Source organism: Podarcis gaigeae (genome assembly GCF_964106915.1).
Source record: "Podarcis gaigeae genome assembly, chromosome: 12".
NCBI lineage: Eukaryota > Metazoa > Chordata > Lepidosauria > Squamata > Lacertidae > Podarcis > Podarcis gaigeae.
The window spans coordinates 12,969,529-13,087,217 of record NC_139688.1 but is presented as its reverse complement, the minus strand read 5'-3'; the positions used below and the strand labels follow the sequence as shown (position 1 = coordinate 13,087,217).

The 117,689-nt window shown below is 42.1% G+C and overlaps 1 protein-coding gene and 2 long non-coding RNA genes across 5 annotated transcripts; 2 read left to right on the top strand and 1 right to left on the bottom strand.

Annotated features, from left to right (window-relative positions):
* Positions 1-16,079: 16,079 nt before the first annotated feature.
* On the top strand, positions 16,080-24,626 carry LOC310828102. Its single transcript, XR_014556668.1, has 2 exons — positions 16,080-16,937; positions 17,694-24,626. It is a non-coding gene; the product is annotated as an uncharacterized lncRNA (long non-coding RNA).
* Positions 22,476-109,930, bottom strand: RBM33 (RNA binding motif protein 33). 3 transcript variants are annotated; one of them, XM_083704644.1, is made up of 19 exons: positions 109,647-109,925; positions 104,016-104,094; positions 101,083-101,131; positions 97,330-97,406; positions 95,212-95,524; positions 93,637-93,756; positions 90,660-90,831; positions 81,335-81,555; positions 80,354-80,630; positions 79,038-79,096; positions 68,306-68,456; positions 66,459-66,790; positions 64,860-65,198; positions 63,005-63,292; positions 59,641-60,270; positions 39,529-39,729; positions 38,524-38,712; positions 25,943-26,031; positions 22,476-25,354 (listed from the first exon to the last, which is right to left on the bottom strand). In XM_083704644.1, the coding sequence occupies exons 1-19, from the start codon at positions 109,684-109,686 to the stop codon at positions 25,306-25,308; spliced, it is 3,675 nt and encodes a 1,224-aa protein (XP_083560770.1). In that variant the 5' UTR covers positions 109,687-109,925; the 3' UTR covers positions 22,476-25,305. The 3 variants fall into 3 exon arrangements, with proteins under 3 accessions (XP_083560770.1, XP_083560771.1, XP_083560772.1); XM_083704645.1 differs by lacking the exons at positions 22,476-25,354; positions 25,943-26,031 and adding exons at positions 27,904-30,537; positions 31,634-31,671 and having other exon boundaries at positions 109,647-109,930; XM_083704646.1 differs by lacking the exons at positions 22,476-25,354; positions 25,943-26,031; positions 38,524-38,712; positions 39,529-39,729 and adding an exon at positions 50,208-50,631 and having other exon boundaries at positions 109,647-109,918.
* LOC310828077 lies at positions 50,630-54,403 on the top strand. Its single transcript, XR_014556616.1, has 2 exons — positions 50,630-52,874; positions 53,248-54,403. It is a non-coding gene; the product is annotated as an uncharacterized lncRNA (long non-coding RNA).
* Positions 109,931-117,689: the final 7,759 nt, after the last annotated feature.

Here is a 117,689-nt window from a genome sequence, read left to right as displayed (position 1 = left end):
AATAATAATAATAATAATAATAATAAACGTCCTCATGAAGATTCATGAGTATTTTAGCGCAAATTTATTCCAATGTACACATTTGTATATGCGATTTTGACTAATATACACATCTCTGCAAGCTGTTTCCTCTAGCACAATGCTCTTTTTCTATATTATGCTCACTAATGTATTCCTTTGCACACACACTTTTTATCCAAATATACGCATTTTTGCACACATTGATTGGCTGGAGAGCTGATTGGGAGATGTGTGAGTTTCAAATAATTGTGTTTTGGTTACTATCAAGATGCAGATATTGCCCTAGACTAGGGGTCTTCCATATTCTGCTGGACTCCAACTTCCATCATCCTTGGTCATTGGCTATGCTGGCTGGGGCTGATGGAAGTTGGAATCCAGCAGCAACATCTGTAATAGTATTATTATTATTATTATTATTATTATTATTATTATTATTATTATTATTATTATTATCTCTCTCTCTGTATTTATACCCCACCCATCTGGCTGGGTTTCCCCAGCCACTCTGGGCAGCTTCCAACAAAATATTAAAATACAGTAGTCCATCAAACATTAGAAGCTTCCCTAAACAGGGCTGCCTTCCGATGAAGAAGAAGAAGAGAAGAGTTTGGACTTGATATCCCGCCTTTCACTCCCCTTCAGGAGTCTCAAAGCGGCTAACATTCTCCTTTCCCTTCCTCCCCCACAACAAACACTCTGTGAGGTGAGTGGGGCTGAGAGACTTCAGAGAAGTGTGACTGGCCCAAGGTCACCCAGCAGCTGCAGGTGGAGGAGCGGAGATGCGAACCTGGTTCCCCAGATTACGTGACTACCGCTCTTAACCACTACACCACACTGGCCAATGATTCCCCTAAGGTCCCTAAATCTTATGGGCACCAGGAAGGAATTTGCCATATTGTTTGGCAGAAGCCACATGCTTAACATACTGTGCTGTTTGAACCCGAGTTCATGTTATGGAGGAGGGTTTTTAGATTATCCTCAGTTCACACTGAAGAGGACCTTTGGACCTCAGTTCAATAACAGGCCATAGCAAGACTGTTATCTCTCCTTTCCTCTCTAAGACTGTGTGTGCTATTACACACATGGCTTTTGAGTCTGCCAGTAATTTCAGGGTTGTAAACCTACCTTCAAGTGGGGAACTGAAAACTCTCTCCAAACTAAGTGATGGCCTTTAGGCCTGTTAAAATCATTCTCCGTTCACCTGGTGATGTGTCAATATCATCAAGGTTGTAAAGTCTTTGTTGATGGAATGTTAATACACCTGAGGTTATAAACTTAGTTTAGATTATGTACATTTTGGGGTGTGCGCTCTCTCTCTCTCTCTCCCTCTCCCTCTCCCTCTCTCTCTCTCTGTAAGTGATTGATAATTCCCTCCCTAATGTCTTTGCAAATAGGCACCTTAGAGGTTTTTCGTTATCAGCTATACTGGTGGTATAATCTTCCTGAATCCACTTTCCAAACTTTGAAGCATTAAGCGATTTCAAGAAGCACCATATTGACCATAATAGATTGACTTGCAGACCATACTATGGACAAGCAAGAGACATAAATTTAACCTTGAAGATCACATTTCCTCCTGGGCTAGAGACAACCACTTCTAGATGTTGTTCCCACTAGCTTCAGCCAGCCAGCATGACCAATAGTCAGGGATGATGGAGTTGGAGTCCAGCCACATCTGGAGAGCTGGAGTTTCTCCAACCTTGATTTAGAAGCCGTGTATATACTTTCCACTAATGGAAATCATCCATACTCCTACGAAATCTACTGTATGAGTAAGTAGGTCACTGATCCTTTGTGATCTTCACTCTTCATTTCATATATGATTTGCATCCCGCCTGAAATATACCCGGAGTCGAGTGTGAATTTCATGCTCTTTATTCAGCTCATAGTGGCAATGAATGAAACTTTCCCCAAAATGTCTAGCTATATATACATTATTTACACAATGGCCCCCGTGTGATTGACTAATTCTGGACTGCTCCTGTAGGCCAATCAGGTTGCTGAGTCACTTCATCCAGAAGCCTGATTGACTACTCCTGCAGGCCAATCAGGTTGCTGATTTACTTCATCCAGGAGCCTAATTGGCTGCTCCTGCAGGCCAATCAGGTCACTGATTCACTTCCACATGGAGCTGGATTGGGTGGCTCCTGTGGACAAATCCGACTGCTGCAGTCTGGATCCTATTGTTCTAGGATTCAGCTCAGTACATAACACCACCCCTCTTCCAAGACATTTCAAGGGTGCGCCAACCATGGCTACAAATCCTGGAATCCATGAGCGAGAAAAACCTACATGAATACTCATGCATTTATGCACCATAACTATTCCAAACTACAAAGCACAGGCAGGAGCACTAAACGTGCACTTTGCACACTACAAGTGTGGAAATAAAAACAACACCCCCCCCCAATATCTAGCACCCATCGTAGCAAAGTGACATTTGTGGGATACTTTCTAGATACCTTCACAACAACTCTAGGATGTCAGTTAGTAATTACAAGCAGTGAGGAGAGGTTTGGACTAAGGAAAGCGCTCATGCCAGCACACACAGGGCTTATCCCATTGTTATCCTCCCAGCAACCTTGTGCGGCAGGCAGGGCCAAAAAGAAGCAAGACATCAGAGGTCACAGTGTGTTGGGAATTTAAACCAGGCCCCCTTGGTTTTAGGCCGCCATTTTAACCACAGCACTGCACTGGCACTCAGACAAAGTGTACAGAAAGAGTACACCAAGAACAGGCTCCCAAAACAACTAGGCTACAAAAACATCTCTCCTTCCGCTACCTCCAACTGCCGAGCCGCTTTTACAAGATTGCCTGTAAATGTGCATGGAAAGCTTCCCCCTTTTATCAGATAACAATACTCACAATCTATAAAGCATGTTAATGGTCAAATCTTAATCTGAGTCCCTCTTCTGCATAACTGCCCAGTAAGCAAGCGACGCTCGCTAGTGGCAGTAGTGGTGTGTGTTACTGCACGAGGAGACGTGGTTTGCCTAAGTCTTAAGACACCCTAGTGAAGGAGTGGGGGGATCTTTTGAAGCACAAAGGCCAACTTCTCTTCTGGGCAACTTTCCAGGTGTTAAAAGTAAAGGTAAAGAGGTCCAGTCTTGGCCGACTCGGGGGTTGCAGCGCTCATCTCGCTTTATTGGCCGAGGGAGCCGGCGTACAGCTTCCGGGTTATGTGGCCAGCATGACTAAGCCGCTTCTGGCGAACCAGAGCAGCGCACGGAAACGCCGTTTACCTTCCCGCTGGACAAGTACCTATTTATCTACTTGCACTTTTGTCGTGCTTTCGAACTGCTAGGTTGGCAGGAGCAGGGACCGAGCAACGGGAGCTCACCCTGTTGCGGGGATTCGAACCGCTGACCTTCTGATCGGCAAGTCCTAGGCTCTGTGGTTTAACCCACAGCGCCACCCATGTGTTGGAGGGGGCCAAATGCAAAAGTGGGCAGAACAACAAATGTACATCTTACCTTTGAACAGTGCACCCTCCTCTCTTAACAGGAGTGAATCATAGAATTGTAAAGCTGGAAAGGACCACGAGGGTCATCTAGTCCAACCCCTTGCAATACAGGGATCTTTCCTCCAACGTGGGGCTCAAACCCACAATCCTGAGATCAAGAGTCTCATGCTCTACCAACTGAGATATCTTGAGGTTAGCTACACACACTCCTCTGTGACTACAATCTGGGCATGCCTAATATTATTAGAGTTCAATGGGACATTCCAACCAGGCAGTCATAAGAGCCTAGCAAGAGCCTGCTGGAAGAAGTCAATGGCCCATCTGGCCCAGCATCCTGTTCACACTGTGGCCAACCAGATTCCTGTGGGAAACCCGCAAACATGACCCGAACGCGAGAGCACTCTGTGGTTTCCAGCAACTGGTCTTCAGAAGCTTTACTGCCTCCAGCTGAGGAGGCAGAGCATAGCCATCATGCCTTTGTAGCCATTGATAGCTCCCTCCTCTGTGATCTTGTCCAACCCTCTTTGAAAGCCATCTAGCTTGGTGGCTGGGGCACGAGTGGAACTGTGGGTTAAACCACAGAGCCTAGGACTTGCCGATCAGAAGGTCGGCAGTTCAAATCCCCGCAACAGGGTGAGCTTCCGTTGCTCAGTCCCTGCTCCTGCCATCCTAGCAGTTCGAAAGCACAAAGTGCAAGTAGATAAATAGGTACCGCTCCGGCGGGAAGGTAAACGGCATTTCCATGCGCTGCTCTGGTTCACCAGAAGCGGCTTAGTCATGCTGGCCACATGACCCAGAAGCTGTCTGCGGATAATAATAATAATAATAATAATAATAATAATAATTTATTATTTATACCCCGCCCATCTGGCTGGGCCTCCCCAGCCACTCTGCGCGGCTTCCATAGAAACCAAAAATACAGTAAAATATCACACTGTCAGGGGCTCAGGAGCAGAGGCACAGGGAAGAGAGGGAATGGAGAGCGAAGGGGAAGAATCCGAGGGGAGCGTAGGAGAAGAGGACAGTGGGCCGAGGGATTCCATGAGCCCCTCCAGCAAACCGGAAGATTCACAGAAGGGGGCGCCAGTGGCCAGAGGTAGGGGGTTCCCAAGGGGAACGCCCCAGGAGCAAGGGGGCAGCAGGGACTCCCAGAGCAGTAGTTGGAAATCAGGACCAGCCTCCCCACCAGAGCAGAGTGGGGGGGAAGGGTCCCAAGTATCGGGGCCAGTGCACTCCCCACCAGGGAGAGAAGACGAGGCAGGGCTGACCACGCCTCCATCGGAGAGTCGGACAACGGAGGGAAGGTCAGATCCGGCCAGCATCCCGGAAGAGGGAAGCAGTGACAGAAGTAGTGTAACGGTTAGGAGAAAGGTCACTGGGTTGGCGCGAGAGGCAAGTTCAAATGTAAAGGAGCACGGGACAGCAGAGAATGAGGATTGGGAACCGGGTCCTAAAGCCCGCCGGAGGCAGGGGGAGGAGCTAAGCGACTCAGCGTCGGAAGAGTCCAGAAAGGGCAATGCCCCAGCGGGCAGGAGGACCCAGAGGAGGAGAGAGCAGCAGAAAAGGTGGAGCAGGGCTAGGATCTTAAACTGGTGTCAGAGGGGAGGAGACTCAGACGGGACTTCGCCGATCTAGGGTTTAAGACGTAGGGCTGCACGCTGCGGCTTTGAAATGGAAATTGAACTTCAATAAAGACTTTTGTACATTACGACAGCCTAGCGTTGGTCCTCTGTGAGCTGGGACCTAGAGGCAGCTCTGACACACACGTTAAAAACTTCCCTGAACAGGGCTGCCTTAAGATGTCTTCTGAATGTCATGGCCTATAGAGCGAGATAAACGCCTCAACCCCAGAGTCGGCCACGGCCACGACTGGACCTAATGGTCAGGGGTCCCTTTACCTTTACCTTTAGCTTGGTGGCCATCACTGTCTCCTGTGTGAGAGAGTTCCATAGATTAACTATGCGTTGCGTGAAGAAGTACGTTCTTGTGCCTGTCACTCATCGTTCAATATTCAGCTTCATTCGATAGCCACGATTGGTGGCGTTATTGAGAGGGAGAATTCCTTTTCTCTATCCCCTTTTCTCTATCCCCGTTCTCCATGCCACTTCCGGGTTTTGCCACTCGCGCATGCGCAGAAGTGCTAAATCGTGCTTCACGCATGCGCCAAATTGCACCGTGCACCTGCGCAGATACGGCACTCCAGGTTGTGCTCTTTTCATGTTGCGAACAGGCCTCCGGAATGGATCCCGTTCGCAACTAGAGGTAGCAGTTTATAGAAGACTGGGGCAAGGGGTGTTTGGACCTTGGGCTCAATTTTTCCACCTCTGCCCTAATGAGTTGACTATAGAGGGAAGATTTTTTTTTTAAAAAAAAATATTTTTTATTAGTTTTATAAAATACAGAAAGAAGAATAAAGAACGTATTATAAAAGCAAAAAAGAAAAGTTACAAATTTTTCTTACCCTTCTTTCCAAATCTGTTGGACTTCCCCACATCCTCCCAACCCTGCATTCTCTGTAATACATAACGTCTGCAATTTGTTAACTTATTTCAATACTTATTGTATCTTCCTTTTTATCATGTTGCCCAATTTCAAATATATTATAACCCAAATCATGTACATTTTCATTTTAACACAATAAAGTTGTTTCATTATTCTATCTCTGACTCCTTGTACCTTAATTTGCATTTCTTTAATTTAACATTACTGAAGCTAGGATTTCCTAAAAGGTGCATTTTTTAACATTCATACAACTTATAATGTTTTTCCAAATAGTCTTTAAATTTTCTCCAATCTTCCTCGAATGTTTCTTCTCCCAAGTCTCGGATTCTGCCAGTCATTTCGGCCAGTTCCATATAGTCCATCAACTGCGTGTGCCATTCCTCCAGTGTGGGTAAATCTTGTGTCTTCCAGTATTTTGCAATCAGAATCCTTGCTGCTGTAGTGGCATACATAAAAAAGGTTCTGTCCTTCTTTAACACTCTCCGGTCCACCATGCCCAGAAGGAAGGCCTCTGGTTTCTTAGGTAAGGTAAATCTCAGTACCTTTTTTAGTTCATTATGAATCATTTCCCAAAAGGCCTTCACTTTCGGGCAGGTCCACCAGAGGTGAAAGAATGTCCCTTCCGCCTCTTTACATTTCCAGCATTTATTATCAGACAGGTGATATATCTTAGCAAGCTTGACTGGGGTCATGTACCACCGGTATATCATTTTCATAATGTTTTCCTTCAAGGCACTACATGCCGTAAATTTCATTCCGGTGTTCCATAACCTTTCCCAGTCTTCAAACATAATGTTATGCCCCAAATCCTGCGCCCACTTTATCATGGCGGATTTGACTGTCTCATCCTGAGTATTCCATTTAAGCAGCAGGTTATACATTCTCGAAAGTAGTTTACTTTTTGGTTCTAACAATTCTGTCTCTAGTTTTGATTTTTCCACCTGGAATCCAACCTTCTTATCTACTTTAAAGACCTCTTGAATTTGTGCATAATGCAACCAATCTCGCACCTTGTTTTTTAATTTTTCCAAGCTCTGCAACCTCCAATTGTCTCCAATCTTTTCAATAATTTCCCCATATTTAGGCCAATTGGCTTCCATATTAGATCTCTTACGTGCCTTGGCCTCCACCGGTGAGAGCCACCTCGGAGTCTTACTCTCCAATAAGTCTTTATATTTTGTCCAGACCATTAAAATTGCTCTCCTGACAATGTGGTTTTTAAACAATTTGTGCACTTTAACCTTGTCATACCACAAATATGCATGCCACCCAAAAGCATTATCAAACCCTTCCAGATCTAGGACATCAGTGTTTTCCAGTAAAATCCAATCTTTCAACCAGCAGAAGGCTGCAGCTTCGTAATATAACCTCAAGTCTGGCAGGGCAAATCCCCCTCTTTCTTTCGCATCAGTTAGTATCTTAAACTTTATTCGGGGCTTTTTGCCCTGCCAAACAAACTTAGAAATATCCCTCTGCCACTTTCCAAAGCATTCCACCTTGTCCACGACCTGTAGGGTCTGAAACAAAAATAGCATTTTTGGCAATACATTCATCTTTATAGCTGCTATTCGGCCCAACAAGGAAAGTTTCAATCTTGACCATGTTTCCAAATCTCTTTTGATTTCTAACCAACATTTCTCGTAGTTGTCCTTGAACAAATTCAAATTTTTGGAGGTCAGATACACCCCTAGGTATTTTACTTTTTTAACCACATTTAATTCTGTTTCTTTCACAAACTCATCTGTTTCTGTACTTGTCAAATTTTTTGCTATAACCTTAGTTTTTTGCTTGTTCAACTTAAATCCCGCCACCCGACCAAAGTCCGAAATTAATTCTAACACTCTTTTAGTACTAGAGACAGGCTCCTGCAATGTTAATACCAGATCATCTGCAAATGCTTTCAATTTATATTGTTTCACTCCGACCTCAATTCCCTGTACCAACATAGAGGGAAGATTTAAACCAGTGGTTGCAGCCCGGTCTCTTAGCTGAAGGCACCAGCTCTCAGTCACAAAACTCAAATGAACACCAGTATGTTCAACTTCTGCTTGTAATTAGGGTGAACGTAAAAAGTTTGAAAGCTATCATCTTCACCCAGTTGTGTTGGAATAATCCAAAGACTTGTTGCATTCTTAAGCACGACATGTTGTTTGGGTGGCACGAGCAAGGCCTCCCTCTTCCAATTCTCTTTGAGACCTTTTAGGAGCAAAGGCTCAAAGCATCCATTTGTGGCTCAGGTGATGTGTACAGATGATATGAAGTAGCCTGGAAGTGCAAAGAGCCTCCTGATCTTGCTTGAAATATGCAAGGAATGTGAGGTGTGTCTGTAGCGACTTTCTCCCCACACCCAGATTAAACCTTGGGTGGACTGCATGGCATCTACATGCGAAATACTCCTTCGACAGCACAGGGGGAACCAAGTTGTCAACACGCATTGGCAACAGCAGGAGGCAAGTGTGTTAGTCCTGTAGTCTATTCCTCCACACTGAGGGGCACTAATGGTGGAAAGTGTGGGCTCACTTTACCTTGACAGAGCATCTTTGTGTGCAGATGACATCATGGGGGGGGGGATGACTGATGGCTAAGGATGGATGAATCTGTCTGTCAGGGGTTCAGAAGGAGAGACACAGGAGGGGGAGCAAATGGAGAGTGAGGAGGAGGAGTACGAGGGGGGCGCAGGCAGTGACAGTGGCCAGAGTTATTCCACAAGCCTCTCTAGCGAATCGGAGGACTCACAGAAGGGAGCGCCGGTGGCCAGAGCGAGGGGGGTTCCAGGGGGGAAGCCCCAGGAGGAAGGGGCCAGCGGGGAGTCCCTGAGCAGCAGTTGGAAATCAGGACCAGCTTCTCCACCAGAGCGCAGTGGGGAGGGGGAGTCCCAGGAGTCGGGACCAGTGTCCTCACCACCAGAGGGAGGAGAGGAGTCAGGTTTGGCAACGCCCACATCAGGAAGCGGGGAAACGGTCAGAAGGAAAGTCACCGGCTGGGCGCGCGCGCCAAGTTCAAATTTCAGTTTCTTGGTTTTTCAATATTAAATCCAGGTTCCCACATTTCTGCATTGCCTCTTTTTCACAAGACTCCAACAGTGGTTTTTTTTTAAATTTTTTATAAATAATTTTTATTAGCGAACCCATCAGTATTTTTCATGCACAGTTTTCTCTGTCAGGATGCCTTTTGTATGTTATCTTCACTAATTCCACCTTGTGACTGGGAGCACAGGTGTAGACACCATGACTTCACCCACAGTAGGCTTGCTTGCTTGTTTGCTTATATTATTATTATTATTATTATTATTATTATTATTATTATTATTAATACCCCACCCATCTGGCTGGGTTTCCTCAGCCACTCTGGGTGGCTTCCAACAGAATATTATTATTAATAATAATAATAAAGCGATAAAACATCAAACATTAACAACTTCCCTAAACAGGGCTGCCTTCAGATGCCTTCTAAAAGTCAGATAGTTGTTTATTTCCTTGACATCTGATGGGAGGGCATTCCACATATGATAGCGGTTTTTTTGGAATTGTGCATCGCCCATCATATTTTTGGAAAGGCATTTGATAAAGCGCAAGAAGTGGAGTCAGAATGGGGTTATTGAGAAACAAACTTGAGAAATATCTGAAATTTGCAGAACTACATTAACAACAACAACCCACAACACTCAGGAGGCCCCTGCGCCCTCTCTCTCACACAAGCAGGCCAGTGAAGAGTCAGCAAGCTCAGTAGCCACGGAATATTGAGAGTCATTTGGGGGCCAGGGAGGAAATCTGGCTGTGGGGGAGTATGAATGGAGTGGAGTCTGATGGGCTGGCTAGGATCCCAGTGCCTGGGAAAACTCTATTGCTCTGTCCCACTTGCTTGATTTAGTATTTCAAATTTACATGCCAGTGTGTGTGCCTTGACAGAAAGGCAGCACATGAATACACGGAATAAAGGAATATTAGGAGGCGAAGGTACACCGCAACATTTTGTTGCAAAGAATAAAAAATGCTGTAATAATTTGTGGAGAGGAGAGCGGCAGCAGCTGAATCAAATGATCAGAGAAATAATCTGAAGTGATTCACAAGTGCAGTCCTGGGTGCAGGCAATGTTCCTAAGTTCAGTCAGTTCCTAAGTTTTACTAAAACAAAACAAAATTCATTATTAAAGACAGCAAACTAGTGAGGGAGCTTTCAAGTTTCAACTTTTCAGCAGGATGGATAGAGAGAAGGACCTCTGTTGATGCTGCAGCCACAAAGTGTGCATGTTTTATGAAAACTCACTTTGGGAGTCCATTTTTTAAGTGGAATAGATGTGCCCTCTAGTGGCAGATTGGTGTCTCTACAGGAACTCCACTGAACAGCACAATTCATCCATGCAGCATTAGTGAAAGCAGATATTTAAAAAGTCAGTCCCTGATGGGACCTCCATTAGAGCTACAGTAATTGCTTGTACTGATTTTAAATGCAAGAGGAGAGCATACCTGCATATCACAGGCTTGTATTTGAGGAACGGGAATGTGTCTTGTGTGGGGACAGTCCTCCTCCTTCTTCTTCTTTGGCGATCATTCGTAGCCGAGTAAGATTGTCTTCCATAAACACGGTTTTAACAATGAGTCCATAAGTGACTGTGGAGGCCTATTCTGGACCCACATGTCCTTCCACAGTGGGGACATTGGTTCCCAGGCGGGAGTTGATCACGGTGTGGATTTGCCAAGCATTCCTTCCTCTTAGCATGTTTCTCCCTTGCGTCCTGAGTTTGAGCGTCTTCAAAGTCCATGACACCTTTGGTAAAGGCTGTTCTCCCACTGGAGCGCTCGCAGGCCAGTGTTTCCCAGTTGTTGGTGTTTATACTACATTTAAAAATACTTTTTCATATGTCCTGGTAATAGCCGACAGATAATAGTTTGTGATAGAGAGGACAGAGGCACTGTTTCCCACAATGATGTCCTGTTTCTTGCTGTCTTCTCGGAAGGATGGTTTGTGTGGGGTTTCGAAACACTTCCAAACCTGGCAAAATCTGAACACAGAGCAGTGACAGTATGCAGAAAATCCAAAGCAAAACCACCTCTGCCATTTCTCTAAAACCACCTTCCCCCAACCTGTGACCTTATAAATGTTGTTGGATTTAAACTCTCATGTGCCTTATTAGTGAAATCACCCAACAGGTTCCAAAATGGCAGCCAAAATAGGTTCCAACAATGGTCAGTGGGGGCCTGGAAGACTTGTGTCTTTGTTCCTGTCAGAGGATCCTGAAGCCAAGAGGCTGTCAGCATCCAGGGCTCGAAAGGCCAGCTGGCTAGCCCCCGGCTGGATCGTCTCCTTCTCAACCGTGCCGCTGCGAAGATCCATCGACGTCTGGCTCTGACATAAATCAGTGACTCAGGCCTCTCAGACTTGAGCACACTATACACAGCAATGTGAACTGCACAACAGAAGAGGCTGAGGCTTGTGGATACATACTAAGAACTACAGAATTATTAATCATAAATCAAGACAAAGAAACATGTCGTCTCTCCTTGCCGTCTTCTCGGAGAGTCAAAACAAAAGCAATACAGCGGAAGTTCCGCTTACGCCAGCAAACTGTGCTGGAATATAAACACACATGTGACACGCAACAATCCCATGTCTGCAACAAAAGGTGGAATGGAATCTTCCAACAAAGGCCTCACAAACCATACTGGGTTTCATTTGCATGACAGGGATTGGTACTGGGAGTTGGACTCTCTAAGCCAAGTTTCCTCAAACTCGGCCCTCCAGATGTTTCTGGCCTACAACTCCCATGATCCCTAGCTAGCAGGGCCAGTGGTCAGGGATGATGGGAACTGTAGTCTCAAAACATCTGGAGGGCCGAGTCTGAGGAAGCCTGCTCTAAGCCATGGGTGGGGAACCTGTGGCCCCTCCAAGTGTTGTTGGAGTCCACCATCACTGACCATTGGATTCTGATTGGTTGTGTGTGTTAGAATTCCTGCTCTGTGATTGCAGTCATGGGATTGTTGTCTTTCACATGACGGTGTATGTTTTGACTCCACAGAGTGGGAAGTGATGTGACAGGATGTTTGTGTTACTGTGTTCCGTGAAGTGGGACTATTGTCCTTTGTTCTTTTTTTCTTTTTGCTGTCCGTTGCTAGAGAGAGAGGGAGCCATGTTGCAGTGCTCCGTGTGTTTATATGTAAATAAAATAGATTAGCCAAAATGCTGAGTTCCTGAGGTCTGTCACACAAACTGCGCAGACTCTGCAGATCCCTAAGGGTGGCAGTGTCTGTTGACATTAGTTGCTGTGATGTTTGGGCTGAAGAAGCCTTTGAAGCTCCCAAATGATTGACCAGGAGGGAGAGAACATGTCAGTCGGGCATGTGTCTCTGCCAGGATCCTACTCGAGTGTAGGACAAGCTCCTAACAGTGGGGGGTCCAACAATTTGGGGAGAACCACAGGTCTCCCAGTTCTGTAAAGTTTAGATCAGTCAGAGTGCTTTTACATGAGTAGAATATGTCCATTTATTTAAAATGCATCTCTGGGTTATTTGTGGGGCCTGCCTGGTGTTTTTACATGAGTCTGTGGGCCGGATTGAGAAGGCAATTGGGCTGGATCCGGCTCCCGGGCCTTAGTTTGCCTACCCATGCCCTAATGCATCAATGACATGTTGCAGAATACACCTATACAACAAAACAAAGCAGAACCCAAGTCTGGAAGGGTGCTGGGAAGCTGCCATGGCGTGGTTGCTTGCAAATGTCACCTCCCCTTTGTCTGTCCTTTGCATGTGTCCCTTGAACCCCCTTACAGCAGCTGGGGCAAAGGGGGGCCTTTTGCTGATTAAAGCCATGGCTGCTCGAGAGCATGAAATATTTCCTGCTGCAAATTATGCAAATCCACCCTCCCTGAGATAAAAAAAGACCCATCTAAGAGATCTCACCCCATTTCTAATCAGGAAGAAGGGGTGGATTTTGGCATCATTCCAGGCACCAACTGGAGAATCACGGGAGGGCTGCGGGGGGAATGTTTAACTAATTGGATATCCCAGGGTGACTTGGCTTAGCAGCATGACACCCAGCTCCTCATGTGCCAGGGAGCTCATAGGTGCCAGCTTAAGTCATAGGAGAGAAGCTAGCATTATATAGACACCCCAAACTGGTCTGAGTGTCCTCTCCAGGCCTCCATCCCTTTCTGAAGCCCTTTCATCAGTTGCATTCAGCATGAGAGCCCATTTTGCCTTTTAAAAAAATAATATATTTTTTTTTCAAGAGGAGGTAATTATTTCTCGACAATTAGGTCCAATCAGTTCACCTTAAGCAGCTGGCAAGTATATAATCATTCAGCCTCATTTGCAACCATAACGGCCTTTTAGCTGCTGTAATTTTCAGGTGCTTGGGACCACTTTAGTCACAAACTCGAAGAAATAAAAATCGTAGAAACGCAGGCAAAAGTGGGGAGGAGAGGCCGGGGCCCCATGTGTGCAGGGTTGGGGGGTGGGGGAAGGAGAGGGAGGGAGGGAGCTAGCAGCAGAAAAATGATGGACACTCTAAAAACGGATCTTAAATGAAAACGAGGGTCCCCGACCACCCGCTGACCCAAACAGAGTGATTGAGGGTTTGGCTGATGAGACATGATGCAGCCCCAGCCCCAGAGAGGAACTGATTTCTCGTCCAAGATGTCGTTGATTAAATGGGACACATGGGCAAGGCCCAGGAGAATGGGGGGGGGGGTGTGTGCAAACAGGAAAGAGAAAGGAAATAATATTTCACAGTTTACTAGGTGTCTGTTTCTCTAACGTAAAAGGTGGCTACTTTAGGAAAGGGCTTATGAAGGACTGTGAGAACAATTAAGGAGAGCTATAGCTACAAAGAACTGGCTGGAGTGTGGGTTTTCTCTCACTAACACAGAAAGGTTGGCCCTGTGTCCAGCTCCGAGGGCCTTCTGGTGGTTCCCTTGCTGCGAGAAGTAAGGCTACAGGGAACCAGGCAGAGGGTCTTCTCGATAGTGGCACCTGCCCTGTGGAACACCCTCCCAGCAGATGTCAAGGCAATAAACAACTACAGTCATACCTCGGGTTGAATAAGCTTCAGGTTAAGCAGACGTGCAGACAGAGGTTGCGTTCGCTTCAGGATGCGAATGGAGCTCTGGAACGGATCCCGTTCATATTCAGAGGTACCACTGTATTTTACTTTTAAAAGACAACTGAAGGCGGCCCTGTTTATGGAAGTTTTTAATGTCTGATTCTGTATTGTTTTTAATATTTGGTGGAAGCCACCCAGTTATTATTAATAAATAATAATAATAATAATAATAATAATAATAATAATAATAATAATAATAATAATGATGATGATGATGATGTAGCGGCAGGAGAAACCTGAGTACTCCATCCCTAGCAAAACTACCCATCATTTGCTGCGTGTAGGTAGGGATTTTTTATCATGAGATAAGCACTGCACTCACCTGTGGGGTTCTCGGGGGTGATCCAACATCGGGGCGGACGGCACTTTGCTTCCTCTGAAGGTCATCCGCACAATGGAGAAACAAGTCTGTTTCTAACTGCATAGCACTGGTTCTGCTTTCTGCACAGGTACAACATGGCCTCTCTTGAGCTCACAGTAGATTCAGGCCTAGCCACTGTCTTGTTGGGTACCAACTCACACCTGTAGTTTGTTCAGGGTGCTGAGAGCTGCCAGATCCCCATTCCCTTCAATGATGTACGTTTCCCAGAGCAGTATAACGGTTTCCAGAGCTCTGTAGCTTTGTGAGGGGAATGAGGATCACTCCACAGGTCTCAGCACCCTTAAACTACAACTCACAAGGTTCTTTGGGGGAAGCTATGCCTAGTGAAAGTGGTATCGTAGTGCTTTAAATGCCTGGTGGGGGTGTGGTTGTGGTAAACGTGGAGAGAGAAGTATCTTACTTTGGCTCATCAATTAGCTAGTAGGGGGAAATGAACAATTTAAGGTGTTCATGTCACCATCATCATCACCATTAAATTCATATCCTCACAAAGGAGCCCAGGGTAGCAAACCCAAAGGGGATCAAACAAACAAAGGCATCTCAAAAACAAGTGCAGCAAAAAAAGCAGACTGGGAGACATATCTACTTCAGATATGGCTCACACATATTGTAGGAGTGAGTTGCTTTGAAGTGTATGAGCCAGCCACAAGCGAAAAGGTTTAGGGACCTGTGAAATCTTGCAAACTTTCTTCTTACAATGGCCAAGTTCTGCTGCCACCTAGCGGAGACACACTGGTAAAACAACCAAGAATATTGCCAAACCAATTGCAGAGGTGGGCAAAAGGTAGATCGGGATCTACTGTGGGGGGTTGCAGCAGATCTGCAGGAGTTTCTGACTCCCAGTTGTCTAACGATATCTACCACCGAAAGCCACCATATCCTAAATTAGGCTTCGGAGACAAGGAACGCTGGGGGGGAGGGGGGCGGGATCAGGAGTGGAGCATATGCTCAGAGACACCCTGTCCTTAATTCTTAGTATGATGTCCTCTCTTCAAAGCCACTTGTGATAGGGAAGAAGTAGGCGGACTTGCAACAGGGAGTAGGCGGGGTCAGTTAAAGGGCTGTTTATTGGAGGCAACCAGGGAATAAAAAATATATTCACTTGGTGGCAGAGGTGAAGCTAAAATGATGGAGAGGTTGATTTGGCTGAATGTCCATTTTGCCTCATTTCTCTCTCACAACAGCAAAGTCATATTCACCTCATTTAGTCAAGGGTTTTCCTACCTCACAGGGTTATTGTGGGAAAATGTCAGTATAGGATAGGCTGCCCTAAGCCCTTGAACTATGGCAAGCAGAGCTTCTGAAATACAGTGGTACCTCGGCTTACAGATGCTTCAGGTTACAGACCCCACTAACCCAGAAATAGTACCTCGGGTTAAGAACTTTGCTTCAGGATGAGAACAGAAATCGCGCGGTGGTGGCGCGGCAGCAGCAGCGGGAGGCCCCATTAGCTAAAGTGGTATCTCAGGTTAAGAACATTTTCAGGTTAAGAACAGACCTCCAGAACAAATTAAGTTCTTAACCCGAGGTACTACTGTACTGTGAAAAACTGCATTCATATTAGAAAATAAGTTTTACTGCGTGTCAAATAAACCACAGTGCACAAAAACAAGGTACAATGAAAGGACTTTTATTTGCACATTTCAATTACATTTGGATGCGTTTTAACTGCAGGACAGCTGAAATCTGGAATCCAATCTTTTCTCTCTCTTTTTACACTGACCATTTCTGAGAAGTCATGCATTTTTACATTCTTATCACATTTACAACCTCCAGAGAAATCTTCCAAGGCAAGAAGAAGGAATTTTGAAGCAAAAATGCACACAAGATTACATGTAACAAAATGAGCTGCAAAATAACTTGGGTTGTTGATTCTGTAGAGAACATGAGGAGGCGAGAAGCAGACCCCACCCCACCCATTGAAGTCACTATCATGTCAGAGCTGTCTCTTGCATTTATCCTAATAAACACAGTCCATATCAGAGAAATACAAGTCTGAACGGCATTGCTTCTTGTGCTCAAGCTGTATACAGTATTTCACGAAGTTACAGGATAGGATCACACCACAGCAATCATAATAAATGGCTCAAAAGGTTAACACTATTGCTACGTGAGAAAGGTTATAGAGCTACTCCTACCACTGAATTCAGAGAGAATTAGGAGAGCCTGCAAAAAGGAAGAAGGGGAGGAAAAGGTTAATAACACTTCGTTCTCCCAGGCCTGCCAATGGTACCACTCTCCTGTATGAGTAAGGAATGCATATAAGTGGAATGGTTAAATGATACATCCCCCCTCCCATTTTCTGCAAAGCACATTGTTCCTAAAAAGAAGCAAACCTGTAAAGAAAAAGATTAGTTGCACCTTGGAAGCAGCTAAAGCACCTGCAAACATTAAAATGATATTTTAATATCGGTAGTGGCGCCCGCCCTGTGGAACGCCCTCCCATCAGATGTCAAGGAAATAGACAACTACCGTAAATTTCGCTCTATAACACGCAGATTTTTTCTCCTAAAAAGGAAGGGGAAATGTTTGTGCGTGTTATAGAGCGAATGTGTGGTCCCTGGAGCCGAAAAATCAAGCAAAAATCAAATTGCGGGGCTGCACGCTGCACAGAGAAGCGAAACTTGAAAAGAGAAAGCGGCTGCTTTCCTGCATTCTGCCTCAGGGTCTTACTGCCCACCCTTCTCTGTTTCCTTGCTGTGTTTGCTGAAACGGAACAAAGAGCAGGGAAAGCCCCTCCCCTCCAGGCAAGCTCCGGTGCTGCTGGGGGAGAGGGAGAGAGAGGGGGGAAGGGAGAGAGGGAGGGAGGGAGGGAGGGAGAGAGAGAGAGAGAGAGAGAGAGAGAGAGAGAGAGAGAGAGAGAGAGAGATGGCTGGCTGGCTTGGGTGGGGGAAAACTTTTGCCTTCCTTTCCTCCCTACCCCTCTCCTGCATTCTTAGCCAGCTGCTTCTCTGCACACCCCTCTCCTGCTCCTTGTCCCTTCTGTGTTTTTCCTTCCCTCCCCACTTAAAATGTGGTTACAAAGCATAGATCCTCAGGATCTTTGCATTGGGTCATCCCAAATTCACCATCAGATCACATGTCTGTGGCCACAGCATGAAGCCCAAAAATGATACATCCACTGTTTCATTCAGAATGTTTTTTCCCTTGTTTTCCTCCTCTAAAAACAATGTGCGTGTTATGGTCAGGTGCGTGTTATAGAGCGAAAAATACGGTATTTGAATTTTAGAAGACATTTGAAGGCAGCCCTGTTTAGGGAAGTTTTTAATGTTTGATGTTTTATGTGTTTTTAATATTCTATTGGGAGCCGCCCAGAGTGGCTGGGGAAACCCAGCCAAATGGGTGGGGTATAAATATATTATTATTATTATTATTATTATTATTATTATTATTATTATTATTATTATTAAAAGGGATGTGGAAACACCTCTGTTCCATCTAAAATATTGAGACAAAGTGCCTTGTTAGTGAAATGGCCAAATGGATTCCAAAATAGTGGCTCAGCAATGGCTGGAGGAGCTTTAGAGTCTTGCTCTTGGGGTTCCTGAAGCCAAGTGGACTCTTGGGGTTCAAGGAGGTTCCCTTCCATGACAGGGGAAGGTCCAGAGATTGGGATCCCCCAGAGTGGAGAACCTGTGGGCCCTGCAGATGTTGCTGCACTACAGCTCCCATCAACCCTGACCAGTGTCCATGTTTGCTGGGGCTGATGGGAGCTGGAGTCCAAGAACTGGGGCCAACGGTTCCCCAGCGGTGCCCTAAGCGGAGAGCAAACACCGCTGGCACTTCTCCAATTTGGTGAAAGACTCAGGGGTGGAGTTCTATTTGTTCCGTATGTTGCAAGCTGGGTGTGGAATGCCTCCCCTGTTTTCCTTGCAAGGCAATGGGCAAGGCTACCATGTTGCCTTAGCCATTGCATTTGCTTCCATGCAAGATCCTTCCAAGCCTCACAGTGAAGGAGTCGGAAGCAGCAATACCATTTGGGAGAGGAGAGCAACCAACAGGCACCACAAGACTTCAGCATGAGGCGTAGGAGATCCTTTGTCTTGAGCTGAATGATCTGGCTATATGATGGTCATAGCAACTGGCAGGGGTCTTTGTGTGTGTCAGCAGAGTTACACTGACATCTTCCTGAATCACTCCGCACCCTGCTCTCTCACAGGTGTTCCAAGAACTTAAATAGGTTTCTTAGATCTGCAATGGTCCAGGAGGAGGAAAACTAATGTGTTCAACTTATTGGGTTGTACGGGTCTCCTAAATAGGAAGAAGAGCCGTGGAATTAGATGACAGCAAAGAGGAATGCAGTTCTCTTCTTAAATAGCTATATGGGAATGTAGTAAATCTGTGTTGGACAGTGGAAAGTCATGGCCCAAAAGGATGATACCTCCCTTTTTTATTTTTCTGTAGTTTAACATATTTTAATTAAAGATTTATTGGTTTACAGAGGTATGTGCAATGTCTCTTTTTTCAAGTTACATTTTCTACAGATCAGTTTCATTTGAGATGACACCCCCTTTATGAGGTTAGCTAACTGGATGGCCTTGGGCACATGTCTAATATTTCCAAACGTTGTATTTAAGGTGCTACAAGCCTCTTTGTTATTTTCTAGAGCAGATTAACACTACTACCTCTGTGGAAATAGCCTCACAAAGGCCGCTTTATCGGTCGGGGTATTATTATTGAGGGTCAATGAGTTAAGAACTATAAAGCATTTTGTGAATTGGAGTTGAAAAGTGCTACAGTATAAAAAGTAAACCTAGGCATGGACCAAAATCTAAACTATTATAGTGTTTTTTAAAAAAGCTTAGACAGCATAAGATGCATTAGTCCAAAGGTTTGCTGTGAATGAAAAGTGTTTAATGCATCAGTTGTATCTGTAAAAAGAAATATATTTATTTCCAGGTCAAAGCTTGGGGGGCAGGCAGGAATCAACTCCCCAGTGTCCTATACCTGTAAAGAAAGTAATCCAGTTATTGAAAATAAAAGTTGTATTTAATTGTAGTTACGCAGAAATCAGAGAAAGAAAAAATGCTACACCAGAGTTAAGATGCACAAATAATCAGATAAATCTGATACAATTTTAGAGTTAACAGATAAATATGATACAGTTTGAGAGTTAACAGTGATCCTCACCGAATGAACGGATAACATTCCTACTTTAACTCATTAAAAAAAAAAAATACCCTACTAGATGCTCCATTTAATTGGGTTTTATGGATTTAGCTTCCCAGTTTGTCAGCATGTGCTAATAACCTCTAACAATGACCTTCTGAAAAATCAGCAAGTGTTCACAGGTTGCTTTCTTTTTATCGGATCTACATCCAACCCAATGAGGAATAGAGGCAATTCATTATTATTGTTATTTCTTTAGAAAGTTGACCTTCTACACAAAACTTTCATGTCATGTGAAAAGTGACACTTCTCCCAAAGGTGAGCATGGAATAAACCCACTGAATATCCCCCACCCCAAGAGAAATTCTCCCGACAGAAGTATAAATACCAGAAGCTGGTATACATGAGATTCAATGTGAATCAGTGGTATGTAAATAAGCCTTCCAGGCTTATATAGGTAGCTAAACGAGCTTGTTTTTTAAAAAAAGATTAAATAGGTTATCAAAAAAACCTTACGTAAAATCCTTAGGATTTAATACTACTGCAATAATCCTCTTATAGTTATTGGGATTATAAATTCATCCTGATATATAAAGAGCGATGCTAACGCAACATCCCACAGGTAAGCCCTCAACAAGTCAGGAGTCTAGAGGTACCCTATGGCTTAAAACCTAATTGTAACCCTTGGTTGTCTCTTAAGGAAATCTTCATTTTGTCCCAAATTGCTGCTGCAAAATAAAGCTAAGAAGACAGTAAGACAGGTTATATAAGCAAGTGATCAAAGAAAGACCCAAAAAAGGGTTGTTCATCAGTGAGGTATGAGAGGCCAGTAACTTTTAAAGGCTTTGCGTAAGCGCTCGTGTAATGGAAGGCCAATGGAACAGCGCAATACGGGCGTCTCCCCACTTATGCACGTCGGACTCATGCGCGACTGGGTATATGCACAACACTGGGAAATAATAAACTAAACTGATTAAAACTGAAGAAGGCACAAAAGTGGCCCCAAAAGATTGGGAAAACTGCCAAAAATGGCGCACAAAGAGTGGAGAAAACAGCTAGCTAGCTATTCCAGGAGCCTTTACACTGATCTTTGAGGCCTATGGGGAGTTGGAATTTGAGAAAGGAGGGAGCGACTGTGGTAGAGTTTGACGGATCTTTGGCAGAGTTTTCGTTATGTGCTGCTGGTTTTCTAAAGGGTTTTTTTCCCAACGGTCTCCAGAGGTTTAGAGGATGTTTACAGGCTTCATAGGTGATGTCCCCCCCCAAAAAACCATATACACAATTTCACATATACACGCAGTACCTGGGGACGTAACCCCTGCATTAAGTGGGGAGACGCCTGTATAACATCCATGGGACTATGAGCCTATCCAGGAAAGACGAGGGTTAAGGAAGCACATCTCATTCCCTTTCCACATGCTAGCGAAAAGATTCTTGGGCAAGTTACAAGGTTCTCCAGATGAAGAATATAATGGTGGAATTTGGAAAGGAAGCGTAGCAAAAAAGAATTAAGCTAAAATATTTAGTACTGAGCTAGTATCTAAAGTGTACCCCATGGGTCTAAGTCAATCTGACGGCCATCTGATGCCAGCTAAAAATGTTAGGCTATATCTTTGGGAAACTGGCTGTCAAGGCTGAGATAAGATAAGTTGCAGATAAAATGTGGTGAAACTAGAAAGAGCATGTTTTCAGTATCAATTCTTACCGGGAAAAGTATCACCACAAGGTGACATTAGCTCTTCATTTCTTTAGCATTGGCCACTTTGGGTACATGTTCCCATGGTAATAACACATGGTACCATGAAGATCAGCTTCAAACAATGTGCTCCCTCCTGATTTCCCCATGTGGGGCTCATGATAGGAACAAACAACCAATAAAAAATGAAGGGGAAATGTCATCTCATGCCAATATTTCTCCATATAGATGATCATATAGACTCACCCTAATTCTATTCATTAGTGATTGAGACTTGCCGTATATTTTGCGGTATTATATCACCAACAGGCAAGGACTGGGACCCTGGGGCCTGCCAGATGTTGTGTGACTCCAACTCCCATTGGCCTCAGCCAGCATGGCTAATGGTGAGGGATGATGGGAGTTGTAGTCCAGCAACTTATGGAGAAACAAAGATTCCTCATCCCTGACCAAGGGAATGGAAGTCAGAGGCCAGTTATTCCTCCTCCTTCTTTTTGGTCCGTGGGACATTAGAACTATTCAAAAAATCTACTGTGATGTGGGTTGTAGATTGCAGCAACATGTATTTTATATATTGTTCCCTAGCTAATTAAACTTTATGTTTAGCCTCTATAGTTCAAGGTCCAAGCATTAGGGGGGGGGACCGCTATTTATAAACTCACTTAAGTTGAGTATCTCTCCTTTATGCTCAACATTATAACAAAAACTCTTTTGATAGTTTGAAGGAGTGTTAAAACACAATACGGATACAGGGAGGATTGGTGCGATTTCCCCTGACTTGTCTGCATCATGAGAATGAAGTAAACAACCTCCATTTCACAGTCTTAATAGAAACACTGTTATCCAGCAGGTAAATATATTTCATAAATTAAGGTTACCAAAACCTAAAAAGCTCCCTTGCCCAAATTAAAAACACACAAACCCCTGTAAAAACGACAGGTACTGTATTTCCCATTTAGCTTATTTAACGTATTGTTCATTGCTATAAAACCATAATTTCTATTCCAGTATCACATGTAAGCTGGCTGCACCTTTTTGTTAGCAAGGACATGAACTGAGGTATACTAGGAAATGTCGCAAATTTAAGTGAAAAGAAAAAAAAAACGAGGGGGGGGAAAAAATATTCCACTGATAGTATTCACTGGCTAAATATCCATTCCAGGTTTCTGAAAGTTTATGGACAAATAATACACAGGTCAGGATATATGTATTGACTTACTAGCATCTTTATAAAAAAAAAAGTTGAAGAGTTACACCAAAAAAAGAACATTTATGGAACTTCTTCCGCTCAACTTCGATAAGACAACAACACCCCCTTCCCCACCAAATAAGCTTTGATGTGGCTGAATTTGCAAGTGCATGAAGAGCTTCATTTACATTTTGTTTAAAAGTCCCTTATTTATATAATACATTAAATGCAATTCTTGCATTTCACATCTTATTTCAAATGCATGATACAGAAAGAACAAGATAATGGTTGCAACAGATCTTCTACAAAAATTAAACTGGGGAAACATTGTACAAAGGACAGGGCCTCCTGTTCTTAGCTGTGATTTTGCTTTTGTGGACAGCACGTCAAAAAATGGAAAAGGAAAGGGAAAAAAGAAATAAAAGCCACACTGTGATCCTGCCAACATATCCGGTTCCAAGTGAGTATTAATCAGTCAAGATATATTACTACACTCAACCCAGAGGCTGGGTGCCTGCCACCCAGATCACAGGGTTTTGCGCTGATAGAGGAAAGAATTGTACGCTTCTCCCTCTTTCTATAACCAAACAGGAATGTTCCTGTGTTGAAATACTGCATACACTATAGCCTGTAACAGATGAGGTCAGACAAACGTGTCTACACTTTACTCAGACAAAAGCACAAACCGCATTAAATGCCATACCACAGCCTATGGACAAAGAGGTTTGAAACCTGTAAACAGTTGAACAACAAAACCTCACCATTTCCTTAAGCACAAGTCCCGTTGACACCAGCAGATCTGAACTGTAAGCTTAGGCACCATGAAATCCGCACATTTACAAAGCCAAACCAACGAAGTCTTGCTCACTACGGAGCTCAGCTCATTAAAGTTGCCCACATCCCAGGCAGTTCAACCACCACCTGGACCAATCTGGGTTTTATTTGTTTTCTGCCAAGTCTATTATTTGTTACTGAGAAGCTGTAGCTGCACAGTGGGATGAAGATCCAAGCTTTGTGAATAATTTTTATATCGTCCCTAAAAGGCAGGCTTAGCATCTGCACAAGGACCAGGGCTGACTTGGGAGGTAAGTACAGTCCGTTCAGTTATTATGAACAATGCTCGATGCCTGTAAACCTTTGAAGCACTCTTGAGCAGAGGGAAACTAAGCCATCCATCATGAACTAAGACTAAGAAGCAAAAATGAAAGGCCTAAGACAGCAAAGGAAAACAAAACTCACCCCCACAGCATGGCTCTGTGGAGCACTTCAGAAGGAGCAGGAGGGTGCTTACTAGCTAGTCATTAAAAACACAATTAAAATGATCAAACTTTTACTACTACAGCACCCTAATAAAGCTACTCCTGCAATATTTCCAGAAGGGAAAGAAAGCAATTTTGCCATTAAACGACATGACAATATTTATAGCTTAACGGCTTCATCTTAATTCAGAATTCAGTTTTTAAAATCCTACCTGTATATAGAGTTTGGCTTTTTAAAAAAACAAACCAGTTCATAATTTCACATAAAATGCAAGCCTTAAATAGTATTTTTAAATGGTAATTCTTTCTCCTGCTCTAACATTTTTATTCTAGCCAACACGCACGCACGCACGCACGCACGCACGCACGCACACATACATAAAAAATGCTTGTAGTTGCTTTCTAATTACAGATTATTATCTGTAATTTTGCCATTCTGGCAGTTGCCTAATATATTAGCACTGAAATATATTTCTAGAGGAAGCTCTCTCCCCAAAAGACATCGGGGTACAAAGGAGCTTTTGGTAACAAAAGGATCCCTTCCTTTGGAAGAAACAAGCAGGAGACAATGAAAAAAGCTTTACTTCTTACATAAAACACAGTTTCCTTGAAGTCTGCACATAATTTTTAGACCATCCTGGCATCCCATGGATAAAAAGTCTTTTTAAGTTCAACTTGTTCAATTCAACAGCCTCTGCCATTATGCAGTGTTTGCTGAAAATTATTATACTAAGAAAATCTGAAGGAAAGATTCTAATCAAAATAATGGTACCATTCATAACAACCTGCCAGGAATGAATCTTGTTTCCTTGAATACTACTACTAGTGTTATATTGAATGTAAACATGTACAGGTTCCCACCCCCACCCTGACATCCTGCAATCGCCTTTGAAGGCAATCTAAGATATATAATGAAAGAATGCTAATAGTCCTGCCTTTCAGATACTCTGGGAAGGAGAGACTTGTTAAGCCAGGAGAAGAAAAGGGGAAGGTTATTCTTACAAGGTGATGTTGGAAAGGGGAAAAGGTTGAGAGCATGCACAGTACTCCATATTGTTGGCTTCACCTCACTGGGATTAAGAGCTTTCAAGAATGAACTCTTGGAAAAATACCAACAAATTACACAGCCCATGTTTTATTCTATCTACTTAGCTAAAAAATATATCCAGATAGGTATGGACACCATCTCATTCCAACACCCCACATGGAAGATAAGAGCAACCATTATCAAATATTCTTTGCTATGAAGAAGCATAAAAAAATTCAAAGTTAGTGTTCTTTCAATCTGAGTCACTGTGATCATATAGTACATTTCTCAAAAAAACACCTGTGTACGCACATTTGTGCACAAGGACACAAGACCTATAGCTCCATGTGTCAACACGGTAAAAGAAAGCCAATACAAAACTCTCCGTTTCTGGATCCTTCCACGGCAACAAAGCTGTTGCTGTCTGTAGTGTCACAGAGTAGTCTGAAGTTTCAGCGGGGCACTGCAAAGCTGGCATTGGAGATCGCGAGGAGAACCTGTCTAGCAACTTCCTTCAAAGGAAGCTACATGTAGAAGAACAGACCAGTTGCGTTCAGCAGGTCACTCCACTATCAGTGCCACGTTGATGTGGGACAAATCTATCATATGCCTAAGAAGAAGGTCAACAGACAATGGTCAAGGAACACGTTTTCTACAAAGAGCACAATAGCTTATACCATTAAGCGAAAACTAAGGAGCCTTGCTTTCTGCACATTTCTAGCACAAATCCAAGACGTGTTTCAGACATCACCATGTCAGTCTAATAATCCATGGTTTACTGAATGACATGCAAGCCAGGTCCTCCCTCCTTGCCCCCCACTTAGGCACCTGACTTCAGGGCTTGTTAATCAAGTTTCCTGTGACATCCAAACAGGGAAACTGTGGTTTAAGTGCTGCTTGCACTATAGGTTTCCAGGCCAGACATCATGGGAAACTGGTTTAGCTGTGTGGAAGGCCCACAAAGAGGAGAAGAAACAGGAGATTAAATCTTTGTTTATGATCATAAATGTAACATTAGAGCAGCCCTACTGGATCAGACTAAAGGCCTACCTAATTCAGTATCCCGCATCTCACAACAGCCTATTGGAAGTTCCCAATGGCTTAAGTGAAACAATCCTCATCTCTTTAAGAAGACAAAAGGCTCTTGTATAGTGGTTTGAGTAGGATATTTTAGATATAGCAAAATTAGAATATTTACCTGTGAAACTTCTGTTGAAATTTCAACGCATCAGAGGGCTCTTTAAATTTTGCTATGGCCTTCCGCTGTTGAGGAAGCATCTGTAAACTCTATGGAAGACAAGAAGAAAAGCACCTTATATTGCTTGCCTTTTCAAAGAACATCAGAGCTTTGAGTTATTTCCCTTCTCTACAAGGTAGAATCAGGCTGCTGCAGAGAATCAGAACATCATGGCTGGAATCTCACCACTTGCTGGTTGATTGAGAAATCCCATCCCTTATTCCTCTGGCCTGCCTCTGGCAGTCCTAACATGCAGTAAAAATTGATTGAGGCCTTTGGCAGGAATGATCATATAAAGCAGGGGTAGATATGTCAAAGGCACTGGTAGTCTCTAAAAATCTGATGCTGGAACTGAAGACCAGAGTCCCAAAAAAAGCATGTTTACACATACCCAGGTTTCTTGCACATACACACTCAACAGCTTCTTATGCTAAGTTTAAAGGGTGTTCCTGAAGTTGTGCTGAATTTTGGTGACCTGTTGTGTTGCCCGGGGTATTTGCAAAGAGCAACTTTGGAAGCCTTTAGATGCAGGTCTAAGGAATTGTACATTTTATGAGCTTTGCCCAGACTTGGATTCTAATCATTTGAAATACTTATGTAGTCTCTCTATAAAGCCACCCTCAATCAAGCTTCTGGGATGGGGAGGGGACAGCTGTTTCAGAGAGAATCAGGGTAGATTCACATTATTCCACCCCCAACTTGCAGAGGCTGTTTAAATATATTATATAAAAAACAGTAAAATTAATGAATATAAAACAAACAAGGCCCAAAGGTATCATTTTATCTGCTGTTCTTGAAATGAATAAACATACAGTTCTCCCCAAAGATGGACACTGGTGGCTTCTTTCAATGTACCTGAACTCAGTGTGTTTATTTAGGTGTTATGAGAATAGTCCTGATTCTGTGGTACCAAATCAAAAAGTGGCTGGCAATTTTTGTGGTGGAACAGATAATCCAAGTGCATCCCAATCTGTTAATGGCTGTATTTAGAGTAGGCTGGATCTAAATACTAACCCCTCTTCTTTACAATAGAGTAAACAGGCTTAAGAAACCTCACATTTCCCCAGACTGGAGAAACAGAGATACACCACAGTGTAGGTTCAATTTTGGTAGAACCCCTACACCAGAGCTTTCCAAATTGTGTGTCGCAGAAACACTCCCCGTGCTCCTCCTGGGGCTGGTTTAACCTCTGGTTTGCTAGTAAAACTGAATTACCATGTGGCGAAATGATGCTGGTCTAAAAATGTGTTACCAACAGGAAAAGTTTGGAAAGCTCTGCCCTATACTACAGAATAATTAGCTGTATAATTAATCCTCCACCACTCAAACCATTCTAGACACCAGTTCTCCATCTTTCTGTGGAATACTTGAAAGACAGCTACTGCAGAATTCTGCTAGTTTTGAAATCTGAGCTATCCATCTTGTAAGAATAGTCCTCTTTTCAGAAAGCTACTTACAGGTTCTCCTGATTCTTACTATGCAGCGGCACCTCGTGTTACAGATGGGATCCGTTCCGGAGGCCCATCCGTAATGTGAAAAGCCCGCAACTCGCAGTGCGATTTGGCGCTTCTACGCATGTGGCAAAACCCAGAAGTAACCCATTCCGGTACTTCCAGGTTGCCACGGGACGATAACACACAACCTGAAGCAGATGCGGCATGAGGTATGACTGTATTGTAAGTAGCAGACACAATATTGCTTGCATTAGCAGCAAGTCCTATGTCTCTGAGGATGCATAATGCTACTGTTTCAACCTTTTCCTTTGCTAATTTCAAGTTGTCAGAGGATACTGATCAAAGTCAGGTAACCGTTTCTTTACTATGGACATAAAACAGAGAAGGTACACCCAGGCTTTAATACACAATGGCCAATGGCTGGATTACAAACAAAAAAAGGCAGAAATCTTTAACACCCATCTTGAATACCAGTCTGAAAGCAACTATTTAGTAACAGGACTACTAGCCATCAGTTGATTACAAGTTTATTACAAGACGCAAACTATGACTCATAAAGTAACAGAAAAAAACTTAGATAAATATTTGCATTTAAAAATAACTACCCAATTTTTTTAAAAAAATCAGGGCTTGCAGAACTTGAAAAATATTCTGTACAGAAACACATTTGTTCCTTCAAATGGTGTGATTAATCACTGAGCATAATTTCTCTTTGCTACTCAGAAATAATGAGGAATACTGGGCTAACAAAATTCCATTTTCAATTAACTTTCTTTGAAGTGGGCTTACACCCATCAAAATTAAGTAAGCAATTATTTGTTAGGCCCCAAGCCTAGTTGCAAACGTTCTACTCATACATGTAAAGGTAGATTTACAGAATTACTTTATGAAATAGCACACTGCAACTTGGTGTTTGAATGATCAAATGGCCACTTGAATATTTGAAAACCACCACCACATTTCTAATATAATGCGAAATAATCTTGCATGTCCATTTATTGATAAATAATGATAGACAAACAGGGATGAAAATAATGGGTTTAGACATTCTAGTATTCAAACAACAATTCAGGAAAACAGTGCAGCATACAACCAGTTACACATATTAAGCGAAATAAAAACAATTGAATTTGCTTGCATTCTTTTGCACAGTGTCAAGAAAACTAGCTGAAGGCAATTGTTTTGGTAATGTGTGGATTCTGCACTGCTATCTTTAATCAAGTTCTAGACAATGACTGTGTTCAGGTGTAACAATAAACCATAATATAACATGACATGCATTAACTGCTTCCCTTACCCCTCTTTCATTTGCAACTAACCAAGGTTTGTGCTTGTTTCGTAAAACCATGGTTAAACAAACCACAGTTCTGTTCTGAACATAACAATAAACTGCAGGTACTGGAAAATGGAAGGCAATGGTTCCAATCTCCTCACAGCCGCCTTGCAGAAGGAGAAGGGATGGCATGAGAACCGTTCATGTGGCAACAAACCATAGTTTAGTGTTATGTCAAAACACAACCATTCTCTCTAAATATGCATTTCTGCTGAGTTCAGAGAGCAAGTGACAGGGTTATGGAGCAAAAAGAAACCAGTCAATTAGTTGTTCATTTTGCAACACCATTATCTGAAATGTCTGCTCCCAATGGGCAAAATTCCTACAAGATGAACCGATGTTCCAGAAGGTGAATGACATGTAAAGATATTTCAGTTCACACTGCAATTATATCAACTTCTAAAGCTCCTCCCAAGTGGTTCTAACAACTCTTCCTGATGCTGGCTACGGAGTGCTTGTTTTAACTCTTAACACAATACAGAAATGTTTATTTTCCCCAATGCATGTAAATTGGTCCTGAGAGACAAGGTGGTTTTTTGCTTTTTACATAACCAACACTCATTTCTACCTGAACACTTCTGGAATGAATACAAGTTTCTTTATGAACCCATCCATAAACAAATGATCACACATTTTCATGGGAATCAAAAACATGGAAATCAGTATCAAGAATGAGTGTGTGAAAAGAACATGTAATCTGTGACCTAAATACATATAATAAGAAAAATTTAAAAATTAAACACAAATACCAGCAGTATCCATTGGTCTTCATAGAAAAAAGAAAAATGCCTTTCATCTTATTAGGATTTTTTTAAAGCTCTTAAGTAATAAATTTAACAAAGGCCAACTTTATATCTGAATAAGGCTTCTGAAGCTTGCCATGAAACCTCACAGGAAGTTTAATGAACACAAAACAAACCGAAAACCTACTTTAAAAAAAAACTCTTAGACATACACTTTAGCTTAGCAACTCTGGTAGAGGGGTTCTCTTAACATCCTTATAAAATGTATTGATGGTCCTTGTGTTCTTCTATGTAACAAAAAATAGTCTGCAGCTTGAACACTGCAACAAAGCTTCTTCTTATTCTTATTTAAATGAACACCTCCCAATCATGGCACTTTTATAGCAAACACTGTTTAATCTTAAATTTTTACAAGTAAACAAAGTTGTGGCATTCGGCATCATGACTTAAGCTGGGCAGGAAATCTCAGCAATAACTTGTGGAAAACAGAACGTGGGGGGCAAAAGATGTTTCCTCAAGTCTGCACTCTTTCATCCCCCCCTTCCCTTTTTTTCCAGGTATGTGCCCCATTTTTAACAGCAGGAATGCTATTCAGTCTGCTAGGTCATTTCCCCACTGCCAACATATAACTAGGTGAATGAAATTCTTTGTAAAGTCAATGCTCGCCACTGTACACAGAGTTAAAGAACATGCTTACAAAAACAGAAGCCATTTGCATTTAGTCAAAGTATCTAGGTTGGGATTTTGTCTCCCACAGAACAGTCACTTATGGTGGAGAATTCCTTCTTCTCCCTGAAGGGAATGGCATGCTTAAAGGTCCACATAAGTCAACAGGAGGGACAAGTAACCATAGGAGGTCATTTCCCCGTCAGCGACATGCAGCAATTCCTCCTGTGTCAACTGGTGCTCTCCCCTCTCCTGAAACTTCTTCGGCCCTGCTGCTAATAACTGATTCTCACAACCAAGTTAGGTGTCTCTCTCTCAACTACTGCAGGACATCCTCCCAGTGCTTTAGCCTCCAGCCTCCTGTGACAGCCAATTGAGGGAGAAAAGAAGAAGCTGTATTTAGCTGTTGCGCCATTTTTCAAGTCAACATTCTATATAAAACTCTCTGTGCAGACAGAGCTAGTGATATGGATTAAACCAGGGGTGAAGAACCTCCGATTGGGGCAGGCCAAATGCAGTGGTCAAACCTATCTGGCCATTGGGGCTCTCCTCAAATGCACTGCATTAATTCATAGTCAACCCAGGGCCACTTTGCGCAAAACCGCTTTGCACAAAACCACCCCAAAATCAGAGAGCCAAGCTGAGCGTACAGTGGCACATACTTCCATGTTTTCAGTGCCTGGGATCTCAGGAGAGGGAAAGATAAGTCCTAGCCTTGGAGCTGCTGGAGGGCATGGGGAGCCAAGTATGTAAGGTGGCCATCCCACTCAACTCTGGATCTGTTTTGTTCAACGATGGCATCCAAACACTTTAAGGGGAGCTGCCAGTAAATTTCCACTTTGGGCTCCCTGCCTGTTCCAACTCATGATCCTTGCACCATACTGCCCATTGTGTTAATTATTTGGCGTTTTTAATTAGCTTTGCCAAGCTTCTCAATGACATTAGCTAACAAGACTTAGAATGGTTTCCAAGTCACAGGCAGAAGTGTTTAGTGCTAAGCACTTCTGATAGGAAATATATTATTCTTTCAGGTTTTTTTTTTTAAAAGCTCATTCATTGTTAAGTGAACATTTGATTCCTTGCACAGATTCTCTCTCATTTACCTTTTGCTGCCTGAAGGAACATTTTCTTTCCTAAAGGACTGTGTTCTCTTTATCGTTTTGAGCTTTGTTTTAAACAGTACAACTTGCACAAACAATGTTTATTTTCTTTATTGTAACTCAAGTCTCCTTATGATTTAAAGGAAGAGTATACCAGATCAATTTCTTTTTAACAATCATTTATTACTTTCTTTTCCAGGAGACTCTGCTGTGAGTTCCTGTGGTCATAAGCCTGGCAAATTCAAACAGGAAAATTATTAATGTTTTGAGTAAAATGCTTCGTTTTGCATGATAAAGAAATTAAGATAAAGTTCTTATACTAAGTAACTTGATCCAACTATTAGCTAGTAACTTACTGGACCAGCGTCTGCTTTGGGGCTTCCAAATACAGGTGCTAGGAAAACACATAAAATGGAGTTAAGTCTGCATAGCTTGGTTACATCATTATAGACTGCTCAAATTCCACTTGTGGAATACTGTAATAGAAGCATCATTTTAACCTTCAAGCACTAACCAAAATAGTTGTTCTTCTAACATTCCATAGAATACAGAGATGTATTTTGTATATATAGCACTGTGTTTCAAAATGACTCCACAAGAGTCACTGGAGCAGGTTCCAACTACCCATGAATTGCACACTTCCCTTCAAAGTGTTCTCTCCTAAAGTTTCTTTTCAGCTTTAAGTATCTGTGTACATCTTTTTAGCAGAAACCTCCATCTATAAAGCCAGTTTCAAACATTCATTCACACAATAGCAAGGCCAACAAACTTTGGGTTTTAGCTGCTTGGGGTCATCATGGGCAGGGAGCTGGTCAGCCCTATTCTGTTGGCAACCGTCTGCCTCAGGAGACTTTAGGCATAAAGTCAAATAGCTGGAGAGTTACAGCGCCTGCTGTGGCTGTAGAGACCAATAACAGGAGATGCATGTTTTATCGCAGGTGGCACAAATGAAGGCGTCTGGTTTTGCTGGTACGGGTGAATTGTGGAGTTTCACTGGTCAGCCTTAAGACCAATGGTATTCACCTCTTCGCTCTCCCTGTTTGTTGAACTTGCAACCTTTTCATGGAAAGCATGTGTTCTGCCACTGAGCTATAACCCCTCCTGATACAGGATTGCCTGACCCTGACTGAGAAGGATCCTGCAACAGGCCTGTGCACAGACCCAGAAATTTCTGCATTGTAAAGTCTTCCCTCCTCATGTCCACAGAATAATGAAGAATATCCTACTGTGGTGTGACAGAATGGAAGGGCAGAGCAATGCAGATAGGAACTGGCTTGAGTCTCAAGGCAGGCAACACCCATGGTTTCTATGGTTTCCCCTGCACCAGCCACACTGGAAGAAGGTTGGTTGTTGGCAGCATGTGTAGTGGGGGGCTGCACTCCAGCAACTATACTAGGCATCCAGAAAAGGCTGGGATGGATATCTGAGGAAAGAGACGCCCCCTGTTAAGCCAAGAAAATTGGTGGCCATATTCTCTCCTCTGCCTGTTAGTCCTGCCCATCTCTGCTGTCGCTTTCCACCTTGGTAGATCTACCATTCTTCCAAAGCCCCACTCTGTCCTTTTTTAAAAAAAATAACTATTTATTAATTTTCAAAAAGCAAAATTTTAAAAAACCACAACAATATAAAAAAGTATAAAACAAAACAAATCAAATCAATCATAGCAATTCAGATTACAAATCTTAACTCGATTGACTTCCCTCCACTCCTCCTCTTGGTTCCACTGTATTAGCTTATTCATGCACGTTCCTAGTGCCTTATATTCTTAATAATCCAATCTTAAAACCTTAAAAGCCCCACTCTGTCCTGGTCTTCTGTTCAAGGCCAAGAACAAACAATCGCTCCCCCCCCCCCCAGCTTCCGTCGAAGAATACAAAAGTTCCACACACCAAATTACCCCCAGTCATTCTTTCTATCATATTCAGGAGCTGATTTCAAAGAAAGGCAGAGGGAGAGTTCTTGAAGGACTGAAATGGACGTCTGTGGAAGGTTGGGTTTTGCTTACTGTGTCAGGAGTGCGTGCAGGAGCCAGGCCCTGTGACCAGTAGGCCTTTGCAGGACTGGGGCCTTCCTAAGTTTGTTCTGGAGAGGCAAGGCGCGGCCGCACAGGTGAGGCCGATTGGTAACTCACAGCACCTGGTGGCAAAAGCCAGGAAGGGATCTAAGGTCAGCATTTCCCTTCGGCTCTTTGCCTCAGCAACACGTTTCCTGCCTTGTTGCGTTTGGCTCCTTGCTTCTTGATCCTTGGACCCTTGACTTCGTGACTCCTTGCTTCCTGACCCTCGGACCCTTAGCTTCTTGACTCCTGGCTCTCTGACCCTCAAGCTCTTGGCTTCTGGACTCTCCTTCCTGCTCCCACCCCGCCATCTTGTCCTCAGCCCGGGACTTCTACCGCCTGTGAACCAGACCGTGGCATACTGGTCTTTTGTTCAGGTACTGAATATTCCTGCTGGACTGAGCACAAACCTTGTGTGGGAGTGGGGCAAAAACAGAGTCCATCAACACATGGGAATTGTGTTTTTATCTTGTAATTTTATACCGTGAACCACCCAGAGATCTGCAGATGAAGGGTGGTATACAAATTTATTTAATTAACTAACAAACAAACAATGCTGGGGGGGGGGGAGATGAGGCAATCTGTGTTTTAAGTTGGTTCCAGTCAGCCTGCAAGGGAGCTAGGAACAGTTTTTCCTTTTCTAAAAAGTAAAGTGTAAAGACTCAGGTTTGTAGGGTTGCCAGTCCACTTGTTGTGTAGCCCCTTTTTCACTTGGGTAGGAGGTGTCGGGCTACACTCTGCGTGTAGTCAGAAGCACTTTTTGTATATTCCAGTTGGACAGGACCAGCTGGGTTATTTGTGGATTGCACTCTCAACTGCAACCAGTTTACTCCTAGCTCAATGCATTCTGGAAACCAAAGGATAAAATGCAGGAGATGACAAGGCACTCAGCATTGCCAGAATTCACCACCCCAAACTTCTGGCCCATCTTAATTCCCGCAATAGACTTATTTATCTGAAGCATTTTTACTAAGCACTTGCACAAAGAAAAGGCTTTCAGGGCGGATATGATACTCCCCACCGTCGGGTTTAGAATCTATAAGCCACTATACAAAAGGAAAAAGGATTTGGAGGAGTAGGGTAAAAAGAAAAGTCAAGTACTAGTTTTTAGTTACAAAGTTCTTTAACAACCAACTGGAATGGGAATACAGTGGTACCTCGGGTTACATAAGCTTCGGGTTACAGACTCTGCTAACCCAGAAATACTACCTCGGGTTAAGAACTTTGCTTCAGAATGAGAACAGAAATTCTGCTCCAGCGGCGCGGTGGTGCTTCAGGTTAAAGTGGTGCTTCAGGTTAAGAACAGTTTCAGGTTAAGAACGGACCTCCAGAACGAATTAAGTACTTAACCCGAGGTACCACTGCAGTTAGGAACAGAGGTTGAGAGACTAGCCTACAGCTGATGTGGAAAGCAGGTATTAAAAACATGGCAACACCAACTCAGGATGAAAATCTGTTTCTTTGGCAAAACAGGAAAGGCAGAAACACAGAAGAATTTTGTGCGTGTGTGTAAGTAAAACTTACAAAGGGACTCTTTGCTGTTGCACAGAATACAACGAAATGCAGACGTCTCCAAAGTAAGGTTGTTTATCACAGTTCATATGCAATCTTATTCTCGTGCCAACCTAAAGTTCCCTACAACATGTCAGGATGCATCAATTTTGATTCAAACCCATTGTTAATTTACAAGCTGTGCGCTTTAAAACAAACAAACCTTACATTACCCCATGTGAGCACTAGGTTGTGCCATCACTCTAAGAATGTCAAGTGGGACACACTGAAAAAGGCACAGTCACTTCTTCTCCCCTTACTCAAGCCACAAGGAGTCGCCTTTAATTACATTCTTAAAGGACACCTGCCATGTCAAAAACATCTTTCTCTTTAAACACACTTCAACACAAAGTTTGCAAAAATAAGCCACTTACAAAGAATCAATGATGAATGCATCAATCTATGATGGTGTCGTGTATTCTTTGCTCTAGCATGTCATATTAAGCAATATATTATTATTATTTTAGGCAGTGAAAAGGTGGAATATTTAACATGAAACAAAGCTAGTTTTATAACTGTATTGGGGGGGGGGGGAGAGAGATACTGTTTCCAAAGAATGGAGGAGTGGTTTTCACTGTGATGATAACCTGATGATAATATTCCCTGGCAGTGCTGCTGCAAAGAACTATCAGCCTTGAATTCCAGAGATTGATTTGAACATATAAATGGCCAACAGGTAACTAACATTTCAGAGCAGAGGACCCTTCCCCAACCTGGTCACTTCCAGGTATTTGGGACTCAGCTGATGCTAGTTGGGCTGATGGGAGGGAGTTGCAGTTCAAAAGGCTTGAAAGTATCCAGTTGGGGAAGGCTGGGGTGGAGTCAGCACAACACTGCAGCAACAGGCTGCTATGCCAGTACTCATCTTTTGGATTAAGGTGGAGAGGCTCAAGAAATCTTTAAATGAATGGTCCATGAGAACCTACCAATTCACACTAGTAGAAGGGGAACAATCATATTACCTCAACCTTATAAGGAGTTTAGTACACAGCAGAGGATTCTGAGAGTAGTAGCAGATTATTTCCCTAGGGCAAAACCATGTGATTTGAAAAAAAAATCTGTCCAGACACTTTGTATTATAAACTGCACTGCACTGATAGTGTTAAACGAGCAGACACTATGAACTGGCGAACTCGTTCATTGGTGTGGGGAACATGTGGCCCCATAGGTGTTGCTGGACTAAAATTTCCATCATTACTGACTACTGGGGTATGGGAAATCCAACCAGAAGACAAAATGTATATTGAGGAGTTAGTGATTCTAAGATGGTTACCCTTCCTGCCTCTGTTCCTTCCCCCTCCCTTGCAGCTGTTACGTTTTTGAAGGTGTGAGAACCTTCTCTGATGTCCTAATAAGTTGGGAGGAGGTGAAGACCCACACACAGCTGCCTTAATCAGTCTGGGAGGAAATTGTTATTGGAAAGTGAGGCGTGGTTTGGGCAGTTTTTTGGGGGGAAGTTCATGCCGCAGGGCCGTGCAAACTGAGGCTACCTGGGGGAGTCACTTCGCCACTTTTTGAGGACTTCCAAGTGGCAGATAGAAGTGCATGCCTGGTATGTATATATTGCTTGCTGTTTAGGAAGGAAATCATCTTCTCACCCGCTTGTGTTTTGCATTGCTTCTGAATCTCTTCTAAAACAACCACCTTGCATTTGGCAAGACGGCTGGTCATGTTTGCTGTGCCTGATGGGAATGGAGTCCAAACAATACTTGGAGGGTCAGAGGTTCCCCATTCTGGTTTTTTGCCCGTACTTTCCTCCATCACAATGCAAACTTGATATTTTGCCTTAAGTCGACTCTCCTAAATACACTTACCTGGGAATAGTCCCTTTTAATTCACTGGAAAATGTTTCCGAGTAGACATGCAGTGGATCACACTGTAAATTGTGCAAAGTTGTGCAAAAGGCCATAGCAAAGCTTACCACAAAAAGAAATAGCTGTATGGATTGATCATGTTCCCAATGGGTTTCAAAAATATTTTTTAAAGGGGAAGCTGTTTGTTTTTCGAAATGCATTGCTGGAATCTGTAACTGTGCTGGAGTACAAGTTATTTTATTATCCCTCCACCAACAGCCTTTGGGGTTTGGGATAATTTTTCATGTGGCAGCAAAGGAATCTCTATAGGGTTGAGGCAGAAGGTACAAACCATGGCAACTATTCAGGGTGTGAATCAGCCCTATGTACTTCCTGAGGTGTGTACAAGGTGAGCGAAGATTATTTGGGTGATGCTTTCACAATCCTGAGGCAGAATGCCATGAACAAGGTATCAGGAGTGGGTGATCACAACTGCAAATTGAAGCATTTTCCATTGCAACAAAATGTGAAGTGCAATGCCTCAGAATTACAGAGCTGGTCCTTTCTATACAACTATCTTCTGTAAGGAACACTCCTAATCTCTGGAAGATGAAGAAAATTTCTCCCCACCCCTCCTGATTTTGGGGGTGGGGGGTGGGAGAAAAAGAAGAAAAAAGGCTGTGCTGTTTTTCTTCCCTCCCAAAAAATCTGATGAAATATTGCAACAAAGCAATTCCTTCTTAATTCCCTCACTTCCTTGGACGGCCAAGTGGGTAGCTAGCTAGCACATCTTGCTCAGTCCACAGACAAGGAAGGGGAGAATAAGAAGTTGCTGCTCTCTTACACTACACCATAAGGTTGGAAAAATCCTCCTCCTCTATGAAACAACCTGAACATACCCTACCCCCCCAAAAAAATACTGGCCAAATGCTCTGCTCCCAATTCCACTTGCAATTGTGGAAGGCACAACCAAATTCTTCATTCCCCAATCTGACTTTGGGAAGAATTCCTTTCCAGGGAGACAATGTGACTACCAGAGAGATGCAGAGTGGGAATAAAATGGAGGGGGTGGAGGGACATTTTCTTCAGTAAAGGGAATTCTGACTTTACTGAAAGCAGGACCCAGCCTTGTGCTCTTCTTTCCTGCTCCCCTCATGGCATGTAGATGAACATCTGATCTTGAAGATCCCTTGCAGGATCATCTTCAGCCCTGCCTGATCAAACTACTTTCTTTAGCAACTTCACTGTCCATGCTTAGAGCATATGCTGCAAATCAAACAACAGGACTCGCCTGGTTTTGGTGTCTAATTTGAGTGGTGGGGAAGTGGTAAAACCCAAGTACCACTTATGATCTAGCCACATGTGGGTGTGAGGGAAGAAGTCCTATCCAAAAAGTTTCTCGTTAATGCTCAATCTTGTTCATGATAAATACTGGAGTTAGTAAAGCAGCAGAGCCCACCACCAGCCAAAAGATGTGTTATCTAACTGAACACCCTCTTTTTTCTCTTGAAAGACTATTTTCTCTGTACTTTTTGAGAGCACAGCATTTTCCTGCGAGTACGCTGAACCCTTGGCAAGAGCAGCTCTGGAACAACCATGAAAGGCATTTGTGTGACACTGCATTGAGATGAACGACACTCTGGGCTTGCTGCATCACAGTTGAGATCATTCTTTTATCTAGAAGCCTTTTCCTTTCAGACACACTGGGTTTTTGGGGGGGGGGGCATTTTAAATATATGTAATTAACTGCTAAAAGCCTTCTCCTCCTCGTCCTCCCATCAAAGACATTGAGCTTTGTAAGATGAAAGATTTCTGGCACAAGTAACACAAGCCCAGGGTGATTTACCTGAATAGGTCCTACCGACATCAGCAGGTTTTTCAGTTGGACATCCGTGGTTGATGAAGAAAGCCCTTCAACTGACACAATGCAGGGCTGTGGTTTGCACTCTACCACTCGCAGATTCTGTTTATTTGGCATCAAGCGTCCTCGGCCCATCTGGCCCGCAATGCCTCTGCCTCTCCCGTGCGTAATGACCTGCCAAGAACAAAAGTAAGCTGCATTTTTTTATTTACTTGCTTTCGCCTAACTGAATCTGACAGGTAACGCGCAAGTTAGTAATTCACTTAGAAGGAGATGATGAAAGCGGAGACCGATTAAAAGGTGTCATGTTGCTGTTGGCAAATTTTACACACACAAGCTTGTTCATTGGACTGACAGCCAAACGGTTCAGACTCCCTGTGTGCTATAAATGTGCAAATATGGAGACATGTCAATGTAACAAGGATTTCCTCTCGGGGGGGAAGCAACAGCACCAGAAAGGTTATGCCACTGTTTCCCTTAAGAGCTTTCATAACTGCCCAACCGTCTTGGAAACTGGGGTTTGCCGTAGGAGTTTTCATTCACCTCCCTGGCCTTCTGATTTCCAGGGGTGTCATCAGCTCTCCAAATTCAGAGCTTGAAAAGCTTAGCTAGTCTGCAAGACAAGTCCAATGCTAAGAGGGCAACACCCTGATGCACAAAATGGCAACAAAGTTCTATAGGTCTGCATAGCAGAGGAACTGAGCTCTCTATTAACATGATGGATGTTCATTGTGGCGAAGATCATGTTAAGTTCTCCTTAGAAACACCAGGCAGATTAAGACAGTTTCAGGTGATAAAAGTCTACTTTAACACTAAAATGACAATACAAAAGGTCGCAAATACTTGACACGCCAACTCTCTCTTCACTCCTCCTCTAGCAGCAGGGATGTTTTAACTGGTTCAGCATCTGAATAACCGTGGGAATTCATTCCTGGCTATTCTTTCAAACCAATTGCAAAGGTGATTTTAATACAAATTGTGAACCCGTACCTTCTTTGCCTGATGTATCCCCGGGATGTTTTTCAGCCCCTGGGGAAGTGAGTGGATCTGTGCCAGCTGGTGCTGATGTGGTTGCTGTATGGTTCCTTTTGTCAGCGTGACCTTCCGCACAGGCTGATGTCTTTGGTCCAGGGGCTGCTGTAGCCGGTGGTGTGGCAGGTCGGAGTGAGAAAAGCCAACGTTCTCACCACCCTGTGGGAAAACAACACCACACCGGTTCAGGATCCACAAAATGCAGCACACCTTTTCTGCAAAGCTACTACAGCGCTGAGTGTGATTAGTCTGCACAGGTACCATATTCTGCTAAAAACAGAAACTGGCTTGAAATTTTGGGTCTATTTCCGAGTGGAAATAGAATGATGAAATGGGGAGTTGGTAAAAAGCCACCACCGTGCCCCCCCACCCCCCAACATGATGACAGGTTACTAGCTACAATGGAGAGAGTCTATGCAAATGTTCTTCTACATGTATAAATGAATCAAAGCCTAATATATGAGAACATCTAAGCCAGGGATGTCCAACAGGTCGATCACAATCTACTGGTAGATCCCCGGGAGGTTTTGGTAGGTTGTGGTTGATCACTGGTTCCCTTTCCTCAGTTAAAAATATAATTGTGCCCCACCCCCTCGCCCCGCCCTCCATTGTTGCCTGATCTCCAGAACGGAAGACTGAGCTTTTGCAGTGAGGCTGATTGTTTCCTTAGTGATTTTTTGGGGAGCGACTTTCCCCCTTTCCCCCTAAAAATAGCTCAGCAACTTTGACCTGAACACCCCCCCCCCAAAGGGTAGATCACTGCCAGTTTTTTATTCTGTGAGTAGATCGCAGTCTCTTAGGAGTTGGCCGTCCCTGATCTAAGCTGTGACTTGCATGGTAAAACAGAATCACATCCACATGCCAGATTAGTTTGATGACAGTGGGGGCTGCCTACTGCATGCTCCTTGGGCTATATTCCTCTATCTAGGCTTATAGTTAGTTGCTTTCTCTGGGTAACACTCACCAATTTTAGGTTCCCAAATGCAGAAAGGGACATTTAAAATTTAAAAGGTAGTTATGATTAAAGGTACAATGTTGAGAAAAGAAATCATGTCGGCATGTATTTATGGTTCACATAATTCACTTGAGAAATTTAGTAAAAATTTTGCTGCTCAGTTAGGTGAATTCTGTAAAGGAGAAATTATCATTATATTATATTATATTATATTATATTATATTATATTATATTATATTATATTATATTATATTATATTATATTATATTATATTATATTATATTATATTATATTATATTATATTATTATTTTTATAATGAAATGTTTTTAGAATGTTGGATTATTTTGATTGTTGTTAGCCGCCCTGAGCCCAGCTTCGGCTGGGGAGGGCGGGATATAAATAAAAATAATAATAATAATAATAATAATAATTATTATTATTATTATTATTATTATTATTATTATTATTGCAGAAAATTATATTTACCAAAAAATATCAAATGAGTATTAGAAAGAAAACCTAGAAGCCCCATTTACAATACCAGAAGGCTGAAAATTAATTAATTAAAAATGGCAAATTTCCTTGCCCAGATGGTTTATCTACTGAGTATTATAATGCCACCATTCTGATATATATAAATATTGATCAGACTGGGGTTTTTTGAGAAACAATAAATTATCTACCATCATACAAAGGTCAATCAGTATGAGAGAGCTCCAGATAAGAACCTAAAGTCTATATTGTTATTTCTAAGTGCCAAAAAGGGATTTGATAGACTAGAGTGGTGATATCTGTTAAGAGGGTTTGAATTGTTTTAATCTGGGTAGAAATTTCAGATCCTGATTCAATTTCTCTATCAAAAACTGACAGCACAAGGACAGCTTATCTCTTGGGTCAATTTTTGTTGTCAACAGCAGGAATGGGGGCCATTTTTTTGCTCCACAGGCCAGATCCTTATCAGAACTAGACTTGCAGGCCAAATCTGCATTGTTATAGGATGGTGTTGGTTATGCTATGTATTTTATATTACAAAATGTAAATTTCTTTGTGTTATATATTTATAAGTTAAGATAAATATATGTAATAATAAAAGTTCCACCCCCACCAAAAAGAAAAAAAATGCTTTAAAAAAGAAAGAAAGCAATTTAAGATTAAGTGGGCTGTAGTGTTTTTCATATAAGGAAAGGCTAAAAGCTTTTGCGACTTTTTAGTTTACAAAAGGTGAGACATGATGGTAGCTTATAAAGCTGCAAATTATGGAGAAAAATATGGCTAGAGAATTCCACTCCATTCAAAACAGAAGAATTCAGATATCCAATAAAACCGACTGGCTGTTGATTCAGGTCAGGCAAAATAAAGTCAAACAATACCTAACAGAATTCACTCCTATAGGATTAGTGATAACCGCTAGCTTTGCTGGCTTTAAAAGGAGTTTAGGCAAGTTTAAGGGAAATCAATGACTACTAGCCAGGTTCAGGGGCATATTGAGCACCAAATATTGCAGGACACACAGCTGGGGGGTGTGTTGTGCTCTGCTTTTGAGATGTCCAGGGGCATCTGAATTGCCACTGGTGGAAGCGGGATGTTGGACTATCCAAACATCTATTATTTTCTAATCATGGTGTGTGCAAATCTTTTTTGCCATGGCACTAGATGCTTCACAGAAATCCATCTGTCATCAAGTCCAAGCTAGGTGAATTCACCAAAAGAACTACTTGAGAAGGGTGTCATTCTGTTGCATGTAGATTAAAATATCATTCCAAATTTTGGGAATCAATTAAAACCAGAGTTGTCCTAGAGGGGATGCAAACCTTTCTAATGATGATTGTGATGATGATTTATTGAGTTTATATACCGCCCTATACCCGGAGATCTCAGGGCAGTTCTAAGAGTTATGTTTATGTACATTTAACTCTGCCAAGTAGACTTGAAACTTCTACTTAGCCTTTCACTTACTTGAGCCTTTACTATTATATTAACATGTTTTGTGTAGCCTCTGGCAACGGCAGTGCCAGGGCTGCATTTGCACAGAACCAGATAGTTCCCATCCTCAACAATTATCTGCCCACAGAGCAAGCCTTAGAACTGAGCCAATAACCAAGCAATACATTAGCACTATTTTGGTAGATTTGCTGAAAGCCAACTTTCATTTTGAATCAAGACCAGTATTTTCAGATGACCTTTAATATATTCTTGTTCTTCATATGCAAAGTGATAAACGAAGAACAGGATTAGGTGTGAGACAATACAGTTAAAAGGGCAAGCACTCTAGTCACAGTCAATTCTTAAACTGTTGATCAGCAAAATACCAGATCCTACAGATTTAAAATGCAAACAAAGAGAAGTCAAGAAATATGCTTTCATCTGATTATTATATAAAACAGTATTGTATCACAAGTAATTTGTGACAAAAAAAACCAAACAAACCACAATCCTTGCCAATTTTCAGTGATGGGTATAAGACATTCCTAAACTAAAGGTATTATACACTGACATATAGCTTAATATTGCACTTATGTGGTACAGTGGTACCTTGGTTTACAACCATAATCCGTTTCGGAGGTTTGTTTGTAAACCAAAACAGGTTGTAACCCAAGGCGCACTTTTGGGGCCTCCCAAAAAATTTGTTCGTAAAAAAAAGGGTTGTAATCCAAAAAAAGGTTGCAAACTGGGACAAGCACTTCTGGATTTGACGTGTTTGTAATCCAAAACGTATGCAAACCAAGACATATGCAAACCAAGGTACCACTGTATTAACTTTCCATTGTCATTTGCAACTTGGAAGCTACCTTGAAAGTCCAGCTGGATTGTACAAGAAAGAACCTAAAAGAATGAGGTCCAACCATCTCTAGATCAATGGTTTATTTGCAGAAATCTAAACTAATTACCTCCGGAAACTTAAGAGACCACGCATTATTGTAAAGAACATGCATTCTTTAATAAATAAGACCTTTGAAGGAGTGCCAGAATTTTGTATGCTGTGCACTCTATCACGGATACCCTGACAGTTTCACAATGAAGATGAAGTTTGTTTGCCACCAATATTAGCCAGACAAATTTATTTATAACAAATGCTTTGAGGATGTCCTGATAAAAAACTGCCCCATTGATACTGTCAGAGCTTCTTGCAATTTGACAGATCAAATCTTATTTTAATTCTTAAAACCCCGCGAATGAGCGATATCACCAGCAAGCATTCTGTAGTGAGCAAATTGATTAATCCCCTTCTATAGAAATCTCAACTCTTGATTACACCTATCAGGCGTTAAGCAGCATTATTCCAGAGTGACAACACTTGACAAATTCCCCAACCATCTCTCTCAGCCTTTGTGGCCCTTCTAGCTTGTATTAACCCTGATGAAAAATTAATTTTCCTTATCTTTGACTAAAACCCAAAATCCAAATCCGCCAAACTGGCAACTCTTTCTGTAAAGGTATTATGAAAACCTCCAAAAGATTAATTGCATGTCTTCAGGTGACATTAAATTAATTTCTATACTCATGACAGACATTTGATACTCCGTACTGAGAGGACAGATAACATTGTAAGGATACACAGAAGGACAGTAGTGGAGTGTCCCAGGGCAGCCTCTTATGAATTCTCCTTTCGATAAGGCCATACTTCACTGTCATTGGCACTGTTACCGATCTTACAGCCCATAGACCTCACTGCACAGGTTTCTATTAACGACGACAATGCTGTGTTTATCCATGTAATCTTTTCTAAAGCTAATTCAAAAATCACCCAACAGTGAGGGGGATGTGTTTGCCGGATAAAGCATTTAAAGGAAATAAACTTGGGTCGATTTGTGAAGTGTCACATTGTAGGGACACAGGCAGCAAAAAACTGCTCTGCAGACGTATTTTGTGAAGATGAGCGGACAGGAAACCTTGCAGCCCAGGACCCTCAAATGCCCGTGTTGAGAGAAAATGTCCTTTTTCAACAAGAGCCTGTTTATAAACATTTAAAAACGTCCATTTTTCAGCCTTTGTGCTCTATCTCTCTCTTACCGAGGGGTAAAATACTTTAAAATCAACTTGTTGAGCGAGTTCATTAGCAACTATATTTACCAATTGGCAGCTCTATAATGGCAACACTGGCATGAGATGGGGCAGTATGCTCAAGTGGACTTGTATTTAGACATTCAGTTAAATGGGGTACGGAAGATGGAATTAAAAACCGAATGGAAGTTCTGGGTAGAAGTGAAGTTGTACGTCCGCCCTCAATAACTTTGCATGTAGCACTGAATCTTGGTCTCCTGTTTGACTGCTTAATTTGCAAAAGGAACTACAGTGGACGCTCAGGTTGCGAATGTGATCTGTGCGGGAGGCACGTTCGCAACCCGCAGTGCTGCATCTGCACACGTGCTGGTTGCGATTCGGTGCTTCTGCACATACGCGAAGCATGATTTAGCGCTTCTGTGCATGTGCTAGTACCTAAACCTGGAAGTAACCCGTTCCGGTACTTCCGGGTTCGGCGCAGTGCACAACCCGAAAACGCACGACCTGAAGTGTCTGTAATCTGAGGTATGACTGTAATCATACAGTGAATCAAACTGTGTCCAATTGTGTCCTTCCACTAACTTTTGTCCAGTGAAGGTTTCCATCAGAAGAACAGAGAGGTAAACCATTTCCTTTGATTCCCACCCTCCCATGCCACTGTCCATGCTGTTTCAAAGCTCTCGCATTCCCCACAAAAGCCTCTGGATTAGATTTTTTTGGTGGGGGGCATCAGCAAGTATAATCTTCCTTCCCATTCTGTTGACAGAAGCCTCCACTGTACCATTGTCTCTTCAATCAGCGGAGGGACACCGCCGCAAAGAACTCTAAAAATTAGAAACGGACAACACATACTTATTTTTACTGCCAGGGCCAGGGGAGGGATTGCAATCTTTATGTAAACCACTTTGACGGGGGGCAGGGAGGTTGCAATCAGCATATGAATTTTATAAAATAATTAATAAACCAAGTTTATATGGGGACATGGTCATGATATCCAATTCCTAAGAGGAGACAGGAGCTGTTGCTCCATTCCAGCGTTATCTTCTGCCTGCAGCTCTCTGTGTCTCTCTCCTCTCTCCTGCAGCTTTCTTCTTCTGTCTGCTTGCCTATGTTGCTTCCCTGTTTTGGAGCCATCTCCTCTGCTGCAACCATCGCTGGAAAGGCCACCACCACCAGAGCCAAGCACATATGACTGAACTCACACATGTAAAATGCATGTGTGCTGTGGTCGTACTGTATACATATGGTGGGTAATAACATTCCATTGTTTGAATTATATTGACTTTCTGGTTTATTTCTCATGGCAATGCCCCTAGAACACCTATGGAGAATGCGCTAGCAAGACTCGTGTATTCCATACATTACCTGGGCTCACATACACTCACAATTCTTATTTTCTACAGGATGGCAGAAGCAGGAGAAGATAGAAGCAGGAAAAGATAGAGTGAGTTCTTTTTCTTTTCTATTTTCTGGTAATGTTCACAATAGCATTCAATTTAAGCACACTACTGGAAATTAATGTTTTGTTGTTGATGTGCTGTGAGCAACACCATGCACACAAAGCCCAGTACTGCTCAGGGCACTTACATGAATGCACAAAGGTGCTATAGAACAAAGACTGTTCTACACATGTTACTGGTATTTCCAGCACAATCCTCCATATTTTTCCTTTCTGAAGAGAATTCATGTTATTTGAAAAACATGCCCTTCAGAGGTTACAGATATACACTGATGAGCTGTGAAAACCACAAAGATGGTCCTTGCTACAGTATGTTATCTTGCCTTAGGAGGACTTTAAATGTTTAGCAACACAAAACACAGTACAGTGGACGCTTGGGTTGTGAACGTAATCCGTGCGGGAGGCACGTTCACAACCTGCAGCATCACATCTGCACATGCGCGGGTTGCGATTCGGTGCTTCTGTGCATGTGCAAAGTGCGATGTAGTGCTTCTGCACATGTGCGACTGCCAAAACCCAGAAGTAACCCCTTCTGCTACTTCTGGGTTTCAGCGCATCCGTAACCCAAAAAAAACACAACCTGAAGCATCTGTAACCCAAGGTATGACTGTAATTTATAAAACACAAACATGCATGTGTTAGTGACAAGTGAAATGTTAAGTTAAAATTGACCAAATTCACTAGTTTCTATCTAGCAACATAATGGGCAGAATAATGATGACCCAAACCCCTGCAATACCTTGATTGCACAAACAATGGGTGATAAGGTTTGCCTCGTATTTTGCTTGCAATATATGTCATGCACCCCAAGAATCTGTATATAAAGGAATGGGGAGAGCTAATGAAGTGATGATTTCTTAATACATAACTCGGCATCTTATTTTTATAACTGAAACAATGAACTCATAATTCGATGAACACTGAGAACTATCACTGAGAAATATTCATACCTTCAGAGTCTCAACAACAGTTTACATTTGCCTTGGGAAACGGATTATGTATGGTTGTATGGTAAAAAATAATAAAACTCCAACTGGAACGGTGGTGGTGTTGGGGATATGCACACTACTGACTTCTGTGAGGGCAAAATGAAATGGCTAAGCGCCTGTAGTTCAGAAGTTATGATGACAGACACTTCCTCTTAACTAAAAAAGTTAGCAAATTATACTATGCAGGAAGCAAAAAAAGTACAATTCTAGAATCTGTTTCTAACCAACTTTGCTGAGATGTAAATGTTTAGCAAAGGCTAGGAAGTCAGCAGTTATATTTGAACACATAATTTAAAGCTGAGGTTGGGTACGGGGTACGGGGTTGGTTTCCTCCCCCAAAAACATGACAAATCAGTTGTGACTTAAATGCTTGGCATGCAATCACAAATGCATTTCTAAAAAGGATAGCCAGCCTTTCCCATCCCTGCTCTGCCATCTTTCCCAACCTCTTCTGGTATCCTCTGTGATAGAACGGTTTCTTGTATCTTCATACCAGGCAAGTCTCCTACGTATTCTGAGGTGTTTTCCAGCTGGGACCAGGATTGACTCTGCTTCCCTTTCCTGTGATGATGGAAGAGCTGCTATGCCTTGGAGTTGCATGAGCTCTCCTCACCTGGCTACTGAGGTAACTACTCGTAGCAAGAAAGACAATTGGACAGAGACCCTACTGTAGGCTATGCAGCATGAAGGTTAATCCAGCCCAGACCAAAGATGCCAGTACAGTGGTACCTCGGGTTAAGTACTTAATTCGTTCTGGAGGTCCGTTCTTAGCCTGAAACTGTTCTTAACCTGAAGCACCACTTTAGCTAATGGGGCATCTCGCTGCCACCGGAGCACAATTTCTGTTGTCATCCTGAAGGGAAGTTCTTAACCCAAGGTACAATTTCTGGCTTAGCAGAGTCTGTAACCTGAAGCGTCTGTAACCCGAGGTACCACTGTAATCTATAGCTCTCTAGCCCACAATGCATTTCCCAACACTGAAGTGCCCACCCACTTGATATTTTATTTTATACCAATACACACACTCTCAAGTTGTAATTACAGTTTATGGAGATGAAAATACCTAGGGAGGTGGGGGGGGGGGGAATTGAGATGATGCATGGTTTCAGTACAGTGGTACCTCGGGTTAAGTACTTAATTCGTTCCGGAGGTCCGTTCTTAACCTGAAACTGTTCTTAACCTGAAGCACCACTTTAGCTAATGGGGCCTCCTGCTGCCGCTGCGCCGCCAGAGCACAATTTCTTTTCTCATCCTGAAGCAAAGTTCTTAACCCGAAGTACAGTGGTGCCCCGCAAAACGAACGCCTCGCAAGACAAAAAACCCGCAAGACGAAAGGGTTTTCCGTTTTGGAGGCACTTCGCAAAACGAATTTCCCTATGGGCTTGCTTTGCAAGAAGAAAGCCCATAGGGAAATCTCCCGGGACCTCTTTTAAATGCTAGCAGTGGAGAGCAAAGCCTTCCCCCCCCCTCCGGCCTTCAGAAGAGGTCCAGGAAGGCCGGCGGGGGCCGAAAAGGCTTTGCTCCCCACCGCCATCATTTTAAAAGCAGTCCAGGATAGCAGGGAAGTGCTTCCCGCTATCCCGGATGGCTTTGGAAGGCAGGCGGGGGGGAGCAAAGACTTTTGCCCCCCGCCCGCCTTCAGAAGAGGTCCTGGACCTCTTCTGCAGGCGGGCGGGGGGCAAAAGTCTTTGCTCCCCCCCGCCTGCCTTCCCGGGAGAGCGGAGAAACGCAGCGTGTTTCTCCGCTGTCCCGGAGGGCTTTTGAAGGCAGGCGGGGGGAGCAAAGACTTTTGCCCCCCGCCCGCCTTCTGAAGGTGGGCGGGGGGCAAAAGTCTTTGCTCCCCCCCCGCCTGCCTTCCGGGAGAGCGGAGAAATGCAGCGCTGCGTTTCTTCGCTCTCCCGGGAAGGCAGGCAGGGGGAAGCAAAGACTTTCGCCCCCCGCCGGCCTTCAGAAGAGGTCGGGGGACAGACTGTCCCCGGACCTGGTCTGAAGGCGGTTTCCATAGGAATGCATTAATTGATTTTTAATGCATTCCTATGGGAAACCGTGCTTCGCAAGACGAAAAACTCGCAAGACGAAAAGACTTGCGGAACGAATTAATTTCGTCTTGCGAGGCACCACTGTACTATTTCTGGGTTAGCAGAGTCTGTAACCTGAAGCGTATGTAACCCGAGGTACCACTGTATTACCCTTTTCAATGGCCTATCCTAATAATGGGCCACTGTACTTTAAAGAAGCCCTCTCTCTACTTATTTCAAGTGTAGCATTACTACAGTGGTACCTAGGTTTGCATACATCTTGGTTTGCATACGTTTTGCATTACAAACACGTCAAACCCAGAGGTGTGCAATCTTTTTTTGGATTACGGAATTTTTTGGGGGGGGGGGCATTGGCGAAAGCGCGCCTTGGGTTACAACTTGTTTTGGTTTACAAACTGGCCTCCGGAAAATATTATGGTTGTAAACCAAGGTACCACTGTACTGTCTCCGAGACGTTGGTCCATTTTATGGAACAAAATTTGTTCTCCTTGCAATTGCTATTGATTGATCTATACAGTAGTACTACCAGTGTGCCATAATGCTTTACAGACTGCAAAAGGTCAGTTCCCTGCCCTGAGGAGGATACCTTTTAAAATTTGACTCAGGAAACAGAGTGGGGGCAAGGAGGGGAGGAAGGGTAATTAGGGAAGCAATGAGCACTTTTAGCTACAGGCGGAGTTACAGCAAAGCATGGGAATCAAGGGGCTGTGTCAAATGATTCACAGGGCAGGTGGATTTTGAAGAAGGGTTTGGGCACAGGAAACTGCAGGTGTTCTGGAAGGTAATACCAAGCATGCAGGGGACAGCAAGGGACAAAAAGAAAGTCTTTTGAGGGAGCAGACCTTTGGATGGCACAGCTGGAGGACCAAAGTTCTGGCAGGAATGTATGAGTGGGCAAGAGCATGGAAGCCCTCTGAAGTAAACAGCACGGGGCTTGGGTAGGATTGTGCCATCTATACTTACAGTAGCAGGAGCTGAAGCTCTTAAGTAGCACAGTTTCAATTATTGGAAGCAAGGTAGGTCCTGAGTACAATTGCAAAATACAGAGTCTGAAATGAAACCACACCTAAGCTGTAGTCCTGCCCTCATTAACAGAAATGTGAGTTGTCTCCAGTATTGTTGTGGATTTCCATATAGTAGAACCGATGTTATGATCTATGAGATCACAATAAAAGGGCTATAAAAGTACACATTATTTAAACATTTTTATTGCATGAGATGAGCAATACAGATGCAAAAAACCAAAAGTATACAATAATCAAACTTTTTTGAACAGTTCTCATTTTTAGAGAGGAATGCTTGCTTCCCAACTGAAGCAAATTTTTCTCTCCCTCCCCCCCCCCCCCATTCCCCCACCTCTTCCACTCCTGGTATAAATGCCATAGCTCATGTAGAGTGGAATGAAGAGTTCTGCTGTTTCAGCCTTTGGAGACACTATGACTACCAACAGTTGCAACAATTACATAAAACAAAGCAGAGTTTCCATATACGAAAGACCCACTAGTGCAGTTCTCCACAGAGATTAAGGTGTGTTTCTTGGTCCAGTATAAGACTCAGCATTTTCAGACGACAGAGGACTAGACATATCACTCTGAGCAAGGGAGGTCAGTCTTTGGCTAAGGAGAAATCACCCAACAACAACATAAGATGGTTGAACAGCAGTTAATGTTAAGCATTCTGTAATTCCACAGTAGTCAATGGGTATCATCCAACATGTACACATCAAATTCCATCACCAAAAAGGAATATAGGGACAATAACCACAAACCTGCTTCATAAGACCGTCATCACTACTCCGCCATACTAGTTTATACTGTCACAATTAGTACTATAACCTCAAATCTTAGTGCTTGCTATTCCACAGGCTAATGGATTTATTTATAGAGAAGGAAATACTAGAAGAATCCCCCATAAGTCAACCATCAGTAGCCTATGGTGCATTTTTATTTGATCTCAGGAAAAAATACTAGTGTTAACATTTAATATATTTTTATGTTTCTATGTGTTACAATTGTACTGGGGAGATCAATGTAAAAATATGCCCTTCAAACCCCTTAACGTCTAGGCACGTCTAGGCACTGTGATGATAGAAGCTTCCTCTTCCATACATGATCATTTAAGTTTAAGAAGCAGAGGAAGAAATAATAATTAATAGCGTCAGTCCACCTAATTCAAGGAATGGACAAGTAACTTCATAATGGCTGGAGTAATTCCCTGGGATCAGCTCTCACCCCCAAACGTCAAAGCTTCTGCCAGTTAGATCACTGCAGGAGAGAAAGACACTATTTCTACAAGATCCCCCATTTGCCCATGTGGGGTTCAATTCTGTAGCACAAGCTTGTCACAAGTGCTTCCTTTTGCATGTGTTGTGCTTTAGTATCGCTGGAAAAAAAAATGTTACGCGGCACTAGATTTACTATTTTCATGATTTATGAGGATGCATTTATGGGGATTCAGGGGCGAAGCCAGACAGAGAATAAAGGTCATCTGCATGTACAAAAGGGATTTCCATGACAAGGTGATCAAAGAGTGTGATGTAGAGGTTGGAGTGTTGGACTAGGACCAGAGACATGCATGTTCAAATCCCTACTAAGTCATGAAGCTCACCTAAGGCCAGTCACTTTCTCTCTCCCCAGGGATGCTGCAAGGATAAAATTGGGGACTGCGGGAAAAAGAAAGACCAGGCACCCAGAGTCCCTTGGAAGAAAGGTATAATAAAAATTGCTAATATATAATTGTGTTGTGCTGTCACTTGTGTGCAAATCGTGTGAACCCCTTTCCTGTTAAGTGCTGCTCCAAAGGAAGATGCCAGTAGTACACATTACAACTACTCTAAGTTTAAAGGAAAGGCCAGTATGGCTGAAAGGGAAAAATAGTCTAAGGACAGAATAACAGCACAATGAAAGCAGAAGGAAGGGGGCAAGCGGATACTGAGCCTAAGGGTGTTTAGTCAAAGAGGGTTTGGGAAGTAGGGGGCTGAGAGACAGAGGCAAAGGTTTGACAAGACTAGGCTCCGTTAAATACTATTCATTTGAGCCCCATTGCATTTAACTACTTTCATGGGTTTCAGTGGAACTTGGGCCCAATCCAGAAAGACAGTAGAATGAGATAGAAAAGGTGTCTGACAAGAATTCAGACTGCAGGTGGGGGATATCTATTGTTGAATGTTCCCTCCTATTGAAACCCAAATATAAATAATATAAATATATAAATATAAATAATATAAATAATATATAAATGCATATCAGGGAGAAAGTTTCTAGCACAGCCCACATGTTAGTTTTTTACTTGCATAGTGATTTATGTATGAGTGCATTCATGTCTGGGAGCATTGTCTATTTCACCTATTTTAATACCCACATAAACATTCAGCTCAAAAATCATTTAGTACAATGGTGGTGGTAGTGGGGGAATCCAACAGCACAACCCAGCTCTGAAAAAATATCCACTGCAGACCAGGTACAGAATGCAATTAAAGCTATGATGCAGACAAAGCACTGGTAACTCCCGAGTGATGAGGCTGGGCATTTACCCTAGCCCTGAATACTTGCAAAGGGCTCACCAGTCCAAAAATACTGCCACTCTCACTTTGCACCCAAGAAGTTCGGAGGTCATGAGAGAATTCCTGGGTTGCATACTCTACAACTGCTAGATTAAAGGGGGGGGTCCCTACTGAGAAGACCTTACCAAAGAGGCCCCAAAATAATACAGCTAGCACTGAAGACCAAAAACAGTCCTTAGCAGACAATGCAACAAGCTTGAAAAGGAAGCAGAAAAGCAGTGAGTCATAGCAGCCATTCAGCCAAATAGTAGCCCAATTCTGAATGGCCATTATATAAAATCTTCCTCCTTGGCCAAGGTAAAGGTAAAGGTACCCCTGCCCGTACGGGCCAGTCTTGACAGACTCTGGGGTTGTGCGCCCATCTCACTCAAGAGGCCAGGGGCCAGCGTTGTCCAGAGACACTTCCGGGTCACGTGGCCAGCGTGACATCGCTGCTCTGGCGAGCCAGAGCCGCACACGGAAACGCCGTTTACCTTCCCGCTGGTAAGCGGTCCCTATTTATCTACTTGCACCCGGAGGTGCTTTCGAACTGCTAGGTTGGCAGGCGCTGGGATCGAGCAGCGGGAGCGCACCCCGCCGCAGGGATTCGAACCGCCGACCTTTCGATCGGCAAGTCCTAGGCGCTGAGGCTTTAACCCTCAGCGCCACCTGCGTCCCTTCCTTGGCCAAGACTTCCTACTAAAAACCTGTTGCCAGCCCAAAAGGCAAATGACATGATATGAACACTCCTCTGAAGAATGAGTCACAGCAACTGAAGAACATAGTTTCTTATTTATCACATCAACAAGTAGTAGTATGAATGCAAATTTAACACCACAATTTCTAAAATTCTCTTAATTTATGGTTACTCTGGAAACTTCAATGTAAGCCAGACAAAGAGGATGAGACACACAAAGATATTTCTGAGAAAGCTTTTACTACAATATTGATATATGCACCCAAGAAGCAGAGGCAAAGCAGAAGCATTGTTCTGAGCAAACAGCAGTGAGTTAGGAGGTTGACTTCCTAGCGTAAACTTGACTCAGTGTTATCCTACCATATTCTTAGCAAGTGTTGGCAAACCTTGTGTGTCAAAAGTCAATCTGAAAGTGCCCATGTTGTGTCACTGATGTCACGATGTATTAAAAAAAATTCCACTGTGAATGACAGCATGAGTTTGCTAAGATTAATTATGCTTTTAAATTTATTTGTGCTCTGCTAAGTCAATATATTATGTATGGTTTATGTATACTGACAGCTATGTCCAACCCTATACAAAAAAAAAACCCTACTCAAGGTGGCTTACAACAATTTAGAATTCTTATTATTTTATATGGTAGCTTATATGAGTATTCATTACCTAGACAAAACAAAGTAGTTCGTTAATGATCATACAAGTTTTCATCAAGTTTGTATAAATCTGAAAATGCACAGAACCAACAATTCTGAGGGAGAGAACATGATGTTGTCTGAAGCAACCTATCCAGAAGTAAGGTTTACTGATTTCAGTGGAGCTCACTCCACAGCAAATCTGCCGAACTGGAGCAGATGTGCCCAGTGTCTTGGTGGTGGGGTAGAATAATCTTTTTTCCTTGCCACACCAACGCCCTCCAGAGACAAAGGTGCTGGCACCCCAAGGATCTGCAAGTCTCCATCAACATCTCTCCATCTTATGTCCACAAGGGCAGAGAATAGAGAAGAGGGGAGCAAAATGGCAGGCACCAGTTTGGGGGAGAGGGGGGGCTCTCTCTTCTAAAATGGCACCTAATTAATCAGGGGTACTTTTTTAACGGTCTGGAAGGTTAATAGATGAACCTATTTGATCAAACACTGCAGCCCTCTCTGTTTTTTTAAAAAAAACTTCTAATACACAGTGTAAAAATGTAAATAAGTATATATTTTGTGCTCAACTTCCATGGTACAGTCTCCTTTGGGCCAAAAATGCAGTAAGGAAAGAGGTTCTCCATTTCAATATTTCTGTTTGAAATGTTCAAAGCATCCTGAAGATCAATGACTAAGTGATCAGGATTCCTGCCATGTGTGCTATTTGCATAATAGTTCTTTTCTCAAGGCAGAAAACTGACTTTTGACTTGCAGGGAACAAGTATCCCTAACCACAGCATAAAGGCAGCTTGAAATAAGAAAAATCCTACATAGAGAATATGGTTACAGAGAACAGCAAGCACAGGTGGGATTACGTACACTTGTGTTTTGCCTCATTCTCATTTGCTACAACAGGGGTAAGGAACTGGAATTACGTAGCAGGCCAGATCCTTATCTCCCCTACCCTGCACAGGCCAAATTTGACAGGTGAGTGGGAACACCACCTGTTAATCACCTAATGTCACAATGGTGATGGAGTGCTTTGTACCACTGATCAGCTGATCATTGGCAATTCAGAGTGCTGAGCAGGACTCTTTGCAAGCCCATTCAAGGATTGGCTAGCTAGTTACCCAGTGGGAACTCAGTAGTGCAGCCAACCCCAACTGGCTTGCTCTAACTGCCAATCAGTAGCATCTTCACCCGTCCTTCACCCCATATCACATATGATGTCAAGTGTGCGACTGGGGCAAGTGGTTTGGAGAAAACAGCCTTATGGGCCAAACTGGGATCTGTTCCCAGCTTAATTGAACCCATAACTTGGGGATCCCCACTCCTGTGCTACATAATAGGAAGCTTTGGTGAGCTGAATGGTCATTTCCCATGAATATCTGTACACCCCAACTGTACCACCTGACAGTTTATATGTTGCATGCCAATCTACCACCTTATACATAGGTTTTCTGATATAAATGATATGTTTCATGCACAAATGTGAGAAGGGTAGTACTTTCATAATACACTTCTAAAGGAGAAGATAGCTGAAGAATTATGACTTTTCTTCAAACTTCTGAAAACAATGGATTAAAGATCACAATGTCCAGCAAATGCTGCAGTTGGCTTTGCAATAACATGCAATGGCACAGCTGTGCTGAAAGCACCAACATCAATATTCTTGTCAATGAGTCTGAACAAAAGCAAAAAATGGAAACACATCTTCAACAGGCTGGTAGTTCTCAACACTTTCAGAAAGAGCTGCAATACCAGAAGATCAATATACTGTTCAGCCAGAACATGATATAGCTGACCTAGATGAGTTCAGATTTTGATGGAACACTTACATTCAAAACCTTGACCCAAAGGAAGAATACATAGATGCCTCAAAGGAGAATTACCAAAACATGCTCTAGGCAGGACTCAGAACTAGACATTCAGCAGGATTTGGGATGTCTACCTTACAGAGGGCTCTGACAGACTTAATCTTTGTGTAAGCTTAGACTAGCAAAATTGTCCAGACTGTCTCCCTTGCTGCCAATAACTCCCCTTTTCTCTGTGCAGCATGTGGAACAAAGTAACATGGTTGTAACTTTCTGACAAACTATTGAAAATTTAATCAAGCATCTTGATCTGAGTTTTCATGCTTAGTAGCAATTTTCTGTACAAAGGAATGTGGCTATACACCTGCCTGCACTGGAAAATTGGCTCACCCCTATTTAGAAGTTTAGAGGAAGATACACCAAGTCCCTTAGGAACTCTGCAGCGTGAAATATGTCTGTGTATTGCAAAAAGAGGAAATATATCACCCAAATATCTGTGTAGCTAGATACCTAGCCTGATAAATTAGTCCTGGCAATATCCTACACTCACCTGCTTTTTACTCACAAGAGTAGCTAGTGGAGAATAAGCAAAGCACTCCATTCTTCCTTTCCCAGCCTCTCTTGTGACTAAAAAACAGACTAGCAAAACACTGTACTAACTAGAAATGAGCACTCTCTTCCCACTCCATCAACTCACTTGTTTCTATGCTGAGTGCTCCGTGAAGCCATGGGAAATGGTCAGATCACTCTGCCCCTTTTCCAATAGTCTATGGTGTTTCTGTGCTAGTTATGCAGGAAGCAAAGTCTGTCCTGCATGTCAAGGCTCCACCATCAACCTGCTGTGTTTCTATGCTGGACGACTAAGTGGTGATACTCCTTTCTGTGGATCCAATAGGTTGTCAGCAGAGGCATCAATCGTTCTAGATCTACCCCCAGCTTCCCGTGTGCCCATGCAAGAAATGTAGGAGTTTGGCCTGCTGAGTAACTAAGCACAGCAGTTGGAAACCTCCAGCCCATGAGCCTAATTAGGCCCACCTCTGAATTTGGCCCAGGAAGCCATTTTGGGCAAACCATGCCCACCTGGGCTTTCCCAATCTCTTATTTCTGATCTCAGTGTTATAGTTCCACTGTATTTAAGATCAGAGATAAGTGTGGCACTGTGGTACTTAACATTAAGATTGAAGATAAGCATCTGCTTCTAACTTCTACCCCCAAAGGACATGCAGAGGCCTATCTCCAATCTTAGAACTGCGGGGCAACGCTAAGATAAGAGATATGTCTGTGCTGATCCATTGACATTAAATTTGCCATCCTATGAGCTTGGGTGATTGGTGGCCCTGACCACCCTTCAAAACTGCCTGCAGGTGGTGGGCTTTGCCATCGCTGGTCTACCATAAAAATCCAGAAGGCAGAGAGAAGGAGCACTCTACTCTGCCGCCAGCTCTCTCAGTTGCAATGATGGATGAATAAGAGGGAGCTTTACTTCCTGTGCACCCAGTACAGAAACCCAGCAGGCTGCTGGAGAAGGAATGAAGCACTCCATGCCTCTGCCAGCAGCCTGCTTGCTTTCTCTGTCAAGCGGGGAACGGAGGGCTTCCTACCCTACAACCCTATAATGGGTTGTCAGCAGAAGGGCCAAACCCTGGGTTGTTACCCACTCTGGAAGGAGAGAAGGTGAATAACCCCCTGCTGACCAGCAAATAAATGCAGAATGTTGCTAAAGGAGGGGCTGAACATTCCATTTCCTTTCTGCAGCCTCATGCACCTATGTCAAATTTCTAGTTGCCTATGGCCACCAGGCAAGTGGTTGAAAAAAGATTGCATATATCTGCTACACTGAATAACTGCAACAATTCGTTGTGGAGACTTCCTGCACTGGTATATATGATTTCAACAATCCTTTAGTTTTTACCAGTTGGAATTAAGATTGCCTAGCTATTACTAAAGAATATACGCCTGTCAAAATCTTGTAAACGAAAGTGATTCCTCAAAGGATCACTATAATCTGAGCTGGAAGAGATTCCCATCTGATACTTTAAGGCAGGATGCATTGGCCTCAATCCAAAGCGGCTCTATGCACGTGAAGGCTAGGACCATGCAAACTCAGCTGGAGCTCTCTTTGAAGCTCTTGCCACAGCATCTCACACTGCCAAGGAGGCATGCCAATCTGCAATTTAAAAAGCAACTTGCCTCTTTAGCAGTGGGAGATGTTGCGGCAAAACATTTCGAAGAAAGCACTGCTTTCAGGCAGATGCCTCTCCTGTGCACAAAGCTTCTTTGTATTTCAACCTCCATACATAAACCGTCCCTCAAATGCCTGTCCAGCCTTTACAGAACAATCTCCAAGGAAATTCTACAGCCTCTCTGGGCTTCTTACTCCCCTGCTGAACTGATCTTACAACTAAGCTGTACTTAATAAGGAACATCTTAAAACAACTTCTCTGCACTCCGAACTATTTCAGTCTGAATCCTAACAATTTAACCATAGTGGTTAAAATGGGTGGGAAAATAGAGCTAATTATTTTTCTGGGAGAAAAACACCACCACTGCATGAAACAAACTAAAATAATTTCAGCTCACTCCTTAAGTTATTTCCAATGCTGTCCAACTCCACGAAACTGGATGAACCTTTACTAAAGGCTCAGCACTAAATAATGCCTCAAATATACAGTATCCCAAAGAATATTTCTGCAATAGGAGCAGATAACTTGTTTTGGCCAGTAGGCTGTTTGGCATATCTTGCCTGCGAGTGGATGAGAAGTCATGTTTGCTATGAAAAGGACTGAACTACAGAGTCTCATTTTTTCTGTTCAGCCTGTGATACACACATAAACAAAATACACCCTTAGCTCAGTTCTACTTAGTCTTTATCAAGTAGTTTCTGCCCACTTCTCTCGAGTACCATTTATATGCACCCTGTGGTGAGGCTGTTTGCTGACGCACAAAACAGGGCAGTACAACCTACATGGGGAGGGTGGAGAACTCCAAAGTGAAAGCTTTCCTGGCTACTATCCTGTGTATTGCAGTACCAACAAAATCTGAGTCAGGGCAGAAGCCTGAATGTAATTTTATTGTGAACTAGTTCTCTGCTACTTGAAAAACAAGGCACACAAATTTGCTATTCTTGTCCTTAGGAGACAGGGAGGAAGGGTGAGGGGAGAGAATATGGTTAAACATACACATAATTTCCCTTCAACTTAAATCCATTTCCTCATTTCTCACATTTCAAAGTCCTTCAACAAAGTTTCTTATTTTCTTTCTAGAAGAGATATACACAGCTCTTATGCTTTATTCCTGAAAAATGCTGCATAAACTGCATTTATAACTCTCTATTTCCTGGCCTAAAGGGGGACTCGAAATTATTCCTCAATTTATTGTCACTTTTCCTAAAGTCTGGCATCCTGTTACCTAGTAATCAGGTAGTGACCTAAGCACAATTAAGTAGAGAGCAACATCTCATACAAAGGCTTCTGTTAAAGGAAAAAAGGAGGGAAGATCTTTTGGCCATAACCACAAATTGTTGGTGTTCGGTTCAGCATTCACTGCCCTTTTTTGGCTGTGGTTAGTTACCAAACGTTTTTGATTTGGATCAAAATCAAATGAGAACATTCTATTAAGTCACCAGCATGTGGTCTGCCTCCTTTATGCTACTTGTGCTTACCCTGATCACTTGATCCATTTGGCGATCAGTTCAGCAAGACCATTCAAGATTACAATATGGGGAAACGTACATGTATGATATTGGGGAAAATGATTTAAAATAGCTATACACAGCTGTGACAGTTCAAAATTAACAGGAAGATTTGAAATGTGGGTCGTCGTCCCCCCAAGCCTGTGCTCATCAATCTCCATTTTCTTTGGGCCTTTGCAAATAACAACACCAACAGGACAGACAGGGACCACAAAAAACACAAGAAAACAAAAGACAGACAAGCCTGGTAACTTACCCCTCCTGACAATTTAATCACCCTGACTTTGGTGCCGACATGGGGCCCATCTCCACTACCACTGTTTGCCCGCTGCATGACAGTTCTTTTCACCCCAGGCTTCAGTTCCTGAGGCTGGCCTTGTACTGATGCCACACGAGCAATCTGGGACGGGTTCATGTGGGCTGCAGGAGGCTTTGTTTGCAACCCTTTGTATGGCAGCTGGAGCTCGTTTTCGGGCACTGTCCTAGTCTGTCTTAGCTGCTTCACTGTTTTTATTTGCTGTCCTTGAAATTGTGCATTATCTCCAGCCTGCGGAATATTGGGGGGCTTAGGCTGAAAAGCAGGGGGGTTTGGAGCTACTGGGTCTTGCTTTTTAACCATCAGCCTGCACTTCACATTTTGGCGAGGCTGTGCACCGGGAAGGGGAAGCAAGGGATTGCCATTGGTGGGCAACTGTGAAGTTTCTTCCTCCTGTTGTTGGGTTGAAGACTGCTGCTGCTGTGCAAGCCTTTCAAGCAACTCTCTTTTTCTAGCTCCAGCCTGAAGTTGCCGCCTGAGCTCCTTTTGTTTCAAGATCTCTTCTCTTAGGCGCTTCTGTTCTTCTATCTTTAAACGGTAGAGTCTGGTTTCTTCATCTTCATCAGGAAACTGCAGAACATCAAAGGAAACAAGTTATAGGGATAGTAACTCCTATCCAGCTTGGTCAAATTTGGTTTTGCTTTTAAAAAAGAGAGTGCATTGATGGCATCCATTCAACATGAGCATCTTAAATCAACTGAAATATGGTGCTAATGCTTTTAAATGACATAGCTACCAATGCAAGTTTATTACTAGGCAACCTATGAAGAGTCAAAAAATACATGACTCCAGTTTGGACTTTACTTAATGGGGGGGGGGGGGAATCAGAATGCTGAAACTGAAGCCTTCTAAATCGGAACTCATTTAGAAGTTGCTGAAACCAATTAAACTATTAATATAATTCAAGATCTCAAAATATTGTTTCAAATGGAAGCTGTAACAATGCAGAGGCAGCCCACTGTCACATGGGTTTTATCTTGCTCTTTTCTGACAAACTAACAAAAGGTAGGGTGGTAAATGACCTGAAAGGCCCTGATTAGAACTATTGATTTTTCTTACAGAATTTTCAGCCTGATCTGAAACTCATTTGTCACACAATAATTGGTTATAATGAACAGCACAAGTCAATCTCTCTGACCTTGAACTCATGCACTCTCTTCAGAATTAAAATGTTGCCAAATGCAGTGTTGGAATATTAATGGTATATCAGGAATGCCTTTAATATTCCAGCCTTAAGCTTTTCTGAAAGTATTATACCCTTTGTGCATCAAATAACCTTTCCAAGGGGCCTAAAATTGTGGCAGAAAACACATTCTTACAGGAAGCTACAGGGAAATCAAGAACATCAAAAGAAAGGCTGCTGCCAAGTGTTGCTCCTGAGTTTGCAAGTTTCAACAGGACAAACGTTAAAGGATAATATAATAGGCTAAGAACTCTTCCTTATTAAACACTACAATAGTTTAACCCCCTAAAGCACCAACCGGATATGCTTTATTTAGTATACATCTTGAAGAAACCTCATTCGGCATGCAGCAGCTTAGATCACCAGCACTTGGAAGCAGTGAAAAAGTGGAAGATCCTGCACCATGGAATCAATGTAACATTGCTTGAACTAGTTTCACTCGCATATTGCTTTCACAAAGATTCTCTTACGCAATGTTCATGTTTAATTGGCAGGTAAGGTGTTTAAAAAGTCATCAGCTGAAAGTGTATGCAGGAGAAACTGGAACCTATCATTTACAATTGCATACTATTTTGAATTTGCTAGGCTCGTCTTAATATCTGAGTTCCCCTAACAATGTGAGTAAATAGGTCCCCATTCCCATTTACCATATTTCTAACTCAGATTAAGATGCTACATGACTCCATGGCAGAGTTGGCACTGAACCCAAGGGTACCACATCTAACTCTCTGCCCACGGGACCACACTGACTTTGACCATCTGAAACAAAAAACTGAGAACACTGAAAATAGCCATCCATCCAAAGTGCAATTAGCAAGCTTTCCATCTCGCGGGGTAAAGTACTTTAGTCTAAGTTTTACGGGCCAATTCAACCTAAAGTGATCTATTTCACTGAGTACAGTTGCTCTATATTCTGTAACAACCGATCAGAAAAAACATCAGCATTCAGTAGTTAGCATTTACAGTGACAAACCATTGATATTCATCATTCAAGCCTATCTGTAAGGGATAACAACAGAAATTAGCAGCTATATAGTTCTTTAGAATATTCAAAGCATTGTCTCAGTAATTTTTACAACAATCCCGCAAGGTAGGCTCAGTATTATGCCTATACTACAGGAGAGTGACTGAGGATAAGACACTGTGTCTCATTTAAAGCCATAAAAGCTCAGTTTGCGCATTATGCTAAGTAAAACCATGGCTTAGCATGAACAGTTCAATGTGCAGGCTCTCAGAGATTGTGGTCCCTCTGGTCCTCTTACTGTTACTGCATTGAGCTCAGCATGTCTAATGAACTCAGGTTCATGGTTTAGCTCTCTCCACACAGACTATGAATTGTAACCAAGATTTGTCCTGTGGGTTACAGCCAGTGCTTGGTTTGGGACAGCTAAACCATGAGCCTAGGTTCATATAACCTGCTAAGCCAAAGCATGACTTAGCCTGGTCCAGCACAGCAGAACCAGCAGATGAGCAAAGCAGTCACAATCTCCTCTCAGGGAGCCTGCACAATTGCGCTGTGCTGAGATATGATTTGGCTTAGAGTTACATGCAACTGAGTTTCTAGCAAGTTCATCGTGGATTCCACCTAGGGACTTTTAATAGTACTTTCACAGTAACTTGGTTCTCCAAAATCACTCAATGGTATTCAAGCGATATAGGCAATTCTTGTTTCCACAAAAACAGAATTTCATTATTTAATATTATCACTGCATCTTGCCAACAGACAGGATAACATCAGGGAAGGTTGACCCATGACCTGTGGACCACATCTGGTGGCTGGCTGAGGGGAAGAGCTTCCCATATACCCCATTCCGAATGGACTTCTCCTTTAGGCTCCATCTTCTCATTCCAGTAAAGTGCACACTTGACTCTCAAGACTGGTGACAGTGAGCTCCAATTCCTGATCACGGCTTACAATAAGAAACTTTTGCTGTAACAAAAGTGTAAGTAACAGGTGTGCCTTATGTTTTTCAGCAGATGAGGGAATCACCAACATATAAGTTGGATTGTGTGCGCTGGTAAAGGTGTTTCTTCTATCTCTCCAGTTTACTCATCTGTGCTTGCCTGGAAACTAGGATAGATGCAGAAAACTATGTAACATAGACAGAGGAGAGGCCTTACCTCTGGCTCAGATTTGATCTCCACTTTAGGTTGTGCCACTGGAATAACTGCTCTAGGCTTTGTCTCAGTCCTTCCCTGTTGGTTTTTCACACTAGCAATAGGTCTTGCAGTAGGCATGGTACTGGTAATGGGTTTTACTTGAGCAGCAGGTGCTGAGGTTCTTCGGTTGTTAGCAGCCTCGATTGCATGCAAAGGTGCTATCGGCAATTCCCGCAAGTTACTGTTCCTTGGAGCAGGTGACTGGAGTTGCTGATTTGGACGCTTCACCATGTTTTGTGTTGGTGTGTTCTGGGAAAAAAAATCAACATTAAAAACCCCCTGATAACATTGAGTTTTTAAGCATGCAGATTTTGCTGTACCTTAACTGATAACATATGGAGATTCTGAATCACCTTTCTTTGTGCAGTCATTTCTATAGCAAATGCAGGTCTATAGTCCCCTTTGCCATGCTAATGGTACTAACAGCCTTGGATAAGCTTTGAGGAATGGAATCTTCCAAAGGAAGAGCAGACGAAGCAACAGAACTAACAGCTAGTCAGGTGTCCAGTGAAATTATCTTTTTCCCCAGCACAGAATTTTCTGTGGCAGAGAAGGTGTCAACCCTGCAGAGGGCCTCAAGAAACACAGGTGAACACAAACAGAAGGACAAAGCAGTGCTAAGCAGTTTGAAAATTCTTTAGCACAGCAACCATGGATTGACAAAACTGCAGGATTTGTGACTAGAAGTGAACAAATGTGGCCAACTTCACCTCCAGACACAGCCTTCCTTAAATAATGTTTCTAAGCGCGCGCGCGCACGCACACACACACAGCCAGTCCTACACATCCTTGCCTTCTTTTCTTTCAAAACCTTGCAGGCAAACCACATGGCAAAGCCTCTCCTGAACTGTCATCACCTCTTTGCTGCACTCTCTACTGCCAGTTAACCTGCTCAACATCATCACTGCAGTTGGGAAGCCAATCCTTGTCCCTTTCCTTTCTCACTTTGCCCCCATGTGCCTTAACTTCATTGAAGCATTGGCAGTAGGGCTATTTCTGCTTTCTAGCTATCACTGCTAGTACTAAAGAAGTATCACTCAGTAACACAGGTAGGGCTGCAATGAATCATTTGCCTGCTCACTACTGGAATGTTCAAATTGCGCTCCCTTGGAAGGGGAGAAAGAAAGAACCCTTAACATGGCATTGAGAAAGCTGCCCATGGAAATCTCTTTTCCTCTGTGCTGCTTTGCACAGCTCAATAGTAGTAAGATTACTTGGCCTCTCAAGCTCAAGATAACAAACTCAAGACACTATCCAAATAAGAGTGTTCTTTTTTTGATCGTAATAATGAACAAGGGGTAGGGTGGGGTTAATGGGTTGTTTTTATTTTGATTATATATTTTGTGGTTTTATATTCTGATTTTGTTCTGTGAACCGCCCTGAGACCTCCGGATATAGGGCGGTATATAAACTGAATAATAATAATATTGCCAAGGCAGCTGAATTTAGCATGGAAGGAGCGTCATAGAGGCTGTGCAAGAGATAAGCCATAACACTAATAGTGCCACACCATACAACAGGGGTATCAAATCCACAGGCCAGCAAGTGGCTCTTCAAGAGGTTTGCATTTGCCCTCAAAACACACACACACCCCAAGCCTTCTCATTTTTGAAGAAAACTACTAGGGTTTTTGTTATTTTTTATTTCAGGCAACAACTGGGGTTTGCATTCCAGGTTATCACACACATCAGTGGAGTGCACATAAGCCCGCCCCACCCCCTTCTGGGTCTGAACACAGCCTGCACATACACAGTCGTGTGTTCTTTGAACATGCACAAAACGGGAGTTGTCTGTACTGTATTTAAATGTCACTTACATGCCTGGCCTTTACCAGACCTTGTCGTTGCTGACACTGCATCCGATTGCTGCTTGAGTGCTGCTGCTGTGCCTGCATGTGAGGTCTAAACTGGGATGGGGCAACAGAAATCAGAGGCTGGGGGGGCACTGCAAGGAGATGGTGCTGCTGCTGGTGTGGCTGGTGCTGCTGGTGTGGTTGATGCTGCTGCTGCTGGTGGTGCTGCTGGGCTGTTTGTGGATGCTGCTGATGTGACTGCGGATGCTGCTGATGCGGCTGTTGATGCGGCTGTGGATGGTGCTGTTGCGGCGGCTGTGGATGCTGCTGATGCTGTGGCTGCAAAGGAGGGTGCAAGGGACCCTGCACATTTTAAAGGAAAGCATACATGAGCTGCAAACTCAAAAAAGGCCTGCTCCTAAACATTCAAGCTGTATGTAGCTAATAGGATTTAAGCAGCACTCTGTATTTCACAATTACTATAACCAGCAAAGAATACACCTTTATTAATAAGCATACCACCACCCAATTCGAGTTTAAAGTTAAGTTAGGCTAAATTAAAGTGCTGGACTGCACATAAGCATTATGTTTTGGCTGTTCCTTTAAAAAATAATAATAATGAAGAAGTCTAACTGGAGTCTGAACATTTCCTACAATTACTAAAGCACAATAGTTAAACTTTAAAGGAAGCTTAATAAGTGAAAGGAATGCACGATACCAGCCATTGTGTATTTATTAGTATCCTCAAATGAAAAACAATAGTACCAGCAGAGGGTGCTCTAACCTTTATGGTGAGCTAATATGGCTGTTTTCTAGATGCATGCTTAATCTATTCACTGTACAGGAACTTGTTTTTAAACAATAGATTATTTTCATATTTCTTCTGGAATAAATCAATTTAGGAAACCATAGACTATTGAACAAAATGTTGCATTACAAACTTTTCTAATCTCATTAGCTGTGAACAGCCTTGCAAAAATCAAAGCAGTTTAATATCTTCACTTTGAAGCACTATGCCAATACAAAGTTGCCACGAAACCTTGTAATTCAATTAGCACTGGGCACAGGGGGATAAATATGTTTTCATGCTTGGCACAGCAATAAAAAGGCACATTTAAATTTCATCTATATTTTGTACCATCAATTCAAACATTAAACATTCAACTCTGTGCACAGGAGAACTTCTCAAAGATTTCCACACTTCCCTGCATAAGCAACAAACGGTTTGAGGCTCTTAAGGAATAGCTAAGATGAAAAAAGTAAGCACCTGCACAAACTCACTTTATTCTTAGGCCCACAGCTAAAAAGATCAAGAGAGAGGAGGGGGTCAACTAAATGTGTTTGTTACATGCTTTAAAAGTCTCTAAAAGAGGGCAAAAGGATACTGGGGGAAAACTGGACATTAATTTCCAAGCACTCATCAATACAGTTACCATACTTTTTGCAGCAATTAGGGGATGGCAGGTCTAGGTTCTGCCCTGCTGATCAAAGTGGCGTGAAAAGGGTGCTAGAGTAACAACTTTTGGGCAGCTTTGGAGGCATTGCACTTTTGGGAACTTAGGTAAAAGCTGTCGCAATATTTCTAAATGCAGATTCGTAGGAACTCTTGCTTTCGTTTCATACCTGCATGTTGGGCTGTGTGAGAGTTGTCAAAAACGGCTGGCCTGGCACCTGCATGAACGACTGCCTGGGAGGGAGGAAAGGTCGTGCATTTGCTGCTCCAGGCTGGTTGAAGTGAAGGACTCCCACAGGGCCCTGCGGCTGAATGTTTGGCCTCACCATCCTCTCTCTGGGGAACATGTGCTGCTGCCCCTGCTGGTTAAAACCTGGTCCAGGCTGGCTGAAAGGGTGCGGGTTTTGGTTGGGAATGGGGTGGGCGCTGTTGAGGAGTGGGGGCGGTAGAGGAGGAGGAGGGCTCCGCTGCTCAAACAAGTGGTGGCTGGGAAATCTTGGCTCTGTCAGAAACAAAACGCAGTCATAAAACCAATCTATCCATGGAGCAAACTGAACAGCCTTCCTAGTCCTCACACCCCTGCTTCAGATAACGCTCACATAGGAAGCTGCAATATTAGTTTAAACCAGTGTTCCCCAACCTAGCACCCTCCAGATGTTTTACAGTGAAACTCCTATCAGCCCCAGCCAGCACAGCATACAGCAGAATGGCAGGAACTTGAACCCAAAACATATGGAAGGCAGCCGGGTTGGGGAAAGCCAGGTTAGATTATTGGGTCCATCTAACCCAATATTGTCTACACGGACTGGCAATGGCTTCTCAGGATTACATGAAGAGGTTCCTTTAGCATTATCTGCTCCTTTTTGTTGGATCTGTGCCACTTTCTGCATTCAAAGCATGTGATTTGCCACTAAACAAAGATCCTTTCCTCACAAAACATTCTAGACTGCACAGATGTTACAAAAGGGGCAGGGAGAGATACATACTTTTGCTTCTTTTATCACTCTCTAAGAGCCTTAGATATCTGGAGTAGATACCTGGGTTAGAGAGGACCACTAGGTCCCTGTAGTTCAAAACCCTTCTCCAAAACAGGAGGAACGCTCTCACCCCAATCAACCCACAGAATCCAGGTAAGTCCTGCAAGCAGAACTATTCATGTCTTCATGGAAAATCAATAGGGGAAAGATGGTTTTGGTTGGAAGTCCTGTTGTTTTACTGAAAGCAGCCACCAGCAACAACTAACACAATTAAGGGTTGTACAATGAGTTACAATGGAAGAGAAATCCAAGTTGCGCCTGTGAAAGTTTTCATCACTTTTTCAGTTGACATCTTAGAAGTTTTCTTCTTACATATATGTTACAATAATGTATAAGCCAGTAAACATGACTATGTTAAAAATTTACAGGAGAGAATCGGGTAAGTAATATTGTGGTACCTAATTGCTAAATCCCAAGCTCCAGATATAGGAGGATTTGCCAGCTTCAACAATGGCGTAGAAGTGACAGAAGGGAAAGTGACTGCGTAGAAGTGTGACAATGGGAAATAATTAAATAATTCAATTCAAATCCAGAAATGGCAGGAGGAACCTGGAGATTCCTCATGGTTTCCGAGGACACTCTTTCTGGAGCCTGAAGAGGGCATTAGTGAAGGCAGAGGATGCCCCCAAAGAGATTGGATAAGCAGCGGGAATTTGTTTATGCTGCTCAGCCTCCCCGCCTAACAGCTGATGTGGGGGGGGGCAGCGCAGCAGTAACAGCCGCTTTCCTGTGTGTCTTCCAGCCTCCTGCCAGCGCCAGAGCTTCAATTCTAGTTGTGGATATTTTTGGAATACAGTATTTTCTATATGGATCGAAGAGAGCAGCAGAGAGGGTGTTTAAAGGGTGCTTAGAGGGTGCTCCCCACTTTATCCAATTTCACTTTTACACACGGGGGCCCAGAACATGACCCCCATGTAAGTGGGGGGATGCCTATAGTTAAGACAACAAGCTGCTGCTTCTGATGCTAGACAGGACAATACCTCCCATGAAGAAAGGCTCTCTATCTTGTGGAGGAGGTGGTGGCAGAGGCGGTGGTGGTCCTCTCCATTGATCCTGGAGGGAGAGTCTTGGGGCTTGATTGAAGTTGGTAGGAACAGGTCCAGGGGGGTTCTGCTGAAAGTCTGGAGGACCCTGAATAATACAAGGGGACACACGGAACACAAATGGAGGTTAAAATAATCCTGAAGCATTTCTTCTATGGCTCATTTATTAGATTAATTTTATTCTTTTATCACCCTTCCGCTCAACAGGGAGCCCAAAGCAATGTACAACATCTCTAAAATTGAGTAAGTACAAAATATTACATGAAATCCTATGAAAACTTCTTACATAGCCTAACCATTGGGAATATTTATTTATTTTATAGGAAAAGATTAAAATACCTTTCTGTAATCTGTATACATTGGCAACCCTACTGAGTCATATCTTTCACTGTGGCAGTGAACATGGAACCTAAGCACAATATCTTTACAATGAATTCAAAATGTTTTAATAATCACAGCAGCACCACAGGAATGCCATCTCTTTTCAAGCTTAGTGAAATCCATGCAATTATTGACCTTCTATCCCATTAATCCAAAAGTCTGAATGTCTACTTTAGAAAATGCTCCTGACATTTATCTCTTTAAACCATGCTATTCTTTGCTATCTATTTAGTACAACCTAAGCAACCAAAATGAAGCTACTTTAATTTTCTGGATGTCATAAATTGATTCTCTCCCCCGCCCCCATTTCTGAAGTAAAGAAATCATATTTCCAGAATAACAGGGAATCAACATTTCACAAAGCACATAACCCTAAATACTTAAGCATCTGAAGCATTCGTTACAGACAGGATACAGAAAAATTAACATAGATTTGCCACCCTTGGTTTCAAATAAATGCTTCAGACTGATATTCAGCTATTTCACAATCAGCAAAGGAAGGAGCCATTTAAAATTTAAGCTCAGTAATTGATTTTCCCCCTTTTGATTCTATGAACGAACATGCCATATCATCTACTAAAAAGACAAGGACCATTTATGACACAAACACCCATTAACTAAATTAGTGGGAAGTAATATTATGTTGTCACATCTCTTCTTACAGCACATCAAACAGTCAAGAGTATTCTCAACTCAGCAGTGTTTTCAGGTAAGCATCTAAAAATCAGTATTACCCACAACCAGTATGTTTCCTTACTATTACCGTACAGGCTTAAAAACAACAACGAAGATTCCTGGACAAATTTAAGGGCTGCAAGGAATAAAGTACAATTAAATCCCACTTCAACACACACAAAGTTAATGGGGGAAATTGTTCTGCATATGAGTAAGAACTGGACTATTAGAATTATAGTGCTTAATTTGTGTGCCAGCTTTTACTCTGGTTCTGCTACATTTCAAAGAGCCACGTTCTAAACTGGATGCTGCTACCATAACAGAGCTCGAAGGTGGTGTCATCCCCTGCTCTGAAATCTACACTTCTGTTCCCGTGCTTAGCTGCCCTTTATAAATGTATGCTTACAATTGTCCATAAATTAGTCCTGTTAGCCCAACTACAATTTTTCATTTTATGGTTGGGGGGGGGGGCTACATTTTTTAGTCAACTAAACACAAACTTGAGTTACAGAAAAACAGGCTTCTACTACCTACACACATACACAGGTCTCTCATGCGCTAATCATTTATTTACTTGCACCATTAAATCTTCTACTATCTCTTTCTGAAAACCTGAAGCACAGTATACACCACTAGGAACTCTGCAGCAGACATTAGCTACAGATGTGTTGCATTAATAGGGGGAAAATACAAGTACAGTACAATTCTGTGGACTGTGAAACATTTAAGTGGCCTTGGGTCCATGGATATACCATGCACAATTCTACAGTCACAGTTAAGGACACCGACAAATATAATATCAAAATAGCCTACTTCTTTCAGAATCTGAACCAAGGTTCTTTGATAGATATTTAACTGCTAACGTTTTACACTCCTGTTAAATTTAGAAGTCAGAATGCTATTTTTTGTGCTCAGCAACATATGTACCACAAAGAAAACAAGCATAAGGGAAACATAATAAATTCTGATATGCACAGTAGTTTCCGTGCCCTCACATAGGCAGTTTCAAAGAGCCACAAGATGCTAAAAGTAACATTCATTTGTAAGCGGATAAAATTGATCTTGATTTTTTACATGGCCTAAATCGTAACACTGCAAGAATGTGCTTTGGGATAATGCATTTTGGGCATTTGCTGCCGTTTGTTTGTCTCTTTGTTTTTTTCCAAACCCACCAAGTAAACTGAAGAGGGTCATGGCTTTGCAGAATATATATAGTTGTGATCTTAACCAGGGAGAGAGCCAGATACTCCCCAAACTGCTGCCACCCCACCCCACTTCCATCAAAAGCACAGTCCAGCTGCACAATCCCACAGCATAAAAGCATAAAAAGGTAAAGGACCCTTGACAGTTAAGTCCAGTTGCGAATGACTCTGGGGTTGCGGCGCTCATCTCGCTTTACTGGCTGAGGGAGTCGACGTTTGTCCACAGCCAGTTTTTCTGGGTCATGTGGCCAGCATGACTAAGCCGCTTCTGGTGAAACCAGAACAGCACACAGAAACGCCATTTACCTTCCTGCCGGAGCAGTACCTATTTATCTACTTGCATCCTGACGTGCTTTCGATTTGCTAGGTTGGCAGGAGCTGGGACCGAACAATGGGAACTCACCCTGTCGTGGGGATTTGAACCTCTGAACCTCTTGGCAAGCTCTAGGCTTAGTGGTTTAGACCACAGAGCCACCCATGTCCCAAGTAAAAGCATATACAGTCTCAGTCATCCTTAAACCGGCCCTGCAAAGTAGATTAGTTTGTCCCCATACTGTAAGTGGGTCAGCTACAACAAGATATGGTAGATTGCCTAAGGCTATGTAGTGAGTTTATGGAAGAGGCAAAGTTAGCCAGACAAATCAGACCTAGAGCTTAATCTCATAGCCACAAACTGTCTATACAAAATAGCTTTCAAACCTTGAAGTTGTGAAATTAGGGCTGTCACCTTATTAGTTGATTGGTTGGGGCTTTTTAAATAGATTAAATCTGTTTATGAATGAATCAATAATTTATTGCGGATGGGAAGCACATATTTTAGTTGATACATGTAGTGATCAGAGCAGGCATCATCCCAGAAGAGGCACAAAGAAGAAGTGTGGTTTTTGTATAAATGTGAATTCTTAATAATCCGTGTGTATTGTCCAACTGATCAGGGACAACATTTCAGTCAATCAAAGAGTTTATTGTTGCTTAAGAACTGACTAGAATCTGAAGCCTTGCGTGACATTTAATGTTGCCAGCCTTTGCCTATCACTAATTAGATGTTGCAAGTTATGGCTAACCAATGCCTATAAAAACGATTCATCAAGCATTGTTCAGCCATTCTTCTTTGCATATGTATTTCCATTATGCATCATATCACAGGCTTAACCAGAATGTTATTGATTACTTTTGCAAAACCTCAGCACTAGGTAACTTCTGTCTACAGTTTGTTATAGAGATCTGAATGGCTCATTGAGCATGACTTCCACATACGCAGGCAATCCTACTTTCTGAAAGAACATGAGATAAGGTTACCCTAATCCTGTCAAAGAATTACACTATTTTGCTTTCCTTTTTATCCTCTCAAATATCCCCCCTAGTTAAGAAATTAACATTCTCTCTCATACAATTCTTACAGAAATTGTACTTTTACTTTTCAGCATCTCTTGTTAATTACATGATGTTATCTGTTATAATCTATTCATGAACCACAGATAACTTTGGCTACCAATAAAAGAGAAAACTTAGCATAAATTGCTTAGCACAAAGTTAATCTTATAAAGCAAGGCATAAAGAGGATCTAACAGCTATTATATGACTTATCAGCTTTCCTAAAAGGGTCACTCTATACTTTTTTTCAAAGAGACTAATTAAATACCTTAACAATGTCATTGAAACTTCACGAATCTTTCAATAAATTACACCCTGTCTCTACAACATGTTTTCATTTATTAATCTCACTTAACATGCAAAGAGGCTAGAAGAATGCCACTGACACCAAAGTAGGGATACTCTGTTAATTCTTATTAAAAATTGTATAAATGCAAAGAATCAGTGACTATAACCTATGACATGATTAAAACTATAGCTATCTGTCACAAAATGTTAATCCTCTTACTTTAGCATCCACTGGACTTTGGCTTTTCTTGGGTAAATGACCTTAGTTCAATTCAATCACCACAGGGCAAGATGCACGCAGAAATGTAACATGCAGATCCCTTCAATGTATGGCTCCACAGCCATCATGTTCTCAGCAGACCACCATGCCCAAATGCATGGTGGCTTTGGGCTTCATGATAAGCTTAATTTTTTTAATTTACTGAGTTCTGCACCAATTAGATGCATGCAAAAAGGAAGCAGGGTCCAGTCTCTGGTTCTTATACCCAAGGGTGACTTACTGTATGTGGAGAAAGAAGTATTTTAAAGTAGGTGAATTTCTAGATTGCTTTTTGGGATGACAAGCATTCCCATCTCTGGAGGGGAAATGACTAAAACCAATCACCTTCAGAGATGCCATCTGAAGATTTGGCGCATGGAGTCACTAATATTTAGATGAATTTGAGCTCTGTCTTTCCACACAAACTGAATCAGGGGAGGTTGTACAAGTGCTGGAATCTGGAGGCAGTGATGCGCTGGGGAAAGCCTAATAAACTGAGGCTGAATCCTAACAAGACTGTGGGTAAGATGGCTTTGGGGTCTTAGAATACCTGGGGCCCAGTATATCTGAAGGAGCGTCTCCACCCCTATCGTTCTGCCCGGATGCTGAGGCCCAGCGCCAAGGGCCTTCTGGCGGTTCCCTCATTGCGAGAAGCAAAGCTACAGGGAACCAGGCAGAGGGCCTTCTCAGTAGTGGCGCCCGCCCTGTGGAACGCCCTCCCATCAGATGTCAAAGCGATAAACAACTACCTGACATTCAGAAGACATCTTAAGGCAGCCATGTTCAGGGAAGTTTTAATGTGCGACATCTTAGTATATTTTTGGTCTCTGTGGAAGCCCCCCAGAGTGGCTGGGGAAACCATTTGTTACCCGGAGCAGTAAAATGGGAACACATTACACTAATCCTGAGCGCACTGCAGTGTTGGTACTAATACACAAAGCTTCATACCCTTCATGAGTATGGCCTGTGAGGGGCGACACTCCATCAGGCAAGGCCTCCTTCCACCTGCCTTGCTCCACCCTCTAGTCTCTGCTTCTCAATTTGTATTGTATTATTTTATGTATTGTGGCTTGCCATTGTTTTATTGACTATAGAAATTATTTATTCTAACTGTTGAGTGGATTTCTGTTTAACTTCTATATGTTATTATTATTTAATACTATTCTAATGTTTGTTGAATATTACTTTTTTGATGTAGGTTGCCAATTTTAAAGTTTTAATATCACATTTTTGTATTGTATTAGATTGCTATAAAATGTACATTTTTTGTTTCTTTAGCTTGTAAACTGCCTTGAGCATTATAAGATAGAAAGACGGTATACAAATTTAAAAAAACAAAAAACTATATGGCCCAGGGGGAAACTACATGAAGCTAGGCCTCCCCCAATTGCTAGTTGTCCCCAATATTGTTTTACGTCTGTGAGAGATTAAGACCTGTTTTTGCAAGCCTTTGGAGTATAGTATGAGAGGCCCTACTGTATATTACTGTTATACGGTACTGTACATTGTATTTTATTGTAGAGTTGCGGTTTTAACCTGGAGGAGGTGAGTATAAGGAGGTTAAAAAACTGGAACTGGGTATAACTTTTAAAATTATTACAATGCAATAATAAATGAAGAATTAACACTTCAGCTATGTATTTTTAAGAAATGTTTCTGAAGTTGGGCACTTTTTTGTGTTGCGTTAAAGGAATACTGTTAGCCATTCTGGGCTCGTGTGATAGGAAAAAATAAAATATTAATACCAGCACACATTTTTGCTGGAACTGTGCATCTGGGGAAATGGAAAGATTATATATTAGACCTCAATAGAATTTGAAACCAGGGGTTTTTTTGGATGGTGGAAGGGAACAAGAGAACAGAAAATATACTTCTATTCAGAATTCACCAAGCACAATGATGTGTCTCTTCTTTTGTTTCCAGCACTTCTTACTCATAAGGTATACTACTTCCAAATATGGAGGCTCTCAGGGCAAATATCCATTGAAAGATATCCTACATAAATTTGTATTCTTTTTTAAAGGCATCTTATAGTAATAATAGTGGTAGTAGCAGTAGTAGTCGTGGTCATGCTTCCTGTTTCACTGTACAAGAAATTTGTACATGAATCATTACCCTTAGTAGTTTAGGGTCCTGCACTGTTCCTGCTTAAATTCTATTTAAAACACACACACACACAAATCCACAAGCTAAACATGCCTGTTCACAACATCCTATTCCATACTGAACTACATGCTTCCTCAGATCATTAGCAAACATTCCTGCATACTGACAGCAAAGATTCCTCCCCCCCCTGCAAAAAAAAATAATGCATGGTATATTACGGGATCTTGATCATCAGGGACCCCTAATATATTCCTGGGGAGGTTTATAATCCACCCCCAGCTCCTGACTATTTTAGACGCACTGTAGATTGAAGGGCAAAAGTGAGGTCACATTTATTTCAACACTTCTGTAGCATAACGCTTTTGTGAATTCTGATGTTCTGGGATTTGTTTTTGTGTGTGTTTGTAACGGTTGCATCTGTCACGTGAAAGAGTGGACAACTGTTAATTCAGCTTCATTTTACCGTTTGTAAGATCAATAAACCGTCGAAAAAAACACAAAAAGGGAAAGGATTGCTTCATTTTAGAAGTCTTCTTTGCCGCTCTTGTTTAATAGCTGTTACCATTATATTTAGCTTCTGCTGCTCCTCCTGCAGATGGGAATTCACTGATATGATTAAATTTGATGGTATGATAATGTATGGTAATAGTGATTAATCAGAAGCCCACTAGCAAATGGAGGGTGTTTGTTATTATGTCACCTGCATTTTAAATTGCATTTTCCCTCTGCCAGCCTGACACTGTTTGACAGCGTATAGAGTGGGGGGGGGAGGGTGTTTGGAAATCTTGCACTACATCTGCTTGCTACTACTTATAGATTTGATAAGAGAAAACACTCATCACTCTGTCACTATTGTAAGTGTTGCAATTATAGGGCTGCGCAGACGAGTTGTGAAAATGGCAAGTCCTCATAAGGAAAGCTTGCCAGTAGATGCTGAGGAAGCTCAGTTGCACATCTGTAGGGGCTATAATAGGAGAGAAATGTAATTTGATTCAGCAGTCTCATTCAAACATGATTTGCATGAAATGCTGTATAAAGCTCTATCCAAGAAATGTCAATCATGACCACCTGATACCTTGTATCATGTTAAAAAGAAAACAAAATGCTTTCCAGACTATGTGGGATTCGCCACCGCTGCTGCACAGTAATAGAGTGAAAATTTCATTTACTGCTGCTCTTCTAACAGCACCGCCATAGCAAAAGCACAATCACTGTTGCAGTAGCGCAGAAGGGGTGTTCCCCCCCAATGCCATTTGATATCTAACGTCTAAACAAATATTATTGCTACAATCACATAATCCGTAATCTCTCAAATGCTCAAAATGTCGGTCACAAGACACTCTTGAAAATGTACTTATTATAAAGACCTATTCACAAATGATATTTTATCGGAACATCTGTATGTGTAAAACAGCACCCCCCAATCCTGTACTCTCCAGGTGTTTTGTACTACAACTCTCATCCACCCCAGTCAACGCAGCTGCATACTGAGCCAAATACAGGCTTGGCTCTTGGCTTCCATAATGTGTGAAAAAGGTTCTTAGACAACTGAAAAAGCAAGCCTCTCAACCACTAGAATGAATGATTTATTAATTCTGTGGTCTTTCCCAAGAGGAATTTATCTTGATCAACCATTTCTAAAGGGGCTAGGGAGGAACATACTGCTAGTCATTTTGGATAAGGTCAAGAACTTCTTGTTTTATACTACAAGAATTAAAGGTGCCATAGAAGAAAAAACCCTAATTTAAACAACTATGTAAACATATGCTTATATAATGTAACGAAGAGACACGTATGTGGCACTGGGAATGCAAACATGTAAAAAACAAAACAGTATTGAAATATGAACAATTTACATAATTTCTGTGAGTTGCAGTAACTTGGGCTTTCTAAAATTTTCTAAATGCACTGAAAGGAGTTAGTGTCAGAACTGTGCTCATGGAGTTTGAAAGAAACTTCTACCAGTCTGAAGGCAAACACACTTCCAATTGGCTGGCCACTATGACATGTTATCCAAAATTACCGTAACAGATCATTGTTATGGACCCAATTCAGGAGATCATCTAAGCTGCAGAAGAAATCCTCTAAGCTATGTCCTGAGGCTCCCTTTCTGTGGAATGAAGGAGGAAAGCTTCTACTCTCATTTTTGAAGAACTGCAATTCTGCATTATGTGTGAATTCGGGGAGCTGTTATTTATTCTAACGAAAGTCGGTCCACAAACTGGGTGGGACGGGACTACAATTTCATGAGAGAAGCATGGAATCCTGACTTCCAAACTAGTAAGCTATTTGCTACTAGAATTCAATCCATAATTGACTGGCTACAGAAAGGCAGGACTTTTTTTCCTACTTTTCTTCAGTTTACGCTCAGTAATGATGCTGTTTTACTCCTCCCTCTTCCCTCAACTTCTGGCAGCAGGGCCCGGAAGGAATAGCAAAATGGCAGCCCACAGATTAAGGCTGGCCTCTCAAGCACCTTCTGGCCTCTACTGGTTTTACAATGTCACCTGCAATCTGGAAAAACAAAAATCACCATACCACCAGCCTGACGTTTCAGGAGATCTTTCAGGAACTACATTTGTTCCGCAGCACTTGTTTCCTCTCAGTAACATCATATCAGCAAAGCTCATGTGCTCTGCATCAGAATACCCTACAAGGCAATGCCAACTCAATTATAGAACTGGATCGCCCATGGGTCACTGTTTGCACCTCTGAACAAAATACGAGCAGCAACTGAGAATATGGACTAGTCATCCTTGGTCCCCCGCAATAATTTATTCTATAGGCATTATGCAGTTCATCTAATAATGGCTACACATATATTATATTCTTTTTTAAAAAAAAAAAAACTTTCGAGTTTTGTTGACTGACATTATCTACAACTTGAGTGTTTTTCAGAATGAAATGTGACTGATGTGTAACAGCTAGCAAGTCCCTATTTCAAATTAGCAGTTGCTCTATGAAAACCTTGCCTTAGTTTAATAAAAAGTAAGGCTGTCTCATTCCTCATATGCATCCATTTTCTGTAAAATTAGATAAATGAAAATACTTCAACCACAGGATTCAAAGCATTTTTGGCATGATGTAATACAGATTTATGCAGTAATTGCAATGACTATTAGTAATCCCTCACAGAAAAAACAGACACAGTAATTGATTATGTAAGGAAAACTAATCATCCTATTAAAAGACCATGGATGGTACAAATCCACTCTCACATTTTGAGGTGTACATTTTCTACTTGCAACTATTTTTTGTCTTAGAATCTACGGTCAAGCAGACAGGCATATATTAACAATTATTTTATAGCTAGTTTTCCTAAAGCTTCTTTAAGTATTCAAAGGGAACTCAAAACACGTGGTCCTTCCAGTCTGGAAACAATACCTATCTGGGAATTTAAGAGCATGGCATCAACAACACACAACTGACACCCAGCAAGATCTCTCCCTACCATCATAACCAGGAAAGATTGTGCAAATGCAGTACAGGAGGCAGGAATGTACTGGGCAAGTCAATAAACTTCCTGGCATTATGTGAATGGCTGGTTCCATTAATTAGTAGCCAGTCAATTCAGGATGGAGTAGCAGTCCCCATGAAAGAAGAGGTGTGCAGTCTAGGGATACTCCAAGATACCAAGCCATCACTGGAGGTCCAAGTGGTCACAGTGGTGAGGAGTGCCTATGCCCAGCTTCAGCTATTGCACTACCTTCAAACATTCTTGGATAAGGACAACCTTGATACTATAGCCCACATTATTCAGTAATCCAAACTGGTTGGATTATCAATGTGCTCTACATGGGGATATCCCTGAAGATGGCAAGGACTGGCAAGGTGGGATTATATGACATTGATCCTGAGAAGAAGAACTAATGTCAGAGAAGTAAATCAATCAAGGAGAAAGAGAAAGTGTATTTTAGAAGCCAAAAATAAGAAAAGGGGGTAGAATTAGCCAGTGTCAACTCAACATCTGCTATTAAATGCTTAAAATAAGTACAAAACTAGTACAGAGATCTTTATATTTTCCAAGCACAACACATTTTAAGTATGACCTTTTTATTAAATTAGCATTCCTCCTATTTATATTGAAAAGACTGTAATGAACAGGAAAGTCATTTTTTAAAAAAATCATTGCACTTTTCTATTTTAACACTCCCCATTGGAGAGAGTGGCTCGACAATTTTACAATTAAACAAAATTAATTCTGCTCTCAGAAATTCATTGATCTTAAGCTTCTAACAAACATTTTCTACTGCACAGATCATTGTCAATATTTACAAAACCTTAAAATTATATTTCACTGGCACCGCTTTTATTTGCCATATTAATATTTCTTTGCAAATGTATGCTTATCCATATCAGAGGAGAAAAAACAGCTGCTACTCACAGGAAATCTCTGGGGTCCTACAGCAGGTCTTGGCTGGTTTGGGACTGGCAGCAAGGGCACTAAAAACAAGGAGCACACCTTTTAAATCAATTTGTTTTAGCCAAGACTCTAGGCCATTTTTATAAGCAGTCATATTCATAGGCAGCTGCTTCCCCGTTCTTCCAAATAGCTGCAGGCAGGAAAAATTTACTAAGAGCATTCAACAGGGCAATTGGGATTCAGCTAGCAAAGGCAACACACAATTTTTGTACAATTATTGCACAAACAATATATATGTGAATGAATGATCAATTATAAAGTTAACTTGTCATGTTGGTTCTGAAGTAGGTGTTACCCAACGACTGGACTCAAAAGATCAGAAATAAAACAAATTGGTACCACTTCCAAGTGTCAGGTACAGTCATATCTCTGGTTGCAAACGTGATCCGTGCGGGAGGCACGTTCACGACCCACAGCGTTTCTAGCCTGAAGCACCACGTCTTTGCATGTGTGTGACACAATTCAGAGCTTTTGCACATGCGCGTGACGTCATTTTGTGCTTCTGTGCATGTGCGAGCACCAAATCCTGGTCCGCAACCCGAAAACGCACAACCCACAGCATTCGTAACCCGAGGTATGACTGTATTCAAAGAATCTAGATGATTTTGTAGTTCAAATACTGGAATGAATGGAAGGAGTGAAGCATGATGACATTTTAAAGTCAGCATTCAATACACTCACACTTGCTGGACTTGCCTGAATTAAAAATGTTTTCATTTAATGGAAATGTTCTCTATACGCTGGCAGTAAACACCAAGGCAGTACAGTTGTACCCTGGATCTTGAACGCCTTGGCTCCCGAACAAACCGGCTCCCAAATGATCGAAACCCGGAAGTGAGTGTTTCAATTTTCGAGCTTTCTTTTGGAAGTCGAACATCCAACGGGGCCTCTGATTGGCTGCAGGAGCTTCCTCCCTGCAGCCAATCAGAAGCCACGCTTTGGTTTTGGAAGTCAATCAAACTTCAAGAATGGATTCCAATCAACTTTCAAGGTACGACTGTATATATATGTCTGAATAGACACCTTTCCCCTACTTCAGCAATACCCCAACCCTTTCATACAAGCACACCTCTGCATAAATGAAGGCAGTAAAACAGCAGTACATGCAGAATAATCACAGAATTTTATTCTGTGAACCACCCTGAGACCCCCAGGTATAGGGCAGTATATAAATTATCATCATCCTCACATGTGAATTGTACTTATAGAACTGGAGGGGGCTGTTCCAGGTCAAAATTATAGGCTGTTTATAGTGTTGCTTTCTGACAAAATCTCACCTTGTACAGGCGTTACTACAGTTCCTTTGAAGTGTGGGTTTATATGTATGTTTTTTGGCTGCTGAGATGTCACTGGAGGAGGATTCATCAGCATTCTTGGTGCTTCTAGCTGAGGTGGCATATGCATCCCTTGAGGTGGAGGTGGTGTATGAAGCTGAGGGGGAATGGGTAACAGCCCCTGCAACTGTTGCTGCTGCTGTTGTTGTTGCTGCTGCTGCTGCTGCTGGAAGAGATTCCTAATGGGCTGTTGATGACGAAATATCCTTTCTGAATGTGTCTAAAAAGAAATCACAGAAAATCACGTTTGCTCAAAATTGTAATCACCTTTAAAAAAAAAATTAAAAACAAGAGGCATCCCCTGAGACTACTGACTACACAAACTCCTGGAAGTTTGATATTCACAGGCTTATGAGCCATGATAGCTAAATGGAAACTCCATGTACACAGGAAGCCCAATGTGTGGGGAGGAAGAGGCACCAGCAGGAGACAAGCTGTACTTAGCAGCTTCTCAGAAAGTGCAGGCTTTCAGCATCATGATTATAGTAGCTGCCAGTCCCATTCCTTTACGTTCTCCCACCAGAATGTTCTCCCACTCAGAATGCTACTACTGCAAACATACAGCAGCTTTCTGCACTACATGGGAGCCTCACTGGAAACTCAGCAAAGTTAGAAGCAGTTTCTAACACTGGTCCTTGGCTACTCCTAAAATAGCTCCCCCCCCCCCGAAAGAACTTGGGGCACAGGATCTCTCAGAAACCACAGGATGGGGCAGTGCAGGAACCATGCTCATTTATATGCTCTGCCAACAGTGGCTTGGACTTGTGTAGGGGCAGCCACAAACGAAAGTGCTCACATTCCCATCAATAAATGAACTATTGAATTCAACCTTGAGCAGCTTAATGCAGTCAGTGTTTTCAACAATTTTGCTTAAATAACTAAAATTCACCAACCCTGACCACCATAATCATTGCGTTTGGATACCGTAACAGATGTCTGGGTCGACAGCAACGCAGGCCTGTGATCCTTCATTCTTCCCCTTTCATTGTTGTCTCTTCTTTGTTCTCCCATCCCACGACACATTAAAGGCCCTCCTCTCCTTCCTCCTCCTCCTCCTCCTCTTCTTGAGCCATAACGCCCCTGCTTCATTTGCCTTTCCCTCTCTTCAAATTCAAATAACGCTGCTTTGGCTTCTGCAGAAAGTTCTATCAGATGAAAGAAGGGGGCGCTTTTAGATATTTACCAGGAGGGTTAAAAGGACTAATGAAGTAATAAAAATTTTTCCCTGCAGCCACAACAAAATTGCACAGCCACCCATCACCCTGATTATAGGGCACACACATTACTTTTACCAGATCTTCTTAATTTGCAAATAGAAATGCATCCTTGCATTTATCAAGAAAGAACTGTTTTATTCTTCCAAGAGTGGCTTACAGCTATTGGATTTCTTAAAGCAGATTTCCACCAACATCTCAAATCAGATTGCAACTAAATTTGTTTTTTTGGAATATAAGCAAGTGTGTGTCAGTTTGTTGCTCTTTCAAGATCCATCTGTGAAACTACTTTTATTTTTCCTGTCTCTCACAATAACCTTAATGTGGCATACTATAGATAGCAAAGGTTCTACAGCTAATATCTGATCAGATTTCATTAAACATATAAATAACAGGTGTGCTTTAAGTAATATGGAAACAACAGACTTCCAGAATAGGTTGGAAAATGTGTATAAATAAAATGCATGAAGATGTATAGTTGAAATGGATCTTATAATTGATTCCACTGCAACTTCCTGGATCAACATCAGTAACCACCACCTCTATTTCTTTAGATTTAGATATCAATACAAGGTTTCCCTTCCAGTTGAAGCAAATCTCAATAAATTCAATCAGAACTGACTTAGCAGAAAGTCAAGCATTTGCTTTTCTTCATTTTCCCAGGCAAAAGGGTTGTTGGGTGACCAAATACATACCTTTAAGATGCAAATCTCTGCAAGCAGTTTTAAATAACACACAAAATGTGTGTTACACACATAGCATAACCATATATGCTTCCATTTTAGTTCCCAGGTGTTGAAAGCAGCCCTATACATGGTCTGCAGGACATCTCCAGCAGAAAGGAGCTCTACAACTGTATAGAGAAACAATTTCTCTGGTTCCTCGGCAGAAGCTAGAAGAAAGGTCAAACATCTAATCTGCAATAGATGGTAGAGGACAAACCTGAGCCTCAAGCTGTGGACATGATTTGATAGAACTAACACAGCTCCCTTGCCTGCCTGCAATTTCTTGTTGCTTATGGCTGCCTGACAAGTGTTTATAAGGCCTGAAGGAAAGTGAGGCCACCGCCTTGCTGAAGGTCTGGGTCTGGCCAGTGTCTGGATGGGGGAACTACACATATAGCTCGATGAATTCCATTACAGACAAAAGGCAGGATATAAATGTAAGAAAATTAATTAAATGCAAGGCTTTGCTAGTGCTATGTGAGCAAGTTAAGTGCCTCAGTTTTACCACCATGGAGGAAAATACTTTTCCCCTCATTTGAGGAAAAAAATAATTCAACTTACTTCAAGCATGCCTTTTTCTATAATCACAATAAAGGTTCCATTACATAGCAGACTGCAATGGAGCTCACGGCTTAATTTTTAATTTCATTTTGAATGTGTTACTTAAGGCAACAGATTCAGAAATATATTTGGGGCTGTTAAATAAAGCAAAGCCTGGGCAATAATAATGCTCAGCTTCTAAACTCTCAATGCTCATTCCAACACTCACACAAATGCTTAAAGGTAAAGGTAAAGGTAAAGGTACCCCTGCCCGTACGGGCCAGTCTTGACAGACTCTGGGGTTGTGCGCCCATCTCACTTAAGAGGCCAGGGGCCAGCGCTGTCCGGAGACACTTCCGGGTCACGTGGCCAGCGTGACATCGCTGCTCTGGCGAGCCAGAGCCGCACACGGAAACGCCGTTTACCTTCCCGCTGGTAAGCGGTCCCTATTTATCTACTTGCACCCGGAGGTGCTTTCGAACTGCTAGGTTGGCAGGCGCTGGGACCGAGCAGCGGGAGCGCACCCCGCCACAGGGATTCGAACCGCCGACCTTTCGATCGGCAAGTCCTAGGCGCTGAGGCTTTAACCCACAGCGCCACCTGCGTCCCTCACAAATGCTTAGAGGTTTTCTATTGAGTAAGCAGTATATTAATTTTGTTAAATGCATATAAATAAAAATGGAGTTTGGCTATGGAACTCACAACTCTGTACTTCTCATACCTGAAAGCTTTTCCCTTTCGTTTTTTGTAGGAAGAAGGGGGCTTGACACCACAATTAATTGCTTTGTGAAAGCTTGCTTTATGCAACCAAACTGAAGGAATCTGGTATTTACAACTGTGCTGTACAAGCACACTGACAACCTTGTTAGGCAGTTCTATTACTTTTGTCTTTTGTATTTTACAGTCTTGACAAAGGAGCACAAAATGCTCCAAATGACACTCTCGACTCTGATCTGATCCTGTCCCACAAAATCAGAAAAGCAGGTTTTCCAATTTTAAGAGCAAGAAGGGTGTGCAGCTGAGTGCATAGCTCCCATGCACTTGCTACATAGCATACCTCCTCATCAAGCACTTCTCTCCAAATCAAGCTCACTTCCAACATCAGAGCACAGCTTAGAAAAGAGCCTGGGGAGACAGACTGCAGGGAGCCAGGCCACAAACAGAGAAGGGGACGACACTCCCTGTAAACTAAAGCTGGAAATGTCTGTGACTGCAGTAGCTTCACAGCCCTCAGACCCATACAGTTGGATTTATGTCTTTCCCGATCCCAAAAAACACAGGCATACTACAATACAGCCCTATTCATTTATTTCAAAATAGTATGTGGGGGTGTGGACAATAAGGATGCCCAACTGGTAGGAAAAAAACAGAAAACCTGCTCTGGTGTGAGATCTTCATATCTCAGAAGGACTGCCCAGCTCCACCAAAATGATTCTGATTAAAGGTCTCCCTCGGGAGGTTGTGGACTCTCCTTCCTTGGAGGTTTTTTAACAGAGGTTGGATGGCCAGCTGAGATTCCTGCATTGCAGAGGGGTGGACTAGATGATCCTCCTGGTTCCTCTATGATTCTATGAGGAATGCTCAGGAGCAGTCCACATGTGCTAACACATCTCTGCTAGGGCAAGGAAGCAATTGCTTCAGGGATGTAATGAAAGCCAGTTCCCCCCCCCCCCCCCGCTCCAAAAAAAGAACCAGCTGGGGAAGAGGGGAAAAATGGGCTCTTACTCCCCTCCAGTCAAGAGTTTTTGTTTTGTTCTGTGTTTGTTTTTTTACACAAGATGGAGAGAGGGGAGAAATCATTTCCTGAAGAATCCTTTATCCTCTGCCTTCCACCCATAATTCCCTATTCCTATTGATGCCATTCTCAACTGATATATACAAGTTTGCCCATGGGTATTCATTCATTAGAAGCCTTTATATTCAGCTTCTCCTGTACTTGGGGTATCTCACACCTTTGAAAGCAGGTAGATATAAAACCAAGGAAACATCCATCTATAGCAGGAGTAGGCAAACTGGGCCCTCCAGATATGTTGGGACTACAACTCCCATCACCCCTAGCTAACAGGACCAGGTCAAGGATGATAGGAGTTGTAGTCCCAAAACATCTGGAGGGCCCAGTTTGCCTATGCCTGATCAACAGCGTATCAGACATCCCTGTCCCACGGTTCTGCTCCATGCTTTGCTTCCTGGTGGAAGATGGGAGCATGAAGAAGAGTACCGGATGAAGATCTTAACTGGATTGGATCACATATGAGAAGTGGTATAAGACCACATGAAAGAGTACCCTCGAAATAAATTGTTGAATTACTGAGAAATCTTACACCTTCACATGAGCAACAAGAAGGGATCCAGAGGCCTTTATATGATCCACTACATGAGGACTTTTCAGCTGCCATTCCCACTTCAGAGCCCATACGCTCTCATAAGAACCTAAGAGGAGCCTGTTGAATCAAGCGGCCTGTTCTCACAGTGGCCAACCAGATGGCAATGGGAAGCCTGAAAGCAGGACCAGAGTTCTCCCCACGTCTGATTTCCAGCAACTGGCATTCAGAGTCATGCTGCCTCCAACAGTGGAAGTGAAACACAGCCATCATAGCGAATATTGTCTATGAATCAGTCTAATCCTCTTTTAAAGCTATCCAAGTTGATGGCCACCACTACTACTTGGGGGAGTGAATTCCACAGCCGTGTACTGTATGAAGTACAGTGGTACCTCGGATTAAGTACTTAATTCGTTCCGGAGGTCCGTTCTTAACCTGAAAGTGTTCTTAACCTGAAGCACCACTTTAGCTAATGGGGCCTCCTGCTGCTGCTGCGCCGGCAGAGCACGATTTCTGTTCTCATACTGAAGCAAGGTCTTAACCTGAAGCACTATTTCTGGGTTAGCGGAGTGTGTAACCTGAAATGTATGTAACCTGAAGCATATGTAACCCGAGGTACCACTGTACTTTCTTTTGTCTGTCCTGAACCGTCCAATATACAGTTTCATTGGATGTCCTCAAATTCTAGCGCTAAGACTTTTTAAAAAATCAGAGGATCAGGGAACACTCCATAGCAGTGTTGCAAGTGGCTACTACTAGAAGGGGGCAGGATCAGTAACACCCCCCTCATGCACTCTTTGGGCCATAATTCCCAAAACAATATTTTATATGCAATACAATATGATCTACCCTCCTGAAAACTCTTTCAAGCCAAGAGATTTCCCTTTTCATTTGCAAAAGCAACACTTAGGAGATGCCTCTGCTCCATTCATGAGGGAAAATGTTTAACATATTTTTGCCAGCAGACACCCAATCTTAACTGTAGAATTCTTTCACATACACCTAATGCAGTGAATCAGCAATTATTTTTCTAGTGCCTCCAAATGTCAAGATTAATTTTGCTATCCTTGGTAATAAAATGGTTTGAAACGACATCTTTAATCAGCAAGTAAGAATGCTTCCCTCCAATAGAGACAAGCTGTCACGAAAGGTCACCAAAAAGTGACAGGATGGAAATTACGTTTGTAATTTCCACTGAAATATTAATTTCTCTTTTAAGTGTTTTTTCAACTTATGTCTAGATTTTAAAGTAAAGAAATGTAGCTATACAACCAAGTTTCATTTCTATACCCGTAATTCCTATTAAGAGCAATCAGTACTGAAAGGAAAGTAATATTTATTACGCCAGTTCTACTACATTTTTTAGTCCTATTAGGTTGATCCCTAATAGACATCAATTACTGCAGATCTTTTAACGGCTCCAGCTGACAATGACTTTTCAAAGAAAAACTTGGGTGTAAGATACAAAAGACTTGTATAAAATACGTCATTTAGAACTCTTTGCAAACTGCTAATCAGTTTGTTTCATTTTTCATTCAACTTTTCATTTTTATTAGCTATAACAGTTTTATGCTATAGTTTACTGGACCATGTGAATATTCATAAATTAAATGACTATATATATTTCTATGTATATTAATAATCCTTCTAAGCAGGCCCCACACTGGTAAGAAGCATTTACTAATCTCTCAACTACTTTTCAGATTAGAGGACAGAAAGTGAAAGGGCTTCTGCAATTGTGGATGTTTCTAGGTACAACTGATTTCTGCTAGTAAATATCGCAATAACATCCTTTTCCAGCTGAATTCTGCCTAGACAGTAGCACAATAACACATGCACACACATATCTATTTCCACAATCAGAAAAATGATATTTTTATCTACATTATCCACCTATCTGTTTCTGAGATTAACTAGAGGTGCTGGTTTTAGACAGACACCAAATAAGTCAGACTTCTACTAGGAACAAGACCTTTTCAGCTGTGGTACAAATCTCAGGGAAGCCAGCCATGTTCATACACTCCACAAGTTTCAGGTTTTAGTCTATATCCTGGTTCTTTCCGTTCAACTCAAACTCTGCCTTTTGATGGGCTGTATGCATTTTCATCTTTTATTATTGGGAGGAAGTGCTTATGTCATCTTGGGTTTCAAGATAGAAAGACAAGAGGAAGCTGAGTGTAGTCAGACATCCATTCTGGACTTTAAGAAGGCTGATTTCAAAAAGCTTAAGGAAACTACTAGGTAAGATCCCATGGTCAGAAATACTCAAAGAGAAGGGAGTCGAATGGAAGTTTCTTAAAGGTAAAATATGGAAGGCACAAATGCAGACAATTCTAACAAGAAAGAAAAGTGGGAGGCATCTGAAGAAACAGCTGCACCTGGCATACCAGTAGTACATGTGAAAAGCATTTAAGGGTCTGATTGAACCATAACCTTAAAATGAATCAACAGTGTGATGCAGCAACAAAAAAAAGCTAATACTATTCTAGGCTGCTTCAATAGAAATATAGTGTCAGTTCCACTCTATTCTCCCTTGGTCAGACCACATCTGAGCTACTGAGTCCATTTCTGGGTGCCACAATTTAAGAAAGATATTAAATCTAGGAGTTTAAGAAAGATATTAAATCTAGGAGGTGTGCAGAGGAGGGCAACCAAGATGATCAATCGTTTGGAAACCAAGCCTGATGAGGAATGGTTGAGGAAATTGGGCATGTTTAGCCTGGGAAAGAGGAGAAATCAAATTTATCAAACTATTTGATAAATCAGGACCAGATAATCCCATATGGTTCATAACCTAGAAACCTGAAGTTATTCAGCCCAATGCAACACTGGTCTCTAAATCTGTATTGTAACACCTATGAACCTGAAATTTCAAGACCTGGCTACCATATCTGCAATGATTCCTGTTTCACGTACCAAACTCCTCCAATTGAGACCTGGTGAGTTCACATTTCCTTTCCTCAAAAGCACACTACTTTATCCCACCTTAAATATTTTGATTCAAATGGGAGCAGAGTATTGGTTTTGTTTGTTATTATGGTATGTATTTTTGTGTTTTTATATTGTAAACAACCCTATGGTCTTTGGGTGGGTGAAAGAGAGTATAAAAATAAATAAATACTAAATATAGTAAGCAAAAATACAGAAATATAGGGGGCAGTACTAATGTATACAACAGTTGACATGAATATGTGAACTATAGAGCTCCTTCCTGGAGGCTGCCATTTGCAGGTCTCCCTCCAATCAATCACTGTTTAAATGCCTATGTTACTTTCGTAAGAGACCTGAGACAGTGATGCACCTTAAAAGGGTATATCTATTATTATGATTTATTAAATTTGTATACCGCCCTTCACCTGAAGATCACAGGGCAGTTCACAACACGAAAACATAAATACATAATCAAACAAAAACAAACCAATAACCCCCCTCCGACAAACACATTTAAAAGGCCATGGAACAGTTAATCAGCCAAAGGCCTGATCGCAAAGAAACATTTTTTTCCTGGCGCCTAAAAATATGTAATGATGGCGCAGGTAAGCCTCCCCAGTGACAGCATTCCACAAATGGAAAGGAAAGGCCCGTGCTTGTGTTGCCAATCTCCAGACCTCTTGCACACAAGGATGGTCTTAGATGATGATCACAGGGTCTGGGTTGGTTCATTTGGGGAGCAGTCCTTGAGATAAGCAACAGAAAACACACTCCTGAGGTTGTCGCATCATGGGATAAACCAGCATGTTCTGTTCTCAAACTACACAAGGCCTTTGTATTGATTCTGAAGCTGAGAACATTTCAAAAGCAGACTTGTTTGCATGTACTTTTGCAAGATGGCACACTGAGACTGTAAATAATTCAGTAGCAATCCTGCCAGTTCCACCTCACTATGATGACAGCATACATGTGAGAGTTCTTTCAGGAACCATCTTTAATCAGCCAAACCTTCTAGAAAAGTGTGTGTTGGTGGAAAGACCTGCTCCCACGCTGAGCAGACATTGCGTGTCACCCTAGAGATAACACGTTTGTTCCCAAATTGGGAAAGAGAGACACATCTAGACGTAACCAAAAGTATATTCTTTTACTTATGTAAAACTGACGTGAGACCCATCAGACAGATATTCACTGTTCCTGGACATTTAAAAAGTATTTTCCTTTTAACAACTTTGTTTCTTGGACACAGTAACAGTCTCAGTCACCATTAAGACAATCATCCAATCAATACCAAGAAATGAACAGCATATTCCAAAAAGAATTACACCGCTTGCAGTATTGTTTCCTATTAGGAGTTTTTATTTTTATAATTTAGGCCTTCCTACCTTGTGCCGATTGCAGCAACCAGATAAAAACAATTATCAACCTAATATAATATGGTAGCACTTAATGTTAATAATAAGCATGACTGCCATGCAGACTTAAAATAGATTGTGTAAAAATGGCAGATAATGGGAGCCTTTTGTGCAAAGGATCAGGACATTTGGCTATTAATCAGAAGGTTGGTGGTTAAAGCCTGCACAGGAACTGCTATGGGCAGGATTTCTTCATTGCAGGGGGTGGTACTAGATAACGCTTGGGGTCTCTTCTAACCCTATGATTCTTTGAACATATCACTTTTATAATCTATGGTAATAGAAAGGCATTTGAAATTGGAAATATCAGTTATTTGCTCCAGAAGCATCTGGATTTTAAAAAATAGCTTCTGAATTAATACAGTATTTTCCAACCTTTATGAAATCACAACCTCCTCCTAAAAGTAAAGTACCGGTAGTTTAAATTGGGGAGGGAATAGAAGAAATAAAAATAAAGCTCCAGCTGCTCTGCTATCAAACTCTGGGGCAGAATTACACAGCCAATAAACAGAATAAATTACCATAATCCTGCAAAATTAGTAATGGATTTACAATAGCTGACATGTGCTTTCACCTAAAGTCCAAACTTGAATTTCAGAGTTACATACACAGAATTGAGCCTCGATGTGCAGCTATTGGCTACTGTTACATGAACAAGACTGCATGAACCTCACTTTTAAACTGACTATAGTTACCCATTGTGGCCAAACTTGGGGCGAACTGCAGTTCATTTAGCCATAAGTTTGGGCATAATAGGGAACCATGACTACTCAAAAACTATAAGCCTTACCTTCTGATATCCTTATGGCTCAAGGCTCATGCAGGCTCATTCATACAAGTCTAAATTGGCATTAGAATTAAACAGGCCAATTGTGCATTTTTTAAAAAGGCAACAAAAAATTGAAATGGTAGGGGAAATATTTTATGTTACCTGCCACTAAAACTCTATTACAGACCAACTTACGAAACCCTTTGGTTTGTGTTTCTCTTTGGTCACTTTAGAGTAATGCTTACAGATTCATACTAAACTGTACAAATAATGCGTTAGTTTGTTTTATTAAAAGCACCTAAATTCTAGTGCCATGACCACTAACCAAAAATCTTACCCAAAGTTTCTGGAATGTTTCTTCGCTCTCTCGTTACATCCGAAAGTCTAATGATTGTTCCTTCTTTCCGTTCAGTTTTGAAACGTAATCGACCAGATTCTTCATCATCTTCCTCTTCTTCATCAGACTCTTCTTTGGTTTCTTCTTGAAGCTCTAGGTTTTCAATAACTGCCTATTAGCACAGGAGGATAAATGTAAATTATTGGTTGGGGAGATTTTCAATATGCTAGAGTGAAGTTACTTTACAGTGGCTATCTTTGCACATAGCACTAAATCATGATTTAGTGTTAAGTGTTTGACATTAACCCGAGCAAAGTCTGAGACTCACATGCTTCATCCTCCCACATGTCCCACATGTTCCAATTTCCCTTTCACATAAACTTTACTTGTTCTGTCATATGAGCCAACAGATTGCTACTTAAAACCCAACTCTGGTCAATTTAAAAGCAAGCCAACTTATGAAGACAGTGTGTATAACTAACTAGTTTGCTTTAGGCTACTATCTCTGGTTTGTACAAAACATGCCAATATTTGCTTATTCTGACCCTGATCCTACTTCTTGATGTGCTACAAGAAAGCTCAGTACCCTATAAAAAAGAAGATTCAGCTAACACCATGAACTGAATCCTAGCTGCCTGGTGTTTCTAAGTCCTTTGTGAACACCCACCACTATTATTTGATTAGAATATTTCTAGACCAGAAAAAAACAAAAAGGGAAGATGTTTAATATTAGGTGTAAGGGCTAGAACCCACAAATGAACAGCCACTTTCACACACTAATATAGTCTCATCAGGAAGCATGACAAAGCAGAAGGCGGAGCAAGGTGGCTATGCTTACCGCAAGGTACCTAAAGCCATCAGTACAATGTAGCCCCGAGAAAAGCAACTGTAGGTTAATGAAAAATACAGCTTCATGTGTACAGCTAGGAAATTCAAGCCAATATCCAATGCCTTATTGGACAGTTTTTGCCACATGCTCAAAAACGATAAAGGAAAACTAACATTACAGGCAAAAAAACTTTTAGATCTTGGGACTCGAAAATTCAGAAAGGATGGGGCTCTGCAGCTGTTTAGCCCACTGAAAGAAATAGAGGGAGGGGTATAAATGCACTGTATACAAACTTGGGGTGGCTAACACAGCAGAACAAGAAACATGAAGGAAGGGAGGAGGTGCTTATTACATACACAGTACATTCATTCACCATATGGAGTTGAAATGAATCAAAAATGATAAAAAAACAGTGGCATATTCAAATGCTGTATTATTCTATTATTTGGACTCATCCAGATCCTCAGCATTTTAAGTTCAGTCACTTTACTTTCTAAACAGTTTTCAAGCCCTTGCAATTCTATTCTCTACCATTGTAACACAAGTAGAGCATGTGCATTTACTGATATAGGAAATGCTTTAAACACACTTAAGAAAATACAACTCACCATGGGCTTTAAATGCCAAGTGAGCCAGTGGGTTCTGAGGAAAACACTAACTTGGGTGATGAGCCTTTATTTAAGATCATGAAGAAAAAAGCTAACTGCCTGTCAAACCATCTAGCTAAAGCTCCAACTTCCTAGTTTAAAAGAAACTGAGAACTAGGATGAAGAACCTTAAATCCAAAAGGATAATATAATCCCCTGCCTCAAATACTGGCAGAGAAAGCTAAGAGTGGCAGCTAGTCTCTTGCAGAAGAGAGGGGAAAATAAAATGCGTCAAACAAAAATGAACTTATTGCTCAGGTAATAATTGGTCTTCTCATGGACGGCTGCCCTAAGTCACTCTGAATTTCTTGTCTCCATCTGCTGGCAAGATGTCTGTTCATCCAAAGTTCTTGAAGTGTCAAGTGTCAGAATTCTTGTGGCATATAGTATATGGCATTTTTATTAAAGGTTTGGCCTTGCTTAAGGCTTCATAACCCCTTGCCTCCATGGCCCCTCCAACTCTGAAGTGGATAAGATAGGTCAGGAAAAGAGAACTTTCTAATGACAACTCTTTAGAAGACTGGCTAACTAAAACCTTGCTTTGTCAATATTTCAACTGAAATAGGAACCACTAGTTTAAATTTAAACCTCTTTACAAGCAGATGGCCAGTGATGTCTGTTCAATGCAGATAATTCCCTCCAATGTTTTGAGAGCCTGAAGAAAATTAAATTACCATTGTACATAAGTGGCTCTAGAGAGATGAGTCAGTTCCACCAAAAGAGGAAAAAGTAAACACAAATCAAGAGTTGTTATCACCATGTACAACTTATCAGTTGTGCAGCCCTACTTGTAATTAGGCTTATTTAATTACAAAGTGATGCCAAACAGGTTTATTTTTGGCCAAGAGCATACTAGTTCATGTTTCAAAGTCGCTTCAGGTATTAATAAGAGAATAATGAAGAGAAAAAGGATAAACTACTAAAATATCCAGGTCTTGTCTGCAGGGGAGAGATGTGTGTTTCATTCTTTCCCTCCTCTACCCTGGCCTACTGCCACAAACCCATACCACAGCTAACTGCCAACACTCCTAAAGATGTGTTAACGTACAAGCTAAGGAAATTCATATATGAGAAGAAAAAGTGGGGCTGGCCAGTGAGTGGTCACGTGCAGAACTACAAGTAGCTGTGAGATCTGCCAGAAGAGGAGAAACACGTAACAGTGGGAGTAGCGGATGAGGAGGAGCTGAGCATTCCAGGGGCACTGTGTACATGTCCCGAGGCCCTCAATGATCATGGCAACTGCTGTCTGTAGCTTAGAAATGTTGGCCATCCTGACAAATAGAGCCGCTCATAGCTTAGACAAAAGAACATGTTTCAAAAGGCAAGGCTAACAAAGAATCATTGAACAGCTTCTCCTCCTATCTTTTCCAAAAAAGATTCACATGAGGACTGCCAAGAACAGACGCAAACCAGACAAAACCACTGTCAATTCCTGAAATACTTTTCAATCCCTTGTGCTAAAGAGTATTTTGCCTTTAGGATTTCACTTCTTCAAAAGTACCTCTTCCGACTCATTTGGAGGTGTCTGGGTGTCAGCAACCTCCTCCAATTCTTCTTCAGCTACATATTCTTGCTGTTCAATTGCTTGCTGCTCACTGTAGGACTGCATATAATCTTCATCCTGAAATAATTGCATGATGAAAATGTTTTAATCTTAAAATGCTTCTGCTTGGGGGAGGAAGCTATGGGAGGACACAAATTTCATCTGAAGCTGCCTGGGTCTCTTGGTCACAACTGACTGTTCTGTCAGAGCCAGTCTTAACCAGGGTTCCTTCTTAACCAGAATTTAAAGCTGGTTACAAGGAAAACCAAATAATGTTAACCATGACTTTAATGTAACACTTTAGATGTGATTAAGGAAGGGAAGAGGGAATTTGAGCATGTTAGTTAAAGGGAAGGGTGAGGGAAGAAATTGGGAACCTTTATGTTTGGTAATGGCCCCAAGTAGAATGCTCTGAGTTCAATCCATGTTGAAGGTACTAACGTCTCTTGCACAAACAACTAGTTTAGGAGAATATAAACTATGAGTGGGAAACCTGTGACTCTCCAGATTGGACTACAAACTCCATCATCCCAATCTGGCTGGGCTGAAGGGCCACAGGTGTCACCAGCCCTGATTATTTCAACACAAACTGGTGGTTTCAACACAGTAAGTTAGGGTTACTATAACCACTATAGCTATGAAACATTATGAACTTAATTAAGAGTAAATAGCACCAATTCCTTAAGATGTTTTTCTTTTCCAATTTTAGCGAAGGCTCTACTCCATACATAAGCAGTGCAGCACCCCTATAATCCAACAAGTATACTTCTTTCCCTTTAATATCATAACATATGCCCACGGAGTAATTTCTAGTAACTCCCAACTACTAGATGCTTTACCACCTTGCACAACACTTTACTACATGCTTTACAAGAAATAAATGAAGCAAGTTTAAGATATCAATGAATCCGTTGCTTCTTTATATATATTTTTGTACACAATATTTTGGACAGATAGTTATGTTATTTTCAACTCAAGTTGGGCAGCCGCTTCAGCAACTTCAACTGAAACAATTATGCATATGACATTTGGTGAAGTAACCTCCAACCTCTTTATTCAGCTTTAGACAGTTCTCAGTTACAAAAAAAAGAGGAGGGGTGGAAAGGAGCAAGCAGGACATCAATCACTTTGGAATATTAGCACCTTAAAGATGTCTTTAGCAGGTCAATAATCTTTTCACCTTCGGAGGACTTTATCAGATCGTGTCTAAAGCCTGGATAAAAGCTTTTGCATTAAGTACTTCTAACAATTGGCACTGTCTCCCCACCACACAAAGCTGTTTTTTCCTTAAGGATACAATCCTCAAGGTCATGATTCTCAACTGCCTTCCAGAATGACAAAGGAGCATTACCTACAGCCAAACAAGCTGTCAACACAAACTTTGTCACAGCCTAGATAAAGAAACTGGCAGACAGTGATAATAGGTCTAATTTTCCCCACATCCCTAGGGAGGTAAACAGATTTCAAATCAGTCTAAAAACCTAGGCATGTGGAGCAATGTTATCTCAGATAATACAATAGAAAGAAACTCACTGTAAAATCATCTAGAGGTTCATTGATTTCGAGATCTAGCACTCCATCATTATAAATCTCTTCTTCTCCCTGATCTTCCCCATATTCTATTTGGGCTTCTGTCAGCTCAGCCTCTTGGCCTTCATACTGCCCTTCTTCTGTGTATTCCCCAGAATACTCTTCAGGCACTTCTGATTTGTCATAGCCCAGTTCATCCTCCCCTTGTTCATACTCTGAATCTTGTTCAACAGACTGATCATTGGCATGCTCCGAGAGTTCAAAGGATGTAGCTACTTCAGATGTAGCATTAAGACTAACTGTGACACCTTGAGTGCTATGATAACAGTAAAAAAAAAGGAAGATGAAAAATCAATATATTAACCACAGTATGACAGCAGGTTGTGTGCATGTGCATTCTGTACAGCATGCAGATAGATCATACAGTGTCTGCATTCAATAGCAAAGTGCATAGCTCACACATCGACTTGACTCTATGCCACAAACTCATAATATGCATACTTATACCACAGCTTATCATCAGCTGCAGGCTATTTGACCAGAGGGATCAAACCAACCAGATGGTCTAACAGGTTAGGCTGACAAGAAGTACAAGGTAGCCAAGCAAGCTGCAGTTCATGTTAATTCCCAGACTACCGTACACTATCACAACACTCACTACTCATCAGCCTGAGCTACATTAATGAATGATGCCAGACATCAATTTGGACTTCCATTCACTTTTATCTCTTCCAATGAAATAATGCTTTTAAAGGGGTAGGGCTGTTTGAATAGACTTTGAATTGGAATCTGCATCGTCTGTAAAAGTTCTATTTTAAATTTGTCCTCAAAGTGTCTTATCTAGAATTTGAGGATTCAGAAGAAGTTAACCAACAAATTCTGCAGTAAAAGTCAATGACAATTTAGCCAACTATAGGATCTCCCCCACCTTAAAATGCCCTTAACTATCCAGAAGGAACAATCCTCTAGTTTTCTTGCCTATCTTTCAAAAAACAGACACGTTAAAGACATAGAGATGAACAAATTAATGCAGAAGAGAGTATGGGACTGAATGTTGAAGTTGTGCACCAATGCAAATTATTAGGATTTCCATCCAATTAAAAGAAAACCTAGTTGACCAGTTAACTCTACAGATTAACTGTAATCCAGTCAAATTGTTAGGTTTGTGTATGAATAAAAACAACCTTTCTTAGGCAACAATCATATAATGTGTTAATATCCACTGTTAGCCAAACTCAGAATAGACCCAATGAAATCAATGGACATAAGTTCATTATTTTCAGTGGGTCTACTCTATGATTACTCAGGCTTCATTGGATATCTCTCTATGTGTTTAAAATTATGCACGTTACCACAGGTATCACCTAAGGAGAGGCCTTGTTACCTACACAAGGAAATATGGGGCTTGCCATCTGAGATTTTCAGAAGTATTCACTGCTACAGAACATTGCAGTGATGTGGGATGGAATTTTTTCCAGTGCTTTATTATTTTACAGGAAAAAAATGTTTCATACATTCATTAGTAACAATAAATGAATGACAACTGCATATGTGATATTAGATAAACTTGGCAATTTCAACATTTTCAGCTTTGTTCACTAAACACAAATAAAATAAACGTGCTGTCATTCTGGGAATTTAGAAAAATTGTCAATGCAGACTGAAAAATTTCAAATGCAAATTACCCTGCTATTATAATTCATGTAAGAAAATACAAAATTTTCAGACAAATCCACACAACTACTTTTTAACTGATAAAATATTTTTATTTTTAAATATTTTTAGACAATTATACATTGCAGGCCTAAAATTTAACCAATTATTCAATTGGAATGTCTCATTAAAAATAAATTCCTGTTGGCTTCCAAAATGGAAACCAACTTTTAAAATCAGAATAGCACTGCTGAATGCATCTGAGGAAACAGGCTCTATATAGCAGCTGTATTTTCTTCAACTTTGTCTGAAATGTGAATTTCTAGTCATACTCTTCCAATGTAAAAAGTAACTTATCTTCTCTTCCCAATATGAAACACGTGAACACCCCTATTTCGGTAAGACTCATTCAAGGCACTGATCTAGAAACTCAATTACATTACTGGGGTGAAGTAGTAAGAGACAAACCTGAAATGTTGGTCCTCTTCGTTGTCACTCTGTAGAAGATCATCATTCAGTTCTTCATCTGACATATCTGACTGCGTCTAAATTTTAAATTTAAATAATTGCCCTTGAGATAACCCAATATGTAACATTTAAGAACACAGCAAAGAAAGCTGCTCTCTCAGCAGTGAACCTTTTACAAGTAAGCGGCATTCTTTCATGATTAACACTGTTTTACGGCTTTACTCTGAACAGCCCATGAACCAACTGATTAGCTATCTTCAATATTTTAAGACTCTTTTAACTCAAACATCTTTTACCATATATATGCATGGTGGTAGCGCTCCTGTTGCAACCCACCTTCAATCAGGCTGCTACCCACAAGTGGGTCCCAACCCACCAGTTAAAGACCACTGGATTAGAAGAAAATAGTATAAAACTTTGTATTTAAACGGGCTGCATAAAAAACTGATGAAAATTCGTATTAAAAAAATCAACATTCACAAGCAATTTCAAAACTTACAGTAACAGCCTGACTTTGAAGAAGGAAAGCACATTTTCCAATATTAGGGCTAGACAATGTAATAAAAAATCAGTGTGGTGCAGTGGCAAGAGTGTTTGATTTAAATCAGGGAATCCAAAGTATAAATCTCAGCTCAGTCTCAATACAGTAAGCCAACAACTTACGTGCGGTTACGTTCCAGGGATTGGGCCTAAAGCCAAAATTGTGTATAATCAAAACATATCAGGTGCAATGGTGGGTGGGATTGTCAAAGCAGTTTTTTTCGTCTACGTCCACCCAATTCCACCCCTCTTTTCCATTATTATTATTTTGACCAAGCACGTAAGGTATATGCACACAAGGTAGATGTGCATAAGTTGTAGGCTTACTGAACTCAAAAGGCATCTCTGGGCCAATCACTATCTCTAAGCTTTACAACCATTTGTTAAGGAAGGTTAGGACAGAAAGGAGAGACTTGTGTATGCCACCCTAAACTCCTTGGAGGAAGGCTGGTCTAAATAATAAAGTGGTTTGAAAGTGAGATCTTACAAGACTCCTCAGAATCAGAGCTTACATTTGAAGAATGCCTACTGCCTATGAAAAACATACCAGTGTCTGTTATAAATATAAATATGTATAGAGTAGTGGAATGGAAATGAACTAGAGGCCACACAAAGGGAAGATAAAAAGAATCTGGTTTTTGCACAATCACATATCAGGGTTTCTAACTTGATCTCTTGACCAATAGGAGTTTGTAGTACCAAAGCTTGTGGCAACACTGCTGGCTAGAAGGTTCAATTGGCAAGACAAGAGGCCAGAAACTGTGCCATGAAAACTAAACACCAAACAAAACTGGAAAAAAGCCAACAATTACTGCTGAACTTACAGAAAAACTCCTCTCACAGCAGCATGCTACATGACAGAATATTTAAAAGATGTGACCTTGGGACAATAAAGTGGGTTTTATTGGGCAGGGGTGGTGGTGAAGCACTTAGGATTTAACAAACGTATGTATATTCAGCTCTCTCTTACTCAACATCTAAAGGCTGCTATTCTAAAGGTTATTTTATGTGCTTATTTATAAAATTTGTATACTGCCCTTAATTCAAAGATCTCAGGGCAGTTCACAGCGTATAAATACAAAATAAAACCATAAAATACATAATAAAAACAAGAAAACACACACCTGCAACACACTTAAAAGGATAGAGGATATAAATCAGCCAAAGGCCTGGTTGAAAGGCTAACTGGGAAAGATCTAGAGACAGAAAGTGTGTGGAAATTGGAAGGAGTTCAGAGAACAGCAGCAAAATTGCTAAAGGTTGGATAAGCTGTTATGCTGCTCTGAACACCTTCCAATTTGTTAATTGTGTTGTCAACATTTGTTTCCATCCAACAGAAAGCAGGTCAAGTAACCAAAAAAGAGGCATATTAGTACAACTTGTTTTAAAGGACAACATATCCAATTTTATATTAACCCCAAAAAGACAATTTTAAAAGCAGGCTAAAAAAATTCTTTGAAAAAAGAAATCGTTAAGTAGAAGATTAACAAAAATGCAACAGGGATGAAGTAAGTGAGACAACAGATCTACTACTGTTCGCTTTGTTTAAAAATGCTGCAAGGAAAATGATAGGGAAACCACCACATGATAGGTTTAAGAAGCAGTATAAACAAACCGCATCACAAGTAACAAGAGGCATAGATCAGGCATAGGCAAACTTGGCCCTCCAGATGTTTTGGGACTACAACTCCCATCATCCCTAGCTAATAGGACTAGTGGTCAGGTATGATGGGAATTGTAGTCCCAAAGCATCTGGAGGGCCGAGTTTGCCTATGCCTGGGCTAGATTGTACTAAACAATAGGTTAGACCAAACCCAAGTTAGCTGGACCCACTGAAGTCAATGATATTCAAGTCATGACTCAAAGTAAGAGAGTGGGTACTTGCCACAAGTGCTTATACTTTGTGGCCCACAATTTTTGCTATCCTAGTAGCCAAACCACAATAACCCTTCCTTTGTTGACCTTGCACTGCAGCTCTGCAATGAGATCAAACGCAATCCTCTACTCCACTCTAAGCCTTGGGTTTGGAGCTAGAAAGAGGTAACTTGCTAGTTTGTGTGCCTAGACAATTCCAAAGCTGGGAAAGTGGCTATAATGCTTTACAGGCTAGGGTCCACTCGCCACAGCAACCACAGAACCTTGTTTATAGTGGATATTCCCTCCTCATTTGATTTGCTACATACACAGATCTTGTCTCAAAGAAAAGCATCCATGTTTAACATCAAACAGGACTAATAGCTACATCAAGTATAGCAATGCATACTTTGGAGAACACTGGTATTTTTCAGTGCAAAGAAAACACAAATTGATGAATTCATGACTCTGCATAAAATAATATCAATATGCTCATTTTACTTTTGCCAGCCCACAGAAAGGGGAAAACAGCTATTAAAAGGAGCCTAACAAGCTTTCCACATCCAAACCTCTGGGAAATTTTCTCAGCCCTCCTCTGATTTCCATAATTTCACAAAGCGCTAGTAACATTTTGGCATCCATCTGTCTCAGGAGACAATGGCAGGGGTAAAGACACACGCTTTATTGCAAGTGGGGCAGATGAAGGTGTTTTGCTGCTGCAGGTGCACCACGGAGTTTATTCTCTCTGTGCTCCTCCCAGCGGTCATTTCTCCTCTGGTCACTACTGTTGATACATGAACTGATTGTCTGTTTCCAGGCACTACTATAAGGGCCAGAAAAGCTGGATGCTGCAAATCTGATGGTTTTCAATCCTGTATTCAAATATCTATTTTTTTGCACTTGCCTGGCAAGATCATTGATACTTGGTATACAAACTCCTGCTAAATATTCAGGTGAGAGTTTAAAAAGAGCTATTTGTCATTATTAAACAAGAATATTGCATACTTCAAGTTTCCCCTCAATGCAACTGCTCTATATAACCAACCTTTGGCCTTAGAACAGGTCCTTCTATCAGTAGCTTCTGTGTACATTTATGTTCATAACAGCCCTCACACCACTTTGTGAAGTAAGCAGGAGAAACTGCCAATCATTCCATACATGAAAGAAATAGCACCGGCTGGGAAACCTGGCTTTGTTGAACTCTTTTCAGGCTGCCATATACAAGCACATGCTTGAAGATAAACACAATCAGGTTACTGTCAGAGCTGCTCCAATACACTCTACAAAAACAGAAAACTGGCAGAACCAAAGAAGTTAATGTCTTTTTTACATATTTATGCATACAGCTTACTTATTTACCTTTTTGCCAGCTAGCAAATCTTCTCCTAGCAAGTCATCGTCTAATTCACTGGAAGAAAAAATCATTCACAGACTTACAATGAGCTTTCTGAAGCAAGGATTCTAAAAGCTATTGTAGTAATTCATAAAATAGTCAAAGTTATAGAAATGATTAAACAATTTCAGGGTTGCCATATTTCAAAAACATTTTTTAGGAAACCACCAAAATAAAAACTCTGCTGTTATGGGAGCCTTTCGTCTGAATAGTGAGATAAAAATACTTTAAATAAACAAACAATTAAATTTATTATTATTTAGGTGACTGAAAGGCTAGAGACAAATAGTTACATAGTGCTTCATGATGATTCTAAAAGAACTTATGGTTTCCATTTTACCACCAGTTATTTAATATTGAATCCTCCAGATCATTTTTGACCACTGACTCTTAACAGTACTGAAGAACAGCAAATTAAATATAACAAATGCAAAACACATTTTGATGTATCTAATTTTAAAGAAAGATTAGCAGTCTCAAAACCATAGTTAGTGCTTGATTTAACTCCTTTCAAGAAAAGCTACTTACCACAGCGTAAACCTCTCATAGCAAGAGGCAGGGAACTTACTGAGCATAAGGAGTGTCACAAAGGAAGACTGCCAATCTTCATATAATGTAATTCCAACACATTATCAACATTGCTAGGGGTTCTTTTGGCTCAACTCTGTGGTCACCAAGATATTATCACTCCTTCTCCCCAATAGCTCAGTCTGGTTTTGCCATACGTTGGAGCCACATGCAAGCCTGTCTTGTCTTAGTTATCTAGACCAGTGTTTCCCAACCTTGTGCCTCCAGCTGTTTTTGAACTACAACTCCCATCATCCCTGACTAGCAAGACCAGTGGCAAGGGATGATGGGAATTGTAGTCCAAAAACAGCTGGAGGCACAAGGTTGGGAAACACTGATCTAGACTCTGTTTGGAGCTCTCCAGGGTGCTACTTGCTGTGACTCGTGTTTTAGGACTGCAACCTCTGCTTTCTTTGCCTGATCTTACTTGGTCATGCTCACTGGCATCCAACCTCAAGATTACTAAACCTTGCCCAACTGGAATCCAGTCTCTCCTTGACCTGGCTTTATTGACTGGATCCTGAACTGGACCTTGCATCCCTGGACTAGCACACACATCCACTCAGGCTAGAACCCTTACCACTGACAGAACACCAGTCCCCTAATGTTTTCTCCTGAAATTAAACATGCATGGGGAGAAATGCTCATTGCTGTTCAGGACAATAGGTCAGGAGGCCATTCATCAAAACCACCCTAAAGATACTGCATTAGAAAGAAAGTGAAGGTTCACCTATACAATTTCTGAAGAGAACACATATCTAAGAGAAATCAACTATTCGAGCTGAAAAAAGCAACAGTTTGAGTAACATACAATTCCTATTCCTTCCTCTTATCAAATATTATCAGAAACTTTCTTTCTCCGCATCTCCTCTGTTCCCACCCCACAAAAGCAGTGGAAGCATTTGCTCTGTTGAAAAGTAGGTGCTAACTGGGATGGGGACACCAATATCCTTTATAAGTGGCAAGAAAGAATTCAGATATGAAGTAGTAGTAACAAGATATAAAAGCAAGCTGTCATTCTATTGGTGTTCACAGTGCGAAACATTTGGAAGAAAAAAGGATCGTGTGCAAATATTACACCATGCGGGCCTGATCATATGGTGTGCTGCAAAGAAATAATGTTCTGCTACAGTCATGTCCTGGCTGCTGACTAAAGCAGCAGGAGTCACCATTGCTGGCACTCTGGAACTATCTCAAAAGAGTGTAGGGAACAACTATTACACGCCACTTGAACCTAACTGTACACAATGATAGCATTTTCAGAAACTCTTCCCTAGCTACAGCCACCATCTGTAGCCACCTGTTCCTATACTATATAGATCTGAAATAGTGCCAGAGTGGCAGCACTAGTTGCAGTTGCTGCTTTGGTGAACAGGGTCTTTTTTCTTAGCTGAATACTGGGGACAGGGCTCTCACTGTGACGGTACTCTGCTTGTGGAACATTCTTCCCTGGCAGATTTGCCTGGTACTGATCCTGTTGTCTTTTCAGCATCAGCAAAGACTTTTTTGTTTATTTTCCCTCAAGTTTTATTTAACTCTTACTGCTTGTTTTAATGCTGCTGTTTAATGCTGTTACCTGTTTTTTAGTACTGTGTTTTACTGTTCTATTATTTATTTTAATCGTACTTTGGTAAGTTTGTAAATGTTTATATTTAAGGGCACCACAAAAACGTTAACAAAAAATAAATATGTAACCTGTTTTGAGATCTACAGGAATTATAATGTGTTAGCCACTCAATACTGCTAGGAGCTGTTGCGTTCAGTTTGCCTTAAGATCTAGGGGCACCAACAATGCAGTTCTCTACAACTTGCCTTGTATAAGATGCTGCTGTAAGCCAATGCAGCACAACCCTTTGCTTGCATCACAACAGAAGGTAGTCCTGGGTTTGAAATCTCTAATATTTGCCACTAGCATTAATAGGAAAAATAGCAAAAGTCAATTTAGATATTAAAAAATGTTTAAGAGGATTTTTAGGAACCTGTTTGTATCCAAGATAAAACATGTTATGCTTTAAAGCAAAAAATATTTTTCCCCATGGAATTCTCTCTTCTTAACTAGACTACATTTAGTTATGAAGCCAACTGCAAGAGCAAGCCTTACCCTGCCAACATTTTAGGCAATGTTCTTCATTATACTAGACTTGTTCATGTCTCCAGACTAAGCTCTTCACGACAGGTGTACATTATCCACAACTGAGCATATGACACAAACACAGCAGGCAGATAACTTCATTAGTGTATGAATTTGCACTTTAAAAAAGCAGGGTACAAAATACAAACTCAAAATAAAATGGAATACCATATAATGAAAAACATTTTTAAAAGGGCTTACCTGTCCCAGTCTTCATCTCCAGTTCTCCTCCTCCAAGATCTTTCTGCACCAGGCTTATCGAACTGATCAAAGTCATCATCTGCAAGCAGAAGACATTTAGTGATTTGCACAAGAATACAGAAAGAAAATCACAGATCATAAAACAGCAGTGCTGACATTTTCTCTCCTTAGAACTTGCCAATTGCTCTTACACTTGTTCTTCTATGAGAAGAACTGAAAAATATACTAGACTTATTAAAAGGAATCCTGAAAGGAATCCTTCTAGTTTGCCAGTAGTACCATTAATCTTCTCAATTCCATTATGTTATTGATGCTGTTCACTGCCACTGCTTTCTTTGATCTTTTGATTGCTTGTTATTATGTTGGGTGCTCCACTGAGAATCATCTTAAATAAATGTAAGCTCTTTTAAGTTACAATGGTAAAAGCCACAGCACCCTATGACAGCAAGTTCCATAGGTTAACATGCACAATAGAAAACCAAATTAAGTTTGCCACTTATTAATAACAAGACTAAAGGACATATTGTAAAGCAAGGGATCAGAATGACTATTTTCTGTGCTTGTCTGAAGTGGTACATGTCTCAGCTGATTTTTGCATTTAAGATTTCTATTAAGCTGCCATGGACATTAATTTAACAGAAAAACCTGATATTTTTAAAACAGAGGTTTAACATTAAAACTCCACCAATTCCTAGTTTTCAGTAACTCCTTCCTGCTGTGAAAGACGTTCCATGCATATGCAGGAAATTGACAGAAAGCCTATTCTTTTTTTCTGCAAACAAGAATATGGATTTCAGAAAGCTTTCCTGCCCTGAAATGTTACCTCTGTACAAAAAGTCACATGACATCCTCTTCAATATGCAAAAGCCATCATTACTACTCAGGTACTGACACTCAGGTACTGACACTGTGAGAGCCATTACTCCTCCTTGTGGCTGTTCCACTGAAAAAAACTTCTCAATAACCGCACACCCTCTGAAAATTCAACTGGACCTGCCTCTTTCATCAGACTTATTAATGCAGAATGAAGCTGAGACTGCAAAAAACAACAACTATTAAATGTTCTGTTATATAGCTAATCTTAATGTCTTTCATTGCAGATGGTTTATTGTATTTATTGTTGTAACCCACCCCAGGGTCCTAGTATTAAGGCAACGATCTAAGTTTATAAAACAAACAAATGTACCTTTTGACAAGCTACATGTGCCTACTATAAGTATGGATCTTGTTATTACTCACAAATTCATTTGACATGACTCTTAGGAGAACAATTCCCCCATGTGTTTCAACATCTGCATGAAACTGTTGGGAGAAGCCACATCAAGGTTAGGATTGATGAGTCATCAATATGAAGAGGACACTCAGCTATGACTCATTTTTCTGTCTGCTCGTTTCAAGGAGGCTGTTGAACTCTGAACACCTGTCTGGAAACTCTACTGGGTTGGTTGAAGGTAAGCAAGCTTAAACTTAATCCAGGTAAAATGAAGGTGCTGTAGATGACTTTGAATAGATATTTCAAGTTGTTCAGGACTTTCTACTTCAGCAACAACCACTTGATTAGAGCTCAGAAGCAAACGGGTAACCATTGCAGTTCTTTTAGGAGTGGCACAATATGCGCCTGGCCAGTTAGCACCCTGGATGCCACTTTCTGCAGAAGTGTCAACTAACAGTGTTCAAGGTCAGCCAAACACAGAGCACATTACAACAATCCAATACAGAGGTCTACAAAACCATGCACTACTGTTTCTAGGTATTCTCCATCAAGGATGAGACATGGCTGGCAAACCTAGGTACCTAGGCTTCAAATTATCACACTGAATCTAACAGTATCCCCTCTCCCACTTTCAGGGCAAGTGCAACCCAACCCAGAGCTGGCAGATCTTTCATTTTCTAAACCCAAGAACCAGGAACACACAACACCTCTATCTTGTCTGGATTCAATTTCAATGTGCTAGCACACATTCAGCCCAATGCCGCCTTCAGGCAACTGCTTCTCCTGATTCAGAGGCAAGAGACAGACAGACAGAGCTGGGTGTCATCGACATACTAATGACACTTCATTCAAAATCTCCTTATGACAGCTTGCAACAGCTTCATTTAGATGTTGAACAGCATCAGAGACAAGACTAAATCTACAGGACACCGCAGGTCATATCTCATGGTGCTGAATGGTAGTTCCCCAATGCTACTTTCTGGGAATAACCTCTGGAACAGAACTATTGCAAAACAGTGCCTCTCAATCTCAATCCATGAAGCCCCACTAGAATGATAGATACTATGATCAACGGTATCAAGAGTCACCAAACTGAAATATGTGTAAGGCTGTATTCCCTGAATTCCTCTCCCAAACAAAAGTAATCAATTACTACAACCTCAGTAGCCTTAAACCAGATTAAGGTGGACCTAAATAATCCACTTCATTCAAGGCATGCTTGTAGTTGGGTCACTACCACTTTCTCAAGCACCTTGCCCCCTCCCCTTGCCAAAAGAGGATATTGGTGACCCGAAGATTTGTTAGGAACTTCAGTGTCCAAGAAAGTCCTCATTGAGCACAGATGGCACTTCCCTCTCCCACAATGAGTATTTGCCACACACTGCACCCTCCAATTCAACCCCCCTGGACCCAGTCAGGTTTTATAAGCCATTGAGGCAAGAGTTGAGAAGACAAGTGGTAGGCCACCCTGCAAGTTTACATTCAGACTTTCTTATATCAGCTGAAGATCTCATTAATTTCAAGATTAAAAAAAGAAAAGAAAAAGAAAGGCTACCTGACAATTGTTCATATAACTGTGAAGAAAGCAGTCAAAGTAATACCCTCATCCAGAAATGAATCTAGGCCCCATTGTTCAAAAGATGGCTTAGGTAACCAGTGTCTGCCAAGCAATTAGTTCTGTTAAGAGCAGTGGTTCTCAAAGGGTGTGGTGTGTGACACTGGTGTGGCAGGAGATGATGGCAAGTGTGATGGGAAGATTCAAGGAAAATCAAAGGAACATTTAAACATTTCAGTGTAGTATATAATATCAAAGTATTTTTTTTATTTGCAGAGAATGGGGCATCTTTTCAAAATGAGAGCAAGAACATCAAGTGATACTGAGGACAATCCTGTGATCCAAAATCGCCAGCTGAACAAAATTATGAGAATAGTATTGGCTATTCTTCTATAGTTCTCCACAACATATTGTTATGAACAGAGATTTTCAGCTCTCATAAATGTGAAAGATCAGAAAAGAGAAAGGTTTATTTGTGTTGATGAGGAGATGAGAGTTTGTTTGTCTCAAATTAGACCTAACATAAATGAGATTACCTGGTTTATAATTACATTTTGGGAATGATTCATTTTCTTATGTAGCTGCATTGTTTCATACTTTCTGAGTGTCCCATGTTCATACTATAAAGTAGTTGTGTTCTATTTTATAAATCAAGCACGGCTAGGAGTTGCTTCTTTTTGTTATCAATTTTTAAAATGGTGCAGTGCAAGCAAATTTTTATTCTGAAAGTGTGGCCCAGAGAAAAAAAGGTTAAGAAACACTGCTTTAGAGAGTGAAAAGTCTCTAGGCATGCTAACAATGAACTGTGGGGGTTGGAATATAAAACAATTTTCCAATCCAAGGAAGATTATGCAATGCAAGAATGTTAGAAGTTTCGCAGTAAATGTTTCAGTTGTGTGCTTACTTGCTAAAGCTTAGTAAGTGTTAAGGTGGCATTCAGAACCATCAGTTAGAATTGCAGCATAGTTTTTGCGGAAATTAGTAATGTACATGATATATCTGACAGCAGAATTCAGGGAGTACTCTGACAAATCTTAAGTTTCCAGACAAAGTAATGATATTAAACTGCAATCACAATTCATAATTTAAATCCAAACAAAGTTTTGCAAAAATAATATTTGAGCTTCCAAATAAAATCTAATAGTGTAATATCAAGACACTCAATTGGAATTCAATATTTCCTCAGGTCCATTTGGCACTATCTCTTCTCTGATACTACTTCAAGACCCTTTAACTGTCATTGCTGCAGTTGCTCTCAAGCAAGTTGAAAAAACTCTTGAGGGACTCTAGGATGGTTTCAGGTAAAGTAACTATACATTCTTATGATGGGAACAAAAAACAAAACCGATTAAAATGTTCAAAAAAAGTTTCTAACCTACAGATGGGTTACCCCAAACAAAATTAAATTCACCTAGCAAAGAAGAGGGAACATAGTACTAAAAGACTTTTTTTCCTTACTGAACCATGCTACCACAGCAGTATTGAAAGAATCACTGATAGCACTAACATGACTGAGCCTCCCTTCTAATTCCTGGATCCAGCACAAATTCAATTGCTGGAATAGCCAGGCCAGCTAAAGGAACAGTTCTGCAGTTGAGTGTTAGTTAGAAAGACAAAAGGCCAGATTGGAGAGTTGAGTGATTTGAGTTAGAAGCAATGCAGCAAGCTGAAGAAAGACTCGGAGATGTTTGATTTCTCTATGAATCCAAAGTTGTGGCTATGGGAGAAACAAGGCCCTCCACTGGCGACTCAGGTTGTATATATGTGTAAATAAACAATATATCCTAAAGACATCACAGTCTCTGCTGTTCCTCATTCAGAGGAAAACAAGCCTTGGGTAAGTGTCTGGAACCCCTCAAATCTTGCACCACACAGATTGGGGTAGAGTGCAACAATATGTAAAAAGGTGTTAGAGAAGCAACCCAATCAGAATAATATCAGATCATTTAATCCTTACTCCCCACTTGTTCAAATGCTCCGTTTCCAGAGTTGGTATTAAATCCAGTGCAGTCCACACTTGTGACATGAGACTCTCCCCTATTTCAAGGAAGTCTTACAAATCAGATTGGTCTCTCCTGCTTTCCTAGCTATAAAAGCACGCACATAATTCATCCTCAGACCCGATGTCTTTCAGCGCTGACTTCTGGTGGCCCACTCTTCATCCGAAGTGAGCAGTCTGTGGTTATTGGACCATAACTCCCATCAATCACAGCTGGCTGCTGGCCACCCTGCCTGGGACTGATGGGAGCTGGGAGTTCAACGAACCTCTGACGGCTCACCTTCCTGATGAAGGCAGTTGGCAACTCCCCGGGCAGCTCCAGCATCAAGCATCCCTTTCATAAGAGCATCGTACCGCTTGTCACTCCCCCCCCCAAATATCTACTCCCCCGTCTGCCAGTTCCCCGATACCCCAGAACCAACCCTGCGCGCCTCTGACCAATCTCTCTCTCCCTCTCGACGTAATCTGTAGATGAAGCAACCCCACCAGCACAGGGGAAACTCGCGGGGCCCTCTAGCTATTTCCTGTCAATGTATCAATAGATAGAGGATCATTCCACGACCGCCACGTTAGAACCGACGATCCGCTTTTGCTTCCTACAGGCCTTACTAAATAACACCCCCCGCGCGAAAAACAATGAGGGGGCGGGGTTAAACCCTATGGAAAACAGTAAGACTTCCTTCCGAGCAAACGACGGGGCTGACAGGGACGCCTGTACCACCCGCCCTTCTAGATCAGAAGCCCCCTCCCCACTCGCACGCTCCCCCCAACCGCCTCCCCGCCCCGCAACTGGGTCCCGCCGTTTGCATCCCGAGCCGGCCGCGCCCCCTCGGCCTTCGCGGGCGGAGAATCCCCCCCCCGTACCTGCTCCTCCGTCCCCTCCTCCTCCCAAGGCAGCTGCCATGGCGTCGGGCCCCTGCGAGGACCCCCGCGCCCCTCCTGCTTCTCTCGGCCCCGCTGCGCTGTGAGGGAGGGAGGTGGGTGGGTGGTTGAGCGCCCGCCGCCGAGGAGGAGCTCGAAGCAAGCTAGCACAACATGGCGGCCGGCGGCTGAGGGAAAGACGAGGGGAGCGGGTGGTGGCGGGGGGAGCGAACGACGCCACTGACGCCGCGCTGCACTCTGGGATACTGGAGGACCAGCTCCCTACGTGAGGCAGCGCGCCGCTCGTTGGTTAACCCGCCGCAAACAGGCCTGGAAAAAACAACAACCCACTTCTCGCGAGCCTGCGCAGTTTCGGAAGTAGGGCGGAAAAGGCCGCTGGTGGGCGTTGGGCAGTGACGCAAAGGGCTTGCGGTGCGTGCGCAAGGAAATGGCGATCCCGCCCCCGCTGATTTCGCTGACAAAAAAAGCTGTACAGCAATACGCATGCGCGCAGAGGAAGGCTGGCGGTTTGAAATCTCGACGGAGCAGCGGCGTGGCGCATGCGCAGAAGTCATTAATTGAGTTGGCGCTGTAGGTGGGATTTTTCCAGGGCAGCTGGGAAATAATCCGAATTAATCTTTCTTGCCGCTGCCGGGTTCCCTAGGGCCGAAACAAGGAATATATGCTTGGCATTTGAAACCCATCATTCTTCCCATTCCGTCTTTCGCCCCAGCTGATCCGTGTCCTGATTCTATTAGTAACAGCGATGAGGATGAGGATCTCGCTGACACGCATAAACACCCCCAATGGGTGCTGGTCGTGGGAATGCGCTCGGCTGCGAGTTGACGTCCTCTGTCCCGCGGAAGTGAGCCCTCGGCAGTAACGCGGGAGTCGCCTTCCCGCATCCCGCTCCAACTTACCCATTTTCGCCTCCCATTCCTGTTTTAGAAGGGGGCTCTGGTTCGTTTCGGCGGAATTAAGGCTTCAAGCCTCTGACCCGCTGGCTGACCTCGGGGGAAAGTGGCCGCCGACTCGTTCTCATTGGCAGGAACCCAAACCCCCGACGGCAGCGCCGGGTGGCTTGAATTCTGCCCTCCTTCGCCTGAACTCCTGAACCTGCCTCGCTCCGACTCCGCTCCCGGTCAGCCCAGCTGTGACTCGCTGGCCGGGGATCTCTGGGGCTCCCCAGCTTTGCTATCCTCCAAAGTCCCTTTTTTAAAAGCTGGGACTTTGTGTAGGCAGGCAGCTGCCGTTCTTTCCCTGGGGAAAAGGAGTCTTCGTCATCTTGCGATGTCCTCCCTGTTTGTTTGTTCCTTTCCCGACTGCTTTTTAAAGAAGTGTTCCAAGGAACGTGGACTCCTTCCTTCAAGTCTGTTAATCACTCCTATCAAGACCGTTTTTATACAAGCAACTCAGTCTGTTACAACTCAGTGTGTAAAGTCAGTGGGTAGAATAAACACCATTAGGTGTACCATGCTGGATTATTATTGGTGTTGAATGGTTCTTGGTTTTGTATTTGTTTAAATACCAATTAAATTGGTAAGAATAATAATTAATAATGAGATAAATAATATTATCCCAGAAAAGTGGTGATGATGATGAAGTCAAGGCTATCAATGGCTACTAGCTAGGATGACTATGCTCTGTCCCCAAGGTCTGAATACAAGGTGCTGGAAACTGCAGGAGGGTCTGTGGGCTTCTGGTTAGCTGCTGTGAGAACACATAGGCCAGGCCTCATCCTGCTTTTCTTAGGTTGACCCCTGTTTTTAGTCATTGTGCTGGAATGGCTGGCTGGAATGGAATGAAATTAAATTGACATGAACTGCATTGCTCATTGTTGTGTATTATTTCACAATTGTATATAGGGTTTTTAAAAATCAGGCACTGTTTATTACCGCCCCTATACCCGCAGGCCTCAAAGCATTCTGGGAAATGATATATAATGGATTGGAAAGAATGTTTAAAATAACATTTGTGGAAAAAACAGAGGCTTTTTTGTTAGGCATTTTAGGTACAGAGATTCCGAAAGAGCAGAAAAGACTATTTATGTATGCGATGACAGGAGCAAGAATACTACTGGCCCAGAGATGGAAAGAAGACAAAGTTCCATCCAGAGAAGAATGGCTGATGAAGATGATGGACTGAGAGCTTTCCATCAGTCCTTCAATATCACCTACTGAACTGTTATGTAGATCTCTCCACTCATATCTGCTGAGCCCCTACCTAAAAATGGAATTCAGGCATGGAAATGTATTGTTCTGAAGCCCCTGCTAGCTTAAACCAGAGGTATAATACATGTGAAGTAACAGATGAAGTCACCTTATGTGGAGTCAGCAAGCAGACCACTGCTCCATCCAAGGCCCTACTACCTGAGATGCTTTTAACATTTATTATTTATCATTTATTTCTTGTGTTTATATCCTACCTCCAAGTTGGCATACATCTCAGTTAATCCCCACAACCACCCTGTGAGGCTGAGAGACAGTGACTGGCCCAAGGTCTTCTGGTGAGCTTTATGGCTGAACCTTGGTTTCCCAGGTCCTAGTCCGACACTCTTTGATGGTGGGGACTGAAACAGAGTTCTACTTGCAAGTGTGCTGAAAAAGCACCTAAGGGGACTTCCGAAACGTTCAACTTCCAAAGTGCGGCTTCTGATTGGGTGCAGGAATCAGAAGCTGCAGAAGCCCCATCGAACATTCAGCTTCCAAAAGAATGTTCAAAAACCGGAACACTCACTTCCGGTTTTCAATCGTTCAGAAGCCGGAATGTTTGACACCCAAGGCGTTTGGGAGCTGAGGTACAACTGTACTTTTTACAACCCACTACCTGTTTTAAAAGTGGTTTTAGGTGTAGGTTTGGAAGCAGGAGTAGGCATTCTTGGGACCTTATGGGAGCCACTGCCAATCGCTGGTGGGGAATCTTTTTCACCCCAAAGGCTGCACTCCCTTCTGAGAGCCACAAGGCAGTGGTGGGTAGGGCTAGAGGCACAAGTGGATAGAACAATGGAAGGAGATGTTGCCTTTCTACAGTAGACTGATTTCTGCACACACATCCATCAGTGTCCTCCAACTAGGCAAGCAAAGGACATCTCATCTGAGTTCAAGGACACTTTCCAGCCAGAGAGAAACATTCAGGGTGCAAAGCAGGACCAGTGAGGGATGTGGTCTAGGAAGATGAGGGCCAGACAGACAGGCTAGGAGAGCTCCGATCAGACCCTGAGCCTGAGGTTCCCCACCTCTGCCTTGGAGCCTCCTAGCCCTGTTGCTGTCACTGCCTGTACATCAACCCTTTCCATGCATGCGAGTGAGACCAAGAGTGAGGAGACTGAGCAGCCTCCTCCATTTCTCTTGTGCTTTCTTCTTGAGTGGTTGTGTGGATTGGGTCCAGAGGGCAAATGAGGACAGAAGAAAGGATGTGGACCTGCTCAGGTCGTTGCCCCAAAGCCTGGAGTCAGCATTGTGACCTGTTCCTGGAAGTAGCTGCTGAGTATGAGAGCAGATATGAGAGAGACCTAGCCTCATTGGGCATGTGCTAAATTGAAGGCATAAGGTTCTCTGCTTATCTTGCCAAACCATCAGATTCATTTATCAGCCGCTCTCCACATTAAGCTTCACACCTTGTTTTTAATTAATTTGTTCCTTTCCACCAACAAGTGAGGTAACCCATCCCCTCACATCTCACGCTACAGTGCAAGAGAGCCCAATAGAGATGCCTCCTCCAATATAGACACAATTTTTTGAAGAGCTATCTTGAATAACCAATTATTGACTTCATTGTACATTGTACCAGGATTTAATTAAGCGATAAGGCCCATCATAGCAGGGTCCTTTATCTTCCCGATAAGGATTTGTCAGGCTTACCCCAGGAGGTCTTTATCTGAAAGATAAGGTGAAGGTACATAGGTGTCTCCTTGTTAGTTTAAATCCTTTAATTAAAAGGACCTTTTTGCAAAAGTTATAGGTTATTGTCTTTGCCTCTCCTCCTGAGAAATGCAAAATAAGATGACACATTGAACTGGACAAACATTGTCGGTGAAAACTTCCAAAGGAGTTCTGTGCAGCTCCCAGGCTTGGCCCAATAGGTTATATCAATTCCTTACCTAATTAATTAATTATCTAATGACATTTTCAAGGACCAAAGTTCAAATGCTCTCTTTTTCTCTCTATATATATGTTTATCAACTTGATGGTTGGATAATGAAGATTGTGAAGAATGTTGGTGACTTTCATTGGTCAAAAGTGGTGGAATCGAAAGCTGACTCAGCAAGTAAACCCCTAAAATGCATTGACTTCCCAGCAGTGCCCTATGTAGGAAGATCTTTTAAGTATCAAAGGTAGAAGTATCTACTGGTATCTACTGGTTTTAACAGTGCTGCATCAGGTATAATATATTTCATCCTCTGTGATGGAGTCCTCTAATGGAATGGACCAGAAAACTGGTGAATCCTATCCTTGACCAGATTCCCCCACATAATTGCCACATGGGTTATCCCATATCCCACATGTTTTAGAATTTCAAAAGCTGTGGAAGTAAACAAGATGCCCACAATCCTACTAGTTGTGACTCAAGTGAGTTAAGCCACATTCTATATGAGAAATTAAAGGTAAAGGTACCCCTGCCCATACGGGCCAGTCGTGACCGACTCTAGGGTTGCGCGCTCATCTCGCTCAAGAGGCCGGGAGCCGGCGCCGTCCGAAGACACTTCCGGGTCACGTGGCCAGTGTGACGAAGCTGCAACTGGCGAGCCAGCACCAGTGCCACACACAGAAAGGCCATTTACCTTCCTGCTATAAAGCGGTACCTATTTATCTACTTGCACTTTGACATGCTTTTGAACTGCTAGGTGGGCAGGAGCTGGGACCGAACGACAGGAGCTCACCCCACCGCGGGGATTCGAACCGCCGACCTTACGATCAGCAAGTTCTAGGCACTGAGGTTTTACCCACAGCGCCACCCGCGTCCCTATGAGAAATTAAACCCCCTCAAACCATCCAAGCAAACACACAAGGTGGCTTTTCCTCTGCACTGGGATAACTAGTTCCTTGAGATGTTGGATCTGGCCACAGAGTAACACCTGCCTTAGTTACCGTACATCCCAGTTGGACTACTGTAATGTGCTCTATGTGGGGCTGCCTTTGAAAAGTGTTCAGAGGCTTTGGCTAGACTGGGGCTGGTTACAGAGAGCATGTTGCTCCCCTGGTTAAAACAACTTCACTGAAAATTAACAACTTCACTGGCTACCAGTCCATTTCCGGACAACATTCCAAGTGCTGCTTATGCCATATAAAGCTCTATATGGCTTGGGTCCAAGCTACCAGAAAGATAATATCTTTCTATGCAAACCTGCTCAGTTGGCTGCTAAGATCCTCAGGTAAGTAAGCATCTCTTGGACCCATCAACATCAGAAGCATAGTTGGTGGTCACAAGAGATGGAGTTTTGTCTTCTTTTTAATGGGCCACAGGTTCTCCATCCCGGATGTAAAACCAAATGTAGTGTCATAGCTTAGTTGGATATTAAGAGATCAAAAGTATAAACATACAATTATAGGCTTCACATTCAAATCCAAGCTCCACCTCTGCATTCATTTTCAAGATGGCTTTGCTAGGAATGATATGTAAGTTGCCAGATGTATAGGCTGCTTGTGAAATGAATATTTTAAAACAGATTTGTAGCCTGTGATTTACATGCTCCTTTGAAGCTTTCACTGATAAGGAATGCAATCATCTGGCATCAGTTTATTGATTTAGAGAGACAAAAGAACAAAGAACAGAAAGAAGAATTTACCCTGATGAATCTGTATTTTTCAACCTCAAACAGGAAAACATATTGCAATTCCTGCTAGAATAGCTTTGAGACAGCAAACGCATCCGCTGTTATAATAGCACCATTTGATTGTTACCTGTGGGAGTAAACCCAAGCATTTATTTGTATCTGTTAAGTTAGAAAAGATGAATTCATTATGCTGTTAAGCTCATACAGAGCGTCAGATCCTTCTGTCTAGAAATAAGTTCAGTAAAATAATGAGAAAATAAAATTAGGAAAATTAGGTATTTCTGGAAGCCAAGCACAATCCATCAGGAAATTGTCTGGTGCAAGTTCTGATGAAATGAATGGAGGTTCACAACAGCAATACAATGATTCTGTCCTGTACCTATTCATATCTGTAATAGGGCTGTGCGCCTGAGTTGGCTGAATTCCAAACTCGTTTATGCTGATTCAACTGAAGTGCTTCAGGATACAGAGCCAGGTTGGGTCAGCCCTGGATTAGCTTGGGTCAGGGTTGACCCAAAGTGGTGGATCAGGCCCCAGACTGGATTGGGAGCTGGGCTTAGGTAGGATAGCTTCCTGTACAAAACTTCCTGCATAAAACTCCCTTCCCTAAAATGGTCCATCATATACCAAAGGCATCTCTAGCAGGCAATCTTTATTTGAAATGCCCAAGCAAGAAGATAACCTGGTCCCCGTAAGTAGATTACTCTAAAAGTAGGAGACATGGGTGGTGCTGTGGTCTAAACCACTGAGCCTCTTGGGCTTGCTGATCGGAAGGTTGGCAGTTTGAATTCTTGCAGCGGTAGTAAACTCCCATTGCTCTGTCCCAGCTTCTGCCAACCTAGCAGTTCAAAACCACACTGGTGCAAGTAGATAAATAGGTACCACTATGGCGGGAAGGTAAACAATGTTTCCATGCGCTCTGGCTTCTGTCACAGTGTTCCGTTGTGCCAGAAGCGGTTTAGTCATGTTGGCCACATGACCCAGAAGGCTGTCTGTGGACAAACGCCAGCTCCCTCGGCCTGAAGCAAGATGAGCGCCGCAACCCCATAGTTGCCTTTGACTGGACTTAACCATCCAGAGGTCCTTTACCTATTGTCCTTTTTACTGCTAAAAGTGTTCTCACTTGGATGTTTTTTCTCTGCTGTCAGAGGCAGCATTCCTCTGAATCCCAGTGGCTAGGAACTGCCTGTGGGCAAGAGGTAGGGTTGCCACATTTGGTCAAGCAAAATAAAGCACAGATCAGGGGTGGGGATTGGGGGCCCCACACTGTCTCATGACACCATGGGAAGATGGCGTCCTGGATTTTGGCTTCAAAGTGCTGGAGGATATGTCTGAGTAAACATATACATGATGGTACTGTAAAGGGAGGCCTAAACATGCTCTAAACATGGTGTGTGTTCTAAAACAGCTGTTTTGGCTGCCGGTTCATTTCCTGGCCCAATTCAAGGTGCTCACATCAAGGCTTAAGGCCCTCAATGACTTCGGCCCGAAATATCTGGGAGACTATCTCCTTTGGTACAACAAATCCACCTGGATGCTAAGATCAGCAGATGGGCACGTGCTAATATGCTTAGATTAAGAATGTAAATGCATCAAAACAATAAATTATCAATGACATATGTATGTCTTTAGAGAAAATAAAAACAATCAGAATGCAATGATAAGGGTAAAATTGATTCCAGAAAAGATGAGTAACGGTGGAGGGAAGTTAAACAGGGTGGTGGGTTTATTTTTGTGTTGTTGTTTTTTTTGATATTGTATAATTATTTAATGTTTCTTTTCTTTTCTGTTATGTATTATTTCTCTTTTTTAAATTAAATTGTATGATGGAAAATCTAAATAAAAATACAAAAAAAAGAAAGAAAAATGATCAGCAGATGGGGGCTTCTTGGTACTTCTACCTCTCCCAGAGTCTTGAGATGGCAGCAGCCCAAGAGAGGGCATTCTTGGTGGCATTCCCTCCCCACAGAAGTGTGTCTGGCTTCTTCATTAGATGGCTGTTGGCAAATGCGGAAGATGCAACCTCTTCACTCTTTGACGCTTGAGATGCCATGTTCTTGCAATAAAAAAACAGGATGTCCTCCCCCCCCCCCCCAAGATACTTGCAGGATACACTCAGTAGAAAGCCCTGTTGACTTCAGTAGTGCCTCCTCCCATGTGTGTTCTGCTGCCCAGACTTTCCTTCCCCCTGCAATGCGTAGCTGGTCATTCTGGTTCTTCTCCACCAAAACCTTTCCTGCCATTGCACAGCGAAATTTCTCACAGCCCTTGAG

What these genes read in the sequence shown, in the direction of transcription:
- RBM33 (XM_083704644.1), bottom strand. Translation starts at nt 109,686, where the DNA reads ATGGCAGCTGCCTTGGGAGGAGGAGGGGACGGAGGAGCAG. An exon ending in GAAGAGGACCAACATTTCAG is followed by an intron (nt 95,525 to 97,329) that starts GTTTGTCTCTTA and finishes CTGTTATCATAG; the next exon opens with CACTCAAGGTGTCACAGTTA. An exon ending in AAACATTCCAGAAACTTTGG is followed by an intron (nt 81,556 to 90,659) that starts GTAAGATTTTTG and finishes TTCATCTGATAG; the next exon opens with AACTTTCTGCAGAAGCCAAA.